The sequence below is a fragment of the Pelophylax lessonae genome (genome assembly GCF_965119305.1).
Source record: "Pelophylax lessonae genome assembly, chromosome: 3".
In the NCBI taxonomy this organism is placed as follows: domain Eukaryota; kingdom Metazoa; phylum Chordata; class Amphibia; order Anura; family Ranidae; genus Pelophylax; species Pelophylax lessonae.
In genome coordinates, this window is record NC_138770.1 from 632675965 (window position 1) to 632820143 (window position 144179).

At 43.0% G+C, this 144179-nt stretch overlaps 1 protein-coding gene across 1 annotated transcript; it reads right to left on the reverse strand.

The window, feature by feature from the left end:
- Positions 1-18112: 18112 nt before the first annotated feature.
- On the reverse strand, positions 18113-112040 carry HAAO (3-hydroxyanthranilate 3,4-dioxygenase). Its single transcript, XM_082252414.1, has 10 exons — positions 111851-112040; positions 104065-104143; positions 82118-82201; positions 69042-69148; positions 61250-61339; positions 57409-57452; positions 30066-30208; positions 24398-24466; positions 22216-22298; positions 18113-18343 (listed from the first exon to the last, which is right to left on the reverse strand). Exons 1-10 carry the CDS (start codon positions 111931-111933, stop codon positions 18265-18267), a joined length of 861 nt encoding a protein of 286 aa, XP_082108540.1. The 5' UTR covers positions 111934-112040; the 3' UTR covers positions 18113-18264.
- Positions 112041-144179: the final 32139 nt, after the last annotated feature.

The following is a 144179-nucleotide window of genomic DNA, read 5'->3' on the forward strand; positions in this document are numbered from 1 at the left end:
CCCAAATTCACCCCTTGCCAGACCATTCGCCTGGAATCCTATTACGATTCAGGAGTTTAAAACCTTTCTGGGCCTTTCCTTCAACACGGGCATTACAAGAAAGAATGAATTGCGGTTATATTGGTCCACTGACCCAATTCATCAAATGTACGTGTTCTCTGCTGCTATGTCCAGGGCTCGATACCAACAAATATTTCGGTTCATGCATTTCAACGACAATGAACTCTGTCGTCCTCGGGGAGACCCTGAATATGATCGGCTCCACAAAATTCGGCCCCTCATAGACCACTTCAATCAGCGGTTCGCAGCCTTGTTTACCCCCCAACAAGATGTCTGCGTTGACGAGTCCCTGATTAAGTTTACTGGTCGCCTTGCTATCAAACAGTACCTCCCCAGCAAGCGTGCCAGATACGGGGTCAAGTTGTATAAGCTTTGTGACAGGGCCACAGGCTATACAGTTAATTTCCGTGTCTATGAGGGAAAAGATAGCACTGTGGAGCCCCCCGACTGCCCAGGCTACATAGGGAGCAGCGGCAAGATAGTTTGGGACTTGGTGTCACCCTTATTCGGAAAGGGGTACCACTTGTACGTGGACAATTTCTATTCAAGCGTGCCACTTTTTAGACACCTCTATCAATTGCAAATTGGCGCTTGTGGCACCGTGCGATCTAATCGCCGGGGCTTCCCCCAACGGCTAGTGAATGCCCCACTGAGCTCGGGGGAGAGAGCCTGCTTGAGGTGCGAGGAATTGCTTGCAGTGAAGTGGAGGGACAAACGAAACGTTTACGTGCTGTCCTCCATTCACCCAGACACGGCAGTCCAAATTACTACGGTCACCGGTGTTGTTGTTGAGAAACCCCTCTGTGTCCACGACTATAACCGTAAAATGGGAGGGGTGGACTTCAACGACCAGATGATGGGACCGTACTTAATTGCCCGTAAGGCCAGACGCTGGTACAAAAAAGTGTCTGTATACCTATTTCAATTGGCTGTTTACAACGCTTTTGTCTTATACAAAGCTTCTGCTGGAACATTATCCTTCTTTCAATTCCAAGAAGAGATAATCAGAGCCCTTGTGTATTCAGCTGGTGCTCCTGCCCAACTTCCCCAACCAGATGCAGTGAGGCGGCTGCATGAGAGGCATTTTCCGCAATACCTCCCGAGTACCGATACCAAACGATACCCCCAAAAAAGATGCCGTGTCTGCAGCAAGCGCGGATTTAGGCGTGACACCCGGAATTATTGTCCCGACTGTCCTGACCGACCTGGTCTTTGCCACGGTGACTGTTTCCGTCGCTACCACACACTAGTGGATTATTAGCATAGGGTACAGCACGGCACAGTTTAGGGCACATTTACACAGGGTCTCAAAAGATGTTCGATGGCTATCGTCATTTTGAGAGACCCGAACCTGGAACCTGGAACTCGACGTTTGAAGAAGAAAAAAAAAATACATAAAAGCCAAAAATAGTTGTAGTCTCAGTCATTTTTTATGTTCTTCTACACTTCCTATGTACTTTTAATGTACTTTGTTTGTTTTTCATTCTTTTGTGACCTGTTTCTCTTGCAGGTACTCGTCGGCTACCACGCATTGATTTCATATATTCTGACACAAACAGTGTTTGCGCTCAGCATACATGGATACCTTTGCTGATAGCAGCTGTGGTGATTTTCTGATTTCAGCACTGCAGTTAAAATCCTATTTTGGTATACGTGGATAGCGCCGTGTATACCCATCATTAAATTCAGTGGGTGGTTGTTTGGGCGGTTAATGATGAGAATCCAAAAACTTTTGTTGTGTCAGTCATTTTATATGTCCTACTCTTCCTAATGTACTTTTTTTTAATGTACTTTGTTTGTTTTTTCATTCTTTTGTGACCTGTTTCTCTTGCAGGTACTCGTCGGCTACCATGCATTGATTTTATATATTCTGACACAAACAGCGTTTGCGCTCAGCATATATGGATACCTTTGCTGATAGCAGCTGTGGTGATTTTCTGATTTCAGCACTGCAGTTAAAATCCTATTTTGGTATACGTGGATAGTGTCGTGTATACCCATCATTAAATTCAGTGGGTGGTTGTTTGGGCGGTTAATGATGAGTAATACTACGCATTATTCCTGTGCTGATTTCTGATAGGTTCTCTTTTTTTTCGTTCAGCCCACAGGCTGCATGAAAAAAAAAAAACCTATATGCCAAACAAAGACCAGCAATGTACTGGTACGTTGCTGGACTTTGAGTGGTTATACCAGGATGATGCCTGCAGATTTAGGCATCATCTTGGTATCGTTTTTTACAGCAAGCGGTCGGCTTACATGTAAAAGCAATCCTAGCGGATAATTGGCCGCTAGACTGCTTTTACATGCAGTGGGAGGGGACTCCCCCCCCCCCTCCTGCCGCCTTCCGCTGCCTTCCACGGTTTTTCTCGGGCTCTCCTGTCCCACCGGTTAACCCGAGAGTGCAGCCGGTGGTTCAATTATCTAACCATAGAGCTGATTGGAGATGAGAATGGCTCCAATCATCTCTATGGCCTAAGATGCCGGAGGCTACGAGCATTTCATAACTTCTGTTTCGCCAGAAATAAACAGCGCCATTGGGAAATTGGGAAAGTATTTTATCACACCAATTTTGGTATGGTCAGATGCGTTAAGGTCAGAGGAAAGATCTAGAGTATAAAAGACCCCAATTTTTTTTAAAAAGAGTACCTGTCACTACAGATTGCTATCATAGAGGAAATTTAAATTCACCGTGATAACAATAAAAATGATTAAAGAAAAAAAAATGAAAGAAAAGGTGTCAAAATAACATAAGAAAGCAAATTAAAAAAAAAAAAAAAACAAAAAAAAAAATCAAGCCCCCCTGTCCCCCCGTGCTTGCGCGCAAATGCGCGCACAAGCGTTGGTCTAGTGTCATATGTAAACCGCAATTTCAGCATGCATGTGAGGTATCGCCGTGAACGCCAGGTCGAGGGCAGTAATTGTTGTGGTAGACCTCCTCTGTAAGTCCAAAGTGGTAACCTGTAAAGACTTTTAAAGGCTTTTAAAACCGTACGTAGTTTGTTGCCGCGGCACGGGCGTGCGCAATTTTTAAAGCATGTCATGTTAGGTGTCTATGAACTCGGCATAAGATCATCTTTTAAATTTTACCAAACAATTTGGAATTATATAGTGTATTTCTGCATTAAAAATAAAAAAAGTGTTTTTTTACGCAAAAATTGCGTTTGGAAAATGTGTGCGCAAATACCGTGTAACAAAAAAAATTGCAACATCCACCATTTTGTTCTGTAGGGCCTCTGCTTTAAAAAAATATATAATGTTTGGGGGTTCAAAGTAATTTTCTTGTGAAAAAAAAATATTTTTTCATGTAAACAAAAACTCACAGAAAAGGCTTGGTTTTCAAGTGGTTAGAAGAGTGGGTGATGTGTTGCTAAAATTGAGCATAAAATGCCAGGACTGTTCAAACACCCCCCAAATTACCCCTTTTTGGAAAGTAGACACCCAAAGCTATTTGCTGAGAGGCATATTGAGTCCATGGAGTATTTTATATTTTGCCCTAAGTTTCAGGAAAATGACAATTTGTTTTTTTTTTTTTTTTACACAAAGTTGTCACTAAATAATATATTGCTCACGCATGCCATGGGTATATGTGAAATGACACCCCAAAATACATTCTGCTGCTTCTCCGGAGTACAGGGATACCCCATGTGTGAGACTTTTTGTCAGTCTAGCCACATACAGGACCCGGAAAACCAATCCGCACCTTCTGGCTTTCTAAGGGCGTAAATTGTTGATCTCACTCCTTACTACCTATCACACTTTTGAAGGCCATGAAATGCCAAAATGGCACAAAACCCCCCCAAATGACCCCATTTTGCAAAGTAGACACTCCAAGCTATTAGATGAGAGGCATGATGAGTCCATGGAATATGTTATATTTTGCCACAAGTTTCAGGAAAATTATTATTTTTTTTTTTTTTTTTTTTTTTACACAAAGTTGTCAGTAAATGATATAATGCTCACACAAGCCATGGGTATATGTGAAATGACACCCCAAAATACATTCTGCTGCTTCTCCTGAGTACAAGGATACCCCATGTGTGAGACTTTTTTGCAGTCTAGCCGCGTACAGGACCCGGAAAACCACTCCCCACCTTCAGGCTTTCTAAGGGCGTAAATTGTTGATCTCACTCCTTACTACCTATCACACTTTTGAAGGCCATGAAATGCCAAAATGGCACAAAACCCCCCCAAATGACCCCATTTTGCAAAGTAGACACTCCAAGCTATTAGATGAGAGGCATGATGAGTCCATGGAATATTTTATATTTTGCCACAAGTTTCAGGAAAATTATTATTTTTTTTTTTTTTTTTTTTTTTTTTACACAAAGTTGTCAGTAAATGATATAATGCTCACACATGCCATGGGTATATGTGAAATGACACCCCAAAATACATTCTGCTGCTTCTCCTGAGTACAAGGATACCCCATGTGTGAGACTTTTTTGCAGTCTAGCCGCGTACAGGACCCGGAAAACCACTCCCCACCTTCAGGCTTTCTAAGGGCGTAAATTGTTGATCTCACTCCTTACTACCTATCACACTTTTGAAGGCCATGAAACGCCAAGATGGCACAAAACCCCCCAAAATGACCTCATTTTGCAAAGTAGACACTCTAATCTATTTGCTGAGAGGCATGGTGAGTATTTTGCATCTCTCATTTTTTTTGGAAAATGAAGAAAAAACAGGAAAATGCATTTTTTTTCCTCTTTTTTCAAATTCCAAAACTTTGTGACAAAAAGTGAGATCTGCAAAACACCCAACATGCCTCTCTGCAAATAGCTTAGGGTGTCTACTTTCCGAAAAGGGGTCATTTGGAGGGGGGTTGTGCTGTCTTGGCATTTCATGGCCTCCGAAACTGTGATAGGTAGTCAGGAGTGAAATCAACAATTTACGCCCTTGGAAAGCCTGAAAGTGGGGGTTGGCTTTCGAGGACCTGTACTCGGCTAGACTGCAAAAAAGTCTCACACATGTGGTATCCCTGTACTCAGGAGAAGCAGCAGAATGTATTTTGGGGTGTCATTTCACATATACCCATGGCATGTGTGAGCAATATATCATTTAGTGACAACTTTGTGTAAAAAAACAAAAAAAAAAAATAATAATAATATATTTCCCGGAACTTGTGGCAAAATATAAAATATTCCATGGACTCACCATGCCTCTCAGCAAATAGCTTGGGGTGTCTACTTTGCAAAATGGGGTCATTTGGGGGGGTTTTGTGCTATGTTGAAATTTCAGGGCCTCCGAAACTGTGATGGGTAGTCAGGAGTGAAATCAACAATTTACGCCATTAGAAAACCTAAAGATGGAGATTCATTTTCGGGGTCCCATACACAGCTAGGCTCCCAAAAAGTCTCACACATGGGGTATCCCCATACTGAGGAGAAGCGGCAGAATGTATTTTGGGGTGTCATTCCACATATACCCATGTCATGTGTGAGAAATTTATCTTTTAGTGACAACTTTGTGTTAAAAAAAAAAAAAAAAGAAAATTGTAATTTTCCCAAAACTTGTGGCAAAATATAAAATATTCCATGGACTCACCATGCCTCTCAGCAAATAGCTTGGGGTGTCTACTTTGCAAAATGGGGTCATTTGGGGGGTTTTGTGCTATCTTGAAATTTCAGGGCCTCCGAAACTGTGATGGGTAGTGAGGAGTAAAATCAGCAATTTACGCCATTAGAAAACCTAAAGATGGAGATTGATTTTCGGGGTCCCGTACACAGCTAGGCTCCCAAAAAGTCTCACATATGTGGTATCCCTGTACTCAGGAGAAGCAGCAGAATATATTTTGGGGTGTAATTACACATATACCCATGGCATGTGTGAGAAATTTATCTTTTAGTGACAACTTTGTGTTAAAAAAAAAATTTTTTTTTTTTTTATTCATTTTTCAAACACCTGTGACAAAAAAATTAAATATTCAATGAGCTCAACATGCATCTCAGAACATTCCTTAGGATGTCTACTTTCCAAAAAGTGGTAATTTGGGGGGTCTTGTACTGCCCTGCCATTTTAGCACTTCATGAATTGAGATAGGCAGTCAGAAATTAAAGCTGCGTAAAATTTCAGTATTTACACCATAGTTTGTAGACGCTATAACTTTTGCGCAAACCAATAAAAATACGCTCATTGAATTTTTTTTTGTCAAAGACATGTAGCTAAATATATTTTGGCCAAAAAATATGACATAAATTGAGTATATTGGATATTTTTTAAAAGACAAAGTTGAAAATTTCATTTTTTTGCAAAATTTTCGCTCTTTTTTTATTAATATCGCAAAAAATAAAAAGCGCAGAGGTGATCAAATACCACCAAAAGAAAGCTCTGTTTGTGGGAAAAAAAGGACGTAAATTTTGTTTGGGTACCACATTGCATGACCGCACAATTGTCAGTTAAAGTCGCACAGTGCCGAAGCACAAAAAGTGGTCTGGACGTAAGACAGCAAAATCCTCCGGTTGTAAAGTGGTTAAAATACAGCTTGCAATGTCCAATAGGGAAAGATCCAGTAGAAAAGTCTATATCATGTGCGGTGATTTCAAAAAGCAATAAAGGTGACAGCACTCGGAACAAACCGACACTCAGGTGAAAAGGTGACCCCGTGGTGGGTGGTAAGGTGCTGGGATTCCTTTGGTAAAATTGCACACTTACCAGAGACACCCACCCCACACAGGGGTATAGAGCGGGTGTTTTTTATGGGTCTGGCAACCTAGCGGTATCCTCCTATCCCTGGATGGAGGGCGTGTGCCAAGGATCAGGCTGGTCCTGGTGTGGATGTACCCTAGGATGGTCCCCTGTGTGCCTTCCTGCCTAGGTGTGTTCCGAGGGATCCACTCAGCTCCACTCCCGATATTTAAACCAGAAAATAAATGGTGGACATAGCGTAATTCCGCAATATGCTTTATTGAGCAAAAAAATGAAAAGGTACTCACATTGAACAGGAAAAAAACGAGCGTAACTGTATTGTCCGAGCGCTTGCGATCCAAGCCTCGTTCCCATATAGGTTTACCGGAAATGACTTGACACGCTGTACGCGTTTCGTAGCTTGTACGTCATCAGCAGCGTCAAGTCACGTCCGGCAAGCTTCCCTTAAATATGTATGCGGTAACCAGGCAACCCTGATAGAGCTTCCTGATTTGTTGTGCGGTCCAAGCGGACTACGGAAACATGGCGCCCGCTAGAATGAAAAAGCCATATACAAAACAGAGACAACTCCGTCCGAATATGTTGAAAAACTCTTAGCGAGGCGGTATATATAAATATTTTAAATATCAGTGTAAAATGGTTCCTGGTCATGCATATACATATTTCCGGAAGCATAATATACATTCGGTATTCAAATACATAAAACACAATACATGCCGATAAATGTAACTATCAGTAAAACATAAAAAATAAAAAATAAAAATATACATAGGAAGAAGATAAATGTAAAAAATGTAAAAAAAGATAAATGTAAAAAAGGGGGGAGTGTAGAAGACGGGTATATGTAATTTTAAACTGTATTTGCGATGGGGGAATTTACGGGAGACATCTAGTGGACATGGGCAGAACTACACAAAATAATGTCAATAAATACATATATTAAATTCACATGAATTTAAAAAATATATTTTAAATATTTTAAAAAGTATATTAAAATATATATTAAAATTTTTAACAAAGGGGCGGATAGGAACTACGTGAGGGTAAAGGTGTTCCAAATATCTAGTGTTAAATCTAATAAATGTAATAATCACATATGGGATTTATTTCCGTATGGCACACATAATTTAAATGAAGTTGCACTAGGACATCTCACATATATGTGTCATGTCCCAATATGTCACAGACATTAACTAGATCTAAAAACAAGGGTGGTGAATAATCCTAAGTTACACAGATAAAAATGAATACTAAAAATTAGAAATAAAACAATTTAAGTCGATATCTAAATTTAGGCCTTTGGGCTGTAGTGTATGTAATCTATAGATCCATAAAGTTTCATTTTTGGAGATCTTTCTTGTTTTATTGTCTCCTCACCAATGTGCGGATATACAATCGATGCCACAGAAAGTGAGGCCTCTAGGGTCCTTATTATGCTTCTCCGCAAAATGCCTAGACAGGCTGTGCTTAGGGAAACCTAAACGGATATTTTTAATATGCTCTCTGATTCTGATATATAACGGTCTGGTGGTCCTACCCACATATTGTAAACGGCAGGGACATTCCACCAAATATGTAACATGGTCTGTCTGGCAAGTAATAAGTTTATTAATATTGAAATTTTCCCCTGTTGTTCTCGATTTAAATTGTAATGTTTTCCTCGGTTGTTTTGGGTTAGTCTTACAGGCCAAGCATCTTTTGCACCTAATGAACCCCTTAAGGTCTTTGAACATTTTCACTGGTTTAGGTGGATCCACCACGTTGTGTACCAATTGATTTCGAAGTGAAGGTGCCTTTCTGTATATAAACGCAGGTTTATTGGGTAACAATTTGGAAAGGGTCCTGTCGGATTTAAGTATAGGCCAGTATCTCTTGATGATGCGTTCAGTCTCTCTAAAATTTTTATGAAATCCTGTAATGAAAGCCATTTCTCCTCTCTTGTTTATACGATTCTTTTTGTTTAGCAAATCGTCCCTATTCATTTTGGATATTATTTCTCTAGTTTTGTATAATTTCTCTTTGTCGTATCCTTTTTCTACAAATCTATCCAATAGGATTTCTGATTGTGTTAGAAAATCTTCGTGTTTATCACAATTCCGTCTCATTCTTATGAACTGGCCTTTAGGTATATTCCCTTTCCAATTGGGATGGTGGCAACTATTAATAGGTATATATCCATTTCTATCTGTGCTCTTAAAAAAAGTTCTACTTTTTAAAACATGTTCCTCCTTAAAAATTTGCAAATCTAAAAAATTAATCGATTCTTGGTTCCAGTTGCCGGTGAACTTTATTCCAAAAGGATTATTATTAAGTATTGAAAAAAATTCTTTTAAAGTGTCTTCAGTGCCATTCCAAATAATTACAATATCATCTATGTAGCGTTTGTAAAAAACCAACTCTGGAATATGTCGCCCATAGACACAAGTTTCCTCTAGTAAGTCCATGAGTAAATTAGCAACACTCGGTGCATATTTGGCTCCCATAGCCACACCCTTTGTTTGTAAATAGTATTCTTTATTATGCCAAAAGAAATTGTGTGACATTGCCAATTCTAATCCCTCAATAATATATTCTATCTGTGTTTGTTTTAATTTGCTATGTTGTTGTAATGCCTTTTTTACTGCCCGTAGGCCATCTGATTGGGTGATGCTTGTATATAGCGAATTCGCATCTATAGTGGCTAGGAAGCACTGGTCTGTGATGGGAATGGATTTTAAATCTTTAATGAGTTCGGAGCTATCTTTAAGATAGGATCTACCTTTTTTGACTATTGGTTGTAGATAAGTGTCTATGTATTCACCCAGTCTTGAGAACAGTGAATCTATGCCACTTACTATAGGCCTACCGGGTGGCTTCTGTGCGTTTTTGTGGATCTTAGGTAAATAATATACCACTGGTATCTTATTAGATTCAGATATTAAATATTCTCCTTCTTTTTTATTGAGTATTCCTAGTTCCTTCCCCTTTTTCACGTAGTCTTTAAGTTTCTTTTTATATATTTTGGTAGGATTGCTTTTAAGCTTTTTATATGTGTCAGGTATACTGAGAAGGTGGCTCATTTCGGCTTCATAATCAGATTTGTTCAAAATGACCAGGCCGCCTCCCTTGTCTGCGGGCCTGATGACTATGTTTTTCTTTTTCTCTAGTTTCTTTATGGTGTGTTGAATGTAGTTGTATTTTCTTGGATTGGTTTTTATCTTACGTAGATCCGCCTCTACCATTTGTTTAAACGCACTAATGCATTCTGCTCCCAGTACTTTAGGGTTAAAAAGGGATTTGTTCCGTAACCCTGAATGCTCAAATTTAGAGTTGCCTGATGTTTGCGTGGAACCTTTCAGACTAAAATGCTTCTTTATTTTGAGTTTTCTTAAAAACTTGTGCAAATCTATAAAAACTTCAAAGGGATCCACTTCCTTATTTGGAGCATATTTAAGACCAAGATCTAGGATAAAAAGTTCATCTGGGGTAAAAACAACATCAGTCAGATTAAAAATGCCCTGTCCTAAAATTTGCGTCTTCTTTTTCTTCTGGCCTCCTCTCTTCCCTCGTGTACGTCTTCGTTTTCCCAGTATTGGTTCTGGTATTGTGGTCTCAAGTATCCTGTTTGTTGTTGACCTCTCCATGTCCCTTGGTATCCTCCTCCTCCTCTGGGTGGGACCGGTCTTCGGTTCCTGGGGTGGAAAGTGTTCCAGTTGTTGAACCTTTGGGGGCCTCCCCAGCCTTGCCTTCCTTGTGGTCTTGGCCATCTTTGAGTTTGTTGGAAGCAGGGGTGCACTTAGTTCTGCACTCACCCAGATTCTGCCGACAGTGGGCTAATAAAAAAAAAAAAAGATATCGCCACTAAAAGAAGCAGAATAAATGTTATAAAGCATATATATATATATATATATATATATATATATATATATATATATATATATATATATATTTGCTATTTAATATATAAAAGAGTACAAAGTGAGTCAAAAGTTTCTTCACAGGAGCTTCACTTTTATTAAAAAAAAACTGAAGTGTTTGCTATACAAACTTCTGTAGTATTCAAACTAGAATACCAGAAAAAAAAAAACAGTTTTGGTTAAAGCAGATAATGGTCAAAGCCTCAGTCAAGTATTCATTGCTCAGAAGATGTAAGCCATTCTGGGTCCAGAATGTGACTCTTACAATGTGTCCATATTACAGAGTAAAATAACTCTGGCTAGGTAGCTATCAAACATGAAGGAGGTGCAAAGGTCTCAGGGCCGGTGCTACTTGCACTGCAACCCCCCCCCCCTTCCACCAAAAAAATAAAACTTAGAAAATGTAAAAATAGTATTATAATAAAAAAGCATATGATTTGCAGTCCAAGTCCAACTACTGATAACTTTTGGTCGGTAATATCTTTAGATCTTAAGGGTTCATGCTGGTACTTGTCCTTCACTAGTTGGGGGGGGATCCCATCCTCTGAGGAGTTCATGCTGGGACTAGGAGTCTTTCAATTCAAAAGTGATGGACTACAAGTCCCAGCATAAACCCTTGAGATCTAAGGATGGGACCTCCCCAAAAATGAAAAGTGAAGGTCTACAATTCCCAGCATGAACACTTTAGATCTTGGAATGTGCCCGACCAAAAGTGAAGGACTACATGTCCCAGCAAGAACCCTTGAGACCTAAGGATGTGACCCCTTAGATCTTAGGGGTTCATGCTGGGACTTGTAGTCCTTCACTAGTTGGGGGGGCAGGGGGGGTGTCACATTCTCAGCTCTGAGGGGTTCATGCTGGGACCTGTAGTCCTTCACTTTTGGAGGGCAAATTTCCCAAAAGTGAAGGACTACAGATCCCAGCATGGACCCCTGAGATCTAAGGATGTGACCTCCTCCACCCATCCCTCCATGGGTGTCATCTGTCCTCCAGCAGAAGCTCAGCTGCTATCCTTTCTGTATGGGTCTGTGCCCGACTCCCTCATGACTCCCTCATGACATGTTGTTCCATTTACCTCAGACTGAGTAGACTGAGACTCTCAAAGGCAGCACAGCTGCTGGAGAAGGTGGGTGGAGCTAAGCACTAGGTAGAAAAGGAGTTACATCCTCCTCAGACCTCCGCTGTGAATGTTGGGGCCTGCACTGAGTGACGTCACTGGTTGCTAGACGCCAGGTGGTCACAGCAACCAGGCAGAGGGCAGTAGCAGCCAACATGGAACAAGCGTAATGGGGCACTAATACCGTGAGTGAAGGGCCACTGCGGCGGCCTTTTTTTTGGGGCATCAGAGCAGCCGGGGGGGAAATTGCCACCCTGCCCCCCAGCCCAGTCCACACCTGCCTCTGCCCCCGTCCTGGGGAAACTAGCAGCCATGGCAAAGGTGCTTCAAGAACAATGGAAGGCACAAGGAGAATAAGAGCTCCATTCCAAACTTTTAGGAGTCCAAGTATACTGCATTTACTGTATGTCATCACAAAGATAACAACGCATTTTCATGAGCTTTATGATTTTTCATCAGGGCTTAGATTGCTGGCTTAGTTGGACTTTTAAAGGTTATTGGTTGGTCAATGCAGAAAAATAAAAGTTTTGGGTAGAGCATGGAAGGGTGGGAACCTTTGCCCGGTTTTTATTGTGTCCCCCTAGAGTTAAATTTCCTTTGCTTCCCGTTCAGAAAGTGAGTGAATCTTGTTAGCGATAAAACAATACAACATGATGAGGTCCCAACCTTTCTCTACCCATCAAACAAAGGTATTTTTGTTGATGTCTGATTCTCCTTACTCCTTGTCTTGATAATGGCCTTTCTTGGCCTGGTTCAGTAAAGAAACAACACAGTGGGTTTATAGCTATTGTTTTATCACAGCTCTAAAAGGACTCTATCCTTGAGGAACAGGAGCTATGAAAATGACTACAGAAGAAATATGAAGCTACCATCTAGCACACACCAAAGCCTATGGTAAGCAAAGATGGAAAGGGTTGGAACCCCTGTTAATCTTTTAATGCTGTTTGCATCTCTGCTGCGGAGATTCATCTTCCATATTTGTCTTGATCACCATTGTCGCAGAGACTGAAAGGGAGAGAAAATCTTCAAGTTTGAGTTGTCACTGGAACAGGAAAAGAAGGAAAATCTTACAATGGGAACACTCATTTTTGCCTTTCTTTGAAGAGACTTTCCCCTGTTTCCTATTGTTTCAATGGGACAGGAAGTGAAAAAAATCTCCCCAGTGAACCACAGACAGCAAGAAATTATAAAAAAACAAACCCTTCTTGACTCTAGCAAAAATTTAAAACAAGTTTTGGCTTTAAATATATGTTAGCCTTTCTCTGACTCTCATCCATTTTTACTAGTAAAACAGCATTGTGCACTTACTGACAAAATAGAATTACTGACAATAAAAGTTGACATCAGAGACTGGCAAGATAAATTACAATACATGGCATGACCCTTGCAGGGGAGGACTAGGAACATGACGATCTGGGAAGCAAACACTACCAACTTGTATTTTCATGGTAGGGACAGATTTCTGGAGGCCAAAGAAAGTGTACCACGAAGGATGTGCCATGATGCCAAAGTGATTGGTGAGCATGAGGAAATGTGCTGTTCCAAAACCAACCTGTGTCAATGTCCACAGCTGTTCATGTTGCAGCTGGGTCTCTTCAGGATCCTTCTGCTACTTTGTGCCTGAGCCCTATGCCTAAATATTTTTCATCTTTGCAACCACATTTGAACCCCTGGGAAACCCTTCTTTATGCAGGCCATAAGTGGGTCAAATTCCGAATAATTTGTGATCCGATGGTGGCAGTGCCACTATTGATTTCAAAATTCGACAAACCATGCCTTCAATTTCACCTAATGTTGTTACAGAAAATAAAATTTGTGGCCAGGAATCTTCTTTTCTTTCCAGGTAACAGCACATGCACATTTCTTTATCAATTATATTTCTCGCAAGATTCTCCCATCTTTAGTTAAGAGATTTGTTCCTTTTTCAAAAAATTTCCAACATACCCAGTCTTTGGAATTCGAGACGTGTATGGCTTGCACTAGTCTTTTTCAGTTTGCGTTTTTAGACTTTCTCATTCTTCTGTGCTCATTCTTAGGGAGAAGTAATGGACACTTTGGGGCTGATTTACTAAAGGCAAATAGACTGTGCACTTAACAAAGTGCAGTTGCTCCAGAGCTTAGTAAATGAGCAGAAGCTCTGCTGACTGACATCAAATCATGTGCAAGCAAAAATGCTGTTTTTTTTTTTTAAAATGTTCCTTGCATGTGATTGGGTATTCTTTGCAAAGTGAAGCTTTCCCTCATTTACTAAGCTCTGGAGCAACTGCACTTGCAGAGGGCAACTGCACTTTGCAAAGTGCACAGTCTGTTTGGCTTTAGTAAATCAACCCCATTTTCTGAAGTCATGCCCTGGAAAGATTTTGAAACCTGCTTAATAAACTTGGGAGTTACCTTAACGAAGAGCTCTCTGAGGATTTGTTCCCGGACTCCTGTGCCCATGATCTCTGTTCTAGTTCTGACATCTGTTTATGACCTCTGCCTGATTATCAACAATCCTTTTTATCTGCCTGCCCTGACTTGTTGTCTGTTTTACTTTGACCTTGCCTGCTGTTGTTTTACCAAGCCTCCATTCTGCCTGCTGTCACTCCAAGTTCGACCCTCAACCTGAAAGCTGTCCACAGTAAAGCCACCATCCTTATGGAGTGCTCTGTCAGTTTCAAAGACCCTGAACCCCTATTTTATTTAGGGCCTTTACTCATCTAGAGACACAGAGGCATTACCTCTGTGACATGGATTGTAAAGGGCATGGTTTTTGTGGCACACCTTCCAGCATCAGCTTCCTCTTGGCATTTGATCATATGACATTTCAGAGCTGCAAGGGAGGTAAAGTTGTTCTAAAGGCAAATCCCCCCCCCCCCAATGCATTATATGCAATAAGGTAAAAAAACTTCTGGGTGCAGCCCCCCCCCCCCATACTTACCTCAATCCAGTGATGTGCATGAAAGCAGCGGCTCTCCCAGGTCTCTCTCTTTTATTATTGGCTCAAACAGCATCGGGGGCAATTGGCTCCTTCTGTTGTCAATCACTGCTAGGGAGTTAACGAGGGGAGAGCGGGGCATGGCCAAACTGTGCTCAGTGTGTGAATGGGCAATGTCTTTTTACAGGAACGCAGATGGGGAAAGCGCCTGCTCAAATGCTCCCATAGCAAGAGGCTTGCTTTCGGGGGCCACTCAACAGGGGCAAGGAGCGCCAGTGGTGGACCCAAAAAGAAGAGGATCAGGGCTGACCTGTGCAAAACCATTGTACAGAGCAGGTAAGTATAACATGTATGTGATTAAAAAACAAATCACAACCTTTACAATCACTTGAATGCTGGAAGGCATCCCTCTGCCAGAAATGCTGTCATAATTCTACTTGATAACTGAATAATGAAAAATCTCCACTCAGGGCCACGACCCCAACATGACCTAAGAATACTGGCCCAGGGGGCAAATGCCCCTCATCCCCTAGTCTGGTCTTGCCCTGGACCCTGGCATTCAGTAGTTACTTTAGGACCCCCAGTTATTGAGATAGTTCTGATTATAGCGTCTCTATGTCTTAAAATGCTATATTTGGTGACAAGCTAAACAAGATACATTATTAAATACATAGCAATTAATGACAAATTCCTTGAAAACACCATCTTTTCAGAAAATTTGCAACTAATTTAAATAACACCATCTGATTGTTTACCAGCACATTTCCTCAGTACGTCTGTAGGAACAGGTGTACCACTCAGTGAAGATCAATATGCGTCAACAAGAACCTGTTTTTAGCATTAAGCATTTTATTTCTTCTTTATATATATATATATATATATATATATATATATATATATATATATATATATATATATATATATATATACATAAATTGATAATGATTGTTTGGATCTTTGGATCATTAAATGGGAATTGACTGAATGGCATCTTTCTTCATTTCCAGTGTGCATTTTTTTTTTAAATCTTATATTAAGATTGAGAGAGTTAATTAGTTCTATATTAATTAGATAGAACCGTGGGGTATTTGGAATTGAATGTGTAAAGGGTTTAAAAACTGGCAAGTACATAAGAGTTGATGCTGACTCATTTCCTGAATATCTTAAAAAATGCAATCAACTACTACAGTTGCTTAAAGCCCAACTCCAGACAAACTTTCCTATAGAATATGGAAAATTTAGAACTCCTGTCCAGATTTCATTGCTGTCCGAGTCCCTGTTGGAGAGATTTCCTCTTCCCATCGGAAAAACAAGCAGCAAGAAAATACTTTTTTATTTGAGAGAAAGTTTAGAAACTCTGTCAGGGTTTTTTTTGTTTCCCCATCGGGGAGATTTATCATAATCTGTTATCCAAGCTGTGTGTTTCATGCAAAACAAGAACTGATAAGCAATCTCCTGAAAGGAGACTCATAACACAACATAAGACATACAGAGGTTCTAACTCTGCTCCACTCTAACAAAATCTAAATCTGCAACTTTTGCAAAGAGGTGAAAAGTCCACTTTTAAAAGGACGACTGGCAGCTTCGGACAGCTATTAGATTTAGCTTCCCTGTTTCATGGAAATTTTTCTAGCATATTATTTGTCATGGAAGACTCCTGGGGGTATTGCTTTGTCTCAGATTTTGTGCTGTAGTGATGCAACATGGGTGTCAGTGTAAAGAATTTAAGCCAGGTTATCTACCATGATTCTTTGTCAGACAGCAGACCAATGCCTGTAAGAGAATGGGCAAGTTGTGATGTCCTAGACAACAGGAAATTAAAACTATCTGTGAAGATGAGCACCATTCATCCCAAAGAGGTAGTACCTAGTCCACGTAAGGTTTGCAGGTTGCCCATTTTAGGCAAGGGAAAGCATGGCTACCAACCTCAGAGAAGGTTGAGCATTGCTAGTGTAGGGGACTTGCACCACATCTCTTCCCTGGTGCCCTGGATCCCAACACCGCATCCAGGATTTTGGGGGCAAATGTTTAAGGGTTTCAGCTTAGCAGGTACAGGTTTAGGCAGATTCAACTTATAAAGGTAAAGGTTTAGGAGGATTCAGCTGGTAAAAGTTTGCAGGAATGTAGCTTAGGTAAAGGTTTTGGGTGATTCAGATCATCAGGTATAAGTTTGGGGGAATTAATTTAGCAGATAAAGGTTTGGAGGTTCCAACTTTACAGGTAAGAGTTTTGGGAGAGGAAACATCATTAGTGATCAGCTTCTCCTTTATTTCGCCATAGGTAACCATTTGTTCCATCTGTTTAGACACGGTGGGTGACAGATCGCATTGGTGCGCGGCTCGCGGGGCACACACGAGGTGTAATCCTGGGAGGACATCCTGTGGTTAAAGGTCACCCCACTGACATTTCAGTCTTGTATGGTTGCTGTAAATCACATTCTGGCGAATTCTATTTCTCAGAGGCTGCAAAGACAAGATATTTCCACCAGAATTCAGTGTCATTGCAAAGCCAAATGATGGCATCACGCTCCCCAGAAAAATTCTCAATAATGTTTTAGCTGTTAGTGACACCTTGATAACAGATGCCAGGAAGCAAAAACAGAAACTAATCTGGAGACACATATAATAACAACATTGATTCCCAGTGGTACCAACCAAAACCAAAAATATCAGAATAAATTAGAGTGGGCAAGTTCAGTACCAGAAGGAACAATGCCTTTTGTGTGTCTCACCCATCAAATAAAAGCCAATTTCTCCCCTTCTCCCTCCTGTCAGCTTTCGGTTTCTTGGTGAGAGACACACATGACCGGATTTAGGGGGTGCTGGGGTGGGTTGTGCCCACCCAGATTTCAGTTCTGCCCCCCTGGCCAGCCGCCGCTGAGCTGGGGGGGGGGGGGGAGCTCAGGGGGCCCCGTCAGGTAGGTCCTGTGATTTCTAACAGCAGCCCTGTGTGCTTTCATAACTACTGTTTTTTAAGAATATAAAGTAAAAAAGACAAAAAAAGGAAAGATGAAAGAGTTAAAAATATAGTCTCATAGTTACAGCTGTTGCTGATCCATTTATTCATTTCATATTCATGGGTTACTACTATTTCCTAATTTTCCTCTGTTGTAAGAGGAAGGGGAGGGACCAACCATGTAAACAGTAGAGTGTTTACATTTGTGATCACTGTGATTGGTCATTACAGTGATCTCATGATAAAGAACTGCTTGGATCAGCTCTGTATACTGTGTCTGTTTAGACAGCAAAATTTACTGGGTGCAATGTGTATATAGGTAATTTTTCCAGCAACATTTACATATAACTGGTGCTGGGAGAAATACCAGTCCACCACTCCAACATTCATAAATGTACAGCAGTAGTGTAATGGTGATAGCCCACATTATCAACACAAAACATTTGGCAGACAGTATTGTTTGCTCCGTCTTCTATGCGCAGTATATAGGTTAGGATAGCAGCTGGAACTTTATCACATCTGTACATAGCTAAATAATGTTTCTTTAATCTCCATATACTAAAGACAAGCATATTAAAGCAATACATTATCAGTTATCAGATTTATTCATGAGCGGCTCCGGTGCCATGATGAAAATGCAGCTGCTCTCTTCTGAAAACACTGTGATCAAATGATTAATTATATCCTTTACTTCGAGCAGGATCCTGGCAAACGCAGAAAGCAATGCACCCCTCTTCTCTCTTCCAGTAAAACCTGTTCCAAGTATCAAGAATATGTTACTACAAATGATCCCGGATAACAAATGTTACATGAATATTTAGCTTTTTATAAACTAAGGCTCATAGCACAATAACTTTTCCTATGCTCGCTGCTAAGCCGTGCTACTTGAAGTGTTATTCTACTTTTGTTGAGAAAAAAAATCTCCTCTGGGGATTTTAACAAAGTTTGAAGGAGAGTCCTACTTTTTGTTGCTCTGAAGAAAAAGCTGTTAGTTTCACCATCTCCTTCGCGGACTAAGTATTCATAGGGGGGTTTGGTTCATTATATTCACCAGGTGCACTCTCTGTGTTCTAATGAGAAAATTGCAATGCCTGCATCCCTATAGAAGTGTTTAACCCTTGGGAAGTTTCTCACAAAAACTTCCTATTGCAGGGAGGGGTGCCTAAAATCTGATTTGTAATTTCTCGGAAAATCAGTGAGTCAAGCACACAAGCAAGAATTTACAAAAATAACAAATATACTGTATTGGTTTTAAAATGCTTTTACTAATCTGATGAGTGTTTTTAATCCTTATTATAAATGTAAAGTAGTTGTAAAGGCTGAAGGTTTTTTACCTTCATTCATTCTATGCATGAAGGTAAAAAACCTTTTATGTCCTGTCCCCCCTACAGCCCCCCAATATTCACCTGAGCTCCCTCTCGATCCAGCAATGTGCACAAGAGACTAGACTGTCCCGGGACTCTCTGTCCTCATTGGCTGAGACAACAGTGGGTACCCAATGGCTCCCACTGCTGTCAATCACTGCCAGTGAGCCAATGAGGAGAGAGCAGGGGGGCGGGGCCGAGCCGCAGCTCTATGTGTCTTATGAATGCATAAAGCAGCGGCTTGGGAGTGAGAATGCAGTGGTGCCTCCAGTGAAAGTGGCTTTCTCTGGTTGCACTGCTTGAGGGGGAGGAGCCAGGACTGCCTGCGAGGGACCTGAAAAGAAGAGGATCAGGGCTGATTCAAGAATTATTTTAATATATTTATCAATTACAAAGAAAGTCCCAAAACGCTCAATATAAAGAAAACACTTTTGCAATAATGGTAGAAATCCCTCGTGCACACTCCCGACGAAACATGTGGGGGGGGGGTGAAAACAACACAGTGACATCACCAGCTATGGAGGAGCATATGGAGGAGGAGCAGAGCCATTTGGGGTGTATATTTATCCTGACCATAGTAAAAAAAAAAAGGATTTTTAATACAGAAATGTTGGCTTACATGAAAAATCTGTCCATGTACAGTATAGTATGCACTCAATACTTGCTCGGGGCTCCTTTTGCATGAATTACTGCATCAATGTGGCGTGAAATGGAGGCGATCAGCCTGTGGCACTTCTGAGGTGTTATGGAAGCCCAGGTTTCTTTGATAGCGGCCTTCAGCTCCCCTGCATTGTTGGGTCTGGTGTCTCTCATCTTCCTCTTGACAATACCCCACAGATTCTCTATGGGGTTTAGATCAGGGAGTTTTCTGGCCAATCAAGCACAGTAATACCATGATTATTAAACCAGGTATTGGTAGTTTAGGCAGTGTAGGCAGGTGCCAAGACCTGCTGGAAAATAAAAATCAGCATCTCCATAAAACTGATCAGCAGACGGAAGCATGAAGTGCTCTAGAATTCCCTGGTAGAGGGCTGCGCTGACTTTGGACTTGAAAAAAAAACACAGTGGGCCAACACCAGCAGATGACATGGCTCCCCAAATCATCATTGACTCCATTTTTATGCCACATTGATGCAATAATTTATGCAAAAGGAGCCCTGGCCAAGTATTGAGTGCATACTATACTGTACATGGACATACTTTTCAGTAAGCCAACATTTCTGTATTAAAAATCCTTCTTTTTTTTTAAATTGGTCTAATTTTCTGAGATACAACATTTTAGGCTTTCACTAGCTATAAGCCAAAATCATAAAAATTAAAAGAAAGAAATACTTGAAATATATCAATCTGTGTGTAACGCATCTATATGAAATATAGGAGTTTCATTTTTTTAATTGAACTACTGAAATAAATGAACTTTTAGATGATATTCTAATTTTATGAGATGCACCTGTATATATATATATATATATATATGCACTATGCACACTGAATGGGTGCTGCCTCGCCCCTGCTATCACTATAGCAGGGCTCTAACTAAAACTAAATCACTGTGTGGCCAAGTAGCTCACTGCACCTGCCTAAAGAGTTATAGCCCTGTCAGTTTTTTTGCCATCTTCTGTCCCATTGGGAATGTTTCTCTTTACTTCCTGTTCCAAAGCCAAAACAGGAAGTGAAGGAAAATACTTTCAAAGTAAGGGAACCCCTTGTTGTCACCAGAACGACTGTCCCCATTGGAAGATTTCCCCTCTATTCCTTTTCTGAAGATAACCCAAAAGTCGCCTTTAGATGGATAGACTGATCCATTTCAAATGTATATGTGCTTCATTTCAAAATGTTGCAGTAAATCCAACAATTTCAAAATACATAATAGAGAAACAAATCTCTTTTCATTTAAATGTGATTGTGGGTATATGGGGCTTTGCATTCTCATTGTAACCTGTTTTCTATGGTATGTTGAGGGTTGCTAGACAATAAAAAAAAGAGGGCAGTATAAAGCTATAAAAGTGTTGATATCTTCAAGCTAGGTGTGTGCGGTCACTGCAATAATAAAGCTACTGATGCCCCCTATATAGAGACAATGATGATCCCCCATTAATTTCTGTACCTTCTCAATGGAACTTTTAATCTCAGAATTAACTTTTAGCACCACCTGCTGGCTAAACTGAAAACATCCATCTAACACAGCCGATAGCTGGAGTGCAGAGGATGAGGGTTTAGTGAGGTCTTTTGTACCCCACAAACCTAACAAATTGCAGCTCCTGACAGATTAGCACTTTTGGATACTGATCCAGTATAAACAAAAATAAAAAGACATTAGGCTTCATGCATCAAATACCTATAATACCTATGTATATATCTTGTAGAATAACATTGCAATTATTTTTTGATACATAAAAATTTGTTAAAAAAAAAAAAAAAAATTGCGCGCAACTCTGAACAACAATGGCAAGAGGTAACATCACATCTGGGTTTACTGTTCATTCTACATGAGAGCCAGATTGAAAGAGTAACTTCACTTTCAAAGGAAAAAAACTGCAACATAAAATAATAATAATAATAATAATAATAATAATAATATAGTGTATAAATTTGCAACACAAGTCATATTCTATTTGAATGTTATTAAAAATGATCTTTCAATCTGCAACCTGGAGGTGTTCCGTACCCTCCCAGAAATGTAATTTCCTGCTTGTGTAATTGGCTTACTGAAGTCATGTTTTGGACATCCTCTGCAACAAAAAATGTCATTTTTGGTCATCTATTCCAAAAATAAATCAGGTCGAAAGGGATGCAGACCCTGACACTTTCCTCATTAGAGCCCTTCAGGGCTGTAGTGTAAGAACTGACATTTCCTGTGAAGAAACTACATATCCCACAATCCCTGGGACTCTCAGTCTAGAGCTCTGCAGGTAAACAATAATTAGATCTGACACAGACACAAATAGGTAGATCAATTACAGACACAGAGAGAGTTCACTGTGCATGTTTGTTTTTGTTTTTTTTAACATTAGCACTCCCATATTTGTAATGCAACGAAGAGCGGATGGCATTGCACGCTGTGTGGCCCTGTGGTCCGCACGCTGTGGCCTGCACATAATGGAGCAGGGACCTTTTCCATGCATTTTTAGGATGTCCGGCTGCCGATTCATATGAATAGAGTGAAATCAGGCCTCAATAGCTCCATGACTGACAATTAAAACGTGAATAACTCAAAACAGTTTTTTACATTCGGCATCTTTATACTATTTGTGCACTTACTGAGTCTTTTCTGGGATGAGAAGGCTGTCCCCATTGGACAATGGCACAACTTTATCACCAAGAAATATGGTAGAGGACCCCTCCTGTAATAATAATGCAAAATAATAGATTATAAGTCTAGCAAATGTCTCATCCAAACATAACATACAAAGGTGAGCCATGCGAGTAAATGAGATATCTCACTGCCAGCAACGGTTGGTGACATTAGTTTATCCTCTCCTGCCTTCCAGCTGGTTCCTAATTATACATTTCCCTACAGGTTAGCCTATCAGATTCACATACACGGAACATTTTGCTTCTCTTCCTCTACAGAAAAATGGAAGATTGGTGCCCACCTGCACAGAGATTTTCTGACATATTGGGTGTGCCAACAAGACTTTCTGACCAGAAGTGTTGCCTCCTATGGAAGACCTACAGCGCCAAATCCTCACCCCACTGCCACAATTAAGAAGTAATAAGTGGAACTGCTTGCAACCCTTATGAACACTTTTACCCTGGAGGAACCCTTGAAATTTCTGGGGTCTTGATGAACCCCAACTTACAGTACATTTGTGAAGATGATCTATTTAATGTAATTTGGGCTTGCTTTGGTGTTCGGGATGTAAGCAGGTGCTTGTGGGGTGCCATTGAATGTATTCCTGTTGTTGTATTTATTGCACTGTGTAGTTATGCAGACAGTTACAGGCTGCCCATGATGGGAAAGGGTTAACTGTGTGTAGATTCTTTCCCAGGCTTTTTGAGTCCTGCCCCCTGCTGTAAGCCACATAAATACCAAGGGAGGGCTCAGAGCAAGCTCTCTCTTCCACATGGGATTTACAGAGGAAGGTCTGCTGCACCAAAATAGTCCTACTGGAGCACTTGGCCCCCTCCTGGGTCGCCCTGCTTACAATTCCCCCTAGACTAGGAACCTGCCATCAGTGGACTCTTGCTGAATAGACTTTGCTTCTCTGAAAGGTATGAACCTGAGCAGCTTGAATTAGTTACTTAGGGCTGGACTCTATTTAATTTACAGTGTACTGCTGTACTGTGTTGCTGAATCTTCGGTAAAGCTGTTAACTGTTGCAAGCCTGGTCTGAAGTTATTCAAAGGGTGCATGGTGGTTAGTGGTGTATCACAAGAACAGGGCCTGTAAAGCTATAAAGCAAGGCCACTACAAAGGTTAACTTGGCAGAAGAGCTGGAGTTGGAGAGCAGTTGCTATGGGTAACCATGAACTGGTGAAAAGTATAGCAGCTGGTGGTACCTGGCGAAGGTGACAGGTCCTCCAGTAGCGATCAGTCAGTGATGTGGCTCCCTCTCTAGCAGTCAGTTCCCCAAAGTATGGAGACCCCATATACACAGCCGAATGGTATGGGAGAGTGAAGGAGTTAAGTGCGAGCACGCATGAGGTCCACGTTAGTGCTCGGCAGGACTCCATTCTGTCACTGGGAGTGAAGTGTCAGAGGTACGCTGGACTGGTGGAGAGGGCATGGCCTCAGCAGTGTCCCCCTAAATGCCACATATTTCAAATGTGGTGTGTTGTAACATGGGAAACAAGCTTTACAGAGGGACTATGCGGGAGATTTACTAAAACTGGTGCACACAGAATCTGGTACAGATGTGCATAGTAACCAACCAGCTTGCAGGCTTTATTGTCAAAGCTTAATTGAACAAGCTGAAGTTAGAAGTTGATTGGTTACTATGCACAGCTGCACCAGATACTGTGTGCTCCAGTTTTAGTAAATCTTCCTCTGTGTAATTAACTACTGCACACAATGTATGGCTCATCTAGCACCAACATAATGTTGATTTGAACGCGGCCCCATCTGGTCCTGGGCATTAGTGAGCATGAATACATAAGGAGGTGCCCCCACATGCAGGGCGAGGTGGCCCCACCCACAAGCACAAAATTCACTTTATGTTAATGATCAATGACAACATTAATCAGTGGCAATACTAACATTGTACATTGGTGTTCAATCACAACACTATTCGGTGACAACACTATATTTCCATTGGTGGGACAGCTATTGATATATATGGCCCCATGGGGGACATATGTATATATCAATAGCTGTCCTCCATTCTATTCAAAATAAAATGTTCAAGCAGGAGTTCCATTTGAGTTTATTTTTTTATAAGCCATCTTTCTCTATACCGTTCCCAGAATCTTAGGTCTCTCATTATGCTACAGTTGTACACACCAGTTGCCAAATCCATGAATCTGTGTCTGGGGCATCATGTTTGGTTTCTCCTGATCCATGCATCGCAGCCTGAAACACAAAACACAGTAAAGAAGTTATTCAGAAACACAATTGCTGGCATGGTGGTTAAGTGCTTTAATCTTTTTGTCAGGTTCCAGGTTGCAACACAACTGATTGGCTCCTTGTTCTGTTTCTTCATCCACCTCTTTGAGCTCATTTGTACATACAGCATAGTGGACTCCAAGAGGCTGATGAGAAGAAGTCAATTTACATTTTTTTAATATACCATATTTTCCGGCGTATAAGACGACTGGGCGTATAAGATGACCCCCTTAATTTTCAAGTTAAAACATAGATTTTGGGCTTTACTCGCCGTATAAGACTATCCCCCTTCCGAAGCAAGGCAACACCGTTGAAAAACATGAGATTTCTCATAGATCTCCAAGGTACCCTAGTACTGTAATACATGTAATCTCTCATAATATCTCCAAGGTACCCTAATTATTACCATCTAAATGTAATCTCAAGACACTGGCTGTGTGAGCATCCTGTACCGGTATACCGTATGTACCATAGCTTCGGCTACATACAGTATACCGCGCTGAGCCAATCACAGTGAGCGATGTATTCTATTATTGAATGCAAAGCCTGCTTGGATTGGCAAAGTCAGAGGGGTGGGATGATGTTAATCCGCCAATCCGAGCAGGCTTTGCATTCAATAATAGAATACATCGCTCTCCCTGATTGGCTCAGCGCAGTACACTGTATGTAGCCGAAGCTACGGTACATACGGTATACCGGTACAGGATTCCCACACAGCCAGCGTCTTGAGAGATTACACCTACCAAAAATACTTATACTTAGGTTACCTTGGAGATATTATACTCGGCGTATAAGACGACCCCCCATTTTTGGGGGATTTTTTTGAGGTTCAAAAGTAGTCTTATACGCCAGAAAATACAGTATATACAATATAATGTTCGTTTTACTTTTACATCTGCATGGAGATCAGTTTTAAAAGAAAAGTATGGCCAAATCTGTTACTTGTGCTCTCCTGTGACCCAGAATCAGCTTACAGCAGACTAAAGTCCACTGTTGGCTGGCGTCACAGAGCCGCACCAGTCTCTGGATGTATCCCTTAAATAATATCGGAATCCACCCAGATGCCTTACAGGAAGCTGGATCAGCCTCTCTGCGTGCCACTGAGAGTCTGAGCCAGTGGTTACTGCCCCCTCTCCTGCCCATCATTCCAAGGAGTGCTGGAGGGGCAGAGCAGAGAGGGGTGACTGACAGTCACTGCTCTGTGTTTAGACCTGATCCAAGAACTGAGCGATCAATGGTCATGTGATGGTCGGTTCTCAGCCTTAAAGCCAGTGGGGGACATCTTGGTAGGTGAGTATATACATTTTTTTCTTTTTTATTCCCACACTTCTCCTTTAACTAGCATCCTTCCAAATTAGTCCTAATATGTGTCTGTAGAATTGTGGTGGAGACATAAATCTTAACACTATTTTCAGAGACAGGGCTGATATAAATGGTCTGCGTCCAATAAAAAGCTGTGTGGAATTTGTCAGAGCTGTAGAAATGAATAAAATAAATACTTATTATATTCCGTGTATGATGGCGGTAAAAGCTACATTTTACTGCATTTCTGCAGTCCACCCACACAGTCTGTGTATACCGTGGAAGAAAATATATTTCTGTGTGACTCAAAAGCTGAAGTTCATTTATTCCTTGACATCAAAAGTACTCAATAAACAGCCATTGTACAGACTTCCCTAACAAGTTCTGTGTGAAGTATCCATGTAATTGTCTTCTTCTTTGTCCTCCAGTCATTGTTCATCATTATTTTATGACAGAGCCACCTAAATGTGCCTTGACTTTTTGCCCAAAGTCTGAAAAAGCTTGACTCCCGGGAAAGGATCAATGCATTTGAATTTACATACCACATCCTTTGGGTAGCATTATTTTATAATATTAGCAGGATGTAATTGTTAAAACATTAGTCTTCAATTAAATTTTAATTTGTAATTAGTAAAACAGATCAGCAGGATGGCTTATAATTTCAGCTGCTCAGAGTTCTTTGGGCTCCAGCAGTGAGGACAACTCTCTGGAGTTTGTTGCTTTATCTCTGGTAAATATCTTATTGGGATTTGAGGACAACAAAGTAGCCCCCCTGCTTTTTTTTTTTTTAAAGTAATTTTGGTAAATTTTAATAATGCTATGATGGGAGTCACACCTGTAAACTTGCTACCGAGACTAAGAGTTAATAGCAACCCTTGGCCCACTGTGGTCTTCCCAAAAATGAGACATCAAGTTATGGTGTAGTCACATTTACTGTATACTTGCTTGTTCTTCCATATATTGTTTATTGCATTTTACATATAGAACTATAAATGCTCCTTCTATTGGCCATTTGTATATCAAGGAATGTGAGTGGAATCACTCTTTAAAGTGGTTGTAAAGTCAGAAGGCTTTTTATCTTAATGCATTCTATGCATTAGGATAAACAACCGTCTGTGTGCAGCAGCCCCCCTAATACAGTATTTCACAAAAGTGAGTACACCCCTCACATTTTTGCAAATATTTTATTATATCTTTTCATGTGACAACACTGAAGAAATGACACTTTGCTGCGATGTAAAGTAGTGAGTGTACAGCTTGTATAACATTGTACATTTTCATTGTAAGTCATGTGCAAGTATGTAGGCAAGTGCAGTCTGTACTCCTCACTGCAGGCGGCACTCGTCCAAAGCGGCAATGCAAAAGGGGAAGGAAGTTGTGAGGATTTTGCTTTCTCTATGACTTCCTGTGGTCACAAGGAGACACTTGTCCGATTGGACGATGGCACCCACGTGACTTCAGTGGCCATTTTGGTCAGGCAGAGTCTATTTAGGACTCTGGCTCCTGGGTTTAGTGCGCTTTATGCGAGTGGCTAGTGTAGGGACAGGTTACCAGTCTGGCAGGGACAGTGCTTAGAGATATGGGAAGGTTCTGGAGGAGTAGCGACAGGGCAGGGACCATGTCTACCTTACTTCAGGAAGCCTTCCCTTATGGGTGTGGACCTACATCCTTGACGCATACACTTTTGGCCTCTTTCCAGTCTACAGACTGCTGTTAAAGCTGATAAGTGGCTCCCGTTGGGCATACCCGCTGGGCCTAGTTGAGTTGTGTTGCATCTTTCTACAATAAATTGCTATTGCCTAACTTGGACTCTGTGTTTTTACTGCCTACCACACCACATTGCACCTTGCTCACACGTGTGACATGCATCATCCATGGTGGTCCAGTGGGTGAATAGGTTTTCTTTGAGACCTGAAAAAAGTGGCAGTGGAGATGACATTGTTGGCGAAAGAAGCACTGACAAGATCCTTACACCCTTCATCTTTTGAGGAGAGCCAATAAGTGTTCCAGGTTAAGGGATCACCCCCACCAAAAAACAGCCTCTGATCCTTACAGCAAACATTCCTAGTTCATCTTCACTGCACTTCATTATACCCCCAAATAGGTGATACAACGTTCTGGTTGTGTTTCTGGCCACCCCCCTAGAACCCCCACTCCTTCCTATTGGCTATCAAATATGAGGGATGGTCTTGCCAGACAATAGGGTACAGCAGAACTGCAGTTAGCATTATAGGCCACCTATGGTTTCTAAATAGTAGTTCAAAAGCCGGTGGCTTTCCCTTCTAAGACACAGGAGAAGTGATGTAGCCATTGCGTACAGAAAATGGAGACTTCTAATGTATATACAAAAAAAAAAGAAATTGTAAGAAGCCTACAATTTTTGGTTAAAGTGAAACTGTAGGAAAAAAATGTAAAATTACATATATACTGCAATCTGTCAGTGGCATTTTCACAGTTTTTGCTTTTGTGAGCTCTCTCCGTAAATCAGTATTTTTACTTGTTGATCAGGCCAGTAAGGCTTCATTCACACTTGTGTGACTTGTCATGCGACTTTGGACATCAAAGTCAAGTGACACTTCGCAGCTCATTCTTTTCAGTGACACCTGTTCAAATCGATGCATCTTACTCGCCACTTTTAACCACTTAAGCCCCGGAGGATTTTCCTGCTAAAAGACCAGGGGGTATTTTGCGATTCGTCACTGCGTGACTTTAACGGACAATTGCGCGGTCGTGCGATGCTGTACCTAAACGAATTTGACGTCCTTTTTTTCCCACAAACAGAGCTTTCTTTTGGTGGTATTTGATCACCTGTGCGATTTTTTGATCACGCGCTATAAACAAAAAAAGAGCGACAATTTTGCAAAAATAGCAATATTTTTCACATTTTTTTATATGAAATTCCCCAAAAAAAAAATGTAAAAATCAAAATTTTTTAACATTTTTGGCCAATTTGTTTTATCCTACCTATGTTTGGTAAAAAAAATCGCAAAAAGCGTATTTTGATTGGTTTGCGCAAAAGTTATCGCGTTTACTAACAAAGGGAAAGATTTTTGTCATTTTTGTTGTTTTTTTTTTTAACGCGTAATGGCGGCGATCTGCGATTTTTTTTGCGGTACTGCGACATTGCGGCGGACAGATCGGACCCTTGACTGACATTTTTGACACTTTTGGGGTTACCAGTGACATTTCTACAGTAATCAGTGCTATACATATGCACTGTTACTGTAAAAATACACTGGCAGTGAAGGGGTTAACTTTATTTGGGAGGGAGGGGCTGTGTGTGTCCCTAGGGGCGTGATTCTTACTGTGATTGGCTGTGGCTCTAGCTGTAAGGACACTGATCAACGGATCTACATACTAGATCCGTGTAATCAGTGTCTTTACAGCGAGGAGAATGACAGGCAGCTTGTTTACACAAGCTGCCTGACATTCTCCCTCTTCCCCCGACGATCGCCGAGTGGCCGGCGGACATCGGGTCCGCTGGTCACACGCGCGGGGGGGTGCGTGACCGCGCGGGAGCGGGAGCGCGCCTCCGCGGGCGCGCGCTCGCTCCCCAGACCCTCCCAGGCTAGTGACGTTAATTAACGTCACTCTGCCTGGCAGGGGCTGACCGCCGCAGTAAATCTACTTGCGGCGGTCGGCAAGCAGTTAATAGCCACTTTGAAAAGGTGCCTGCACTACTTTGATGTAAATGTTGATGCAACTTTGATCCAGAGAGTGTAAAGTTGGATCCGTCACACCCAAAGTGGCATCAAAGTCATGCTAGTGTGAACGGAGCCTAATGCTTCGTACACACGCAACGATTATCGGCCGACCGATCGGCCGTCTTTTGTCCAGTGTTGTTGTGTTGGATGAAATGTGCTCTAGACTGCACACGAATTTTCTCAGCCAACAACAACCAACTTCAGAAGTGATGTCATGTTCTGGTTTACTTTCCGTGTGTTTTTTCTTCTCTGAGCATGCCCAGTCTTGCTCATCTGATTTTTGTCTGCCGAAATCTGTACTGACTGAGGAACAATCGGCTGTTTGTTGGCCAACAAAAATTTTATAGCATGCACTTCAGATTTTGTTTGGCCGAAAAGTCGCAGTCAGTTGTCGGAATCATCATACTAACAAGCCGATAATCGGCCGATCGGACGTTGGCCGAAAATTCACGGCCAACAATCGTTGCGTGTGTACGAGGCATAAGTCTGTTATTTTTCTGCTTCCTTTAACCAAACAGTTCAGCAATAGTTGATTTACTAAAGGCAATAGTATACCATACCTCTGTCTCATGATCACCTGCAAATAACCGTAAGTATTTTTTCTGAATGATTTCTGAACGATGTTTATCTAGCCAGCTTTGAAATGAAAATGGTTCCATGACTTTTACAGTGCTAAGAGGGAAAGGGAGTTGTGGTGTCCAATCTGTAAAAAATAGAGATAATTAAAATATAAAAATATAACATCTGCTAAATGGAAGCTGGTCTTCATTTGTAGTTTACCAAAATCCATAGAAAGTTGCATTTTTAGAAAGCAAAAAAAACTCCTTTTTCCCCGCATCATACTTACCTAGGTGGATGCAGCACTGGTTGGATGCTGCATCTGTTCCCTGCCAGCTCTAACACTGAAAACCGAGCGATCTAACACCGCCAACCGCTCAGTTCTCAGAGCTCCCTGAGGAGAGCTGTGACTGTCAGTCAGCAGCTCTCTGCTCTGCCCCCCCCCCCTCGCTCGCTGGAGCGCTGGGCTGTGGAGGAGGCAGGACTGGTCGGCTCAGGCTCTCAGCGACTTGATAAGAGGCTGAGCCGGGTGCCTGTTTAGGCATGTGGGCAGATCCCGACTTTATTGTCGCGATCCCACCCGAGCCTGGACCAGGTCTGTGACATCAGCCGACAGCGGACTTCAGCCCTCTGCCAGCTGAAAATGGGTCACAAGAGTGCAGAACAAACTGAACTCTTGTGATCCACAGGAGTAATACAGCCAAACAAGGTTTGACTGTACTTTTCCTTTAATTAACAAACTACTTCAATACAGGGAGTGATGCATGTCAGAGAGGATTGATTGGTATAAAATGCTGTTATATTCATGCTAAAACCGAAGCAATTTTGTTGGGCTTCGTTTTCTTTTTTCCTACATATTCATTTATGACTGTTGGAAAATTTTGAGGAAATTTTATCCTGTATTGATCCCTTTACACATCTTGAGAGGTGGTCCATCTGTACTGAATAAGCACCCATGCAATATCAGATCTTCAGTGGTCTTGATTAAGAGCTGGGAGAGGCTGACTCATTAAGTTGAGCAGCCATAGAAATCTGGTAAGCTGCTTTTATTATCCCATCACAGAGGTGTTCCTTTCTTTCACATACCCTTGGTGTCATGGTGTCATTGTGCATGCGGATTGATTTGACTTCACACCAGTTTTCTATGGGACTTATTCATTTGGACACTATTGTTTTCCTTTTTTCTCATATACACAGTATTGTGATTATCAGCTGTTTATTCATTTGGACACTATTTATCATTTTTTACTTTTAGCGCTACACTTTTACATTTTATTAATGCTTGGAATGTGATTGGAGTGACTAGGGTGTGCCTAGACCAATCATTAGTGAATACCCCCCCCAGTATATAAGATCGCCCCCGCCATATTCCTAGCATTGTTATACTGGACATGGAAGAGAGTGGAAGCAGTTCTGTTAATTTTACTTTAAAAGTGTCATTTAGCTATTTATTAGTGTGAGGAAAGGGATATCTAGTGTAGTTAGAGTGCTCCTTTACACTTAAGTTAGCTTCAAAAATTTAGTTTCTGTAGGGAAAGTGTTAAGTGTAAGGGGACCGTAGTGTAGTGTAGGGTTAACTGGCAGTGACTGCTATGGCAGGGTGACAAAACCCTTCCATAGCAGGGTGACCGCTATAGAGAAATGATCATTTCTCTGAATTGCTTCGGGACAGGCATATGGCTTCTCACCAGCCAAGCATTTTTTATGCTGCAGGGGCTGCCACTGCCAGTGCTTTTTTGAGGACATGTTTGATGTCAGACATGACATCTGAACATGTGTATAGGGGGTATATATAGACATATATGTCTGTATATATACCCCTAGACATATATAGGTGTGATAGTAGCAGAAATAAATGCTTGCGCTAATGAAATCATTTACTGTAATATATTTCTGCTACTATCACACCTATATATGGCTAGGTGTCTATATACATATAATTGTGTGTGTGTATATATACCACTATACACAAGTTCAGATGTTTTGCCTGCCTCAAAAGAACCCAAAAAATGCCAAAAAAACGCTAGCGTCAAAAAAAAAATGCCCAGGTGTGTTTTTGCTGGCATTTTTTGGGGGGTTTTGGAGGCAGGCAAAACATCTGAACTTGTGCACAGTACCACTATACACAAGTTCAGATGTTTTTTCTGACTGCAAAGAACCCAAAAAATGCCTGCTTTGAAACCGGCAAGGTGTGAAAACCGAGGAGAGAAGCTAACCCCCTGAGCTGAAAGTTTTCTAATACATACAATCCTTTTTTTTTTCTGGTTCTGGACATGCTACAGAGCTGAAACTTCACAGGTACACCTTTTAGACCCCCCAGATACAAAATCACACAAAAAAAGTTCTTAAAAATTGTCATTTTTGATAAAAAAACGGAAAATTTATATCAATACTTACCGTAATTTTCCTTTCCTGATGGACTCCATGGCAGCACACGTATGGGTAGGCTCCGCCTCCTCTCCTACCCTATAGGACCCCACTCCCATAAATCTTTGCTCCATACCAGGAGCCGTGTTCCATAACTAGAACTACTCCAGCAGATGGGAGGGGACTCCTGCTGCCATGGAGTCCATCGGGAAAGGAAAATTACGGTAAGTATTGATATAAATTTTCCGTTTTCCTGACAGACTCCATGGCAGCACACGTATGGGAAATAACTAGCCATACACACCCGGGCGGGTAACTGCTGGTTTAACAGAAAAAGGTTTAATTTGCACCGTCAACAGACAAGACTTTTAAACCAAAGTTGACCGAAGATAAAGAAGCCGGTTCAACACAGTAATGCGACATAAAGGTATGAATTGATGACCAAGAAGCCGCTCTGCAAATCAGGTCAGGAGCTACATGGAGAGAAGCTGCCCACGATGTAGAGATCCCTCTAGTGGAATGAGCTGTCACCACCTCTGGAGGAGCCAGTCCATTAGCTTTATATGCCCACTGGATGGTCTGAACTATCCAACTAGCTATAGATCTTGAGGAAGCTTGTTTGCCCTTGTTTTTTCCACAGATGAGGACAAAAAGATGGTCTGACTGGCGGAAAGGAGCTGTAGTTTCCAGATATAGCCGAAGAGTTTCCCCCACGTCCAAAGGATGGACAGAATTTTCATCTTGAGATTTGAACGTGGGTAGGACAATTTCCTGGTTGACATGGAATACCGACATTACTTTCGGATTGGAGCCAAGCATCGGAACCAATACTACCCGATCAGGGAAAAACGTAAGGAATGGTTCCTTGTAACCCAAGGCACCGAGTTCAGAAACCCTTTTGGCCGAAGTAATAGCCACCAGAAAGGCTGTTTTCATGGAGATGTTTTTAAGGAAGAATGGATCCTTCTGATCCAAGGTGAGTGAGGAAAGAAACTCCAAGACCGTAGGAAGATCCCACTTAGGGAACCTGGGCTTTCTAGGAGGTCTTAACCTAGTAGCGCCTCTGAAGAACTGGCGAACCAGGGAGTGTTTCGCCCATGCAGTCCCAGTGAAGGCCGAAATGGCTGAAATTTGGACCCGAAGGGAGCTTACTGCTAATGACAGGTCCAGACCGGACTGGAGGAAGCCCAAAATATCCTGGATTCCTGGGTCAGAGACAGAGCTAGATCTGCTATCCACATAATCCTTAAACTTGGACCAGATTTTTTCATAGACCTTGTTCGTGCCGGGTCTTCTGGCACTCATCATTGTAGCGATTGCCTCGTTTGGACAACCGAGCGCTTTCAATCTTTCCCTCTCAACAGCCATGCCATGAGATGAAGCTGTGCTGGGCAGGGGTGAAGAATAGGCCCTTGGGACAGAAGGTCCGGCCTGACTGGCAGAGGTATCGGGTCCCGACGGCTCAGCTGGAGCAACAGAGGAAACCACGGTCTCTTTGGCCAGAAGGGAAGAATCGCTATGATCTGCACTCTCTCTGTCCTGAGTCTGTGAAGAAACTTGAAGATGACTGGCACTGGAGGAAACGCATAAGCCGTTTGAAAATTCCAATGATCCGTCAGGGCGTCTACCCCGTAGGCCTGGGGATAACGCCACCTCGTGTAAAATCTCTCCAGTTTGGCATTGTTTGGAGATGCGAACAGATCTACCTCTGGACGGTAACCTAGAGACATGACCCATATGAAGGTCTCTGGATGGAGTGACCACTCGTTGTTGTCCAGAGCAGACCTCGAGAGGAAGTCTGCCTGGACGTTCTGGGCACCCGGAAGATAGGCGGCTGACAAATTGGACAGATGTCTTTGAGCCCAATCCATAATAGGTTTCACTTCTTTCAAAAGAGAAGGACTGCGGGTGCCCCCTTGTCTCTTGATGTAGGCGACGGCTGTCGTATTGTCCAGTCTTAGGAGGACCGAGGCATCGGTCGCCAGATGCTGAAAGGCCTGGAGAGCACAGAACGCTGCCCGAAGCTCCAGCACATTCGAGACCACCCCGTATGTAGGGAAGTCCCATCTGCCCTGGGCCACCTCCGACAGGCAATGCGCTCCCCATCCCGTCCTGCTGGCGTCCGAGGTCATGACCAACCAGGACGCTGGAACGATTGAATGGCAGTTTAAAAGATTCTTTCGCTGAAGCCACCAGGTTAAGCTGTCCTTCATGGACGTAGTTATCCGAATGAGGACTTCTGGATTCTCGAAATTCCATTGTTGGAGGAATCCCATCTGAAAGGGCCTCATCTTCCACTGTGCCCACTTCACCATGGGAGCCGTGGAAACCATGGTCCCAATTATCTTCATGCACTGGGACGCCCGGAGATGAGAGGCTGATAATGCCGGACGAATCCTGTTGCGAATTGTCGGAATCTTCTCTAATGGAAGGGAGATAGTGCCTCTGGAAGTGTTGAAGAGGGCCCCTAGGAAGACCAACGACTTCGTGGGTTCCAGATGACTTTTTTCCAAATTCAGGAGCCACCCGAACTCTTGAAGGGTGGAAATTACTTGAGATCTGTGAAGCAGAATTTGATCCTGATGTTCTGACAGAAAGAGCAAGTCGTCCAAGTAATGGTAAAGACGAATCCCTTTTGCTCTGATCAGGGCTACTACAGCCAGTAAGATTTTGGAAAAGATTCGAGGTGATGTGGTAAGCCCGAAAGGGAGACAGGTAAATTGAAGATGCACCTGACCCACTGCGAATCAGAGAAATTTTTGCAAGACGTGAAAGTAGGCATCTTTCAAGTCTATGGATATCATCCAATCCTCTGGCTGTACCACTTGCCGAATTGTAAAAAGTGTTTCCATCCTGAACCTCTCTTTCTTGATGAAGGTGTTTAGGTGTGTTAGGTCTATAACTGGCCTCCAAGAGCCCCTTTTCTTCAAGACCATGAAGAGCGGAGAGTAGATGCCTTGGAACCGTTCCTCGGTTGGGACAGGCACTGCCGCACCCTGGGCAACCAGGGATTCTACATATATAAGAAGAGTTGACTTCTTCTCTTCTGAATGGGGTAAGGCCGTAGGAATGAAGCGAAGAATGGGGCTTCTGTCGAAAATCCACACATGTCCGTGTGATACGGTTCTGACGGCCCATTGATCTTCGATCGAGGCTGCCCAGACGTGCGCAAACTGAAGCAAGCGTGCGCCTACCCGCACCGTCTGGACAGGTTCGATGTCAAAAAGACTTCGTCGCCTCTCGGCTTGCTGAAGATTTTCCTTTGGAGAACTTCTGCCCTGTAGACTGAGGGCGCTTCCAGTTCTTCCTGAACTCACGACCGGGCCTGTAAAAACGGGCCTCTCTGGCACGATCAGGATTTTGTCTGTTTTGAGGTCTTCTCTGATCTATCAACCGGCGATCCTGGGGAAGGAAACCAGATTTACCACCAGTGGCACGGGTAATAGCACTGTCCAGTTTATTACCAAAGAGGGAGGAACCCTCAAAGGGAATTTTGCACCAGGCCTGCTTAGAGGCAGGGTCGGCCAACCAGGGGCGCAACCACAAGGCGCGTTTGGCCGTGACAGAGGACAGCATGACCCGCGCCGCCAAGCGGATTATATCAATGGATGCCTCACCCAAGAAAGCCGTTGCCAGTCTCAACTCCTGAATGGCTGAACTCCTGGCCACCTCTTCGGAGACACTCTGAAGTGTAGCCTCCACGCTGTCTACCCAGGCTTCCATTGCCTTGGATGTGGCTGCCAAAGCCAGAGCCGGCTTACACGCCATACCTGCGGAGAGATAAATCTTCTTAAGATCTGTGTCAATCCGCCTGTCAAGAGCGTCTTTGAATGAGACTGAGTCTTCCAATGGTAAGGTTACGTGTTTCACTAACCTCATCAAGGCCGCATCCACCGTGGGAGCGGAGTCTAGATGTTTCACCTTATCATCCTTAAAGGGATACATTCTGGAGACCTTAGATGACAAAGAGTTTCTCTTTTCAACTCCCTGCCACTCGTCTGTAATAATTTCTCCCAATTCCCCTAGGAGGGGAAAATGCGAACGCTCTTTTTTGAGATGTTTGAAGTATTTCTTCTGTTTAGCTGGGGACTCAGCTGGATCTTCCCATTTTAATGCCTCCTTAACCGCCTTAACTAGCGGTGGGACCATAGCAAGTTCAAAACCTACATTCTGGTCTGCCAAATCATCTTCACTGTCTGTAGAATCTTCTGACAGACGACTTGGTTGTGAAGTACCTGGCTCCACTTCATCCCTTGGGAGGAAACCAGGAGCCTCTGAAGAGTGACCCGAAAGCCTGCTCGAATCCCAATCTCTAAGGGATTCTTTTACAATCCGCCTGACCATAGCCTCCACTGGTTGTGCAGTGTCTTGCTTTTCCCTCAAAACCCTGGAATAACAGGTATCACATAGGGATCTATCCTCAGGGATATGGGCTCGACAGCCCCAGCATGATTTCCCTGAACTGCGGTCAGAATGGCGGGATTGCCGTGGAGCGACTGAACTGGAAGTGTGCTCATGTCGTTTAGACCTGGAGCTAGACCTATGACCAGACTTTGATGAAGAATGCCGATGGGCTGAAGGAGAACGATCCTTTGATCCAGAAATAGGGCGTTGGTCAGACCTAAAAGGGCTGAATAGGGAAAGAAAAACACACTTAGGCTCCATTCCACCAGCCAACGCAAGCAAGTAAGGGTTAAGAAAAACTAGCTCACCTGTTGCGCAGGGACTGGCCACCGGGGGGTGGTGAAGCATCCATTTGCAGATAGAAGCAAAAAGCATGCACAGGAAGAAAGTAAGCATACATGTACTGACTTTTGTCTCCACACCAACCCTTTTACCCCAAATGGCACCTGGATCAAAGCATGACTCACCGCTGAAGAGCAGAGAAACAGCACGGGGAAGCCACCGCAACGCCCGCAGACATCCCATTGTAAACAGGAATGACAGCTGCTTAAATCTCCCGGGCGCCGCAAAGCCACGCCCCAAACGACGCAATATCGTCATAGGAGATCGGGAGCGATGTGCGCGCATGCGCAGACGATACCAGGGCCAAGCCTCATCCTGGACAACCAATTGAAGGTCCAGCGAGGCAGGGGGAGGAGCCTAAGCGACGATCTGGAACGCAGGAGCGCTCCACCGACCACAAACAGGAAATGCAATGAAACCAAAAGAAAGTTTTATACTTTACCACCATGACGATAACCGAACAGTCTCAGGCCTGGATGAATTCATGCGTGTGTGACAGGGCATCAGGGCCTATCCGCTCAATAGCAAGGACGTATTGGCCATCAATGCAGCCCACCTCTCATTCAGGATTTACGGCATCTTCAGCATTTTAAAATAATATTGCCCGGGTCCACCCGATAAATATCGAGATTGCTGGACATAAAACAGGAGGCATCCGACATCAACAAGGTCCACACGCCACCAGCTCGCCTGAAACCGATAGACGTCCTATAAGGTAAGACTTCCTTCTCGCAGGAGGAGGACGAAAAAGGAACACGGCTCCTGGTATGGAGCAAAGATTTATGGGAGTGGGGTCCTATAGGGTAGGAGAGGAGGCGGAGCCTACCCATACGTGTGCTGCCATGGAGTCTGTCAGGAAAAAGCCAATTATTGACAAAATTAAAAAAAAAAAAGAGATTTTTTGATTTTTACTTTGGATTTCAGATCCGGGGGGTCTAAAAAGTGTACATGTGAAGTTTCAGCTCTGTAGCATGTCCAGAACCATAAAAAAAAAAGATTGTTTGTATTAGAAAACTTTCAGCTCAGGGGGTTGGCTTCGCTGCTGTAACACCTTGCCGGTATAATAGAAGGCATTTTTTTGGGTTCTTTGCAGTCAGGAAAAACATCTGAACTTGTGTATAGTGGTACTGTGCACAAGTTCTGATGTTTTGCCTGCCTCCAAAAACCCCCAAAAAATGCCAGCAAAAACACACCTGGGCATTTTTTTTTTTTTACGCTAGCGGTTTTTTGGCATTTTTTGGGGTTCTTTTGAGGCAGGCAAAACATCTGAACTTGTGTATAGTGGTATATATACACACATACTTATATGTATATAGACACCTAGCCATATATAGGTGTGATAGTAGCAGAAATATATTACTGTAAATGATTTCATTAGCGCAAGCATATATTTCTGCTACTATGGTAAGAGTTTTTTCTTTATATATATATATATATATATATATATATATATATATATATATCTATTGTACACTGTGACTGCAGTTGCCTGCCTGCTGTGTGTGAGAGGCCACAGACCTACCACAGACTGTACTGTGTGCACACCACACTCATTTCGGGTGGCACAGGCACAGTACCTTGCATTTTAAAAAATATATTTTTTTTTCCTCTGTCATAATTGCAGTGAGTGCTGTGTCAGGTCCACAGAGTGCACTGTACCCACTGCAGTGCACTGCCCACCACTGATATATATACGGTGGCACAGCATCTTGTTGCAATAAATTGAAAAAAAAAAAAATTTTTTATTATTGCAGTTGCCTGGGCTGCCAGTGACTGTCAGGTCCACAGAGTGTACTGTGCCCACTGCAGTGCCACTGTGTGCCCACCCACCACTGATATATAAGGTGGCACAGCAGCTTGCAAAGTAAAAAAAATATATATATTTTATAATTGCAGTTGCCTGGGTGCCAGTGACTGCTGTCAGGTCCACAGAGAGTGCACTGTGCCACTGCCCACCCACCACTGATATATAAGGTGGCACAGCAGCTTGCAAAGAAAAAAAAAATATATATATATTTTAATTGCAGTTTCCTGGGTGCCAGTGACTGCTGTCAGGTCCACAGAGAGTGTACTGTGCCACTGCCCACCCACCACTGATATATAAGGTGGCACAGCAGCTTGCAAAGTAAAAAAAAATATATATTTTTTTTAATTGCAGTTGCCTGGGTGCCAGTGACTGCTGTCAGGTCCACAGAGAGTGTACTGTGCCACTGCCCACCCACCACTGATATATAAGGTGGCACAGCAGCTTGCAAAGTAAAAAAATATATATATATTTTTTAATTGCAGTTGCCTGGGTGCCAGTGACTGCTGTCAGGTCCACAGAGAGTGTACTGTGCCACTGGCCACCCACCACTGATATATAAGGTGGCACAGCAGCTTGCAAAGTAAAAAAAAAATATATATATATTTTAATTGCAGTTGCCTGGGTGCCAGTGACTGCTGTCAGGTCCACAGAGAGTGTACTGTGCCACTGCCCACCCACCACTGATATATAAGGTGGCACAGCAGCTTGCAAAGTAAAAAAAATATATATATTTTTTAATTGCAGTTGCCTGGGTGCCAGTGACTGTCAGGTCCACAGAGTGTACTGTACCCACTGCCCAACACTCCTATATGGGTGGCACAGCACCTTGCACTCATAGTACAACAGTAACAACACATTAAAAAAAAAATGACAGGCAGAGGCAGGCCACCCTGCAAGGGCCATCGTGGTCGTGGTGCTGTGATTTCCTTAGGCCCTAGAATAATGCCCAGTGTTCAGAGGCCACCACAGACCCTGAACTCAAAAAATTCTGAGGCCATAGTTGACTGGCTTACACAGGACACCCAATCGTCTACAGCTTCCGCTCGGAACCTTAATGCACCATCCTCCTCCAGCTCAGCTTCGGGCACCTCTCAATTTACCACTCGCCAGCCCGCCGGCACCACCACCAACACTAGCACCACAGCCGCTTCACTTGATCCGTCAGAGGAGTTATTTTCACATCAGTTAGAAGAAATAAGTGATGCGCAACTATTAGTGCCAGAGGATGTAGATAACGGGGATATGTCTCAGTCAGGCAGCATTATACACATGGACGTACATTGTGATGATGATGATGATGATGTTGTACCTGCTGCTGCTGCCTTTGCTGAGTTGTCAAGTGAAGCGGCTGATGATGATGATGTGTCTGTGGATGTCACCTGGGTGCCTGCTCGAAGAGCAGAAGAAGAGGGGGAAAGTTCAGATGGGGAGACAGAGAGGAGGAGGAGACGAGTTGGAAGCAGGGGGAGGAGGTCATCGCAAGGAGCTAGTGGCGCAGTCAGACAGCATGTAGATTCGGCACCCGGGGTCAGCCAGACAGCACGCCAATCAACGCAAGCTGTTGCCACCACCAGAATGCCGTCCTTGCAAAGCTCAACAGTGTGGCATTTTTTTTGTGTGTCTGCCTCTGATATCAGCGATGCCATTTGTAACCTGTGCCAAAAGAAACTGAGTCGTGGGAAGTCCAACACCCACCTAGGTACAACTGCTTTGCGAAGGCACATGATCTCACATCACAAACGCCTATGGGATCAACACATGAGTAAAAGCAGCACACAAACTGAAAGCCACCATCCTCCTCCTGGTCCAGCATCTTCAGCCACGTCAACCACTGCTGTCCTCCATGCCCCCTATCAACAACCCGCCCCTCCGCCTCTCACCTTCAGCAGTTCCTGCTCACCTGCCCACAGTCAGGTGTCTGTCAAGGAAATGTTTGAGCGTAAGAAGCCAATCTCACAGAGTCACCCCCTTGCCCGGTGTCTGACAGCTGGCTTGTCGGAACTCTTAGCCCGCCAGCTTTTACCATACAAACTGGTGGAGTCTGAGGCCTTCAAAAAATTTGTCGCTATTGGGACACCGCAGTGGAAGGTACCCGGCCTAAATTATTTTTCACAAAAGGCAATCCCCAACCTGTACTCTATTGTGGAAAAGGAAATCATGTCACGTCTGGCACACAGTGTTGGGGCAAGGGTCCATCTGACCACTGATAGCTGGTCTGCAAAGCACGGTCAGGGCAGGTATATAACTTACACTGCGCATTGGGTAAATCTGCTGGCGGCTGCCAAGCATGGAATGCGTGGCTCTGCTGCAGAGGAGTTGGTGACACCGCCACGACTTGCAGGCAGGCCTGCTGCCACCTCCTCTACTCCTCCTACTCCATCCTCTTTGCTAACCTCCTCGGCTGAGTCCTCTTCTGCTGTTGCGTCTTGCTCCACACCAACTGCACCCCCCCAGCTCCCCAGGGGCTATTCCACATGCCGGATACGACAGTGTCACGCTGTCTTGGGGTTGACTTGCCTGAAAGCAGAGAGTCACACCGGACCAGCACTACTGTCCGCCCTGAACGCACAGGTGGATCAGTGGCTGACCCCGCACCAACTGGAGATCGGCAAAGTGGTGTGTGACAACGGCAGCAATTTGTTGGCGGCATTGAATTTGGGCAAGTTGACACATGTGCCGTGCATGGCACATGTGTTGAATCTGATTGTGCAACGTTTTGTGCAGAAGTACCCAGGCTTACAGGACGTCCTCAAGCAGGCCAGGAAGGTGTGTGGCCATTTCAGGCGTTCCTACACGGCCATGGCACACTTTGCAGATATTCAGCGGCGAAACAACATGCCAGTGAGGCGCTTGATTTGCGACAGCCCGACACGTTGGAATTCAACACTGCTAATGTTCGACCGCCTGCTCCAACAAGAAAAAGCGGTCAACGAGTATTTGTATGACCGGGGTGCTAGGACAGCCTCTGCGGAGCTGGGTATTTTTTTGCCACGTTACTGGACGCTCATGCGCAATGCCTGTAGGCTCATGCGTCCTTTTGAGGAGGTGACAAACCTAGTGAGTCGCACCGAAGGCACCATCAGCGACATCATCCCATAGGTTTTTTTCCTGGAGCGTGCCCTGCAAAGAGTGCTGGATCAGGCCGTAGATGAGCGTGAAGAGGAAGAGGAAGAGGAAGAGTTGTGGTCACCATCACGACCACCAGAAACAGCCTTACCATCGCTTGCTGGACCTGCGGCAACACTGGAAGAGGAGTGTGAGGAAGAGGAGTCAGAGGAGGAATGTGGCTTTGAGGAGGAGGAACACCAACCACAGCAGGCATCCCAGGGTGCTCGTTGTCACCTATCTGGTACCCGTGGTGTTGTACGTGGCTGGGGGGAAGAACACACCTTCAATGACATCAGTGAGGACGAGGAATTGGACATGAGTAGCTCGACATCCAACCTTGTGCAAATGGGGTCTTTCATGCTGTCATGCCTGTTGAGGGACCCTCGTATAAAAAGGCTGAAGGAGAACGACCTGTACTGGGTGGCCACGCTACTAGACCCCCGGTATAAGCAGAAAGTCTCTGATATGTTACCCAATTACCGGCAGTCGCAAAGGATGCAGCAGCTACAAAATAAGTTGAAAAGTATGCTTTACACAGCATATAAGGGTGATGTTACAGCACAACGGGAATCCAACAGGGGAAGAGGTGAAAGTAATCCTCCTCCTACCACCACAACCACGCCGGCAAGGACAGGACGCTTTACAGACGTCTTGTTGATGGAGGACATGCGGAGCTTTTTTAGTCCTATGCATCACCACAGCCCTTCGGGGTCCACCCTCAGAGAACGACTCGACCGACAGGTAGCAGACTACCTTGCCTTAACTGCAGATATCGACACTCTGAGGAGCGATGAACCCCTTGACTACTGGGTGTGCAGGCTTGACCTGTGGCCTGAGCTATCCCAATTTGCCATTGAACTTCTGGCCTGCCCCGCTTCAAGTGTGCTGTCAGAAAGGACCTTCAGCGCAGCAGGAGGTATTGTCACTGAGAAGAGAAGTCGCCTAGGTCAAAAAAGTCTTGATTACCTCACGTTTATTAAGATGAATGAGGCATGGATCCCGAAGGGACTGACAGTGGGGGATGCATTTGACTAAAAAAGGCCTGGTGATGACTGAGATGCCTTGGCCTAAAAATGGTCCACACGCTGCTGTATATAATCATTCTCTGCATGCCGGATGACTTACGCGACGTCTCCGCCACCAACTACGGTTCAAGCCGCAATGTTTTAGTGCACTTTCTGCCTTGAAAACCTCAATTTTTCAGGCCGCTGCTACAGCAGCGGCTGCAACAATACCTACTTTTTCATGCATGTGTACATGCTTAATTTTTCTGGCCTCTGGTGCTACACTGTGGCTGCAAAAAAACAAAAAAAAAGGCACATACATGTGTCAATTCCCCTTCGTGATCGTTACCTTGTCGTGGTGAAGGGGCTTGCGTATCACAATGAAGCGATCACCTCTAGGATTGTGTTGGCACACCCCAGATGATAAGGTCGTTGCTTTATTGTGTACAGACCAAAAGCGATCCGCAGGATAATTTTTCATAGAAAAAACATTCATTTTCTTTCATTCTTTCTGCGGAGCTGGGTATTTTTTGGCCGCGTTACTGAATGCTCATGAACAATGGTTGTAGGCTCATGCGTCCTTTCCTTTTGCGGAGGTAACAACCCTGGTGGTCAGTCGAACCCAAGGCAACATCATCGACCTCATCCCATATGCGTTTTTTCTGGAGCGTGCCCTGCGAAGAGTACTGGATCAGGCTGTAGATGAGCATGAAGAGGAAGAGTTGTGGTCCACTCCCCACCACCAGAAGCAGCCTTGTCGTTGTCAATTGCTGGACCTGTGGCAACGCAGAGAGAGGAGTCTGAAGAAGAGAAGTCAGAGGAGGAAGGTGGCTTTGAGGAGGTGGAATACCAGCCACAGCAGGCGTCCCAGGGGGCTTGTTCTCACCTTTCAGGGACCCTTGGTGTTGTACGTGGCTGGGTGGAGGAAGAGACCTTCAATGATGTCAGTGAGGACAAGGAACGGGACATGGCTAGCTTGGTATCCAACCTTGTGCAAATGGGGAGTTTGCGGTTGTGCAAATGGACTGACTGACTGTTGTTAAACAGGGAGTTTGGTCTGTCAGAGTTTGGTCTGTCACTGTGAAGCGGGCGTAACCCTTACACTACTTGACCGATAAAACATCATACCTGATCGTATTCACACACTGGATGTTTTAAAGCACGTTATTCCAAACAATTTAGGAATGTTAGGTGATTTATGCCCTTTATGGATCAAAACCCGACTCTGCGTCAACTACGTAATTTTCCATGGGAGTTTTGCCACAGTCCAGGTGTTAGTCCCCTTGAAACAACTTTTCCATCACTATTGTGGCCAGAAAGAGCCCCTGTGTGTTTTAAAATTCGCCTGCCTATTGAACTCTATGGCGGTTCGCCCGGTTCGCCGGTTCGTGAACATTTGCCGCTGTTCGCGTTCGCCGCTAGCGTCAGAAAAAAAATGCCCAGGTGTGTTTTTGCTGGCATTTTTTTGGGGGTTTTTGGAGGCAGGCAAAACATCAGAACTTGTGCACAGTACCACTATACACAAGTTCAGATGTTTTTCCTGACTGCAAAGAACCCAAAAAAATGCCTGCTATTAAACCGGCAAGGTGTTACAGCAGCGAAGCCAACCTCCTGTGCTGAAAGTTTTCTAATACAAACAATCTTTTTTTTTATGGTTCTGGACATGCTACAGAGCTAAAACTTCACATGTACACTTTTTAGACCCCCCAGATACTAAATCCAAAGTAAAAATCAAAAAAATCTCTTTTTTTTTTAATTTTTCAATAATTGGCTTTTTTTTTATCAAAAATGACAATTTTTAAGAACTTTTTTTGTGTGATTTTGTGTCTGGGGGGGTCTAAAAGGTGTACCTGTGAAGTTTCAGCTCTGTAGCATGTCCAGAACCAGAAAAAAGATCATATAGGTGTTTTTTTTTTTTTTTAAAGAAACTTTATTAAAACATCTGTTAGGATACAAAAGATTGCAGAGATTACAATGACACAACACGTTTTACATTTTACAGGTCAGAAGCCGAGCACAACACAGAGACTCGTGACCGACCTAAATGATACTGCAGACCGAGAAAGTTACTCAATGACTTAACCATAAACATACTAGAACCCTAGTTGGATGGATCCATGGCACGTAGATAACTCTTAAACTGTGGGATGGATATCTGCAATAGAGCAATTAGGGAACGAAAAAAAAAAAGAACTGGGAGGGGGGGGGGGGAGGAAAAGGAGGGGAAGGGGGAGTAGGTCAAAAGCATCTATACCATAACATTGTCATACTACCCCGAAGTGTTATACATGAAGTTAACCACAGACGAGGTGCTGGCCACCTCTTTAGGTAGTGAATCCAGAAAGTCCTGCCAGGTGTCCGAGAAGCGGGTTGCTGAGGAGGGGAGGTTGAAATCCGTATTGAGCTGGTCTTTGACCATGAGACTCAAGAGGTCACGGTGGACTTGCGTTACAGAAGGGCCCACCGCGGAGATCCAATTGGCGAGTATGACTCTCCGGGCTATCAACAAACAAATGAGCACCCATCTCCGCGGCTGTGGGGGTGGACGGACAGTCCATACCTGAAGCTGTTTGTCCCAGTGTCCGAATATGAGAAGGAGGGGGTCCTTCGGCAGTTGTAACAGCGTTACCCGTTTGATGAATGCTAACACCTGATCCCAGAAAGTAGCTATGATAGAGCACGACCATAACCTGTGATGGAGGTTTGGGCGGGTGGTTTTTCATTGAGGGCATAGGCCCGTGAGAGGATCATTTGCTTTAGAAGTAAACGGGATATACGCCCTATGAAGAATTTTCAACTGCGTTTCTCTCCAAGTCTTGTTAGGAGTCAAGCGTAGCGTACGATTATACCCCTGGAATATCTTAGTGACAATGTCCTCCAGTGTGAAGTCCTTGGCCCAGTTTGTCGCTGAGGAGCCAGCGAAGTGATAGGATGTTAGTTTTTGAAAGGGTTTGTAGATGTCGGAGATGCTGTAAATCCCTGAGTCGAAAAGAGGGTCCAATAACGGGTCCACAAGTCCAGCGTTTGCAGAGGCACCTGAGGAGCGAAGGAAGCTTAGGCACTGCAGGATTGGAAAAACATGAGAGGCAGGCAAATTATAGGTATCCAAGATGTCACGTACAACCCGTGGTTTTCCCGTGGCGGGGTCACAGAGGTCTGAGAATTTCAATAGGCCCGACCTTTGCCACACATTGAAGTATTCCGAGTGCAGGCCTGGTATAAAGGCCGGGTTGTCCTTTATGGGCAAATATTTGGACATAGATGAAGGGAGTTTCAGACGTTTCCTAGATTCTCTCCATGCGATCACCGTATCTCGCAAGAGGATGTTATGCTGCAACTTTGGGGGCATAGTTTTCCATTTAGCATGCAACAATGCAACCAGTGAGTAGGGGGCAGACATGTGCGTTTCCAAGACATAGTTGGAGTAATGGGAGGAGCCAGAGAGCCAGTCCAAAGATACTCGGAGGAGACAAGACAGATTGTATAACCTGATATCGGGGAGGCCAATACCCCCCTCGCTCCTGGGCAGACATAATTTTTTGAAAGAAATTCGAGGCCGTTTACCGCGCCATATAAAATTAGAGATAGCTCGATTCAGCAGTTTAATGTCGTTGTGTCTAAGCAATAACGGGAGCGTTTGCAGAGGGTATAACAACCGTGCAAAGCTGACCATCTTTACAAGGTGGCATCTCCCCAGGAGCGAGAGAGGCAGATCCATCCAACCATCTAACTCACGAGAGATCCTCTGAAATAGCGGGGGATAGTTTAAGATATAGATGGGAGGAAGGGAGCCTACCTATCCTGATTCCTAAATACGTGATATGTGAAGTAGCTATAGTGAAGGGAGAGGAGGCTGCCCAGGTGGGATTGGACGTGGTACCTAATGTGAGGATTTCACTTTTAGCATAGTTTATCCGCAAACCGGAACACAGTTTAAATTTATCGAAGATGGAGATAATGGTGCGCATATCAGCTGAGGGGTTACTAGTAAAAATCAAAACGTCATCTGCAAACAATGATATTCGTAATTCCTTAGAGCCAATTGGAATACCGTGGAGTGGCGCTTTTTCTAGTAAGAATCTGGATAAAGGCTCCAGAGCCAAATTGAAGAGCAACGGAGACAAGGGGCAGCCCTGTCTCGTGCCCTTAAACAGGCGGAACTCGTCGGTGAGGGACCCGGCTACCCACAGCCTGGCCGCCGGAGAGGCATACATAGCTTTGACAACACGAGTGAATGGACCCGAGAAACCAAAGGAAGACATAACCATAGAGAGCCAGTCAAAGCCCACATTGTCAAAGGCCTTCTCCGCGTCCAGGGTGATGATAGCCAGGTCCGCCCCCGAGGAAACCCTGGCCTGGTCCAAGGCCAGAAGCACCTTTCGGAGATTTGATGCCGCTGACCACCCCTTGGTAAAGCCGGATTGAGCCGGGTGGATTAGTGATGGCATAATCAGAGCAAGTCGGGATGCTAGAAGTTTGGATAGAACCTTCACGTCCACATTTAACAGGGAAATCGGCCTGTAGGAACCAGGTTCCAGGGGGTCTTTCCCTTTCTTTGCCAGCAGCTTGATTATGGCCTGGCTGCCCGTGGGGGGATACGAGCCACCCAACATGATGGCCGAATATACCTCCAGCAAAGTGGGTCCTATGATCTCCCAAGCGGTCTTGTAGAATTCGCCTGTGAGGCCATCCGGGCCCGGGGCTTTATTGGGAGCGAGTTGCTTTACAATGTCCCGGATCTCCTCGAGAGACACCGGTGCATTCAAGGCATCTAGTTGCGTAGGAGAAAGGTTAGGTAGGGAGACATTGTCCAGGAAGAAACGCGCCTGTTCAACGTCGAAGGGGTCTGGAGAGTACAGGGATGCATAGAAGTCTCTCATTGTCCGTTTAACGTCAGAAGGGGTAGACACAGTTTTGCCCGACGGGGTTCGGAGTGATGCAATGTGTGTAGGAGTGTAGGGCGCCCCGCACAACCTCGCCAGTAATTTACCTGCCTTGTTCCCAAATTTATGTAGCGTGGCAGAGAAGCGTGCACTTTTAATACCTTCCAACTTGTCCGCCCAAGTGTCAAAGGCCTGCTTGGCTAGGGACCACTCTTGTCGGTTAGCGGGAGAGTCCGCGGACAACAGCTGTCGTTGAGCCAGGCGGAGACGTTCACTGGCCTGAAGGTAGCTTTTGGATGCGTTTTTCCGATATGCCGAGGCGTATGATATAATTTTGCCACGCAGAAAAGCCTTGCCCGCCTCCCAAAACAAATTGGGTTGAGAGGTGTGCAGGGCATTTGCCTCCGAGTACTCCGCCCAAGCCCCAGCTAGGTAGGTCTGAAAGTCCGCATCGTTGCTCAAATACCCCGGGAATCTCCACAAACTAGTATCCGCCTGCTTGCCGGGGGGGTCTAAGATCAAGGATACAGGGGCATGGTCAGAAATTACAATTTCATGGATCTCTGGGTCCTCAATTCTCCTCAGGGCATTGGCCGAGACAAAGAAATAGTCTATCCTAGTAAACACATTGTGAGGGTGCGAATAAAAGGTATATTCCCTGTCAGCAGGGTGTTGTAGTCGCCACACATCTGTGAGGTGGAGGGATTCTACTAACAGAGCTAGAGGACTAGAGGTGGACACATCAGAATTATTTGTTCTAGGTTTGGACCGAGACTTATCCAGTAGGGGGTCCATAAGGGAGTTAAAATCACCGCCTATGACGTGTGGGACCTGAGGGTAGGTAAGCAAGTGAGAGGACAGTTCTTTATAAAAGGACTGGTCCGGGGTGTTGGGAGCATAAACATTTGTCAGTAGTATTTCGCTGTCATTGATCTTCATATGCGCTGAGACAAATCTACCGCTAGTGTCGGTGGAGAGGGAAATGATATTACAGGAAAGACGCTTGTGAATCAGGATCAGGACTCCGGCCTTCCTGCCCAGAGCCGCCGATCCCACCACCGTGCCCACCCACAGCTTTTTCATCCGGAAAAAGTCCTCTGAGGACAAATGGGACTCCTGTAGTAATGCTATGTCTGCTTTGAGCCTCTTGAGATGTCTCAATACCTTCATCCTTTTAATTGGGGACCGTAAGCCCCTGACATTCCATGACAAAATCCTCATGGAGGGTCTGTTAGATGATGGTATGAAGCATGACAATACATCCGCTTATAGATGTAGACGGCAGGAATGGGTGCGTATACTACCAAATATGTTATGGACATGCGTCTAACACTCATTGAACACAGATACCCCAGGGGAGCTGATTCCAACCGTGGAACCGAGGAGGCTGAAGGGGAAATGGGGGGGACAGACATGGGTAAAGAGAACAGGGGGAGAACAAAGAAATGCAGAAAGGCATCTGGAAAAAAATACATCATGGACTTCACTTTTTTCCGAATGCTGTAACTGTGTAAGGCGACAAGTCCCTTGGTACGGACGTCAGCAGGTCTGTGAACAAAACCAACCCAAATCACCTCTATATTAAAGAAAAAGAGGGAAAATAAATAGAGGGGGGTAAGGAACCCTGAACCCCTATTCTCAATAATCGAGGGGAGCGCCCGGGTCCTCCACAGTGACAGCATATAACAGTATTATAACTCATCAGCCGTAACAGGAAAGTTTATAGGATTATAACCTAAGTGTATAGCACAGAAAAAAACTAAACAAAACAATGCAGAGAAAAAAACGGGTCAGAGGTATCTACCTCCAATGCCCGCAACTTTCCAGTGGCAACCTGAAATATGCAACAGCAACGTGGATGAGAAGATACATTACGTGTCCACAGGGTCTCCTAGGAGGAGGTAATAATTACTAGTGGCGGTCCATGGCGAGTCAGCGATGTGGAAGAAATCGCCCTCCGCTAACTGCCTCAGAATATTTTTGCCGTTTGGGAGATTCTTTTCGCGGGGTCCTTGGGATCAGGGAGCGCTGGGCTGAGGACGACTTGTTGTGCATGGGGTCAGACCCATCCGTACGGAGTGATCTTATAAAGCCTTCCGCCTCCGAGGGGTCCTGGAATGACAGTTGTTCACCTGAAGGTGCCCGTAGCCTAAGGATAGCTGGGTATGCCAACGTGAATTTGATCTGGGATTGGTGCAGTTGTGAGCATACTGCCTGGAAAGCCTTTCGTCTCTTGGCCACCTCAACGGAGTAGTCCGCGAAAATCAGGACTTTTATACCGTCAATCTGGAAAGATTTGGATTGCCTGAATTTCTGGAGGATCGCCGATTTATCTGCGTAGTTCAGGTACTTGGCTATGATCGGGCGCGGGGAGGAACGTTCTGAAGAGTGTAACCCCATACGGTGGGCGCGTTCGACCACGCAGATTCCTTTCAGTCCCAGAGCCTCCGGAATCCTCTTGGAGCACAGGTCAGGGATCGCAGAGGGTGGCACAGTCTCTGGTATCCCAATAAAGCGGAGGTTACTCCTTCGCGCTCTGTTTTCCAAATCGTCCACTTTTTGGAGCAAGAATTGGTTTGTCTTTTCCTGTGCCTGCTCAAATCCATGAGAGCTGTATATTTCCTCCTCCACACTTGCCACACGCTGTTCCACTTCTTGCAGCCTGTGTGTATGTTCGGTGAGCTGCTTTTTAAAGTCCTGCATGCCCGCCGCCACTGCCGTTTGCACAGCCGCTGTTATGGTGGGGGACAGTAGTGTCACCACAGTCTGCGCTATACGATCCGACTGGGGGTCACCCAGGGTGGGCACCGTGGGAGCCGCAGAAGCAGCCGTGTCCATGCGGGAGACGTCCGCCTCATCCGCAGTGAAGGCCGAGACCGGGGCCTCGATTTGCGGCGGACCCGGCGGATTGCGCGGGCCGCCTTTCTCCAGAAATTTATCCATGCCGGGTATTGGATGGCACCGGGGGATCGCCCGGGGGTGTACGGAGCTGTGGGGGGCCCGAGGGAAGTGGGTTAGCCGGTATTTAAGCCGTTTTATCGTCCGATCGCGGGAGCCGGCGTGGATGGCGACTACTACATTCGGCGCCGGAACCGGAAGTCTCATATAGGTGTTAAAGGAGGGTCCCACATCCCTGTTCTACTGAAAAATTATCTTTTTCTTTTTTTCATGGTTCTGGACATGCTACAGAGCTGAAACTTCACATGTACACCTTTTAGACCCCCAGATACTAAATCCAAAGTCAAAATCAAAAAATCTTTCTTTTTTTTTTTTTCAATAATTGGCTTTTTTATCAAAAATGACAATTTTTAAGAACTTTTTTTGTGTGATTAATAGTTAATGGGGCATGACCCAGAACCCTAGGCACTTTTTAGGGGCATTTATTGGGTTTTAGGGCTTAAAAATGGTGTTTTTTGATTACCGAAGTTCGGGTCCCATTGATTTCAATGGGGTTCTGAAATCCGGGCCGAACTTTCGGGAAGTTCGGATGTTCTGGCCGAATCGAACTTTTCAAAAGTTCGATCATCCTTAGTGATAAGAAGCTGGAATGTAATAAGATGTCTTAAAGTGTAACTCCACTTACGTGGAATTCTGCACTAAGATACAAGTCAGATTTTTGGCATCCCCTGCAACAAAAATTTCATTTTTGGTGAGATACTCCCAAAGGGAAATCACGTCTTAAGGGATGCAGGCCCAGCAGTTTTCCTGATTAAAGCTTTGCAGGTGCAGCAGCTGGTTAATAATTATGAAACCACTCTCATCAAGCTCACTGAGCACATAAACAATGACAAACACACAGGGATTTTATTAGAACAACAAAAGGAAGGAATTTGCAACAAAGTTTGTCAAAATCCTTGCAATGTACAGAGATCACCCAGAGGGGAATGCTTTTTTTCTCAAAAAAAGTGGAATTACTCTTTAACCACTTGCCGACCGCACGCCGCAGATGTACGGCGGCAGTCTGGCACTCCCAGGCAAAGTCCCGTACATGTACGGCGCTCGCCTGGGAGGAGCTAGGGGGCAATCGCGCGACGCCGGAAGCGTGCTTCCGCCCCCCCCACTCGTCAGCGGGGAAGCTAGTGCGTGTGACAGGCGGCTCCGATGGCCGCCGGCCACTCGCAATCTCCCGCCGCTGACAGAGAAGGACGGGCGGCTGATGTAACACAGCTGTCCGTTCTTCTTCTTGAAGTGATCGCAGATGTCATGTGATCCTGCTATATAGGCTCACAGGTCTCTGTGATGACTTCACAAGCCACGCCCCCCCACAGTTGGAATCACGCCCCTAGGGTTACATGTAAGCCCTTGATCACCCATACTGTTAACCCCTTCCCTGCCCGTGTCATTTTTACAGTAACTGTGCATATTTTTTTAGCACTGATTACTGCAGTAATGTCACTGGTCCCCCCCCCCAAAAGTGTCAAAAATGTCAGTTAGGGGTCCTATCTGTCCGTAGTGTCGCAGTCCCGCAAAAAATCGCAGATCGCCGCCATTACTAGTAAAAAAAAAAAACAATAAAAATGACATAAATCTTTCCCGTAGTTAGTAAACCAATCAAAATATGCTTATTGCGATTTTTTTTTTTACCAAAAATATGTAGCAGAAAACAAATTGGCCTAAAATGTTAAAAAATTTTGATTTTTACATTTTTTTGAGAATTTCATATAAAAGAATTTGGAAAATATTGTTATTTTTTCAAAATTGTTGCCCTTTTTTTGTTGATAGTGCAAAAAATAAAAATCGCATTGGTGATCAAATACCACCAAAAGAAAGCTCTATTTGTGGGAAAAAAAGGACGTCAATTTCGTTTGGTTACAGTGTCGCACGACCGCGCAATTGTCCATTAAATTCACGCAGTGCCGAATCACAAAATAGGGCCTGGTCATTGAGCAGCCAAATCCTCCGGTCTGAAAGTGGTTAATGTAGATTTATGTTTTTTTTTCACAGAACCTGAAGAAGCTGGGCTTCTGAACCCGCAAAATGTGTTGTATATATGCTGTCGCCCCCTTCCCAACTCTACCAGCATGCAAGACTAAAAGAAATACTCTCTGTACAATAGACAATATGCGTAATATACTGAGTGTGGATGAGGATAGCAAACAGTGAAATAAATATTTTATCTATTATAAAATGTATTGTTTTGTTATATTGTACGGGTCATTTGTGGCCAGAATGTCATGCACGTTATGGATCTAATGATCACTCTTTTAAATCAATATAGATAAAAACAAAAGACATTTTAATAATAATGGATATTTTATAAAGTCCCCTTTAAAGTCCCATTCTTTAATCTTCAATTCTCTGTATTACTAGGAATGATGGTGGCCTTATGCTTAGGCTTATTTAATGTATTCATTTTTTTTTTTTACACAGTGAAGATTCTACACTATTGAATAAACTAGAACCCAAAGTGTTCACAGCTCTTTTTATTCCTGCTCCGCCATCTTGGATTTGGGAGCCGGCCATCACTTCTTAGTCACTAACACCCAGCCCCACCCTTGATGCACATGTGTGATATCCACTGTCCTGAAGCCTCCTGGGACATGAGATGTGTATCCCAGTAGGCTGGCAATTTGCTGAAAATATTTTTGCAAATGTGTAATAGGGAGGGTTAGAATGGTGGCCAATGTTAACTGTGAGCGAGGGTCCACTTTAAAACGTATTTAAAGCCATAAAAAAGCCCAAACTCTGATTTTAGTTTTAGACAGAGTAGTGATGGTTTAGAACCCCCATATATTGTTGTCTATATTTACATTAAATAGATTCATCCTATTTATCATTTTAATCATTGTTACAGTTATATTTGTAAAGGGAAATTCTAATTATTGGGTTGTCACCAGAACAGCAATAAAACGTTTTGCCTTTAGATATAATTTAATGTTATTTGATTATTTATTTTTTTTTGTAAATAATGTTTTATTATTAATGCAGGTGGTTTATTAGGTTAGCATTGTATCGATCCACTTAAAAACATTATATTTCTAAGTATTGTATAGGAGTTCAGCCCCAGGCTCAGCAATAGCTCATAGATGCTTCCATATTATTTTGCTGCTGAACACTCTAAAAATGTTTTCAGGCACCTTTATCATGTATAGAATTTTTTTTAAATTGCAGTAATATTATGTTTATGTTCTGGCATGTTATTAGGTTTTGTGATTAGGTTGGTGAGGTCTTAAGTAGATCTAATGTGGTCCCTTGCAGAAATATTTTTCCCACTATAGACCTCTGTATAATTTGGGTTTGACATGGCCCTCCGAGTCTTCAGAGATTACATTGTTCATAATTTATAATTACAAATCTAAACAGGTTGCCACTGGCAGCTCTAGAAAATGTTTATTTTAGGCTGGAGTTCCTCTTTAACGTATGGCCAGAGTCACTGACTGACGTAGGATTCCTCCTCAGATAGCAGAGATGAGCTTTAGTATCAGAGTGCCCATTATTTCACCAGAAATAAAATAATACAGTAGTTACATCTCAGGCCTATTGCTTATTCTACCCAATAAGTATTTTTGTGATTTACTGACCTAATAAAATCTTATATCGTAAAAGAAAAATAAATGCCCCTGTCAGTGCATTGAGTCTGAAGCGAATGCATTCTACACAGCCTGATCTGTATTTCAGCGCGGTGCTGGAGTCTCGCAATGCTTTTCCCAAACTTGTTCCGTGTTCAGAATTCATAAGGGGACACAATAATTGAAGTTTCATCATTTCCAGAAGACATTTGGGGATATTCTCTGATGCAAATGAGTTCTAAGATAACAAATTACTCAAATGATTTCTGGAAAGTGACATTTACAAACCGTGAGACTCGGGAGATTTGGGTTTGATCAACGGTTCCTATTTAGTAAAAGAATGTAGAACAAGCAGCATTAATTTTAATGGCTGTCCGCATACATTTTAAAAGTAGGCCTATAATGCAGAAATGAATAGCCGATTGTTAACAAACTTCTTTAAATAAAACAAATTAAATTACCATTTTTTAGGATCCTGGCCGGAAAGTATCATCTAATTGCAGGTTGGCAGTGGTATGTGGTCTACTGTTGTAATTGGCCTGAACTTTCAGGCCTCTGGAGAGGCCACAAGACAAAGAACTATATGGCTTGCCATTTAGTGGGTTCTACATAGGAATATAAATAAAACTTGCCACTGCCATGTTTAGTACCACAACTCCAAAGCCCTGAAAAAAATCTGGGGGAAGGGGGGTTGGGTGTGTCTAACTCTGCCCAACTGTGACCATTTATAGAAGCCTGAGGAGCATTCCTAGATGCCCATCAAGGAGAAGCTCAGCAAGCATGATGGTAAATGGGCTATTAACACGTGATGGAAAATTTACACAGACATGGATTTAGCTGAGTTTGTAGAATATACTGTACATACACAGGGTCCGCTCACTCGCCAACCCCCCCCCTCCCCTTTCCTGATCTGCAAGGCTATGTGCTCAGATAAGGATCAGGTATGTATTTTGGGGGAGACCCTAAGAGTGCTTTTTTTTTTTTTTTTTTTTAAATACCCGACTGTCGAAAATTGCAACCACGGGTCAATTTAAATGTGATTTGACAATTTTTTTTTTCTTTAGACATTTTTGTTGCAGCATGTTCTATACATGCTACAGATGTGCCATTTTGCAGGCACACTAAGGGGAACCCCCAGGCACTATATTTAAAGGAATTTTTCATTTTTATGGTTTCACTTTAAGAGGGGATTTCACGCTTTTTGTTTACATTTTGGCATGGTGTTCCCCTAAAATCCATACCAAACTTGAAGGGCCTGGTATGGATTAGGGAGCCCCAGCATTGTTTTGTTTACATTTCAGCTGTCAATGGGGTAGCCCGCTGACAGCTGATGACTCATCGTTTGTTAGGGATGCGGTGGCTAGCTTCCCGGCCCGCTGCTTAACAACCAGCTATTCTTCACACAGAGTTTGAATCGGTCGATCATTTTCAACCAATCTGAATGCTAATCGTTCTAAAAATTTGGAATTCGTTACATAACGAATAACCAAAACAAATTTTAACAGGTTTCAAACAAAATTGACTATTAGAGCAGCCCCCATCAGGTGCCCACAACAGATACTAATCAGTGCCCATCACAGATGCCAAACAGTGCCCATCACAGACGCAAATCAGTGCCCATCAGTAATGCCTGTCAATGCCTCCTCATCAGTGCTACCCATCAGTGCCACCTATCAGTACCCATTAGTACTGCATAATAGTGCCTCCTCATCAGTGCCACCTTATCAGTGCCACCTCATCAATGCCCATCAGTGCCACCTCCTCAATGTCAATCAGTGCCACCTCATCAATGCCCATCAGTGAATGAGAAAACATACTTGATTACAAAATTTTATAACAGAAACAAAGAAAACCTTTTTTTTTTTTCAAAAATGTTGGTCTTTAATTTGTTGAGCAAAAAAAAAACACAGAGGTGATCAAATACCACCAAAATAAAGCTCTATTTGTGGGGGAAAAGAATGTTAAAAAATGTAATATGGGTACAGTGTTGCCTGACCGCACAATTGTCAAAGTCTGACAGTGCTGAAATCTGAAAATTGGCCTGGGAAGGAAGGGGGTGAAAGTGCCCTGTATTGAAGTGGGTAAGGCCAAAAACGGTTGTATACCCCACTTGGTGATTTTTACCCACAGGTAAGCCTATAATAGGGTGTACCTGTAGATAAAATGAATATCTTCTAAACCTGCACGGTTTAGGAGATATTCATCCTGCATACAGCTGCTGACATTAGCGGTGCATGTGCTCTGATGGTCCGGTGAATCTTGCCGGAATTTCAGAGCTCCTTGCCAGAACAGAGGGCTTCTGCACGCATGCGCGGGAGTGATGTAATCACGGCTCTGGCCACTCCCAGCGCGGGAGCCCACAAACCCAGAAGAAGCATTTGGTGAACATGTCAGCCCCTTCAGCGGTGACGGGGCGCTGCTGTGGGGGCTTCGTTCTAAGGTAAATATTTTATTATATTATTGCATTGCAGGGTTTTGTTTCTTTGTTGTTTTTTTCAGTGATCTCTTTTACATGCATAGGGGTTGATTTACTGAAGGGTAATAGACTGTGTATTTTGCAAGTGCAGTTGCACTCATTTCCCCTAGTAAATGGAATGTGGTAAAGCTTCACTTTGTAAATAATATGCAATCAGGATAAGGAAAATTAAAAAAATAAATAAAATAAAAATTCTTGTAAATTATTGGATCTTTAGCAGAGCTTCACCCCATTTACTAAGCTCTGGGGAAATTAGTTCAACTGTACTTGCAAAGTGCACAGTCTACTTGCCTTTAAAACAATTCAGCCCATTGTATTAACTGTTGTACAAGTTTGTTCAATATTCTTTGGGTTGGATGAAAAATTCTACAGTCTGTGCCCAGCCTAATGAACCAGCAAAATCCGAACCAATAATCATTCCTTGTACTGACAGTTTTTATGTTACCTGGATCTGGCTTTCCAGTTTTGTACTGTTTTGAGTTGAAAAATCTGAAAAGAAATGTTTAAAAGGTTTATTAGTTTTTTCTTGTTTATTTTTTTAATGGTAGCAGCTTGTGAAATCCTAAAATCTTTCTTTTTCACAGGGTTTCAAATAAACATGCATGCTAATATAGCCTTGGCATGCATGCTTATGTGAACAAAGAAAAGAGGAATGGGTGCTGACTGATACCTTTAATTTTAGGTTATCTGGGTGAAAAGACAAATCCACACAAGTTTCATTTTTTAAATTGTATTTTCACCTTCTGATTCTGCTATTAACACCCTTACTGTAATAGGGTGACCACAACACTCAATGTACTGTTTTTATTATAGTGGTGTTGTCACCTTAGAACAGGGAGTGTTTTAGGACTGTAGAACACTGCTCCCGGTTTCACTTTTCCATAACAAATGGGGGGGGGGGGGGTTCTGTAGTTTATAGAGAGAACCAAGAGCAATGCTAACTAATAACAGTCAGCAGAGGCAGAGTACAAACACAAGTTACAAGATCACTAAATATCTGGCAATTAAAAAGCATTTTTGCACTTATCAAACAAATATGACAAAATGCATACAATGGTAAATTTAACAGACCAAAGTGATGCAAAGTTCCCTTTTACACGGATATACATTAGCTGGGTTGGCAGGTCTGTACTTGTAAGCTTGGCAGGGTCTTCACCTAGGTAGGAAGGATTGGGTGTGCAGCTGTAGTGGGGTCTGGGTATAGATTGGGGGTCAAAGGATAGAGTAGGGGGAGTTGAGTGGTTTGGAGCTCTGGCCTGACCCCTTGTGGGAGAGTTAGGGCCTCGTAGACTGGCTCATTTGGGAACTGGGTGGTGGGCTACAAGGCAGGTCAGCTGACTTGGCAGTAGTGGGTTCCTTGGGGAGACCAGGTGCCTTCAACCCACAACCTTGTTTTTTTTGTCTGGGCGTAAACCCCAATGGTTGAGACCTTCAACCACTGCAATCAGGAGGGCCCCTTGTAAATAAATGAAGGTGTGTTTTCTAACATTGGACCAAGTAATGTAGAGTCAGAGCAGAGGAACCCAGGTTTTGGATTCTCCACCTCTAGAAACATTGTGCAATAGGCCCCGACATGGGTTTAACAACCTAGTTGTTGGATTATGCCCCCCCCACATATGACTTCCCCTAATATCTATGGGCAACCTTTAAAGCTGAACTCCAGCGAGCCATACAGTATAAAGGGGCTATTCCATCTTCTTTGTATAAATGTCTTTATGGGTGGATGTCAGTCCGGAGGAGTAGGTTTTCTTAGAGTGCATTTACATGCAAACTACCATATACACCCACCGGCCACTTTATTCAGTACACCTCGTTAGTACCGGGTTGGATTCCCTTTTGCCTTCAGAACTGCCTTCATTCTTTGTGGCATAGATTCAACAAGGTGTTGGAACATTCCTCAGATATTTTGGTCCATATTGACATGATAGCATCACGCAGTTGCTGCAGATTTGTCGGTTGCACATCCATGATGCCAATCTCCTATTCCACCACATCCCAAAGGTTCGCTATTGGATTGAGATCTGGTGACTGTGGAGTTTAAACAATGCTTAATTGGTACTAAGGGGCACAAAGTTCGGCAAGAAAATATCCCCCACACCATTACACCACCAGCCTGAACCGTTGAAACAAGGCAGGATGGATCCATGCTTTCATGTTGTTTATGCCACATTCTGACCCTACCATTTAATTGTTGCAGCTGAAATCGAGATGCAGACAAGGCAACATTTTTCCAATCTTCTATTGCCCAATTTTGGTGAGCCTATGTGAATTGTAGCCTGGTGTGGTCTTCTGCTGCTTTAAGATTTAATGTGTTGCGCATTCAGAAATGGTATTCTGCATACCTTGGTTGTAACGAGCGGTTATTTGAATTAATGTTGCTTTTCTATTATTTTGAACCAGTCTGCCTATTCTCCTCTGACATCAACAGGGCATTTTCCTCCACACAACTGCAGCTCGCTGGATATTTTCTCTTCTTTGGACCATTCTCTGTAAACTCTAAAGACCAGCCCATCTGGCACCAACAACCATGCTACATTCAAACATTTTACTCCTGTCGTTGTCAATGGTTATATGCCTTAATTCTGAATTATTGGTGAGTGTATAATGTTTTATTCTAACTCATGTATAAAACATTACACTTCTGCACCTCTCTGCAGACTTGTGATATTGTACTGCAATATTGTATCATGTATTCATTTTTTGTTATTTATGTTTAGAACCATTAAAGAGGTCACCCTCATTACTGGTCCCCGAAGAAGCCCACCATGTCGGCGAAACATGTCGGACCTTGGTGACCCCATTACTGTATCTCTTGGCTCAGATTTTTTTATGTATTAAGTTTGCATATTGTCTACGTTTTTGATTCCACTTTGCATCCATGATTTTAAATGATTGATCATTTTGATAATAAAACTATACCTTTTTAACTGCTTTGTCTATATTTATCTATTTTTTGCCATAGAGATCACTGCCTTTAAAGTCCTATGTTTGGTGGTTCTATCACTGTATGCTTCCCCTTTAGGGGCTAATTTGGGGATTGATACAGATGAGGAACACCCTTTCATATTTCCTTTTCCTATATTTGATTAGGGATGTGGCAGTGATCAATGGCTGAAGGTGAACCAGTGTCTGCATTTTATTATGCCCCGTACACACGTGCAGATTATCTGAAGACTTTTGTCTGCAGACTTACCAAAACCATATAATATGAGGTCAAACCTAAACACTTTCAAATTTGTATGCAATCCGGCATGCCCTTGCACTACATAGAAAAGGTAAATCTGAAGGAAAAAGTCTTCAGATAATCTGCACGTGTGTACGGGGCATAACTTTACAATCATGCTACATTCAAAGACATTTAAATCATCTTTCTTTCTCCATTCTGATTCTTGGTTTGAAATTCAGCAAGTCATCTTCACCACGTCTAGATGCCTAAATACATTGAGTTGGTTCCATCTGATTGGCTGATTAGCAATTTGTCTCACCAGGCAATTGAACAAGTGTACCTAATCAAGTGGCCGGTGGGTGTATAATGCCCACATGTGATGCTGAGCCTCCAGCATTAAAAGAACTGTAATCATAGGAAAGAAAACGAGAAAGGGCTAGATGATGCTGGATGTCCAGTAAACCAGGAAAAAGGCAGGCTATATCTGATGTACTGCAGCTTTATGGCACACTACAAGAAGAGTAAGAAATTTCAGTACAGGAGTCCAGCTTAAAAAGAAGAGGGTTACCCAACTGCCTGTAAGTTGATGCCTCACTCCTGTTGAGAAGTTATGTGTTTTTTTTTTCTCTATAACTAAAATAGATTAAAATGTAAAAGGAGAGGGGAAAACCCAAGCTATGTCCCTAGCCTAGAATTTCATGACAGCTGATGTGAAAAATAATATACAAAGGGGTTATCTAAAATTTCTGTAAAGATGAGGGTACTTGTACATATAAATTTAGGAAGAACTAAGGACTTAAAAATCACACAGCAAAAATGTACGCAGTGTTCAAATAAAATTAAAAAATTGCGTATTTCACTGCGCTTGAGGTTCCTAAAGTCGCTTATAGTTTCATAAATCTCAGTGCTGCTACTTAAATATTAAATAATCCAAACTTTGTGACATTAATATTGGTGTGATAACCAATAATCATTTCCACAGAAGCGCAACAGTATCGCAATTGTGCTACTGTGGAATTGATTATTGGTTGACACACTAATATTAATGTCACAAAGTTTGAAAAAGTAGACACACATTTGCCTTGCAATGCTTGAATTGGACAGTAGGTGGCGAACTTACTCATCAATAACTGGAGCAAGCTGCTTTCCAAGGTCTTCACAGTAAAACCACCTCTCAAATAAAACCTCTGTGGAGTTGCCGACGTAATACCTTTTGGAATAAAATAAAAAGAAGTTGTTTTTTGCAGAATATTGTTTTAGTCTTCATATATAATAATATCTATTTATCTCAAATATATATTTATCTATCTCTGCTGTAGTCAGTGGAGAAGCAATCTGTTTTGTCGGTCTGGTCTTCCCTAAATCTGGTGGTTGATTACTCCAGCCTGATTTTGGAAAAAGCTTCCAGAAAATAGAGTAAGAGGGTCAACCACTGAGTTATAACTATTTATCAGACCTCAGCCAATCCCTGGAAAGGGGCGTACAGAAGATGGCTGGGGTGATTATAAATGTTTGGGAGGTCTGTTCAGAGCATTCTTCTCCTGGAGCTGCTGCTCCTGGGACGAAGCCCGTGTACCTGGGAGCTGATGTTGAGCCTCAGCCTGTGCTTGTCTAAGGGCCCGAGGAAATCTGGATTAAATGATACTTCCTGGAGGACATCACCTGTGGAGGCTGACTTAAGGGAGATCCTTGCATCATGGGGGAACGTTGCATAGAATCTGGTAGGAACAGTTATCCCTGAGCATTGTGAGCAGGATCACTGCTAAAGACTCTTAATGTGCATATGCTTGGGGTAAGAAATGCCAGAGATTGCTGTAAAGACTGGGACTGGTTGCATTTAGCCTCAGCTTAGCTGGTCATTCCCTTACTCCCAGTAAATGCTGCTATAAGAGGATTCTGTCTGAAGTTGTTCTGTTAATGTCTTTGTTTTAGAGTATCCTTAAGGCTGGGTTTACACTTATGTGGTCTGCCGCATCGCATGTCATTTGTACAGGAATTGCATCGGAATCCTGTGCAAACATGCCAATTCAGTGTGGTGCGAATAGAGCCATACGTTATGTACGTTATGTATGGCTCAATTCGCACTGGATCCGTCCTAAACATGCAGGACCCTTTTTTGTCCACACTGGAATCAGACTGCATGGGTGTCTTCAGACCCATGTGATCCGATCCATCTGATTTCACAGTTTGCACTGCATTCTGCAAACTCATTTGGGCGTATCGTTTACTTTATATTGGCACCTGCACCGGTTCGCAGGGCACAGTGTAAACTGCCTGCAATTCTGAACCGGAAAAGCACAGGAATCGCTGCGGTTCCCGCACCGCGTGTCAACCAGGCCTCATCCCGTATCCCTCCCTTATTCATATTTTTGCAATCAACCAACTAAAAAGACATCCTCTAGACTCCTTGCGCCCAACCTGAAGCCCAGGTTGGTCCTTTGATATTTGATGTTTGGCCCTCGGATCTCAGCAGTCTGTAGTGGGAACATTGATTAGGGTAATACCATTGATCTCTACTATCCTCATGTAATATGTTCCCAGTTTGGTATTGTCTTCTGCAGCACATCCCCAGCCAAAACTGTAGCATGTCTACACTCTGACCCTCAATTTCTCTATTAGGTCTGCAGTTTCTGACAGTCCTCTCAAACATTACATATGGCGCTTTTCCACTGCATGGAACCGAACGGTTCGGCTCACTTTTGTGCTTTTCCACTGCTGGTACCGCATGGTATGGTGTAGGAACGGTTCGGTATGGTATGGTACGGCGGCGCTTTTCCACTGCATGGAACCGAATGGTACGGCTCTCAAAAACAGTACCACCTCTATTGTGGTTCCAAGAGGTACCATACCCGGTACCATATCCCACAATCCTTTGCATGCAGTCACTACTAGCCACTGATTGGTCAGAGAATCGTTGTTATCCCACCCACTTAACTTTAGTTACTATTTTAGTGGAAAAGCAAACCATACCGTACCGTACCGTACCGTTCCAACACCGTACCATGCGGTACCAGCAGTGGAAAAGCAAACCGGGCCAAGCAGGGCCGAGTAGAGTCGAGCCGGTACTTGCAGTGGAAAAGTGCCAATATATTGGATAATATTTGTGGCCCTTTGGTGGTGTCTGAGGCCAAATTTGTGGCATAAAGTAAAGTTTGAACTCATAAGTTGGCAACCACTACTTAACACTTAGACTGGGAACTGTTCCTGGGTCAGTCTGAACTAGTAAGGGAGATCCTAGTTATATTCAGTGGCCTCTCTGGGAGGGAGAGCTAGATGTGTAATCTTTGTGCTTCAATGTAGCAATCACCCATCCATCCAGTAACTTCTGTGTACAGCCTTCTGACCTTTGCAAGATCTGTAGCCATTATTAACAGCCAACAGCTGTTGTACCAGAAAGATGCTTATCATAAAGTAAAGTACACTTGCCATGTGATAATGCAAGGTCAATAAGGTCAATGTAAGTTTAGAAGGAAGCCACTGCCACCAATATGAGAAAACAGCAATGTCTTTAACCTAAAGTTACCAGTATGTGATAATGGCACTCTCAGCCTTACCCTGAACAAAGATTTTCCAGCCCACAGGACAGTCTAAGAGTCAGCAAATTGAGAATGATGGTCACTGGAGCCAATTCACTTCGCACTTATAGCTATATACACACACAAAATAACTGCCACCAAAGGAAACACACATGGATCATGTTCTCTGCTATAACAATTGTGACTTCTAAGAAAAGACTGTAATACCTACTGCCACACCAGACAGGGTTTTCACAGAGGTTGATAATATAGTAGTGCTCTTCAAATAGAGAGGAAATATTTATACTCTGGTTTAGTGCATTAGAGATAAGGATTAAAGATTTTAAAATATCATATTTTTAACCACTTCCGGACCACCCGCCACAGTTATACACCGCTATTTTGACGTTAAATACAGGGGTTATGGAGCAGTGTCAAGGACTTTTGAGCTAACCAGAGTGTCAGAAGTCAGTCTTCAGTACAGTACAAGCAAGTCAGTGATTTAAAGCGCCAGCAAGTGTTGGTCGGCATCCAGCCAGCGTCAAGTCAACGCTGAAAGGCAATTTTTCTCAAGTGTCCCAATTTGTACCTAGTTGAGCCAGAGGAGTATACCAATCATTCCCTTCTCCTATCCCTTTATCAAATAAACAAAACAAACCAAAGATGCCGGACTGTTCTTTTACTCAGATCTCACACTTGGGAAATCAGTTATAAATGTGCTGTTGGTGTTATTGGTGACCATGGCAGACCCACGTCAGGCCCTATGCCTGGAAATATTGCTACACTATCATCAGGAAAGTGGGGCAAATAAATAAATAAATGGGGAGGTCAGCTGGAGTTCCTCTTTTTTACATAGTTACATAGTAGGTGAGGTTGAATAAAGACAACAGTCCATCCAGTTCAACCTGTGTAGGTGTGTGTGGCTGTAATCATCTCACATAGCCCTTAATGTCCTGATCCTTGAGATGTAAGTCTAAGAGTCTTTTGAAAGCCACCATACTACCCGCAGAAACCACCTCTTGTGGTAGACAATTCCACAATCTTGTAGCCCTAACAGTAAAGAACCCTCCTCGTTGCCTGAGGTTAAAACGCTTCTCCTCTAATCGCATTGTATGTCCTCGAGTCCTCATGCAATTCCTTCGAATGAACAGCTTTTCTAAGCTGAGATCCCCATTAAGATATTTATAAATTGCTATCATGTCCCCCCTCAAATGTCTCTTCTCCAGGGAGAATAAATCGAGCGATTGCAGCCGCTCTTCATAGTTAAGGTCCTCCAACCCCCTAATCAGTTTAGTTGCCCTTCTCTGGACTCTCTCCAGCTCCAACACATCCCTCCTGAGGACTGGCGACCAGAACTGGACAGAATACTCCAGAATACTACCAGAGTTTTATAAAGTGGAAGGATTATAGTCTTATCTCTGGAATACATCCCTTTCTTTATGAATGCTAATAATCTGCTGGCTTTGGCAGCTGCCGCTTGACATTGCATGCTGTTGCCTAATCGATCATCAACCAAGACTCCCAGATCTTTCTCCATTTTTGATTCCTCTAAGGGTTCCACTCCTAACGTGTATTGTGTTTTTATGTTTTTAGTCCCCAAGTGCAAAACCTTACACTTCTCCACATTAAACCTCATTTGCCATGTCGTTGCCCATTCCGTTATTTTGTCCAGGTCATTCTGTAGGATATCTGCTTCATGCTGTGCAGTTATTGCCCTGGCCAATTTTGTGTCATCTGCAAAAACTGATAACGAACGACTGATCCAGTCCTCAATGCTGTTTATGAATAAATTGAACAAGGTTGGTCCCAGGACTGAGCCCTGGGGCACCCCGCTTACTACCTCAGACCAGCCTGAGTATGCGCTGTTTATTACCACCCTTTGGACACGGCCTTTTAGCCAGTTACGTATCCAAGAGCAAACCCTGCTGTTGATACCTGCAGACCTTATTTTATAAATTAAGCGCTTGTGGGGAACTGTATCAAACGCCTTAGCGAAATCCAGGTACACCACATCCACTGGTCTGCCCCTATCTAGCTCACAGCTCACCTCCTTGTAGAATGCTAAGAGATTGGTTTGACAAAAAAGCCCATTTGTAAACCCGTGCTGATTACTGCTGATGATGTTGTTGTCTTTAGCATACTCTACGATATAGTCCCTTATCATCCCCTCCAGAAGTTTACATATTATTGATGTCAAACTGACAGGCCTATAATCTCCCGGGATATGCCTCTGGCCCTTTTTGAATATCGGAATCACGTTAGCCTTCCTCCAATCCCCTGGTACATCTCCTGTCCTAATACTGTCAGCAAAGATCAGGAGCAGTGGTCTAGATATAACCTTACTGAGTTCCTTGAGTACTCTCGGATGTACACCATCCGGGCCTGGTGATTTGTTTGTGTTAAGTTTATCCAGCCTTTCCCTGATTTCATTCTCTGTTAGCCATAGTGGCAAGTCCTGTGTATTACTACTAACCATACCGTCATGGTCAGTGTACCCCTCCTTTTCCTGTGTAAAGACTGACGAGAAAAAAGCATTCAGCACGGTTGCTTTTTCAGTGTCCTCTGTGACCATCCCCCCATCATCGTTAATTATGTGTGCAATATGCTCTGCCTTAGTTTTTTTGCTGTTGATATATTTAAAGAATTTCTTTGGGTTTTTTTTTACTATCCTCCGCTATTTGTCTCTCAAAGTTGATTTTAGCCATCTTGATTTCTTGTTTACTTTTCTTATTTGCCTCCTTGTATTGCTCGAAAGCCGATACTGTGCCCTCTGATTTATATTTCTTGAAGGCCAATTTTTTTCCCCTAATAAGTTTTTTAATGCTACGGTTTAGCCAGCCAGGTTTGGCTTTGTCTCTTCTAAATGTATTTCCCATAGGAATGCACTGCAAGATGCATTTGCTTAATATGTTCCTAAAGCATTCCCATTTTTCCTCTGTGGTCAGTGATCCCAGGGTTTGGTCCCAGTTTACCCTTTCCATCAATGAGTACAATTTTGGAAAGTTTGCCCTTCTGAAGTTTAGGGTTCTTATGTTCCCCACTTGCCTTGTTATATTGTTATTTATACTAAATTTGATGATCCTGTGATCGCTAGAGCCCAGGTTGTCCTGGACTCCTACCTCCGAGAATATGTCTGGGTCATTAGGGATCAATAGATCCAGGACTGCGTTAACATAGAAACATAGAAACATAGAATGTGTCGGCAGATAAGAACCATTTGGCCCATCTAGTCTGCCCAATATATCTGAATCCTATGAATAGTCCCTGGCCCTATCTTATATGAAGGATAGCCTTATGCCTATCCCATGCATGCTTAAACTCCTTCACTGTATTTGCAGCTACCACTTCTGCAGGAAGGTTATTCCATGCATCCACTACTCTCTCAGTAAAGTAATACTTCCTCATATTACTTTTAAACCTTTGCCCCTCTAATTTAAAACTGTGTCCTCTTGTGGTAGTTTTTCTTCTTTTAAATATGCTCTCCTCCTTTACCGAGTTGATTCCCTTTATGTATTTAAAAGTTTCTATCATATCCCCTCTGTCTCTTCTTTCTTCCAAGCTATACATGTTAAGGTCCTTTAACCTTTCCTGGTAAGTTTTTTCCTGCAATGCATGGACTAGCTTAGTAGCTCTTCTCTGAACTCTCTCTAGAGTATCTATATCCTTCTGGAGATATGGCCTCCAGTACTGAGCACAATACTCCAAGTGAGGTCTCACCAGTGTTCTGTACAGCGGCATAAGCACTTCTCTCTCTCTACTGCTTATACCTCTCCCTATACATCCAAGCATTCTGCTGGCATTTCGTGCTGCTCTATTACATTGTCCTCCCACCTTTAAGTCTTCTGAAATAATTACTCCTAAATCCCTTTCCTCAGATACTGAGGTCAGGACTGCATTTTCTCTGGTAGGGTAATCCACCAACTGTAACATGTAGTTGTCCTGTAAGGATTCCGTGAATAGACGGGCTTTCTGTGAGTGTGTAATCCCCTCATCCCAGTCAATGTCGGGATAATTGAAGTCCCCCAATATGATGACTGATCCCAATCTTGCCACTTTACCCATTATTGCTAAAAATTCCAGCTCTACCTCCTCCCCTTGGTTAGGTGGCCTATAGCAAACCCCCACAACTACTTTTCCCTTTTCTCCTTCCCTATGGAGTTCAACCCACACAGATTCTAAATCCATGCTCATCCCATCCGTAATGTCACTCCTTTCTATCACCTTTATATTGTTCTTGACATAGAGACATACCCCTCCCCCTCTTTTTCCTACCCTGTCCTTCTGGTACACCAAATACCCTTGGATATTGGCCAGCCAGTCATGCGAGGGGTCGAACCAAGTCTCTGTTATTCCCACAAGGTCTATGTCATCCTCATGTACTAACATTTCCAATTCATCCATTTTATTAGCTAGGCTCCTGGCATTAGCATATACCCCTCTTTAAGATAGGGCTTTTTTAAGTCAGGGGATTCAGACCTTTTATGGCATGTCAATAAGCCTCTGTGATTAGGCTGTTGGCTTGGCAGATGTCAGATTAATGGATGTAAATACTCAGGCCCAAAAAAATAAAATGATTTGCAAAAGCCATTAAAATGGTAATCTGGTTTTCAGGGTTATGATAGCCATCCAGAGTTTACAACAAATAGGTTTACAGACCTGCTTAACCACACTTCGACAAACCACTGCCCTGCCTAGCTGTCTCAATGGAATTTATGATCCTGCTAGGATTTACACTTTTCTCCTAAGAAAGTTTAAAGGAATTTATTATAACCTGCTTGTGTCAAAAGCTGAGCTATTCAATCTTCAAACTTGATTGGTAATTATGAATTTTGAATATGATATTCCCATTCCCCACTCAGTTTAAGGGGTTCCTCACACCTCATTATCCTCACAAACTAAGCATCAATTATATTTTCTGATGTTAAGTGCATGTATACTAAGTAATGTGTAAGTGTAAGGCTCTCTATACACAACAAGATGTCTGTCGTTCAGTCCTGCAGGTTGAATGAGAGAAAACCAACAGATTCCTCTGTTCATGCTTAACAACATGGATGGAGGGATCACCCGTCAGCCACATCACACAAGTCCTAAGAGCAGCTCCAATCAGAAAACTGCTTGTACAGACTTTGTCCCACTTTTACCCAATGGCTCCCTAAAGCTCTCACACAAACTGGGAGCATGCTTATTCAAGGAAAGGCATAGAAACTTTAAACCGTGAGAACAGGGTATGCAGTGTGCTAGGTGCTTGTGTGTTGAAGCACAATAGGAGGACTTTCCTTCAGCCTAAGGATGTAGGCAATGATTATGCCAGTTGGTTGAGCTGGTGCTAAATGGAGGTTATCGATCGATTTGGGTTTTTTAAATATTTTTTTTACTACAGAGCAAATTATGTCTTACCGTAGGCCATCTGTTTCGGTTTCTAACCTCCTCCTCTCAAGCACAAGACCCACGGTGTTTGAGAATCTTTGCGGAGAGTGCGGAATTCGAGCAGGAAGCAGAAACATCTGTGTAGACAGAATGTTATTGTGGAATGGACTGGAGACAATGCATGCAAATACAACATTATCTTCTTGCTCTAAGCCGTAGTTAAGCCTCACACATGACAATTACTTTATTCTCTAATCAAACTCACCAATACATAAATAACCCACAAAGGCAGAATGGCTCACAGATGTCCTTGGGAAAGCCAAGTCATATAGACGTTTCAGTATCAGCTTGGTCTCTGCTTGTGTTTTGTTGCTATTACAATTATCCCTGTAGAAATACAGCGTGTGTGGAATTCAGTTTACCTATAGGTCATCTAGGTTATCTAAGGTTTAGCTTTTTTCCACATTTACTGTATGTTATAAGCTTATCCTTTTTGTTGCCAGTGACATTTTTGCACACATTAAAATGCACATTTTAGGTCTGACGATTAGTTAAAACCCCGAATTGGTAATTACAGTTTTTTATTGTCATGCGATATTAGCACATGTTTACCAAACCCATATTCTTAGTAAAAAATCAACTAAGCCTAACAATATATAATCATTTTTTTTAAATAAAATATAATGAATCAGGTTGTGTTGAGTAAATAGATATCAAACATGTCAAGCTTTAAAATTATGCATGCCTGTGAAACAGCAACATACTAACGTACCCAAAACTGTCCATAAGCAATGCTTTAAAAGCCTTCGGCCGTAAGTTTCTTCTAATCTAGACTTAGCATTGTTAGAGCTGGCAAAACCCTCCCTTAGACAGAACACTCAACCCCAGCAGCAGTAAGACAGAGCATTTTTCAGAACGGCCACCTCCGCTTTAAATTCCCTTACCATGCAGCATCAGTCATTGGTGTGAACAGTTGCACTTCTAATGAGAACCCAGGTACGTGCCTGCTCTTCTTCTTCCTTTTTTTTTTTGTTGTTAATAATGCTTTTTCTTCTTTTTGACATTTGGTTTTCTATGATATTTTAACCACTTGCCGACCACTGCACGACTATTTACTGCGGCGGTCAGCCTCGTACAGGCAAAGTGACGTAGGACTACGTCACTAGCCTGTGAGCCTCTAGGGGGCGAGCGCGCGCCCCGCCGGAGGCGCACTCCCGCCCCCGCTCGTTCCCTAAGAAGTCCGCGTGTGTGACCGGCGGACACGATGTCCGCCGGCCACTCGCGATCTCCACGTGGAGAGGGAGAAAGCCAGGCGGCTGATGTAAACAAAGCCGCCTGTCATTCTCCCTGAAGTAAGAACAGAGATCATACGATCCTGCTATGTAGGATCGTATGTCTCTGTGCTTACATCACTAGCCACACCCCTTTACAGTTAGAAGCACACCTCTACGGACACACTTAACCCCTGCATCACCAATAAAGTTAACCCCTTCCCTGCCAGTGTCATTTTTACAGTAACAGTGCATATTTATAGCACTGATTACTGTAGTAATGTCACTGGTAACCCCAAAAGTGTCAAAAATCTCAGTCAAGGGTCCGATCTGTCCGCTGCAATGTCGCAGTCCCGCAAAAAAAATCGCAGATCACCGCCATTACTCGTTAAAAAAAAAACACTAAAAATGACATAAATCTTTCCCTTAGTTAGTAAACGCAATAACTTTTGCGCAAACCAATCAAAATGCGCTTATTGTGATTTTTTTTACCAAACATATGTAGCAGAAAACAAATTGGCCTGAAATGTTAAAACATTTTGATTTTTACATTTTTTTGGGGGGGGGATTTCATATAAAAAAAAATGTGAAAAATATTATTTTTTCAAAATTGTCGCTCTTTTTTTGCTTATAGCGCAAAAAGTAAAAATTGCACAGGTGATCAAATGCCACCAAAAGAAAGCTCTATTTGTGGGAAAAATAGGACGTCAATTTCATTTGGGTACAGCGTCGCATGACCGTGCAATTGTCCGTTAAAGTCACGCAGTGCTGAATCGCAAAATAGGGCCTGGTCAGGAAGGGGGTAAAATCTTCCGGGGCTTAAGTGGTTAAGTGCACTAGACTGACATACTGGCCTAATGTACTGCTACTGTAAGTAAGGTCTCCTCTTATGTGGATGGCACCAATTTCCTTTTTCCGCACTTAGACATGCTTCGGTGTGGCCTTTGTAGTGGCGACCTGTTGGGGGGGGGGGTTTGATGGAGGCTCCAAGGCCCCCCTCCCCCAGCATCCGAGCCAGTGGGGCTACTCGTTTGTCAACCTCAACCTAGCACTCTAAATTTCTTTGTAGGCCTAGATTGGTTTTCGGGCCTACCTGCCAGAACCCCTAAATGATTTGATCAGTATGTCTGCCCTGTGGACTGTACCAAGCTCCCTACAGGGTTAGCTTTAACGTTATGTTGTTGTATATATTGCACTCTTGCATACTATACAGTACATGTCTTTATGACCTTATATCTCTGCACTTCGGAAATGTTCAATGTGACATGTTATCTTGTCTTAAATAAAGATTATATGTATAAAAAAAAAAGTCTTCCTTTTATCAGTTTAGAGGTAAAGTGGTTGTAAAGGCAGAACGTCTTTTATCTTATGTATTCTATACATTAAGATAAAAAAACCTTCTGTGTGCAGCAGCCCCCCTCAGCCCCCTAATACTTACCTGAGCCCCATCTAGATCCAGTGATGTTACAGGCATGTCTCATCTGCCCAGGATTCCTCTACTCATTGGCTAAGACAGCAGCATGGTGCCATTGGTTCCTGCTGCTGTCAATCAAACTCAGTGATCCAATGAGAAGAGAAAGTGGGTGGGGTAGGGACACGGCTCCGTGTGTGAATGGACACAGATAGATGTGACTTGGCTTGGGTGCCCCCATAGCAAGCTGCTTGCTGTGGGGCACCCAACATAAGGCAGGGGCCATGATAGCTTAAGGGGACCAGAGAAGAGGAGGATCTGGGCTGCTCTGTGCAAAACCACTGCACAGAGCAGGTAAGTATAACGTTTGTTATTTTTAACTAAAAAAAAAACAGAAAAAACAAACAAGACTTTACAATCACTTTAAGGGCTCATTTACACCAGATGCAGTCAGACGTGTTTTTAAAAGCAGCATAAATGCAGTACAATGAATATGCAAGAAAAATGTATTTCAATGAGTTTAGTTTACACCACTGAATTGCTTTCATGTGTTCTTAAAAAAAATATAGTACACTTATTTTTCTTCACCTGAACACACTGTAAACACACGTAAAGGCACCTCAAATGAGCATGAATGTGTGCAAACACATTGCAAACACTCTTGAATGCGCATAAGTGTGTGCCAATGCAAAAAAAAAATGGAAAAATTAAAAGCATTACTAAAAAAAATGCATTGTAAATGCACTCAAAACGCACTGCAAATGTGCTAAAAATGCTGACAAATGTGCATGCTGAGACACAGTGAATGCAGAGATTGTGGTGTAAATAAGCCCTGAGTGTGAATGGTGGCTGTAGAATTATTACTCCTAATTTGGCACAGACAATGCCTAATTTGTGCAGCCCACTCAGTTGTGTAAGCTCATATGTGTGTGTACGTGGGTGAGTTTTTGATAATAAATATATGTCTGTTTTATGATTTTTATTTTCACACTTACTGTATATAGAACAATTAGTTTGACTTAGAAACATACATAAAGTCTGTTTGAGGAAATACATCTCACACAAATGCCGTTGAATACAATGGGAATAATGAACTATTGTTGTATTTCAGTTGACAGTTAGATGTTTTTTTTTATTGTCTCTGTAAACAAGTTTGTAACCTGATCAACCAATAGCTTGACTTGTTTGAAATATTTAAACTATGGCATGAATGATACAACAGTGCCATCTAGAGGTCGAATTGGAGAATGCTTCTCCTACTGAAACCCAGTATTGTGAAAGGGGCCACAGCCATGTGGGAATGGTAAAACTTTTCAAATAAAAAGCCAACAACAGAGACTAAAAGGGGAACACTATAATGCAGTAACACCAAGGAAGGTCTGTGCAGACAGAAGAAGCTATACCTCAAGACACTTTTGCCTGATCTCCAGCACCTTTATAGATTAAGCCTTTGCTCCTTGTTGCATACGGAGATCATGAACCCACTCTAACCTGAGTTAAGTAACTTTTCAGCATATTTTTCCTGTTTACAGACCATAGTTTCTGCCAAATTTGCTAGGAAGTAGGTAGCATTTTGCTTGTTATAGGTATATCTGTCAGTCTGATATTGTATTCCTATAAATGTAATAGTTTTTATGTACAGCATTTTTTTATTTAGTAAAAGTACATAATACACTGCAGAGTTCTAAACTTCCTTGCTTTATTGCAGCATGACCATACTAGACACCAAAGCAAAACAGTGGGGCCATTAACCACCTAGGCGGTAATCCCGAGCGTGACTCGGGGTGGATTTTTCATTGCAGGAGCGGTAACCCCGAGTCACGCTCGGGTGGATTGCAGAGAGCGCAGTGGTGTTCTCTTACCTTATCCTGGCGATCCAGCGATGATCTCTCATTGCTGAGATCGCCAGCCGAGAGTCCCGCCGCTCCTCCGTCCACCATCGGTCTGATCACTTCCTAGTTCCGTTCCCTGCAGCAGCAATGCTGCATGGGAGCGGAACTAGGGAGGGAAATTAAAAAAAAAAAAACGTTACACAAAACACATTTTATATTTTATATATATATATGTATATATATATATATATATATATATATATATATATGCATATATATATATATATATATATATATATATATATATATATATATATATGCGCATATATATATATATATATATATATATATATATATATATATATATATATATATATATATATATATATATATATATATATATATATATATATACACACACACACCGGTATATATATATATATATATATGCACACACACACATATATATATATATAAAATTATATTATTGATTCAATTATAATTCATGCGTTATATATTATATATATATATATATATATATATATATATATATATATATATATATATATATAAATATATATATATATATAAATATATATATATACACACACATATATCTATATATAATGCATGAATTATAATCTAATCAATAATATAATTTTATTACCAGTATATATATTATATATTAAATAATAAAATAATATTATTGATTCGATTATAATTCACGCGTTTGTGTTTCAAATTTATCACATCCGGGATGTCTACTAGACTCTTGTTTTGGTCAGGTTTAAGTCAGTAATTACTAAGAATTGTAGGCCTATAATACATAACGCCAAATTTCCATGAAAACAATTGTACCGCTTTTGGTATGTAATTCCTGACATAATCATACCGCCAGGGAGGTTAAAAAATTTTTTTTGTTCTCAAATTATGGTGCAGAAGATGCTATGCACTTGTCCAGTGCTATTCAGATTCTAAGCCAAAGGGTATTAATCTACCATACCTCACAATCTAGTCCTTGGCTCTCTTCCAAGGCACCCCTTCGTTTGCACTTCTCCACATAAAATCCTCTCTCTTTCCAAATCCCAATTAAACTGTAAGCCTGGAAGAAGCAATTTGTGTGCTTCACAGATGTTAGACAGCACATAGATGTGTTTTTTTTTTCAACAAAAAACTCACCTGTATACTTACTGATACCCACAAAAAATGTCTTAAGATGTGGAATCTGTGGATTTCCATACCAAACCCCCCCTCAAAAGTCTAACCAATCTATAACATTTCAACTTGGAGGGGAACAGTGGAGAATGCCTGAAGGCCCCCTCACACACCTTTTATATTATTTCTTACTTTATTTTCCTTTTCATTCCCATCTGTACTTTCACCCCAGTTTTCAAAATATTTGTTCCACATCTGACCTCCAAACTATGGCCCATATACATTTGTGTTTATATATTTATGATTCCAAATATCTATGTAGCAACCTTCTAGACAGGTTGCTAATTAGGTTAGGTAAATTTAGTCCTGGTAGCTCTCCTGTAATTCGTTGAGCAGTTTGTGATCACGTTGGGCTGTTCTGGGCTTTGCAGGCTGCAGGCTTGATTGCATTTAATTTGATTGAGGCTTCCAGAATATAGTGGGTTGGGAGAGTCAAAAAAGCAGCCTGAATATACAGGAAAAAGTATTTGATCCCCAAGCAAAACATGACTTAATGTAGTACTTGTTGGAGGAACCCATTGTTGGCAAACACAGAGGTAAGACATTTGTTGTAGTTGATTACCAGGTTTGCACACCTCTCAGGAGGGATTTTTGTCTACTCTTATCAGATCTTACAGATCTTCTCTAAATTCTTAGGATTTCTTGGCTGCCGCTTGGCAACTCGAAGTTTTACATCCCTTCATACATTTTCTATAGGATTAAGGTCTGAAGACTGGCTAGCCCACTCCATGACCTTAATGTGTTTCTTCTTGAGCCACTCCTTTGTTGCCCTGGTTGTAGGTTTTGGGTCATTGTCATGCTGGAAGACCCATCCACGACCCTTCTTTAGTGTTTTGGCTGAGGGAAGAAGGTTCTCATCCAAGATTTTGCAATACATGGCCCCGTCCATTTGCCCCTCAATGCAGCAAAGTTGGCCTGTACCTATAGCAGAGAAACAGCCCCAAAGCATAATGTTTTTACCTCCATGGTTGACTGTAGGGATGGTGTTTTTAGGGTATAGTCAGCATTTTCCTTCCTCCAAACATGGCAAATCGAGTTAATGGCAAAGAGCTCAATTTTGGTCTCATCTGACCACAGCACTTTCTCCCAATCCTTCTCTGAGTCATTTAGATATTCATTGGCAAACTTCAGATGGGCCTGTACATGTGCCTTCTTGAGGAGGGAGACCTTGCGGGCGCTGCAGGATTTCAATCCATGGGGATATATTTTGTTACCACTGGTTTGTTTGGTGACTGTGGTCCCAAATGCCTTGAGATCATTTACAAGCTCCTCCCGTGTAGTTCTGGGCTGACTTTTTTTGCGCTCACTTTTCTCATGAACATCCTTTACCCCATAAGGCAAAAGCCTACATGAAGCTTCAGACCAAGGGTGATTGATTGTTATTTTGTATTTCTTCCATTAGCAAATAATTGCTCCAACAGTAAGAGTTGTCTCCTTCTCACTAAGCTTCTTGCGGACTGTCTTTTAGCCCATTCCAGCCTTGTGCAGGTCTACAATCTTGTCCCTGATATTCTTTGACAGCCCTTTGGTCTTACCCATGATAGTGAGGTTTGAATGGAAGAAAGATACTGTGGACAGGTGTCTTTAGTTGTTGTTAGGAGCAAGTTCCTAAATTGACAGAACTGATCTGTGTACCACATGAGCACATACTGTAACCAGCCTGTGGGAGCCAGAATTATTGTTGGTTGGTAGGGGATGAAATACTTACCTTACTCAGTGAACTGCAACTCAATTTATAACATTTTTATCATGTGTCGTTTCCTGATTTTTGATGATATTCTGTCTCTATCATTTGAAAACCGCAGATGATAAAAATTTATAGACCTTTCATTTCTTTGTAAGTGGGCAAACTTACAAAATTTGCAGGATATCAAATAATTATTTTCCCCACTGTATATCTGGTTCCAGCCAATCCATGGAGGAGGGTGCCCAGGAGATGGCTGGGAGAGTACATAAACAGTTTGGAGTCTAAGGCAGCAGGGGTTTTGTCCAGGAGGAGAAGTCCCCAGGCTGAAGGGCTGCTGACCTTCTGGGCAGTACAGTTAAAGATTCTACTTGTGCTCTGCTCATTGAGCTCCCAGCTGTGCTGGGGGGGGGGCTATTCAGCTACAATTCCCTGGAGGTAAGAGAGGGGTTTCACTGATGATCTGGTCTGGAAGATTCACTGAGGAATTGTCTGCCTGAGGCTGGAGGGTGGCATCCAGGTACCCGGGGACATGGAGTACAGAACTGAGTGAAGGATCCTATTGACGATTACTGCTGTTAACCCCTGGTGCACTAATACTAAGGCTTACCTGGCCTAGAACATTGCTTATAGTGTTCAAATGCTGTCCATTCCCTGATCTATCACTGAAGGGACTGTTCGAGGAAGCAACTGCAGAGAGAAAGTGTCCTCTCGTTACTGTCTGGTGTTCTGGAGTAGCGCACAGCTCCCCTGAGCTCCATCCAAGTAAACTAGCTTAGCCAACCCCTAGACTGTTTACTGAGCCAGAAGTGTGAATGTTGCTGTTTGCCTGGCTAATGCTACACTTGTGGGAAAAGAAATAAGTGGCTCTTTTTTGGGGGTTAGAGCTACATTCACTAGACTTTCAATCTAGTCAGGAGCTTAGCCTCTCTATATACTCACTTTTACTTTAGGAGGCAATACAGCTTTAGTAAGCTTAGATTTAAAGGAATAATCAGCGAGATTTTAATATGATATCTTCATATTATTTGCAATATATAGTAGAAATGTGCACTTGCTGTCTTGAAACCTAATAAATATTTTTTGAAAGTGAAAAAAAATGTTTTTTGATTATTTTAACTTAATGAAAGTGGTTGATTCACTTTAATGAGACATCAGAGGTCTATTAGACCCCTAATTGCTCCACTGCACTCCATTGAATCTAATCAAGCACAGTATGACCAGAGAATGACAGCGCTGAAACCAGAGTTGACTAAATGCACATGACTTCCAGCTTCATTCAATGCAGGGATGATGATTGTCCTCTTCTCTGCCTGCTGACTCCAGCCATGGATGTTCTGGGTCCAAAGGAGGGGCAGTGGATCCCAGGATTCATGGCAGAATGGAATTTAGGCAGAGGTGGGGGTGGCACATTACAATATCTTTGGAAAGCCACAGGAAAGCGGAATTGTTAATGAATTGTACATCAGCTGGAAGGGTGTAAATGCTGCCACTGCTGCCAAAGTGGCCATACAAGAATATAAGAAGTTAAGGGCCAACTCAGGGCTTCACGTTCCCCAAAAATGCTCTCCTACTCCTTTCTGTAGCCTGACAGCATTTTATGCATTTATGATTTTATTCTCTTTTCTGAAGTCTTCACGTGATGATGTAAGGTCCTCGTCACCTTTGCATCTGCTATGATCTGGGTGATGCTAACGGGTGACTTTAGTGCAACTCTGCACCAATACGCTGTGAATGAATTCACCATTATCCACATGGTAAGTGCCTTGTGGTGTGGAAGAGGTACTGCAGGGGACAGCAAAAAAATAAATTGAGGCCCACTTCTGGGCTTTATTATATATAATCTTATCAATGTGTGCTTATTCTGCATATAGTTTATAGGTATATACAGTATGTACATATGGGCAGCCATATTCAGTCATTACACATAGTATATATGCAAAGCTTTGGCTGGAAATATGATGAATCACAAAGCAAAGAACAAGTATGCAGCCACTGCAGTACTAGGACACCTATGCACAGGTGACTTTCTTTAGGTCCCAGAATCTACAAGTAGCAAAGAATGAGCATGACAGCCCCTAAGCTTGCAGTCTCAGTAAAGTCTACCATAACAGCGTTCACTGTCCAATTCTGACAGGTTCCTAACCACTGACCTCCAGAAGATATACCCCCCTTCATGACCAGGTCTTTTTTTGCGATGCAACACTGCGTTATTTTAACTGACAAGTGCACGGTCATCCAAAACTGTACTCAAACAAAATGTATTTTTCCCCACAAATAGAGCTTTCTTTTGGTAGTATTTGATCACCTCTGCGGTTTTTATTTTTTGCGCTATAAACAAAAAACTATATGCAATTTTGAAAAAAAGTCTATTTTTTGTTGCCATAAAACATATCCAATAAAAAATAAATGTAAAAAATAAAATGTCTTCATAAAATTTAGGCCAATATGTATTCTGCTACATATTTTTGGTAAAAAAAGAAGATCCCAATAAGCGTATATTGATCGGTTTGCGCAAAAGTTAGTGTCTACAAGCTATGGGATATATACTGGAATTTATATTTATTTTTTTGACTAGTAATGGCGGCGATCAGCAACTTATAGTGGGGCTGCGATATTGGGGGACATTCGAACACTAACTGGAACTTTTGACACTTTTTGGGAACCAGTGACACTGATACAGTAATTAGTGCTAAAAATATGGACTGTCACTGTACTAATGACACTGGCTTGGAAGGGGTTAACATCAGGGGCGATCAAAGGGTTAACTGTGTGCCTAGTCAGTGTTTTAGTGTGCTAGGTGCTTTTACTAGGGGAAGTAATGGATTATACTCCCTGCTTTGTGGGGAAAGAATCTATTATTTCCCCCCTGAGAGGGCAGGGCTCTGACTTGTTTACATAGGCAGGGCTCTGCCCTGTGTAAATTCATGATTGTCGGGTGACGGCGGTAATCCATTGGCAGTCACCCAGTGATCCACATCTGCTGTGTTTAATCACAGCATGGCCAGGTTGCTGGCCACGCGCACCCGACCCGAAAGTTTGAGATCATGTACTATTTACGTGATCTAGTGCAGCCAAGCCACCTTGTCTCCGTATATCTACGTTTTACGGACAGCAAGCAGTTAACCATCAAGAGGTTCAAAAGAAACAGTAAAAGCAGACAGCCAGTTGTGCTGCAGTGCTCATGCTAACAAGGAACATGTTCATAAGAGGAGAGAACAGAGTGATGAGCTCATCAGTCTTCTGCTTCTCCTTCACTTTCCAGTCACATGCTGGGGAGGGGGTAGAAGGCCTGAAATGGGCCATACACACTATACAATTGTCTTTAGATTTTTTCCTTTAGATTTACCAAAACCAAATAATATGAGGTCAAATCTAAACACTTTCAATTAGTATGCAATAAGGCAGGCCCTTGCACTACATAGTTGAAGGTAAATCTAAAGGAAATCTAACAACAAAAGTTGTATCGTGTGTATCCAGTGTAGCACCCTCCTATATAGGTGCTAGAATAAAAGCATTGTTTTGCTCTTCTGCTTATCAGGGAGCAGGATTGTTAGTTTTGCCTGTTGCATGTGTCCATGTGCGATTCACCTGGTCTGAGGGCGTGTCCCCACTGTATCCAATAGGGGAGCCTCTTGGACAGTGGAGGAAACCCAGCCAGTGACACAGCCTTTTGTGGGAAGGCACAACAGTGGTGCAGCCTGGGATTGACCATAAAAGCCAAGGGCACATGTGACAGGGTGTCTTTGGGCAGGAAGCCAATTCCCAGAAGGAGGGTACGACTGTCTCTCCTTCTGCAGCTGTGAAAGGTGGTCAAAGGCAGTCGGCTTGGTGAACCTGAAGGTGTGGCTGAACGCAGAGGTCTATTGGATGCTGACAAGTGGAGTTTGGAGGCAACGGTGACTCTGGAAAAACAGTGTCCATGAGTACAGAGGAACTTGCCCAGGGGTCTGCCAGGAAGGGGTCCACTCCAGAAGCTAGGGTCAGTGGACAGGTATCAGCACACCAGTATTGAGAGTAAAGGGGGGGGCATTTTCATAACCCTGAAGAGAGTAACTAAAACCCGGAGCTATTCTAATCATCTTCACCTTAGTGGCAGGGTGAAGCAGCGGCCTTGCCGCACATGCTACTGCTAATTGTCCGTAGTTCATAGTTGGAGTATCCCACTCATTCCTTCTCCTATCCCAGTTCCAAATAAAATACACAAAAACCAAATCCCCTGGACTGTTTACTGACTAAGCCAAGGACTTAAAGTAATGAGGATTTACAAGTCGTTGCTATGGGTAACCCAGTGGAACCCGCTTTCAGCAGCACCCGTGGGAGTAGTGCTACACCAGCTTTCGTGTCACCTTACTTCAACAGAGAAAAATTTGATCTTCTGCCTTGCCAGACAAGGCCGTACTGTGCGGCTGAGCTGTGTAAAGCTCAAAATACAGGTAAAACAGCTCCCTTATATGTATTTTATCTGTACATTTAGCCATTTGCCTTGGGTTCAGCTCCATAAATCTCCATATATTTTGCTAAGAGTAGAAAATAATGAGAAATCCCTGAGTAAAAAGTCTCCTTGGCCCTCATTTCAGATTCATTTTTCTAGTTTCAAGTTGCATCGTTGAGGGACACATTACTCTGCTATTTTCAAAACCACATAAGGGGGGACGCCAAAACGGAAATCTGTTATAATTAAGGAAAATTAGAGATCTATTTAATCTTGATTGCGGTTAGCAGAGGTAGAGGGTATTTTCCTGTTAGTCATGTTTAAAATGAGTTTTATTGGACAATTAACGTCATCCAGTACTCCAGAAAAAAAAAAGGCAGATACAATGTAATAATCACTCGGTCATTACCTTGTTCCTTGCAATATGGCGGCCTCATTCTGACCTATCATACTCACCTTTCAGTTCAGTCTACTAAAGTAGGCCTGAACTCTGCCTAAATTAAATTGCCTGAAAAAGTGATGTTGCAATATTTATACATTAAAAGTGGGTTTTAACTGCTTGCCGACCGTATACTGTATATATACGGCGACAAGACAGCTCTCCTGTGCAGAATTAGGTACCTGTAAGTGATTCTGCACTTCTAGGCCTGGGACACACACGCGCCCCGCCGGCGATCGGCTCCCGCTGTGACTGGACACATCAGGAGCCAATCAGCGGGTCCAGCGGACACGATGTCCGCCGGGACCTGCCGATTGTTGGGACACAGGCAGAACGGCGGTCTGCCTATATAAGCAAGGCAGATCGCCATTCTGTGAGAAGGGAAGGTTGTGATCCTGTGTTCCTACAAAGCAGGAACACGGATCTCTGCCTTCCTATACAAGCACCCCCCCCACACAGTTAGCAAGCACTCCCTAAGCACATATTTAACCTTTGATCACCCCTGATGTTAACCCCTTCCCAGCCAGTGTCATCAGTACAGTAACAGTGCATATTTTTAGCACTGAACACTGTATTAGTGTCACGTTTTGTCAGCTGCAATGTCGCAGTCCCGCTATAAGCCGCTAAACGCCGCCATTACTAGTAAAAATAAAAATGTATAAATACAATTTCCCGTCAATCAATCACATAGTTCGTAGAGGCTATAACTTTTGCGAAAACCAATCAATATACACTTATTGGGATTTTTGGGAGAGTTGCCTTTTAATAGAACATATTTTCTCTCTAAAATAGGCCAAATTGTGGTTTAATTTACTGTACCTCTCCTTCTCTGATGTGGATATCTCTGTGTTTTCCATTTTCAATGATCTTCAGACACATGTCCCCTTCCAGCTGGTAAAATAACTAGAAAACAAGAAAATGGAACATTTCAGATTAACTTCTGTATCAGTTCCTTAAACAGTGTTTGAGAACTTTATGTACTTCTTTATTCATGTACTTCATGTTTGAGAACTTTATGTACTTGCTGTGAGTGGTCTGGTTTGGATATAAGGGGGGACCCACCCAAACAAAATACAAATAAAAAATGACATAGGATCCACCCCAAAAATCCATATTGGACCCTTAACCAAGTATGGACAATACAGGACATATCAGAGATGTATGGTGTCTCTATTTAGTTTGCAATTTTTTTGTGAGGACTGATTTATAAAGAGGGGGCTGGTGTCTGAAGCTTCCAGAATCTGTCAAATCCACCCTGCAACCCCCCCCCCCCCCAAAACCTCCAGGCACCAGGTTATTGGAGAAGAGGCCCCTGTTCTCATCAACATGGGGACAAGGTGTTATTAACCGCTTTACGACCGCCCGCTGCATTTATACTGCGGCAGGCAGCCGCTCCTGGGCAAGCGAGCAGGAGGCTGGGGGCCAGCGGCATGTTCCCACCCCCGCTTGTCAGCGGGGAAGTTGATGCAGCAGGCAGACGGTCCTGATTGCCGCCTGACACCCGCGATCGCTCCCCACTGAGCAAGAAGAACGGTCAGCTGTTGTAAACACAGCTGACCGTTCTTCTCCCTGGAATGGTCATAGAGCCCTTCTATATAAGATCACATGTCTCTATGGTCATTTCAGAAGCCAAGCCCCCCCCCCCACAGTTAGAATCACTCCTCTAGGCTCACATTTAACCCCTTGATCACCCACAGGGTTAACCCCTTCCCTGCCAATGGCATTATTACAGTAACAGTGCATATTTTTAGCTCTGATTACTGTAGTAATGTCACTGGTCCCCCCAAAAGTGTCAAAAATGTCAGTTAGGGGTACGATCTGTCCGCCACAATGTCGCAGTTCCGCAAAAAATTGCAGAACGCCTCCATTACTAGTTAAAAAAAAAACCACAATAAAAATGACATCAATCTTTTCCGTAGTTAGTAGATGCAATAACTTTTGTGCAAACCAATCAAAATATGCTTATTGTGATTTTTTTTTTACAAAAAATTTGTAGCAGAAAACAAATTGGCCTAATATGTGAAAAAATTTTGATTTTTAATTTTTTTTTGGGAATGTTATATAGCAGAATGTGAAAAATATTGTTTTTTTTTTTTCAAAATTGTCGCTCTTTTTTTGTTTATGGCGCAAAAATTTTAAAAAAAACGCACAAGTGATCAAATACCACCAAAAGAAAGCTCTATTTCTGGGAAAAAAAGGACATCAATTTTATTTAGGTACAGCATCGAACAACCGCGCAATTGTCCGTTAAATAACGCAGTGCCGAATTGCAAAATATGGCCTGGTCATTAAGGGGGCAAATCCTTCCGGTCTTAAAGTGGTTAAAGAACTTGTAAAAAGATTTGTAGTGTCTTTATTAACTTTTTTTGTTGAGTAAACAGGAGTACTAGGTATCCCTTACTTATTCATGTTAGAGGGAATGGTATCTGAGGGTAACTTAAAGGGAAGAGGGGGTGCACACTCATTAGCCCCTCCTTTCCTGGCTAGCCAAGCTGCCAGCTCATATAAAGCCTGGTGTATATTATAGAGCAATGATGGCGAACCCACCGCCCTCTCCGTGGGCATACGAGCTATAGTTTTCTGAGCAACTTTAGGCACATAAAAGCTCCACACACTTCACTAGGAGGACAAAGCGCTCAGTGTCCATACACTGTCCTGGCATAACCTGCCTCCTCCAGATCCCCCACAGCATTTGATTCAGAGCACAACTCTTTGGTGAAAATGCTGTGGGACCAACTCACAGACTGGCAGGAAGGGCGGCCAATCACCTCCCTAGACCGGGGGATGAACAGCCAATCGACTGGGGAGCCAATCCCCTCCCTCGGCCGGGAAATGAACAGCCAATCGACTAGCGTGGGAGGAAAAGTGGGTGTTTGTTTGCCCGGGGGTTGTGGAGTGCAGCAACCTCGTTCCATTGGTGAGAAAGCCCAGAGATGAGGCCAGAGCTGCTGGTAACGAGCTGTGCCACATGACCGTGTTTTGTTCTTTGGCGATAGAAGGATAGGTGTGTGTGTGGGCAGAGGGACCATGATGGGCTACATGAGTGTCACTGCACCACTGTCGTCGCACAGCAGAGGTAGGGTAGGAGGAGGTGGTGAGCTGCAGAGGGGGGACCAGATGTGTGATGGAGAGGAAAGTGTACCATGAGCTGTATGGAGGGGTGGGATGCATGGTGCAGAGGTGTGCTATGAGTTACATAGCAATGTGTAATGTGTAGCTCACTGATGTTGCCAGACAACAAAGAGGTGTGAGCTGAAGGGTGATACATAATATTAGCTGGAAGTTTACAGTGTGATGGAGATGTGCAATGTGCGATGTGCTGCATGGCGACGAATGCTAGCACTTTGAAATAAATAAGTTGGTTCTGTGTCACAGTTTGGGCACTCAGGCTCAAAAACATTTGCCATCACGGTTATAAAGAGACCATATGCTTTTTTTTTTTGTGGGGGTCCCTCTAGCAGCTATACCAGATCATCATCTATGATAGGGTCTGTAATAGATGAAAGGAATCTCCAGCCAATTTAAATTATAATTTTTTGTTCTTTTTAATTGTCACTTTCAGAAAAACCTGGGGCCATCCTAAAATGTATTAAACAAAATTCTGACTTTTAAAGTGGTTCTAAAAGGCAGAAGTTTTTTTTTTTTTGTTTGTTTGTTTTTATCCTATTGCATTCTATGCATTAGGATTAAAAAAAACCTTCTGTGTGCATCACCCCTCCTGAGCCCCATCTCCTTTCAGTGATTTTTCACAAGAGCCTCTGTTGTCCAGGAATCTCCCTCCTGATTGGCTGAGACACACAGCAGGTGCCACTGACTCCCACTGCTGACAATCAAAGTCAGTGAGCCAATGAGGAGAGAGAGGGGGTGGGCCAAAACCATGGCTATGTGTCTGAATGGACACAGAGCAGGGGCTCAGCTTGGGTGCCCCCATAGCAAGCTGCTTGCTGTGGGACCAGGAGGGAGGGGCCAGGAGCGCCGGAAAGCGACCCAAGAAGAGGATCCGGGCTGCTCTGTGCCAAACCACTGCACAGTGCAGGTAAGTATAACATGTTTGTTATTTTTAAACAAAAAAAAAAGACTTTAATACCACTTTAAAATCAGAATTCTGAGATTCCAAGTCACACGTTTGTATACCCTAAAATTAAAATTTTTTACTGTTTTTTTACCATTATTTTTTAACAAACTTGAATATTTTAGGATGGCCCCAGGGCTCTTCCATATAGTTTCTGAAAGCAGGGACCCTGGAAAGCAAAAAAGTGGTATTCCAATTAGTTATGTCACGTAATATTTACAGGTTATCGAGTGCAAGTTTTCAGCAAAAATGCAGTTTAGAACATACAAACTCGTGACTTTGAATCTTAGAATTCTGACTTTGAATTTCAGAATTCTGACTTTTATTCACAGAATTCGGACTTTAACCACTTAAGCCCCAGGCCTATTTCTGACACTTTTTGTTTACAAGTTAAAATCAGTATTTTTTCCTAGAAAACTACTTAGAACCCCCAAACATTATATATATATTTTTTTTAGCAAAGACTCTGGAGAATAAAATGGCGGTCATTGCAATATTTTTTGTCACGCGGTATTTGCGCAGCGGTCTTAAAACCCAATTTTTTGGGAAAAATTACAAAAAAACACATTTCACTGCATTTTAAAAAAACTAAACAGTAAAGTTAGCCCATTGTTTTGTATATTGTGAAAGATGATGTCACCCTGAGTAAATAGATACCCAATATGTTATGGTTTAAAATTGCGCACACCCGTGGAATGGTGACAAACTACGGTCAATAGAAATCTCAATAGGCGATGCTTTAAAATGTTTTAACGGTTACCAGTTTAGAGTTAGAGTGTAGCTCTTTTTTTTTTAAACTATTGCTCACGCTCTGTTGATCGCGGCGATACCTCACATGTGTGGTTTGAACAGCGATTTCAATCGCGGCTCGACTTCAGTATACGTTTTCTTTCGTGCGTGAGCTAACGGTGACGGGGGCTGCTAAAAATGTTTTTTTCCTATTTATTATTATTTTTTTTTTAACTTTATGGAGGGATCGAGGGTCTAAAAGACCCTAGACCCCTCCACTACACTTCCATGTATTCAAAACGCCGCAAACTGCATTTTTGAATACACTAATTTTTTTAATCTGCCGCCTTTTGCAGCAGAGTAACCCGGACGTGACGTCATGGACGCCGCCTCCGGGTTACGTCATCGGAGACCCGATCAAAGTTGCTTCCGGCTTTGATCGGGACTCCATCCAGCCGGCGGATGCGCCGGCTGGTTGCTCGGGTCTCCCGACGGATCGGTCGTTACCGACGGAAAACCGACCGCCGGCTCTAAACCAAGGTGCCTCTAGCTAGAGGCATCACCGCCGGCTCTAAACCAAGGTGCCTCTAGCTAGAGGCATCACCCCGGTATAACACCGCAAAGTTTGCCGACGTACCCCTACGTCACTTTGCGGTAAGTGGTTAAAAGTCAGAATTTAGTTTTGTAAATCGCTTTTAGGCTAGCACCAGGGCTTTTCTGTAAAAGTATATACAGTTTGGGAATTTAAACTAATTTGCAGCCCTAAAATGTTTTTAAAACATGTATGCAAAAAATGCAAAAATGGCGCCAAAAGAGTTAAGCACAGCTGCGCTATTTTCCGGAGAGTATTCCAAGTTCACTGGTTGATCTTACTTGTCAGCTGGAATGGATCTTTCATCTCTGTTCATTTTTCAGCACACAAAAATCATTTAACCAAAATATAAAGATTACATTTTCCATCTTAATCAACTGTTTAATGGATAATTTAATTATTCGATTATTCTTCGTTTTTATTCTCCTGAAAGCCAGCGTCAGGGCAAACTTAATTATAGAAATGTGTAAGCTATCAGTCCCAAGATGTAAAAATATTTATGCCTGTCTTACCCAGTTTCGGATAATTACTAATTTGTAGTTCTGCATTTATTTAGCGGCTTGTACTAAATTTGCTGAAAAGTTTTACTTTAACTCTAGTGGTCAGTGGCATTGGAAGATCTCCGTCATCAAATAATCAATCATTGGTGGTCCCAAACCTACCACCGCCTTACTGCACTGCTATGAACTCCCCCATCATCCAGAGCAGTGTTTCTCAAACTTTTATCAGTCAAGGCACCCTTTAAAATTCTGCACAATCTCGTGGCACCCCACAAAAAAAAAAACAAACAAACAATGTTTTACATAATTCAGAAACAATGCAATGTTAGAAGAGCTTTATTCTTCCAAAGCAACTACACCTTTGCACACTGGTACTGACTTGTATTCCAATGTTTCTCTTCTACCTCAGTTTTTCACTTTCACTCAGCCAATATGACCCCAGTGAAGACAGAGAGAATGGGAGGGGCAAACAAGGACGTCCCCAGGTGCCTGACATCCATCTTATTACCCTATGACATCATTGATTATTAGGCCACTGGTGCTCAAGGTTTTAAAGTTGCACAATAAAAATGTGTGGCTTTGTGGAACAAAAAAACAAAAGAAAAAAGTAACAAAAAAAAAAAACAAAACAAAAAAAGTGTGATCCACCCACTGGTTTGTTGATTTTTTTTGGGCAAATTTTAGTCATTCTGCAAAGGCACCCCAAAAAACTCAGACAGCTCCCCAAAGTGCCATGGCACCCTGATTGAAAAAGACTGACATAATGCAACACAAGAACTTCATGTTGCTTCTTTATAGGTATTACCTTGCCTGGAATGTGGTGGCTCTCCTCAAGAACAGTTTATCTATGGCCCTGTACACGTTCCCACAAAAAGCTTTGGATAATATGGGGCAATTTTTATGCATTTTGCCAAGGCACCTCTGAAGAATCCAGAAGGCAACCCGGTAATCCAGAGTGTGCTAAGCAGATTTACTAAAAGGTAGAGCTACCCTACAGGCAGGGCACAGTGAGGCTTTCACACGTGTCTCCTGCACTTGGTTCCGTGATATCAGATCGCATATACAAACTCCTAGGGAAACTGCCTTTTCTAGTTTGATTAGTGTTAGTTTTAAAATAAATAATGTTAGTGTTAATAAAAAAGGAACAAAGAATATTCTGTGATTTGTCCTATTTATAATGACTCTAAAACGGTTAGATAGATAGATAGATAGATAGATAGATAGATAGATAGATAGATAGATAGATAGATAGATAGATAGCGCTAAGGGAAGATGGGTAGGAGAAGGTTATTAGCTCTTTAGGTTGAAGAGAAGTTCAGGATTGAAAAAACAAAAAAAACTAAAAACATTTATACTAGCCTAGGTAGATGCAGCATCGGATCTGCTGGCTCTGTAGTGAGAACTGAGCAATCAAACACAGCTGATTGCTCAGTTCTCCCCCTCCATTCTGAGCAGAGAGTCACTCTCAGTCAGTGGCTCTCTCTCCTCCAGAGCTCAGTGGAACGCTGGGCTGTAGAGGAGAGAAATGCTGGCTCAGGCTCTTAGCGGCTTGCAGAGAGGCTAAGCCAGGTGCTGTTCCAGGCTTCTGGCAGATTCTGACCATACGATCATGATCTTTTCAAAGCCTGGACCAGCTCTGTGTCATCAGCCGACCGCGGGCTCATGGGAGAAATAGGACCAAAATAGCTTTGGCCATACTTCTCCATTTAATAATAAAGGTGGTAAACTAAACCATTTTATTGAAAAAAAAAAAACATTTTTTCATTTGCAAGGATGTTGGAATGTCATTCTGTGCAAACCAATGCCAATATCTATTACAGGCTTCATTCATGCAGCCAACACTTCTGACATAGTGTAGAACCTGGTTGTGAAACTGGCAGCAGCAGAGAGAGCATACAAGGCATGCCCAAGTTTTATTAAAAATAAAAAACATTTGTGTGTACCCCATACACCAACAGTATTTAGATGAAAAGGTCTGAAGGTTTTCAACAGTTAAAGTACACATAAAATAAAATAATTCATAGAAGATAATACCACCAAAAAAAAACATGTCATCTTCCCTGGCCTAAAGAAACATACATGTGACTGCAAAATCATAACAAAATGATAAATTAATAGGCCCATGACTAAGTTGTGAATATTTATGTGGTTGATAGGAGACATACTGTACATCTACTTCTCAGTAGATAAATAAATAAGTGCAGTGCGAGACCTACCAAAATAAATAAATAAATAAACTAAAATAAAATACAAAATGTGAATATAAATTAGTAACTACTGTAAACAATAACTGTGACAAACACCAGAATTCAAAAGTCCATACATGTGTCTTCTTTCTCAACCACTTCAGCCCGGAAGGTTTCACCCCCTTAATGACCAGGCCATTTTTTGCGATACGGCACTGCGGTTACTTTAACTGACAATTGTGCGGTCGTGCGACGGTGTACCCAAATAAAATTTAAGTCCTTTTTTCCCCCACAAATAAAGCTTTCTTTTGATGGTATTTTATCACCTCTGTGCTTTTTCATTTTTTGTGCTATAAACAAAAAAAAGACTGACAATTTTGAAAAAAAAACAATATTTTTTACTTTCTGATGTAGCACCCTCCTAGCTAGGTAGGTGCTAGGTAAAGCATTTATTGCTCCTGCTGCTTATCAGGGGAGCCTGATCTATTAGGTTACCTGTCACATGTTTCCAGCTGGGATTCACTGGGTCTAAGGGAGTGTGCCCACTGCATCCAATGAGGGATCTCGTTGGACAGTGGAGGAAACCTAGCCAGTGACACATCATGTTTAATGGCAGTCCCAGTGGGAGGGCATTCTGCAATGCATCCTGGGATTGGCCATGGGATTGGCCATAAATACGGAGAGGACATGTGACAGGGCGTCTTTGGTGGGAAGCAGAGTCCCAGGAGGGGGTGGACGGCTGTCTCTCCTCCTTCAGTGTGAGAGGAAAGTGGTCTTAGGCAGTCGGCCTAGTGAACCGGGTGTGGAGCTGAGCTGCAGAGGATCCAGGGTGCTGATCGTGGAGCTGCTGGCAGAGTCTCTTGGGAAAAACAGTGTCCGTGAATACTGAGGGACATGCCAAAGGGTCTGGCCCAGGAAGGGGGACCACTCCAGTGAAGTCAGGGGATCAAGGAGCTATCTCACACGGAGAGTATGACAGTAAAGAGGGTGCCAATTACAAAGCCCTGAAGAATAGGGACAAGGGGGGTGCCAGGAAGGGCCCTGAAGTGTGTTCTGCATTACAGTACACCTTATCTAAAGCGGTCCATTTATTACTACTTCATCGCTATTGCCAAGGTGAAGCAGCGGCCTTGCCGCATTCAGCAATATTCAGTCATCCTAGCAGATTGTGCATAGCTATATAAGTTAAAGTTTCCCACTCATTCCCTTCTCCTACCCAAGTTCTCAGTAAAAACACAAAAACCAAAGCTCCTAGACTGTTTCCTGACTGAGCTAAAACACTTGGGAAAATGTTGAACTGTCATGTTGCTAATGGTAACACAGGGGAACCCGTAACCAGCAGCTCCCAAGGGAGTAGTGCCACACTACTATAAAACACATCCAATAAAAAATGTAAAAAATCTAATTTCTTTATCAGTTTAGGCCGATTTGTATTCTGCTACATATTTTTGGTAAAAAAAAAATCCCAGTAAGTGTATATTAATTGGTTTGCGCAAAAGTTATAGCGTTTACAAACTATGGGATAGATTTATGTACTTTTTATTTTTTTTTTAGGAATGGTGGCGATCAGCGATTTTTAGCGGGACTGCGACATTGCGGCGTACAAATCTGACATTAGGTGACATTTTTTGGGGACCAGTGACACCAATACAGTGATTGGTGCTAAATAATATGCTACTGTATAAAGGACACTGGCAGGGAAGGGGTTAACATTGGGGCGATCCAGGGGCTAAGTCTGCTCCTAGGGAGTGCTTTCTAACTGTGCGGAAGAGTGGACTGACTGCAGGAAGAGAGAGATCTGTTTTCCTGATTAGTAGGAACACACAATCTCTTCCTTCCTGTCTGACAGAACAGCCGTCTGCCTTGTTTACATAGGCAGATGGCTGTTCTGTCATTCTTCTTAATCGCTTGTGGCCGGCGGCCGACCCGCGGACTTGCTCCCTCTGTGTTTAATCACAGTGGGAGTGCGGCTTCGGCAATGCGCGCCCCCTAGAGCCCTAAAACAGAAACACACATATGTACGTGATTTTGCGCTTAAAGGCCGCCCTGCCGCAGTATATGTATGCGGGACACTCCTTAAGTGGTTAATTAGTGTTCATTGTCAATTCATTAGTGAAATTTCTAAATGCCATCTCCATTCAATGTGAAGATCACCCTTCTCCAGTGTTTCTACTCCACCCACAAAATGAGCTGTTCACTAGGGCTGAGCTGCCTGTCTGGTCTGAATTTTGCTCAGTCGGCAAATGGTCAATCTGAATTGGTGTTTGGCTGAATCAAACCTCTGGTGGCAGCAGTGATACATTATTGCATTACTACCACTGCTATATATATTGTTCATCTAGCTTCCATAGGTGTGTGAAGCCTATTACATTAAGGTGTGCACCCTATGTTGGAGATACAACAACTTTAACCACCTCAATACTGGGCACTTAAACCCCCTTCCTTCCCAGACCAATTTTCAGCTTTTAGCGCTGTTGCAATTTGAATGACAATTGCGCGGTCATGCAACGCTGTACCTACACCAAAATTGTGTCATTTTTTCCCCACAAATAGAGCTTTCCTTTGGTGGTATTTGATCACTGCCAGGTTTTTTCTTTTTTGGTGCACAAATAAAAAAAGACTGAAAAGTTTGAAAAAAAAAAAAAGTTTTTTTGTTTAGGTTATAAAATTTTGTAAATAAATACGTTTTTTCCTGCACTGATGAGCACTGGTGATGCCGCACTGACAGGCACTGATGAGGAGACACTGATGGGGTGGCACTGATGGGGTGGCACTGATGGGGTGGCACTGATATGCAGCACTGATGGGCACTGATATGTGGCACTGATATGCAGCATTGGTGGGCACTGATAGGCAGCACTGATAAGCACTGATAGGCACTGATAGGTGGCACTGTTGGGCAGCAATGATCGGCACTGATCGGCACAGATGGGTGGCACTGATCGGCACTGATGGGGGGCACTGATGGGCACTGATAGGCAGCACTGGTAGGCAATAATGGGCACTGGTGGGCGGCACTGATAGATGGCAATAATGGCACTGGTGGGCAGCACTGATAGATGGCATTGGTGGGCAACACTGATAGGGAGGGCACTGGGGGGCTCTCTGAGCCCTGCTTGCCATCCCTGGTGGCCATAGTGGGCATCCCTGGTGGTCATGGGTGGGCATCCCTGGTGGCTTAGTGGCACCCCCCCCCCAGGGCTGCACTGGTAATCAATGTTCTGATTACCAGCACAGACCCCCCCTGTGATCAGTGAGTAATCAGAAATACTCACTGATCACCCCAGCTGCAGCACCGATCATCCCTCTTCTCCTCACTGACAGGATCTGTCAGGAGGAGAAGAGATCGAAGCCGTTACAACGGCTCTATTTACATTACATGACGGCTGTGATTGGACACAGCCGTCATGTGATCAGGAGGGCCAATCACAGGGCCCTCCTGCCGAATGATGTTGCTCTGTGTCCGAGGGACACATGCACATCGAGATCGCGCTGCTGCGCTTGCCCACGGCGGCGCGATCTCTCTCCTTCTGAAGGACGTTCCGGAACGTCCATTCAGAAGGACGAGACTCCCGCCAGGCCGTATATCTACAATGGCCCGCGTGGGAGGTAGTTAAAGCTTAGCCTATTACCGATTAACTGCAGTTCACAAAAAGGGCACTAGATGTCGCTAATGCTCAGTGATATGCTATGCATTTCTATGATGTGTTGTAATATCCTGTACACTGTACTGAACTTGTTGGTTATCTCTTCCTGTCTGTTGTTCTTATTAAAATGAGGTGACATCTTTGCTATCTATGTTATGTTTCAATAAAGAAGCCAGTTCCTGTTTACTCCACAATATCTGATCTGAATGGACTCCGCTGCACCCAGTGATCTCACTCTGCAACAGGTTATGGGCCCAGGATCCGGATAAAGATCGACATAAGGAAGGTTTCCAGTGACATCTCCTATAGACAAGTAAGACTGTTTATATAAAGGAGGGAAACATGTCTGGAAACTCAGAACTTAAACTCTCAGTAGCCAAGCTGAACAATGACAATTATCAGCTATGGAATTTTAAAGTGGAAATGCTATTATCTAGAGATGACTTGTGGGAGGTTACCACTACAGAGGGGCCACAGGACAATAATCAGGACTGGGACAAGAAAACAGAACAGACAGGCACGGGCCACCATAAGCTTACTAGTGGAGGATGATCAGCTCATACATATACGCCATGAGGACACAGCGAAAGGCATGTGGGACGTACTTAATATACTGCATGAAAAATCCAGTTTAAACAGCAAGCTGTTTCTACTGCAGAAACTTTACAAAATGAGACTTAGCAGAGAACAGGACATGCAAGAGCACATAAACGCAATGCTGGAAGTGATTGCGCAACTCAGATCAATCGGGGAGAATATAACAGACAGCCACGCTGCAGCCATGTTGTTATGCAGTTTGCCCAATACATATACTGCACTGATCAATGCACTGGAGACACGACCTGAGACAGATCTGATGCTAGCATTTGTAAAAACCAGGCTCATAGATGAGTATCAGAGAAGAAAGGAATTAGTGCATGACTCCACAGAAACCGACACCAGAACTGCTCTTAAAGCTACAGATGCAAGGTTACACAGGAAAGAGACCAGAGTGTGTTTCAGATGTCACAAACAGGGACACATAGAGAAAGACTGTACTATATGGAAAGCAGAGCAAAGAAGACAGCGTCCCTCCTATGCTAAACAAAAGGTCAAAGCCATAATCAATGATCCATGGGAAGGAAACTGGAATGCCACATTTAAAGCAACAGGCAACAATAAATGTCAAGGCTGGTGCATCGATTTGGGGGCAACCAGTCACATGATGAGTGATAGAAGTTTTTTCACAGAACTTGATCTGAACAACAAAGAAACTATTTATCTTGCAGATGGAAGCAAAATACATGCAGAAGGATATGGGCATGGAACCCTTGTATGCCCTGATGATGCGGGACACAACCTAGCCATACCACTGAAAGATGTGCTTTATGTTCCTAATCTAGAAGGAGGACTCTTGTCTGTGAAGCGTCTAACAGCCAGGGGACTCACTGTAAAATTCCAAGGTGACAAGCGTTCAATCCTAAACGGCAACCAGACAGTAGCAAGTGCCAAGCTGGATGATCATCTATATCACCTCAACACAGTGAAGGAAAAGGTGAGACTATGTACACACAAGCACAATGACTGTATACATATATGGCACAGACGTCTAGGTCACAGACACCCAGAATGCATACAGGATCTACAGAGGAGGAATCTGACAATGGATCTAACAATATCCCCTTGTCCAGTTACTGTTACCGTATTTGCCGGCGTATAAGACGACTGGGCGTATAAGACGACCCCCAACTTTTCCAGGTAAAATATAGATTTTGGGATATACTACCCCTCTTCCAACGCACACCAAATACAAATTAAAAAAGCATCACATTTGATTTCAATATGGTCAATATTTCAATATTTGATTTCAAACTATGACCCAATAGTTAGAGGATAATATATTTGGCAAGTTTTAACTCAGGAAACAAAATAAAAAATGGCCCCTGATCTCAGTGACAGTGTTTTTTAATTTTTGAATGCATGTTTGAATTCAGCATCCTGTCTGTAATGCAAAGATATTTTTGCTTTCTGTACACAACCAGCCCTTCCACATTTATATAGTGTGATCCAGCACCTAGATGCTATCTATGATTAAAAATACCATATGCCCGGGGTATGCAAAAAAGAGATAGAGAGAGAGATAGCAGCCATGTGACCAGAAAAACATGCCTCTTTCACCTGTCTGGCCCGCCATTGTATCCTGTTACCGTACGTTCTTCTCTGCCTCTCAGATCTCGCACACGCTTTACTGCAGTCCTCGGGAGCGAGACACAGAGAAGGAGGTACGGTAATAGGATACAAGGGCGGGCCAGATGGGTGAAAGAGGCATACCATAGTCCCTGAGACAGGGAGGGCTTGGAAGCAGGGAGAGCCAATCCAAGCAGGCATACCGTGGCCCTTTTTGAGTCCCCCCCCCTACCGCATAGTTCAGTAGGCTCCGAAGTTTCAGCATCCGCCCTATAAGACGATACCCGGCGTATAAGACGACCCCCGACTTTTGAGAAGATTTTCCTGGGTTAAAAAGTCGTCCTATACCCCGGAAAATACAGTAAGTGTGAATGTTGCAATAAATCCAAAGCTACAAGAGCAACACTTCCCAAAGTCAGTCAGAAGAGAGCTTCAAGACCACTTGACTTAGTTCATAGTGATGTGTGTGGTCCCCTAAACCCACCTACACCTGGAGGCAAAAGGTACATAGTGACTTTCATAGACGACTATTCAAGATACACAGTTACAAGATTATAATAAAGACCAGTAACAAGTTTTAGAGGAAGCCTCTCATACTTTGGAGTGACAATGGAGGTGAATTCACAGGAAATAATATACAAGAGTACTTAAAACAGAATGGAATAGAACATCAAAAGACAGTCCCATATACACCAGAACAAAATGGAGTAGCTGAAAGAAAGAACAGAACTGTGACTGAAATGATCAGATTTATGCTGACAGACTCTGGACTACCACAAAAATACTGGGGTGAAGCAGCTATGACAGCTACATATTTGCAGAACAGATTCTTTCCAAAACAATAGAGAAAACTCCATATGAACTTTGGCACAATGAGAAGCCAAATGTAAAACACTTAAGAGTTTTTGGATGCAAAGCATTCATCTACATACCTGAAGAAAAACACACCAAACTCCAAAACAGAGCATTTGAAGGTATCTTTGTTGGATACAGTGACAATGTCAAAGGTTACAGAATCCTTGATCCCAAAACAGACAAGGTTACCATTAGCAACAGCATAACTTTTGTTGAAGGTTTAAGAGACAATGTAATGACAACAGTAGAAGAAAGAATAGAAGGGAAAACTGACATTGTCCAGCCTATCTCTGTAACTTCTGAACAAACAGTTGAAGTGAGTGCAGACTCTACCAGTACTGAAGAGCAGACACAAGAAGGCTCAGAAACAAAACCGAGACGTTCAACAAGAGAAAACAAAGGTAAACCACCTGTACGTCTCTCATACAAAGCAAGTACTGACAGTATCAACGAACCTGCAACCTGGGAAGAAATATCTCAGCTTTCAAAACAAGAAGCAAGTAAATGGATAAAGGCTGCTGATGAAGAGATAAAATCCACGCATGACACTAAAACATGGACACTTACAGAGCTACCACCCGGAAGGAAAGCCATAGGCTGTAAATGGACTTTTAAAGTGAAATACAATGCAGATGGCACAATTGAGCGAGACTAGTAGCCAAGGGCTATTCTCAAAAATACGGAGAGGACTATGACGAGACATTTGCACCAGTAGTCAAGCACACTACAATACGGACTTTACTGACAGTAGCCGTCACAAGGAAAATGCAAGTGAAACATTTTGATGTGAAAACTGTGTTTCTACATGGTGAGCTAACAGAAGAAATTTACATGAAACAGCCGCCAGGGTTCAAAGATGAACAAAGGCCAGACCTAGTATGCAAACTTTGCAGGAGTATATATGGACTAAAGCAAGCAGCCAGAGCGTGGAATATAAAAAATAATTAAGTGCTTACACATCAAAACTTTGAGGAATAAAGTAGACCCCTGCTTATACACAAAGAAATTGGGAGACAGATGGGTCTATATGCTTATTTATGTGGATGATATCCTGATTTGCTTTGAGCAAGAAGGGGATGAAGCAGAAATCCTAGAAAAACTAAATCAGAACTTCAACACCAAAGATCTTGGCAACATAAAGAATTACCTCTGCATCCAGATTGAGAGAGAGGAAGATGGCAGCTTTCTTCTGAGCCAAAGACACAAAATACAAGAAATAATTGAAACATTTGGAATGGAAGACGCCAAACCAGTAAAGTCTCCTATGGAAACCAACTACCTAAAGGAGATGAATTGCCAAGATAACCCATTACCTACTAATACTCAATACAGGAAGGCAATAGGGAAATTGCTGTATCTTACCACTGCTACAAGGCCGTACATTGCAGCAACTGTTGGAATCCTATGCAGAAAGATTTCAATGCCAAGTCAAAAAGACTGAAATGCTGTAAAGCGAATCATTCGCTATCTAAAAGGGACTTCGCACTACAAGTTAAAGTTACCAGCAAGCGATGAAAGCACCTTAACAGGATATGTGGATGCTGAGTGGGCAGGAGACACCAGCGACAGGAAATCTACCAGTGGATACTTATTTTTTCTGTCAGGAGGTGCCATCAGTTGGACTAGTAAAAAGCAACTCTCTGTTTTACTGTCGTCTACTGAAGCAGAATACGTTGCTGCAGCGCAGGCAAGCCAAGAAGTTATATGGCTGAGACAGCTATTGACAGATTTGGGTCAACCACAAACTGCAGTTCACAAAAAGGACACTAGATGTCGCTAATGCTCAGTGATATGCTATGCATTTCTATGATGTGTTGTAATATCCTGTACACTGTACTGAACTTGTTGGTTATCTATTCCTGTCTGTTGTTCTTATTACAATGAGGTGACATCTTTGCTATCGGTGTTATGTTCCAATAAAGAAGCCAGTTCCTGTTTACTCCACAATGTTTGATCTGAATGGACTCCGCTGCACCCAGTGATCTCACTCTGCAACACCCCAAAGCTCAAACACACATGCCTTTCTTTGCAGCCTCAGCTGCGCGGGACAATAATGGAATGAAAAGTTCTCTGCGCTGAGAAGCTTCCTGTTCATACACAAACTGAAGCATAGTAAACCCGGTTTACTATGTTTCAGTTATGAATGAACACAGTGAGTGTGTTCACTGTGTTCATTTAGAAAACTAAGGGGCCAGTAAATGGCATATTGACTAGCCCTTTCTCCCACTCTCCATCCTTAAACATCCTCCGCAGCCGAGGGGAGAGCAGGAAAGCCAGCAGCACAGCGGGTAATGAGTGTGTGTGTGTGTGGGGGGGGGGCAGCACAGGTGGATGCCCGGGATGTAGGGGGAATCGGCACCACACAGAGTGATTAGGGTGTGCCCAGGTACACCTGGCACACCCCCAGCACACGCCCATGGTAGCTTCACAATAGACAAGATAGCCAAGACAATAAACTGAGAATTATTTGATCTATCCGGATATAAGGGTCGTACTACTTTCCTCTATCTGGGAAAATAGAAAAAGAAGAGGCAAAAATGGACAGATGTATTTGTGTTCTCCTTCTATTATGTACTTTGTTTTTCTTCTGTTTCTTTGTTTTATTTCTTTCCCTAGAGATTTCTGTATCTTTTAAAATGATTAATTTATGCATTTTTCACACTCAATTAAAAAAGACAATGAAAGAAAAACACTTGTACTGTCTCCCAGGACTGTTAATGGACCGCTATGGCAGGGAAGTTTTAATTTCTATATTGTAGTTATGCATGATGTAGTGGAAGCCAATGCTCCAAAATAAAGAGGGAAAATTAGTAATTTTTTATTCTCCGTGAAGTAAGCCTGATTTCTCTTTAAACAAATTAATGACATTTAGTTTGCTTAAAGCCTAACTCCGGGCTGCTTTTAAATGTACCCATGCAGTGGTGTAACCCCCCCCCCCCCTCACACACTGTATGGGTTAAATACTTTTTCTCCTTGCACCCTCATTTTGGGGAGACCGGTCCTACAAAACAGCCTGGATTTTCACTTTAAACACTGGTTATCATAAACAAATAGCCATGTGTTTTTTAAAGGAAAAGTTCACTTTTTAGAGCATTTTGCATGTTACACCCTGAATATGGGTGTAACATGCTCCAGCTCCAGCAAGTCCAGGGCACGGGCTGGTGGCACCTGGGCCCAGTGCCAAAAACTTTGGCGGGTGACTTATCATCCATATCATCCTCCGATGAAAAAATCAATTAAATCCCTATTTTCTGTGATCTGTGGCTGGGGAATGAGGATGGCTTCCTCTTCTCCCAAACCCTTGAACTGCAGCTGGGAAGATGAGCTGGCCTCTCAATCTCCCGTACCTTAATCCAGCTGCTGGACAGATGCATTCCTCCACCCAAGCTCGTCCTGTGCAGAAACAAGTTTGTCAAGGTCAGTTAACACTTGTTGCATCCGCCATAAGAGCTCCACTTCCATAGCTGTGGGTGCAGGTGATCAAAGCACACTGTTACTGTGCCACATTGCCGACTCTTCAGCCAGGATTTCTGGACTGTCAGCTGGTACTTCTGAATATTCCCGCAAAGGGAGCCCAGCCCCGGCGCTGAACAGAGTCTAGCAGCCATCTCTAGGCAACCTCCAGCTCCCATTCCTGAATGGCCAGAAACTCCATATCGTCCAGTGCCCAGAGAACTTTCAAGATGTTCAGGATCTCTTCTCTATATTCCATCCATCATTTCTTCCAACTGCCACTCCAGATCGATCCCAAAGTTAGGGGACCCATACAGCTTCCCGTACAACAGTCCCAAGCCGCCGTAGCCAAAGTCTTCCATTGGGCTGTCATCCGCTATCCAAGGGCATGATTGGGATACATGCCACTGGAGGGCTCTATAACTCTTCCAACCACGTTTCTGCCCAAACCAACTTAACTCTGTCTGCTCCTTGTGCAGTTTTTCTCCCAAAAACAGCACCCGCAATTGTTACTGCGACCAGTATCTTTCCTGGATGAAGGGGAGGATTTTTCCCTAGTGTTGCTGTTCACGGGCTAGCGTTTCCTTCCAGAGTTCCCAGCGGATTGAATCATACCATCCTAGCAAGATCTGCTCTGACACTGATCACCTGTGCTGTATCCGCATTTCTCGCCACCTCTTTCCGAACTCCACTTCCATGATGGCTGGTATCTGTACCTTTCCTCTTCTGCTATCCGGAGCTTGGATCCTGGTGGAGGTTTGGATGTCCCAGACTGCAGGAAGCATCCCACTGCTTGCCACCAATATGACAGAACCGACCCACAGTTTGTTTGTGTGCTTTCGTGCTTTCGTCAGTATACCGCTTCCTCCAATCTTGAACATAGATATCAGATATTGTAGCCTCAATATACAAGACTTGCCGAGAATAGCTTGTATAAAATCTGGAACTGTTTTTTGAACAAACAAACAGAATATGTACTGCACAAGGGGACATCCCCCTCCTGACCCTAACAATGCAAACTGTAACCAGAAACATAATTAACCTGAGCTAATTAACTAGCCATCTGGACAGAAACAATAGGTGAATGGGAATCCACATCTAGACAATGTTATAATTAACATGCTAATTAACTGGGTGACCAGACGGGCCGGCAACGAGGCTAAAACAAAGTACATTACACATTATCCGCTGTGCTGTGTGCAAAATGCAGGGATGAGGGCTGTGCTTTGTACATCAACGTTCTCCATCCCCCCCCCCCCAAGTACATAGCTCTCCCCCCCAGTTTAGAAGTCTAACCCCCGCCAATCTGCCCCCCCCCAGTACAAAGCTTTTCTCCCGCCCCAAATCCTCTCCCAACATTTGGAAAACTTAGTGGGGCTACAAAACGTGCAGGCTATTGGCTTCAAGGGGAGCTCAGCTTGTGTCTGTGTAGATTTTCTCTCTCACTCGTCTGCTCTCCCTCCTCTGCTCTCATATAGAAATGTGTAGAGCAGTGAGGGATCTGAACGGTCGCCAACAGAAGAGCGCCGTCACATGTAATTACAGAAGCAGCGCTTCTGTATTTACAACAGACAGTAGTGAGCAAACAGCAAGTGACGAAAGACCAGGCGGGCAGTAGCACGGGCTCAAGGGGCAGCTGCTTTGGGCCCCTGAACAATGGTTGGGCCAATGGCAGCTGCCCCTTTTTCCCCGCGTTAAAGACAGCCCTGAATATGTATATATATATATATATATATATATACATACACACACAGTAGATAGAGATAGATAGATAGATAGATAGATAGATAGATAGATAGATAGATAGATAGATAGATAGATAGATAGATAGATAGATAGATAGATAGATAGATAGATAGATAGATAGATAGATAGATAGATAGATAGATAGATAGATAGATAGATAGATAATATCTATCTATATATAAGGATTTTCTATCAAGCCAACATGAGGAGCTCTAGTATTACTCCAAGGCCCCATGCACACAGGATATTTTTTTTTGTCTCCCCTGGATGCCTTTGCTCCAGGGGAGGAAAAAGCAACACAAATGCTTCTAAGGCCATGATTTGCAAATGTTTCTAGATGCGTTTAGGCGCCTCAAGTGTTTGGGCATTCATTTTTTCTATTGGCCAGAACATTAAAAAGGAACTGCAGCCTTTTTTCCTCCCCCTCACAATTTTTCCCTTTGCTTACCGTTTACTGTCTTCTGCACAGTAAGCAAACTCACCTAGCCAGTGGGTTCAGCGTTGCTGCTGCTGGGATCCTCTTTTCTGCAGTTGCTGCATGGTTTCAGCGCTGCCATGTTGTACAGCTGCCCGCTCTTCCGGTTGTAGGCGCTGCGAGGGTCACCCCCCTCCTCTTTGCTGAATAGATCTGCATATCATGCATCCCAGGAGGCACTGGGGGCAACAAGTCATTTGTCTGGGCGAATTCAGGAAACTAGGGGGGGGGCGATCCTTTGATGAAAAAAAAGGGATATTGGCACTGCAGAGGGGAAGCAGGATGGAGAGGAGAGGGTGAAGGTCTGCTTTAATTTATTCTGGACATAAACGAACGCTTAAGTGGTAAACGTGTCTAGCATTTACATGCGTTTAGGGGCTTTTTTCTGCCCAAATGCTTCTCTCCTAAACTCGCTGGTGGTGCACTATTTTTTAAGCCTCTAAATCATGGGTGTCCAACCTTTTGGCTTCTCTGGGCCACATTGATTGTACAGAAATGTTCTTGGGCCGCATACAATATATATACTATTAGTTAAGGTATATAAGTAATAAAACGCCACCGCGCCCTTCCTGTGCTGCCGCGCCCCCCAGCACTAATTTAAAACAACTAGTGGATGATCCCCTCTGAGGCTGCCTCTGTGGCCGTGCCCCCGACTCGACTTCCTTCCTCTCCAGCAAAAAAAAATAAAAAATTGTGAGGCCGCAGGTTGGACGTGCCTGCTCTAAACACTCCTCTTCTAATATGTCTGTACACGCATATGTGTGCATGGCCACATAGACTGGCATAGAAAAAAGTTTAGAGGCTAAAAAAACCTGCATTTTCCCACACCCTGTGTACATGAGGCCTAACCTGTGCTGACAGAAGCCTATTGTTTACAGAACTCAATGAGTCATTGCAGCAAATTAGCCCAAGATTTCAGTCAGGCATGCAGAGCCTCAAAGCAGGCTTCATGTGTTGTGCTGTCTCTTTAGCTAATACATAGTGCTCTGGGAATCCTTTTCATGTATTAAAGAGGAGTTACAGTCTGTAAAAAAAAAAAAATAATAAAAAAAATGTAAAATGTCAGCAGCTACAAATACTTACCTGTCCAGGAATCCTGTGATGTTGGCATTCCTAGTCGATCTGACCATCAGCCCCGGATAAAGGCGCCGGTATCTTCACTAATAGCCAGTTCACATCACATGCAGTCCAGTGCGTTTTTTTTCTGCATCAAAAACGCAAGCAGGTTATATGGTTTTCAGTGGCATAGTTCACATCAGTGCTTGCAGTTCCAGTGCCTTCCAGTTTCAGAAAAAAAAAAAAAGTAGAACATGCTGCATTTTTCCTGCACTGGAATGCTGTACAACACATCAATATGCACCAAAAATGCACTGGAACACACATGTCCTTATTTAAGGTTAAGAAAAAAGAGAGGGAGGGGGGATGCACTGGACTGCATCAAAAACACACCAAAAATGCATCAAAAACACGCATGCAGAAAACATCTGGAACGCATCTGGACTGCGCTTCTATGGTTTGAACTGGTCCCTAAGGTTAAAAAAGGATGGAGAAAAATGCACTGGACTGCATCAACAACACACCAAAAATGCATCAGAAACGCGCTGGAACACATCAAAAATGCATCAAAAACACGCATGCAGAAAACATCTGGAACGCATCTGGACTGCGCTTCTATGGTTTGAACTGGTCCCTAAGGTTAAAAAAGGATGGAGAAAAATGCACTGGACTGCATCAACAACACACCAAAAATGCATCAGAAACGCGCTGGAACACATCAAAAATGCACATGCAGAAAAGCATCTGGAACGCATCTGGACTGCGTTTCTATGGTGTGAACTGGCCCTAGGGGAAACAGGAAGTTAAGCCTTGTGGCTTCACAGCCTGTTTCCTACTGTACATGTGCGTGTCGCGATGCACTTTCTGAATGGTCCTGCTGTCTTCTGGGAACTATATGTCTCCCAGAAGGCAGCAGGGGGGGGGGGGGAGTTGTAAGTACCAGAAATTGCATAGATCGCTGCTCAGTGATCTTACGCAAAAATGGGAGCGGGTACCTGGTTTTGACAGGTATTCCCCCTCCCCCCCCCCAAAGGTGCCAAATGTGACAGCGTAAGGGGGGGGGGGGGAGCGGAGCTTCCCCTTTTGGATGTAGCTCTGCTTTAAATGTTTATTTGCCAAAATAAGAGATTGAAAACAAAAGTAAAAAAAAAAAAAAAGTATACACTTAAGAAAAAACTGTTTAAATAGAATTGATTCAAAGCCATTATAGTTTCCTTTTAAAACAAACTTATTATATTTAGTAGAACAAATTATGACATTACACTATAAGAGTAAAGAGATGATATTACCTCTTCTCCTTCCTCAATGTGATAATCCTTTCTTTGGTTCGGGCCTCCGACAAACATTACCTTCAGCTGATCATTGTGCCTTAAAAACAAATATAAAATTTTAATGCAAAAATATGACTCGAAGGAACGCTCCTCTAATTAGCAATGTTCCTTCTCTCCCCAGCAGATAATTGTTAGGCTACAGATGTATTCTCCATTGCTGCCATCTTATCTTCATTGTGCTCATACCCAAATTACATCCCGAGATACTCAGGTACACCAAGTATAAATTATAAACACGATGATAAGAAAAAACTGCACCCAGACCTCCAGACCATGGTAATTACATAGTTCTCAACTGTATTTAAGTTGGAACAATGCTCTCCATTTTGCATTAAAATAGCACTGTTTTATCACCAAATGTGACATAGAATACTAGATGATATAATAGCACTAGATATATATAGTACTAGATATATAGTAGTAGACACCATAATAGTACTAGATACACTATATTACCAAAGTATTGGGACGCCTGCCCTTTACACGCACATAAACTTTAATGGCATCACAGTCTCAGTCCATAGGGTTCGATATTGAGTTGGCCCACCCTTTGTAGCTATAACAGGTTCAATTCTTCTGGAAAGGCTGTCCACAAGGTTTAGGAGTGTGTATATGGGAATGTTTGACCATTGTTCCAGAAACGCATTTTCGAGGTCAGGCACTGATGTTGGACAAGAAGACTTTGCTCGCATTCTTTGTTCTAATCAATCCCTATTGGGTTGAGGTTAGGACTCTGTGCAGGCCAATCAATTTCCTCCACCCCAAACTCGCTCATCCATGTCTTTATGGACCTTGCTTTGTGCACTGCTGTGCAATCATGTTGGAACAGGAAGGGGCCATCCTCAGACTGTTCCCACAAACATGAAATTGCCCAAAATGTCTTGGCATGCTGACACCTTAAGAGTTCCCATCACGCCAAGCCCAACCCCTGAAAAACAACCCCACACCATATTCCTTCCTCCACTAAATGATTTGGACCAGTGCACAAAGCAAGGTCCATAAATAAATGGACGAGTGAGTTTGAGGTGGAGGAAATTGACTGGCCTGCACAGAGTTCTGACCTCAACCTGACAGAACAACTTTGGGGTGAATTAGAGTGGAGACTGAAAGCCAGGCCTTCTTGTCCAACATCAGTGCCTGACCTCACATATGTGCTTCTGCAAGAATGGTCAAACACTCCTAAACCTTGTGGACAGCCCTCCCAGAAGAGTTGAAGCTGTTATAGCTGCAAAGGGTGGGCCAACTCAATATTGAACCCTACAGACTAAGACTGGGATGCCATTAAGGTTCATACATGTGTGTAAAGGCAGGCGTCCCAATACCTGTGGTAATATAGTGTATATAGTACAACATATATATATATATTAATAGACATCATAATAGTACTAGATCTATAGTAGCAGACATCTTAATCGTAATTAAAGTGTATGTCTGGGCAAAATGAAAAAAAAATGTCTCCAATGCCTGCACATTCCCCCATGTTTTGTCATTGTAGTGTTAAAGTGGAAGCTCAGGCTAAAACTAAAATCTTTAAATCTACAGGCAGCCACAATCTAAGACTAACCTAGCTAACTCTGTAAAGCAAAACTTGCTATACGTACCTTTTCTGAAGCCGATCCGATTCTACGCTAAGCTGTCAGCGATGGCTTCTCTGTGGAGGTGGGTGCTGGAGAAGCAGCTGACAACGGAACCTCCATAGTAAGTCTACGGGTGACGTCACTTCCCAGACATTTTCCAGCCATTGTCAGCTGTCTCCTGCACAGGGCTTCGGCCGCTGAAGACCGGAGCAGCTTCAGAAAAGTTATGAAGATAAGAAGAAACAGCTGCACATCACTGGAGTTCCAAATGCAAGGTGGCACAACAAAACACCAAGCAGTCCAGGTAGATGGGTTTCACACAGTGCACGTAATGAATTACCAGTTCTGGACCGGAAGGATTTGCCCTCTTAATGTGCAAAGGCCATTTTTTGGAAGTCGGCAATGTGTTATTTTAACGGACAATTGCGTGGTCGACCGACGCTGTACCCAAATAAAATTGATGTCCTTTTTTTCCCACAAATAGAGCTTTCTTTTGGTGGTATTTGATCACCTGTGCAATTAAAAAAAAAAACCTGTGCAAAAAAAGAAGAGCGATAATTCTGAAAAAAAAAAAAAAAAAAAAAAAAAAACATTTTTAACATTTTGCTATATAACATTCCCAAAAAAAAAAAATTAAAATCACATTTTTTCATCCTTTTAGGCCAATTTGTATTCTGCTACATATTTTTGGTAAGAAAAAAAAGAAAAAAAACCGCAATAAGCGTATTTTGATTGCATTTCACAAAAGTTATCGCGCCTACAAACTAGGGGAAAGATTTATGTAATTTCTATTTATTTATTTATTTTTACTAGTCATGGTGGCGATCTGCGATTTTTAGTGGGACTGCGACATTGCGGCGGACAGATCAGACCCCTGACTGACATTTTTGACACTTTTGGGGGTACCAGGGACATTACTACAGTGATCAGTGCTATAAATATGCACTGTTACTGTAATAATGACACTGGCAGGGAAGTGAGTAACCTAGGGGTGATCAAAGGGTTAAGTGTGAGCCTAGGGGAGTGTTTTCTAACTGTGGGGGAGGGACTTGTGAAATGATCACAGAGACCTGTGTTCCAATATAAGAGGAACACAGACGCTCTGTTATTTCAGAGAGAACAATTGTCAGCTGTGTTTACAACAGCTGACTGTCCTCTCTCAGCGGGGAGCGATTGCGGGAGCCCGGCGGCAATTGGGGCGGCCGGCCCATGCATCGGCATCCCCGCTGCAATTCCGCCCGCCCCCAGGGCCGCTCCCACGAGCCGATGTAGCCCTACGTCAGTTCGCGCAGCCAAGCCAGCCAGCCGCAGTAAATCTGCGGCGGGCAGCCGGCAAGCTGTTAAGCACAGTTGCACTGCGTGAAACGTGTCTACCTGGACTGATTGGTGTTTTGTTGTGCCACCATGGATAGCTTAAGAAAGGCATTTGGAACTCCAGTGATGTGCAGCCGTTTCTTTTTATCTTGATATCGTTTACGGGGGTGAGCCGGGGCTGGCACTTACAGTGCCTTGCAAAAGTATTCGGCCCCCTTGAACTTTGCGACCTTTTGCCACATTTCAGGCTTCAAACATAAAGATATAAAACTGTAATTTTTTGTGAAGAATCAACAACAAGTGGGACACAATCATGAAGTGGAACGAAATTTATTGGATATTTCAAACTTTGTTAACAAATAAAAACTGAAAAATTGGGCGTGCAAAATTATTCAGCCCCTTTACTTTCAGTGCAGCAAACTCTCTCCAGAAGTTCAGTGAGGATCTCTGAATGATCCAATGTTGACCTAAATGACTAATGATGATAAATAGAATCCACCTGTGTGTAATCAAGTCTCCGTATAAATGCACCTGCACTGTGATAATCTCAGAGGTCAGTTTTAATGCGCAGAGAGCATCATGAAGAACAAGGAACACACCAGGCAGGTCCGAGATACTGTTGTGGAGAAGTTTAAAGCTGGATTTGGATACAAAAAGATTTCCCAAGCTTTAAACATCCCAAGGAGCACTGTGCAAGCGATAATATTGAAATGGAAGGAGTATCAGACCACTGCAAATCTACGAAGACCTGGCCGTCACTCTAAACTTTCAGCTCATACAAGGAAAAGACTGATCAGAGATGCAGCCAAGAGGCCCATGATCACTCTGGATGAACTGCAGAGATCTACAGCTGAGGTGGGAGACTCTGTCCATAGGACAACAATCAGTCGTATACTGCACAAATCTGGCCTTTATGGAAGAGTGGCAAGAAGAAAGCCATTTCTTAAAGATATCCATAAAAAGTGTTGTTTAAAGTTTGCCACGAGCCACCTGGGAGACACCAAACATGTGGAAGAAGGTGCTCTGGTCAGATGAAACCTAAATCGAACTTTTTGGCAACAATGCAAAACGTTATGTTTGGCGTAAAAGCAACATAGCTCATCACCCTGAACACACCATCCCCACTGTCAAACATGGTGGTGACAGCATCGTGGTTTGGGCCTGCTTTTCTTCAGCAGGGACAGGGAAGATGGTTAAAATTGACGGGAAGATGGATGGAGCCAAATACAGGACCATTCTGGAAGAAAACCTGATGGAGTCTGCAAAAGACCTTGAGACTGGGACTGAGATTTGTCTTCCAACAAGACAATTATCCAAAACATAAAGCAAAATCTACAATGGAATGGTTCACAAATAAACATATCCAGGTGTTAGAATGGCCCAAAGTCCAGACCTGAATCCAATTGAGAATCTGTGGAAAGAACTAAAAACTGCTGTTCACAAACGCTCTCCATCCAACCTCACTGAGCTTGAGCTGTTTTGCAAGGAGGAATGGGCAAAAATTTCAGTCTCTCGATGTGCAAAACTGATAGAGACATACCCCAAGCGACTTACAGCTGTAATCGCAGCAAAAGGTGGCGCTACAAAGTATTAACTTAAGGGGGCTGAATAATTTTGCACGCCCAATTTTTCAGTTTTTTATTTGTTAAAAAAGTTTGAAATATCCAATAAATTTTGTTCCACTTCATGATTGTGTCCCACTTGTTGTTGATTCTTCACAAATAATTACAGTCTTATATCTTTATGTTTGAAGCCTGAAATGTGGCAAAAGGTCAAAGTTCAAGGGGGCCGAATACTTTCGCAAGGCACTGTATGTGGAGGTTCCATCAGACTCATTTATCTCACCTGGAGCAGGAGATCTTTCTTATCTTCATTCAGAAAAGGTATGTGTGACGATACTCACCGTCACTGGGAGTGAAAGACAGGTACTTAATGAACACTGAGAATATGGTTTGGATTGCTTCAAATGGGTTCTGCGTTTACACTTATGATAATGTATATTGTACCTCAATGTCAAAGACAGACAATCTGTCACTGGCGGTCACTTCCTATTGTCAGTGTATTGAGGTGTGATGTGTATTCTGTTAAGCCTGTCTGTCCCATTGCTAATTGTTAATGAACTCACATATTGTTTCTGTCCAGATGGCTAGATAATTAGTTCAGGTTAATTCTATTTCTGTATACAATTTCATCTGCATATGATAATGACCTGTGTTTGGTAATCTGATCAGAAGGGGATGTCCATGCTGTATATAAACTGTGTGACTTTTCAATAAAGGAGAAGGTTCCAGAATAAGCTAGCTGTCGGCTAGCTTTGCATGGGGGTGGCTGGAATATTTGATATCTATGTACAAGTCTGAAAAAAGCCATATACTGATGGAAGTCGACAAGCACAGTGTGGGTCGTGGTTCCCTTACAGTATGTATAGCAAGTTTGCTTTGCAGGGCTAGATAGGTTAGTCTTAGATTGTGGCTGCAAGTAGATTTCGAGATTTTAGTTTTAGCCTGGACTTCCACTTAAACCCCCGAAGGAGCCACTTGATGTGTTGGGTCTCCTGTTCCTGTGCCCACATCTCTGAACAGCACTGCACACACTGACACACCTGGCTGGGCAGGTAAGGTTTATTGCAGGTAGCTGTATATACACTCCCAAAGGCTCAAGGTACAGAGACCCAGCATCTGATTAAGTAATAGCAAGAATTATTTTGCAACAGAGTAAACAAAGAAGAAATATTCTGTACCGAGGAATATAGAGTTGTATGCAACAGAAGCAATAATTGTTAAAAAACGCAACACCGCCCTGAACACTTTAGTGTAATAAACTGTAAATATTACTAGCCTTTACTAGCCTTTGGGTTCCTGGCACCGGCTTCATAACTGGGCAGCCGGCAGTGCTGCTTGTGGCTTCAAGCTATCAGTCATAACCCCAGTATTTTATCTTTTCAGCCAGCAGCTTTCTCATTAAAGCGGTCCAAGCGACTCATTAGCCAGCTTACCGTTTACACCAGCACGACCGAAAAGCGATCTGATGGTGCAGCTGGCTAGTCACAGAGGCGGACAGAGACCAGATCATCTCTGATCGCCTCTATGGCCTTGGAGGACCGAAGCAACATCAGGACCGGTCTATTGGGGAGAACAATTCTTTTTTTTCTTTTTTTAAGCAAATATGTTTTTGATCTTTTGCTTTTAGGAGATTGTGGTCTTAAAGTGGTTAATGGGGTATACAATGCTGCATAGAATCAGTATTTTTACAAATTCTTGCTGCATTTAAATGCTTCTATTCACACTTTATTTTTCCATTAGAAGTCAAATATATGCATAGTGTATTTTAGTGGGTTTCTGATGCAGGAAACTGCATGTAGCAACAGGAAAGATGACAAGGCAGTTTCTTTATTAGCAATATGAATAAGGGTTCTTGTGCCATGATGTATGAACTTCAGATTTTCCTGGCAGAAAGTTCCTACACAAAAAACACGAGGATGGGAAAATGACAGTATTCTAAAAAACACAGATTTTGGCGTTTTGAATACTTTTAAGTGCAAAGGAGGGATTTGGGGTCTTTTAGACCCCAGATCCCTCTATTAGGAGTAACCGTCACTGCCTATTACTGTCACAAGGGATGTTTACCTCCCTTGTTACAGCAACAAAAGTGATCAGATTTTTTTTTTAAAGGAACAGTGAAAAAAAAAAAAAAAGTTTAAAGTGCCCCATCCCCATGTGCACCAAAGAAAACGTCTACGTAAGTCGGGCCCGCAAATGTAAACAGTGTTTAAATCACACATGTGAGGTATCGCCACCATCGTCAGAGTACGGGAAAAAATTCTAGCAAATGACCTCCACCGTAACTCTTAACTGGTACACGTTAAATATTTTTAAACTGTCGCCTATGGAGATTTTTAAGTACTGTCGTTTGTTGCCATTCCACGAGTATGAGTGTGCACATTTTTAAACTGTAATATTTTAGTTATCTATTTACTCGGCGTGACATCATCTTTCACAATATACAAAAGAGTTGGGCTAACTTTACTGTTTTTTTTTTAATTCAGTGAAGTGTATTTTTTCTAAACAAATTGGGTTTGAAAGACTGCTGTGTTTGAAAGACCACCATTTTATTCTCCAGAGTCTTTGCTAAAAAAAAAAATTATATATATATATATATATATATATATATATATATATATATATATATATACACACATATATATATATATATATATATATATATATAAATAAATAAATAAAATGTTTGGGGGTTTAATACCACCAAAAGAAAGCTCTACTTGTGTGGAAAAAAAATTATATAAATTTAATCTGGGTACAGTGTTGCATGACCATGCAATTACCAGTTAAAGTAGCACAGTGCCGAATAGCAAAAAAATGGCCTGGTCATGAAGGGGGTAAAATCTTCAAGGGCTCAAGTGGTTAAGCACCTCTGCGACTCTGCGACAGGGTCCATTGAAAACAAAGTAGCTGTGTTCAGATCCATAATTTTTAATAAGCCTGTGTATGCGTTTTCTTTTTATGGCCGTGTGTAAGAGGCCTTAGAATGCGGAAAAGATCTATAAAAACACAAAAAGTTTTGCATTGATGTATGCAAAATGCATGTAAAGGAATGTCTGAATGAGCATTAAAGCTGCATAAAACCCATGCATAGTCACATGTACAAAGGGCAAACAGACTCAGATTCACTTTGGTTTCACTTTACAAACATTCCATGCCATAAAACATGGAATATCGATAGACACACACATAAAATTGGTATCTATGTGCGGCATTTTTGGATTTGTCCACAAAATCCATATTGACAAATACATTCAAAACCTTCATTCTTATGGATGACGGAGATCTACTTACATGAGTTTGTTGCACACAGGTGGTAAGAAATCAGCTTTGTTCTCTTCTATCCATTTGGTTACATTGATTGGCTGGAATTCCATGGCTGTAGGAAGAACTCCTTTAGCTCAGTTTTGACTCATAGATTGGACAGGCAGTGTGGAATCTGGTTACTGATCCTGGCATTTTAAAGACCACTGCGTGTTTACTGAACAAAGGTTGAAAGAGGCAAAGGTAAACGCAGACAGAAACATAGAAGAGTGACGGCAGAAAAATACCAAGTGATCCATGGGTCTACCCCTTTTTTTTTTTCTTTAATCTTTTTTGTGTGAAGATAAATCTGTGATTGTCCCAAGTAAATTTTTATTCACTTATTATTGCATCTGCTGGACGTTTGTTCCAAGCATCAACTACTATTTCTGTAAAAAAAGACTTTCTAAGCTGTTTTTAATTTCTTCTCCTGCTAGATTGAGGTCATGCCCCTGTGTTCTTGATTTTAGCTTCATGTTGATAATACTGTCCTCCTGAACCTTATTCACGCCCTTAGTTTAACCACTTGCCGACCAGGTAATAACCGAATGATGGCTACAACACAGTCAGCTAGTTCTGGGAGGGCATACAGGGACGTCCTCCCAGAATTGTGCTTCCTGCGGCCCTTTACCACGTGCCTCATCTGTGCCACATCCGTGCCTCACCCATGCCTCATCCATGCCACATCAGTGCTCACCCGTGCCTCATCCATGCTACATTAGTGCTCATCCGTGCCTCATTCATGTCCCATTAGGGCTCATCCTTGCCTCATCCATGCCACATTAAGGCTCATCCGTGCCTCATCCATGCAACATTAGGGCTCACCTGTGCCTCATCCATGCCACATTAGTGCTCATCCGTGCCTCATCCATGCCACATTAGTACTCATCCGTGCCTCATTCATGCCACATTAGTGCTCATCCGTGCCTTGTCCATGCCACATTAGTGCTCATCCGTGTCTCGTCCATGCCACATTAGTGCTCATCCGTGCCTCATCCATGCCACATTAGTGCTCACCTGTGCCTCGTCCATGCCACATTAAGGCTCATCCGTGCCTCATCCATGCAACATTAGGGCTCACCTGTGCCTCATCCATGCCACATTAGTGCTCATCCGTGCCTCATCCATGCCACATTAGTACTCATCCGTGCCTCATTCATGCCACATTAGTGCTCATCCGTGCCTTGTCCATGCCACATTAGTGCTCATCCGTGTCTCGTCCATGCCACATTAGTGCTCATCCGTGCCTCGTCCATGCCACATTAGTGCTCACCTGTGCCTCGTCCATGCCACATTAGTGCTCACCCATGCCTCGTCCATGCCACATTAGTGCTCACCCATGCCTCATCCATGCCACATTAGTGCTCCTCCGTGCCTCGTCCATGCCACATTAGTGCTCACCCGTGCCTCGTCCATGCCACATTAGTGCTCACCCGTGCTTCGTCCATGCCACATTAGTGCTCATCCGTGCCTCGTCCATGCCACATTAGTGCTCATCTGTGCCTCGTCCATTACACATTAGTGCTCCTCTGTGCCTCATCTGTGCCACATTAGTGCTCATCCGTGCTACATTAGTGCCACTCCAGTGCCCTATAGTGCCTCACAAAAGTGTAATAGGTAGTCAGGAAATTAGATTTGTAATTTTATGTTCCTAGAGCACCTGACGGTGCTCCCTGCATGTTGGGTCTCTGTATGTGGCCAGGCTGTATAAAGCTGGATACACACTATACAACTTTTGTTGTTAGATTTCCTTTAGATTTACCTTCAACTATGTAGTGCAAGGGCCTGCCTGATTGCATACAAATTGAAAGTGTTTAGATTTGACCTCATATTATATGGTTTTGGTAAATCTAAAGGAAAAAATCTAAAGAATTGTATAGTGTGTATGGCCCATTAAAATCTCACATATGTGGTATCACCATACTCAGGAGGAGTAGCAGAATGTATTTTGGGGTGTACTTTATGCTATGTACATGCTATGTGTAAGAAATATTGTATAAATGGACAACTTTGTGTAAAAGCAAAAAAAATAAAAAATATGCGTTTACATTTTTTTCCACATTTTCCAAAACCCTGTGGGAGAAAATGACATGTTCAAAAGACTCATAATGTCTCATAGATTATGTGTTGGGGTGTTTGCATTCCAAAATGGGGTAATTTTGTGGGCCATTGTCCTGGTGTTCCAGGGCCTTCAAAAGTGTGATAGGTTTTCAGTAAAATTATGTGTATTTATGCTCCTAGAATGCCTAGAGGTGCTACTTGGATGTTGGGCCTTTGTATGTGGCCAGGGTGTGTCTCACACGTGGTATCGCCATACTCAGGAGGAGCAGCAGAATGTATTTTTGGGGTGTAATTGCAAGTATGCATATACAGTGTGTGAGAAATAAAAATTGGTAATATGACAATATTGTAAAAAAAATCTTAATTTTGCAAAGAATTGTGGGAAAAAATCACGACTTCAAAAAACTCACCATGCCTCTTACTAAATACCTTGGAATGTCTGCTTTCCAAAAAGGGTAATTTTGGGGGGTATTTGTACTGTCCTGGCTTGTTAGTGTAGCACCCTACAGGGAGGTGCTAGGTAAATGCATAGTGGGCCTTGTCTGCCTAACAGCAGGGCCATGATTTCTTTTTGGTAGGGTGTCATGGTTTCCAGGTGTGTTTGCTGAGAGGGGAGTCTCCCCACTGGCTCCATGAGAGGCTTCTCATAGGACAGTGGAGGAAACCCAATCAGGGACACATTTAGGCTTGTAGCTACCCCAGAAGGCAGATTCTGCAGCAAAGGATTCTGGGAGTGGGTATAAGTCTGAGGGGGGATGCATGACTCATTGTCTTTAGCGGGAAGCAGAGTCCCAGGAGGGAGAGGACGGCTGTCTCTCCTCCTGTCAGAGGAAGCGGATGTCTTGGGTGCTGCCTGAGAATCCAGAGAGTGCTGAGTTGAGCTGAGGGGGATCCGGTGTGCCGAGAACCAGCGGAGTGCGAGAGGGGTCCAGTCCCAGGAAAGCCTACACAGGTTGTGAGTACTGAGGATTGCCCCTGGGGGTCTGCCTAGAGTCAGTGGGGACCACTCCGGAGAAGGTTCTAGGATCCAAGTATCAGCTAGCTGTAAAGGGGGTACCTAGTTAGAGGACCCTGAAGTGATAGAGAGGGTATCTATGTTGAGGACCCTGAAGTGTTAAATGGGGCGCCTGCAGTTTAGGCCCTGAAGAGAAAGTGCACAGTGTGGGTGCACCTGTGGAGAGTTGCAGCCATACATGATTTCACAACAAGTTACCTCAAGCTAGAGCAAGGCAGGAGGGGGTAGTCAGTGACTTTTGAGTGCAAGCAGTGTCAGAAGTCCCTTATGCTACAGTCCTGGATCTTCTGGACTTAAGTCGGAGTTCCAGCACAGCTTTCAGAGTTACAGTGTGTTTCAAGTGTCAGTCAGCGTTGGCTAGCGTCGGCTGGCGTCAAGACAGTGCTAAAGGGCATTTTTCTACAACAGTCCCAGAATTGTATATAGTCGAGCCAAAGGAGTATCCCACTCATTCCCTTCTCCCATCTCCTAAACTACAATAAAAAAACCAAACAAAGATGCCGGAGTTGTCAATGTGTCAGTTCTCACACCCAGGGCCGCAGCTCACATGGGCTGGAGAGGTAACTGATAACAATGGCAGACCCACATCAGGCCAAAGGCCTGGAAAACCTGCTACATTAGTGTTTGAAGAAATGAGATAGGCCGTCAGTACATCAGGTGTGATTAATTTTCAATGATTGGCACCATAGCTTGTAGACTCTATAACCTTCACAAAGACCAAATAATATATACTTATTTGGGTTATTTTTCCAAAGATATGTAGCCGTATAACTTTTGATCAAAACATTATGAAGAAAAATTACTAATTTGCAAAATGTTTTAGCCGAAACCAAGAAAAAAAGCTATTTTTAACAAAATGTCGGTCTTTTTTTCATTTATAGCACAAAAAAAAAAAAAAAAACAGTGATGATTACATATCACCAATAGAAAGCTCTATTTGTGTGAAAAAAGGACAACGATTTCATTTGGGTACAGTGTTGAATAACTGAGTAATTGTCATTCAAAATGTGAGAGCATTGAAAGGTGAAAATTGGCCTGGTTAGGAACGGGGTATAGGTGCCCTGTGGGTAAGTAGTTAAAGAGGAAGTGAAGCTTCACCGCTTAGGAGATATTTACATTGCATGCAGCCCTTTCTTCAGAGCCCTGTGCCGTGAATGGTGGCTCCCGTGTGCATGCGTGAGAGTGACATCATCGCAGCTCCGGCTAATCGGATGGCGGGAGGATGCGAACCCAGAAGGAAGACCGGTTAACATGTCGGCCGTGGGGGCTTCGTTTTAAGGTAAGTATTTCATAATGAGCTAGTATGCGATGCATACTAGCTCATTATGCCTTTGCCTTTCAGGTTTTTATTTTTTTGTTTTTTTTTCGGGGGGTTTACAACCCTTTTTAAGGAATAGTTTAAAGCTTTTTTAATTTTTACCTACAGGTAAGCGTATAATAAGGCTTACCTGTAGGTAAAATGAATATCTCCTAAACCTGCATAGTTTATGAAATATTCACCCTGCATGCAGCCGCTGACACCAGCCGTGCATGCGCTCTGAAGGTCCGGTGGAGATGCATCTCCTGCACCATACTTGCAGCCCCTGCTTCTCCTGCACCATGCTCGCAGACCCTGCACCATGCCCGCCGCCCCTGCATCTTCTGCACCATGCCCGCAGACCCTGCATCTCCTGCACCATGCCCGCAGCCCCTGCATCTGATGCACCATGTCTGCAGCCCCTGCATCTCCTGCACCATGCCCGTGCCCCCTGCATTGTCTTGGGCTTTGAGTGGGGATATCTGAATGATGCCTGCAGCTTAAGGCATCATTCAGATATCATTATTTTCTGCCGGCGATTCCCTTCACTGTAAGAACAATCATAGCGGAAGTTCAGCCGCTTGATTATTCTTACAGGCAGTGGGAGGGGACATCCCGTCTCCCTCCAGTGCTTCTACCTGCTCACCCGTGTGATCGGCGAGGGGTGAGGATGGGGGGGGGGGGGCGCGCCACAAGATTAGCTCGCACAGGGCGTCTGAACACCTAAGGCCGGCCAGGCTGACATGTAGCAAATTAGTTTTCTATTTGTGGATGTGGATTCCTGTTTTGCTACTGAAAAGCCCTATGAGTTCAATAAAAGTAATTCTTGCTTCAAAAAGCCAGTATTGTGTTATCCACCATAAGGGAAACCACAACAACACAAAAAAAAAAACTCTGATGAAGGCAGTACAATCACTTTCTAGGAGCCATGAGTCAATGGTTGTTGTCCTCACCAATCAAGCAACCACTAGAGCGGCCTTTCTCAACCTTTTCAACACAAAGGAACGCTTGAAATAACTTTCTGGTCTCAGGGAACCCCTTCTAAAAATGGCGATATCTACAACTGATACATTAGTGTGATGGTCAGTGGGAAGAATGATCCTTACACTTGTGGTCATTGGGAAGAATTACCCCCTTACAGATAGCTAAAAAGATCAATGGTGTCAGTGGGAACTTATCTGAAAGGAAGACATTGCTCATTGCTCAAGGAACCCCTAGCAACTTCTGCAGGAACCCTTTTAGAGAAACCCTGCACTAATGCAAGACATTTCTTACAAAAACAGTCATCAATTGGTGTAGAGGATCATGATGGACTGGTATCCACCTTCAAGCAGGGTCCTACTAGGGAGTGGGAGCTTGCCCCTTAGAGGGCAGGTTAGAAACCACAAGCCATTAGGTAACTCTTCACAGTTTGGTGTCTGACCCCTTTACACCTGGAATCAAAAGACACTCTATTGTCCTCTCTCTCTCCTTCTCAAGTGAATAACTATTACAGAATGGAGGATGCAGAACAGACCCCCATACTTCATGAGTCTCCTGTGTCCCTCCTTGGACACAAACAATTGACCCCCACTGTGACATTATATTCTGAATTCTCTTTGACGTAGGGCTCACATCATGGGAAACCAACACTTAGAACTGATGCAAGGCCTTGCCCACATGACTACCCAGGCCAGGCCCCTTGCACCACAGCAGACCCCAGAGGGGTACCACATTGCAAGGTGAGGGACACTAAGCGTACTTGAGAGTGTGCCCCAACCTTGAAGGTTAAAATGTGAACTTCTGCAGCACCTGAAGGCTGCATAAACCGGGGTTAAAAGTTTTTAACTCCCAATAGCAGGGCTTTTCCTCAGAGACTAGGTACAGGAACTCAACTATGTCCTCCCCAAAACAAACTATGTCCCCACACACACACACCGGCCGAGCAGCATCAAATATTGGGTGTGGCCAAATTTCACTAACAGTGAGAGGGTCTTAAAGGGGCATTAAATACCAGAAGTGCGTTACATCCAAAGTGCAGAATTCAGGGGTGTGTTACACACAGAGTGCAGAATCCAGGGGTTCGCGTCGTGCAGAGTGCAGGGGTACACTACATACAAAGTGCAGAGTTTAGGCGCGTGCTACATACAGAGCGCAGAGTTCAGGGGTGCTTTATGCACAGAGTGCAGAGTTCAAGGGTACACTAGGTACAAAGTGCAGAATTCAGCCATCCTCCACAGCTGCTTACCTCAGAATCCCCCATTGACATCTTACTTTAGCCCCTCTTCAAGTCTTAACTCTGCACAGAACCCCCATCCACTGCCCTCATGTTCTCTCCTACTCCTTAAAAGCTCCACCAACATACTGAACATGTATCTAACTTTTGTTGCAGTATTAGGGCTCTTTCACACGGTCCGCCTCCGTAGGCGGATCCGTGCTGCTCAGCAGGGATCGATCCGCCGATCCCCGCTGAGCCGGCGGATGACAGCTCCGTCTCCGCTTGCAGTGCGGAGAGGGAGGTGTCACAGCCCCCGCTGCTCTCTATGGGGGATCGGATGAGAGCGGACCGCCTGTCCGCTCTCATCCGATCCGATCCCTGAACGGTTTGAAAAATAGGGTTTCCATCCGTCCAGATTTCACGGACAGGATCGGATAGGGATGGCAGCAGAGGTGTCTCCGCTGACATCCGCTGCCCCATAGAGCTGCATGGAGGATCCGATCAGATCCGCCTAAAAAACTGACAGGCGGATCTGATCGGATCGCCCGTGTGAAAGAGCCCTTAAGCTGAGGCACCCAGTTGACACTAGTACCTCTCCGTACACTGTAGCAGCTCCGCCTCTCTCATTTGCCAGTGAATAATTCAGTGGGGGCATCGGCATCTGGGCAGCAGGGAACAAAATCAGGAGATCACAAAGGGTGCAGCCTACTACTGGATTCCTACCCATGCCTGCACTGCACCCTGGGCACCTGCATCTTGCTTTTACTGTCCTGCACTCAGAGGGCACGACACAGGGGATCTGATTTGTGGGAGCCACTGGGAGACAAGCTGTCACTTGTAAACTCAGAAGCTGGGTCAATAGCAAAGAACCCCGGACTAATCCCCTGCAGAAGTATTTGTAGCACTGTCCCATAGGGCTTGCTGTATGATGACTTGTTGGGCCTCCTCTGATTACCTGCAGACAGTCACTTTGGGACAGTTCACTCATCCATCCTTAAGCTGGATACACACTATACAACTTTTGTTGTTAGATTTCCTTTAGATTTACCTTCAACCATGTAGTCAAAGGGCCTGCCTGATTGCATACAAATTAAAAGTGTTTAAATCTGACCTCATATGGTTTTGGTAAATTCTAAAGGAAAAAATCTAAAGACAATTGTATAGTGTGTATGGCCCATTACTCCCAGTTGCTCAATAAACAGTGCAGGGGATTTGGTTTTATATTTATTGTGGAACTTGGGTGGGAGAAGGGAATAGTGGGATACTCCAACTGCAACTATTTACAGTAGATGATGACAACTCTCACTTGGCCTCACCAGGTTATTTGTGGAAGCAGACACTGCTTTTACCATACTGCCACTTGTATGGAGGAATTAAATCTTCTTGCTCACTCTTGCAGCAGACTTGATGCAACTACTATATCTTCAGGACACTCTCTAGCATCAATAACAAACAAAATGGCCCCTGCCTCACCCCTACCTGGCTTTCACAGCAAGGAGCACATAGAAGGGCAACGCATGTGTAGCACCCTCCCAGGTAGGTGCTAGAGAGTGAGTATAGTTTTGGCTCTGTCTGCCTATCAGAGGAGCAGCAGGTAAATTCTATATTCTCTCTGCTTAACAGAGAGCAGGATCTGTGAGTTAGGTCTGCTCAATGGGCTCAATGTGTGATTAATCTGGTCTTGGGGAGTGTCCCCACTGGTCCAATGGGGAGGCACATTGGACAGTGAAGGAAACCTGACCAATGGGTACACAGGCTTTGATACAGCCCCAGTGATTGGCACAGACTGCTGTCTCGATGCATTGTGGGGTGTGGTATAAAAGCCAAGGGCACATGTGCTCGAGGTCTTTGGCTGGTGAGCAGAGTCCCGGAAGGAGGGTTGCGGCTGCCTCCTCTTCTGCAGCAGTTGGTGTATGGTCACAGGCAGTCGGCCTGGTGAGCCAGAAGGCAGACGCTGAACCCCGAGGTCCAGGAGAGCTGACTAGAGGGGTTGAGACACTGGAGGATCTGGAAAAACAGTATCGTGAGTAAAGGGGATCGTTTCGAAGGGCCTGACCATGAAGGGGGTCACCCCGGAGTAGAGTAGTCAGAGGACGGGTGTCAGCTGGTGGAGTAAAAGGGGGTACTAGGAGAGTACTCTCAAGATAAGTGCTAAGCAAGCATTATATTCAGAGACTTTACCTCAGATTCATCTAGTGGCAAGGTGAAACTGCGGCCTTGCCGCACCTTCAGATAGAAGTCCTCAGCATTGTGAATAGTTCAAGTTCTGGAGTATCTCACTTTATCCCTTCTCCCGTCCCTATTTAAAACAAAACAACAAAACACAACCCATGATCATTGACTGAGCCGGAAAGTATCGGGTACATAGTACCCCTACCCATTCACCAAAAAAGTGTAAAAAAGTAAAAACCAGAGAACAGTTTTTGACAAGTCCTTTATTAAGACGAAAAAAAAACAAAACCGTGTCCCTCGATGTAAATCCATCATCAATCACGACACCCGCTGGCCTTGAAAAATTAAAAAAAAAATCAAAAATGCTTCCGCCTCCATCCCACCGTATGCCGCTCTTCAGCTTTGACAGCGCTTTTATAGGCAAGAGGCGGGGCCACCTGGTTTTGTCACCTGGTGGCACCGCCCCCTTCTGATGTCACATGACATCATGTTAAGTAGTATGAAATTTGCTAATGAGAGGCAGTAAAAGAGGTCCCCTGCAGACAGCAACACTAGACCCCCCCCCCCAGTGACAATAGATCAACACAGAAAAATAGACCCCTCAGCAACAATAGATCCATCCTAGCAACTATAGACCCCCCCTTCAATAATAGAACCCCAGCAACAACAGATCCCTTCCAGCAACTATAGATCCCCAGCAATAATAGATCTCATCAGCAACAACAGATCTACCAAGCAAAAATAGATCCCTCCCAGCAACAATAGATCTCCCAACAACAATAGATCTCCCAGTATCCAGCATCAATATACTCTTCAGCAGCCAGCAACAATGGACCCCCCCTCAACAGTAAATCCCTCCCCTCGAAAATATTTTTATTTTAGCCTATCCTGAAGCAGTAATAAATCCAAAACCAAAAATGTATTGTATTGCAGCTTACCAATCCTTAGATAGGGTGGCTGCATTCGTTTTATTTTTTAAGGCTTTTTCCCTTATTGTTCACCTGATGATCTGGCCTGTAACACACTTATTGTCTTAGGGTGTCTCCACTCTGGATGGATGAGAAATGGTGACACCTTTGGCATTACCAGTCTTGGGGGTGGAGTAGTGTTAGATGTACTAGCAGAACTCCAGCGAACACTCTTTAAGCAGTTACAGTAAACTATTTTTTTTCTTTTGAAGTAAATGTTATACATAAATAAATGCGGACCATTGTAAGCACCCCTATCAGTGGTCAAGGTTTTGTCTCAAGCCTCTAACTGCCATATTTGCAGGACAGCTTGGTATGTTAAAAAATATTAAACTTACTGGTATGATCACCAGGTGAAAAAAAAAAAAAAAAGGAAAACCTAAAAAAAAAAAAAAAAAAAAAAAAAAAAGAAATTTGGCGACCACATCTAACAATTAGTACACTGCAATTTAATTATTGGTTGTTTTGTGTTATTAGATATTAATAACAATTATGGGTTTTTCTGAGTGGTATTTATAGATGTTGCTGCCACCTAGTGTCCCTCTTATATATCACATTTAGCATTTGTGTCTTCTATGTATGTCCTCCATGCTTCTGTATTTACATGTGACGGAGCTCCTCTATTGGCAGCCATTCAGATCCCTCGCTGCTCTACACATCTCTATATGAGAGCAGAGGAGGGAGAGCAGACGAGGGAGAGCAGACGAGTGAGAGAGGGGGGGGGGGGGGCAGGGATTCTACACAGACATAAGCTGAGCTGACTGTGAAGCCAATAGCCTGCATGGATGTCTTGTGTAAGTTGTAGCTGCTGTTTTTAGCCCTACTAAGTTGGGAGCGCATTTGGAGCAGGAGAAAAGCTTTGTACTGGGGGCGGATTGGCAGGGGTTAGAGCTCTAAACTGGGGGGGGGAATTTGTACTTGGGGGGGGGTGGAGAACTTGGATGTACAAAGCACAGCCCTCAACTCTGCACTCTGAACACAGCGCACCCCTCAACCCTGCACTCTGCACACAGCGCACCCCTCAACCCTGCACTCTGCACATAGCGCACCCCTCACCCCTGCACCCTGAACACAGCGCACCTCTCAACCCTGCACTCTGCACACAGAGGGCCCCTCAACCCTGAACTGTACACACAGAGGGCCCCTTAACTCTGAACTCTACACACAGAGGGCCCCTCAACCCTGCACTCTAAACACAGAGGGCCCCTCAACCCTGCACTCTACACACAGAGGGCCCATCAACCCTGCACTCTGTACATAGAGGACGTCTCAACCCTGCACTCTGCACATAGAGGACACCTAAATCCTGCACTCTGACCAATAGAGGACCCCTCAACCCTGCACTCTGGACACAGTGCACCCCTCAACCCTGCACTCTGGACACAGCGCACCCCACAACCCTGCACTCTGGACACAGCACACCCCACAACCCTGCACTCTGTATATAGTGCACTCTCAAAATCCTGGTATATAACAATGTCTCACTGTTAGTGCAGCTTAGCCACACCTACAATTTCATGCAGAGGTAATAATGTGCAGTAACCTCTAGCAACCAATCAATTAACAATAATGATGTGCAGCAACCTCTAGCAACCAATAAGCGAGCATTAAGGGTGTGCAATAATCTCTTGCAACCAATCAGTGAGCGGTAAGGGTGTGCAGTAACCTCTAGCAACCAATAAGTGAGCAGTAATGATGTGCAGTAACCTCTAGCAACCAATCAGTGAGCGATAGGCATGTGCAGTAACCTCTAGCAACCAGTGACCAGTAATGATGTGCAGCAACCTCTAGCAACCAATCAGTGAGAAGCAATTATGTGAAGTATTTTTTAGCAACCAGTCAGTGTGCGGCAATGATATGCTGCAAACTCTGGCAACCAATCGCAACCTGATCTGCTGCAGTAAACTGATTTTGAGTCTAGCAGCTATTTATCATGTGTCTCAGGGGAGGGGGGGGGGCAAGAAAATGTTTGCCCAGGGTCGAATCAATATTAAAGATGGCCCTGCATCTGCTAGTGTTGGTCCACTGAGTTTTGTCAAGTCCAAAGTCAGTGCAGGCCTCTACCAGGATATTCTAGAGCACTTCATGCTTCCCTCTGCTGACCAGCTTTATGGAGATGCTGATTTAATTTTCCAGCAGGACTTGACACCTGCCCACACTGCCAAAAGTACCAATACCTGGTTTAATGATCATGGCATTACTGTGCTTGATTGGCAAGCAAACTCGTCTGACCTAAACTCCATAGAAAATCTGTGGGGTATTGTCAAGAGAAAGATGAGAGAGACACCAGACCCAACAATGCAGATGAGCTGAAAGCCACATTTAAAGAAACCTGGGCTTCCATAACATCTCAGCAGTGCCACACCGGATTAATGCAGTAATTCATGCAAAAGGAGCCCTGACAAAGTATTGAGTGCATACTATACACTGCACATGGACATACATTTCATTAATCCAACATTTCTGTATTAAAAATCCTTTTTTTATTGGTCTTAGGTAATATTGACATTTTGTGAGATACTGAATTTTGGGTTTTCACTAGCTGTAAGCCAATACAATTTGTAATGAAGGTATACTGGACAGCCACTGAAATATCTAGTGAATATTTAAAATAAACAGACACACCAAAAGCAGTTTTCAAAAAAAAACATAAAACAAAACTTTACTGGACATCAAAATACATAAAGTTTCTTACACATAAAAGTTACCATAAACATTAACAAGACTCAAACATACACTCCTATTCCCAATATCCCAAAAAAGGTCAAATAATATTTAACTCTGGCAACAGCTTGTACTCGATATCTGGAACAGGACAGTGAGGAGTTTTTTTTTGCTGCATGCTTTCTTTCCACAGCTCTAAAAAACAAACCTTTCTCCCCCATCCTAGTGACTCTATTTATAGTCCTGTATACCAGACACCACCCACAGGATGTGGGCGTAAATTGTCGGCCAACGTCCGATCTGACGATTGTAGGCTTGTTAGTATGATGCTTCCGACAACCAACTGCGAATTTTCAGCCGAAAAAAATCTGGTGTGCATGCTATAAAATTTTTGTTGGCCAACAAAGAACGGCCGATTGTTCCTCAGTCAGTACAGATTTCGGCAGACAAAAATCAGTTGAGCAAGACTGGGCATGCTCAGAGAAGAAAAAACACAGGGAAAGTCAACCATCACATGACATCACTTCTGAAGTTGGTTTTTGTTGGCCAACAAAAGTCCAGTGCAAGTCTAGAGCACATTTCAACCAACAAACAACACTGGACAAAAGTTGGCAGATCAGTTGGCCAACAATCTGTGCGTGTGTACAGGGCTTTAGTGATGACAGCAAGACATGGTTGCACATGTATGGGAACATTTGTAATGAATCAGTTAAAAAATATCCACAAGTGATACAATCCACCTGTTGATCCCATACATTATTGCATAATTACCATAATTACAATTCATACATTTCTACTTTTCATAGGGGCCTAGCTTATCTCAATGCTTTTTTCCCTATGCACATTAAACACATCACACAATTCATAGTTACCCAAATATGCCTACAACATGAACAAGCTAATTATCTAAAGCATGTACAATGTGTATGCAATAAATATCCTAAACAGTTACTCAACTTCTTCTTATGGAGATGGGCTGCTTTCTCCAAAATCCTCAGATCAAGTCTAAAGCAGACATGTTGTTCCTTTTGTGTTCCAAAAACAACTCTCTTTAGTCTGAACACATGCTTGTTTCAAAAGTCCTAAACACCACCTCCCCATACTTCTTGTTCCTCTGTTTAGCTCCTAAACTAATCGGACTGGTTTATTTGCATATCAATGGTGGTGGTGGTGGGGGGGGGGGGGGGGGGACCTAGCTTCTTAACACTGAATCTAACTAACAAAAACATTTGCTTAAGAAGTCAGTCCATCAGCCTGAGTTAAAGGTCATGAAGGGGGAAAATGGACAATTCCCCAAATAGAGATGGTGATGGTGACAGTGTTACCTGAACTTCTTCCGATGAAGTCACAGTGACATAAAGTGTTGAGCGGGACCACACAGGTGACATCAACATGCTGGCACAATAAAACAAATTTTTCAGGAGCAATGAAACAAATTCCACGTGGACACCCCCCTGGCTGAGCCAATTATTCAAAGTTCTACTTTATCCTGCAATGGTTAATATGACAGTTGATGACTCTAACACATAACACACCAGTACAATATGCAAATGAAAATAATTTATTAATGCGTTTCCCCTAATGAATACCTTTAATTACAAAACAATTTTATGTATCACAAGACGCCAAATGATTGTAATGGGGTGCTCACAGAAACACTTGAAAAAATTCATTAAGTAGATGCAGGACTCAGTTAACACATATATTTAAGAAATACTGCATTTTCCTTTACATAAAACAAGGCATCTCTCAATTAAAGCCTACAATATGGAAAAAGACAAATCAATTTAGAGGAGAATAATTAATTGTATTCACATTCCAGTTTCTCTGTATTACAGTTGACTTGCATTAGTAAATCAACCTCATTGCTTTATGACTGGAGCAATATTCTTTGTACTTCCAGACACACTTTAACAGAAAAATCGACAAGTGTATTTGTCAACATGTAATAATTCACACTATATAATGATATTTTCGGGGCATCCTAAAGCTTATCCAATATAAACTCAGCTTTGAAGCGGACCTCTCCCCCCCCCCCCTTAGGAAAACCACCATTGCAATTCAATAGTATATATGAAAACAAGTAACTTTACATGTATATATGTGTCTTTTTTCACTAGCTTTTCACATTATAAAATGCTTTATGCTGCCTATGACCATCATTCCTTCCATGTTAAAAAAAAAAGATGTCAGCAGCGGGAGCCAGTTTCTTCTTCTCTATTCTTTGCTAGCCCAAAACATGTGCACTTGTTCTCACGCATGCTTGGTACAAAATTGGGAGCTGGGCTTTTGAATACTGCAAACGGCTCTACCTCTCATATTGCCCATGGGCAAGATTGTGCATGCTAAATAAACCAAAAAGTAGTGTTGCGCCAGTCATGTGCACACATAGTGTAATAAAACTCAAAATCAGTGTCCATACATGTTCCGATGTCCATACAATCAATCAAATAAACGGTGAATCCACATGTCCAAAAGAATCTTGTGCAAAACTTAATTAGTGCTTTCGTGATTAGTGCAATCCCACCACCAGGTGAATTGGTCTCTTACCTCCACTATAGACCCACTGCTGGGTCAATCACAGCGTTGTATATACACAGGGACCTTCAGATAGTAAAGGCTATGGATAGCCTATCACCTCCAGAGGGATTCTCACCGATAGACATAAAAGGGGAACAAAGGAAGAGATCTAGTGCTCTCTGACTCTGTATGGTTGCAGTAAACCGCTTTATTGAGTAAAAGGAATGCTACTCACAAAGGTGGCGCGTCCGAAGCGCATAGCAATCAGCATAAACGATATCTAGGAAGAGACAGCTTCCAGCACGCAGGCTCTGTCCCCTATACGCGTGACGTCGAAGCCCAACCACAGGCGTTGACTTCCTCAGTAGGGGAAGTCAGTAAATTACTCCATGAATGCTGAGCAATAAATTGAGGATACTCTTCACCATTCTACTATTTCTCAGGACAGTTACTCTAGCAAAGTCTCAAAAAATAAATGGACAGCACCGAGACACCTTTAGAAAGGTCCCAGGCCAGGCAAACACTAGTATTGACATGCCAGGGAAAGCAGCAGAAACAGTGCCTAGGATCCTTCACTCAGGTCTGTACTCACAATATCAGATGGACAATTTCTTCCAGACCGGATATTCCATGAAATTCCTTGCTTAGCTTCAGAGACCTTAGCAGAACAGCCCCCCCCCCCCCCCCAACTCTGCCACAGCTGTAACCTTGATGAGCACAGGTAAGACTTTCAGTTTAGCTGCCAAGAAGGGCAAAAGCCCTTAAAGCTGGGAACCTTCCCTCCTGGACAAGACCCCGGCTGCCTCAAGCCCCTGCTTATTTATGCATTCTCCAATCACCTACTGGACACCTTCCCCCAGGGATTAGCTGAGACAACATAAATATTCAGACTGCTGGTTTGCCTCTTTCCAACCCACTTTATTCTGGAATGCTCCAGAAAACAGGGGAAAGCAATAAGAACTGCTGCATGCAGAGCCCAGAACAGCCCAAAGCAATCACAAACTGCTCCACTGGTTACAGTGGAGCCAAAAAGAACTAAATATACTTGCTTTCCTAGCAACCTATTCAGGAGAGTGCTACACACTTTAATAACACAAAGCAGTGTGCAGACAGTACTATTTGTCTTCTCTGTGCAGTATATAGGTTACAATAGCAGCTGGAACTTTATCACTTCTGTATTTAGCTAAATAATGTTTTGGTAATCTCCATATAATGAATACAATAATATTAAGGCAATACATTATCAGTTGTCAGATTTATTCATGAGCGGGCTGTACTGCTCCTGTGCCATGATGAAAATGCAGATGCTCCCTTCTGAAAATACAGTGATCAAATGCCTAATTATACCCTTTACTTTGAACAGGATCCTGGCAAATGCAGAAGACAATGCCCCCCCTCTTCTCTCTTCCAGGAAAACCTGTTCCGGGTATCAAGTAAAATGTCACTAAAACATATCCTGGATTACAAATGCTACATGAATACTCATAAAACTCAGGCTCATAGCATACTGTCGGAATGGTTTCCATTTAAAGGAAACCATTCCTGAGAAAACCTTGGAAGCTGCCAGTGCTGACTTCTCAATCTGAAGTTGCTGATTGCCTGGCTGATAGCCTAACACACTGGCTTCATGTCACTGACCCAAAGCAAGTATTATTATTATTATTATTATTATTATTATTATACAGGTTTTCTATAGCGCCAACAGTTTACGCAGCGCTTTACAATATAAAAGGGAGACAGCATCGTTACAATACAATAAAATACAAGAAGATTAAGAGGGTCCTGCTTAGAAGAAGGTACAATCTAGGGTGGGGGAAGTGGTACAAAAAGTTATAACTGAGGCGAATGAGCTGATGGAAGTGATAGGAGATTAGTTGCAGGCGTGATAGGCTTCCCTAAATAGAGCAGTTTTCATGTATCACTGGAAGGCAGCCAGAGTAGGAGATAGCTGGACAGATTGAGGTAGAAGGTTCCAGAGGATGGAGAGGCTCTGGAGAAATCCTGGAGATGAGCATGGGAGGAGGAGACAAGGGAGCTTAAGAGCAGAAGGTCTTGAGAGGAGAGGATGGTTTGGGTGATATTTGAAGATAAGATTGGTGATATAGCTTGGAACAGAGTTGTGAATGGCTTTGTATGTTGCAGTTAGTATTTTGAATTTAATTCGCTGGGCAATTGGAAACCAGCGGAGGGATTGGCGGAGAGAGGTGGCAGACACTGAGCAGTTGGTAAGATAGATGAGTCTGGCAGCAGCATTTATGATAGACTGAAGAGGGGATAGCCTATGGAGAGGTAAGCCTATTAGGAGGGAGTTGCAATAGTCAAGGCGAGAGATAACAAGGGAGTAAATGAGTAGCTATGTGGTTTCATTAGTTAAAAAGGGGTGCATTTTAGAGATGTTACAGAGGTGAAGTCTACCAGCTTTTGACAATGATTGGATTTGGGGCTGTAAGGACAGGCCAGAATTTAGGATTATAGCTCGTACCCTGGCATTAGGGGAGGGATTGATTGTTTCATTATTGACTGTGATGGGAAAGTCATGGAGGGGGGCATGAGCAGGGGGGAATATTATCAGCTCGGTTTTGGAGAGATTTAGCTTAACCACTTAAGCCCCGGAAGATTTTACCCCCTTCCTGACCAGGGGGTATTTTGCGGTTTGGCACTGCGTGACTTTAACGGACAATTGCGCGGTCGTGCGACGCTGTACCTAAACGAATTTGATGTCCTTTTTTTCTCACAAACAGAGCTTTCTTTTGGTGGTATTTGATCACCTATGCGATTTTTTGATCATGCGCTATAAACAAAAAAAGAGCAACAATTTCGCAAAAATAACAATATTTTTCACATTTTTTTATATGAAATTCCCCCAAAAAAATTTAAAAATCAAAATTTTTTAACATTTTCGGACAATCTGTTTTATGCTACATATGTTTGGTAAAAAAAAATTGCAAAAAGCGTATTTTGATTGGTTTGTGCAAAAGTTATCGCGTTTACTAACAAAGGGAAAGATTTTTGTCATTTTTGTTGTTTTTTTTTTTAACGCATAATGGCGGCGATCTGCAATTTTTTTTGCGGGACTGCGACATTGGGGCGGACAGATCGGACCCTTGACTGACATTTTTGACACTTTTGGGGTTACCAGTGACATTACTACAGTAATCAGTGCTATACATATGCACTGTTACTGTAAAAATGACACTGGCAGGGAAGGGGTTAACTTTTTTTGAGAGGGAGGGGTGGTGTGTGTCCCTAGGGGCGTGATTCTTACTGTGATTGGCTGTGGCTTTTGCTGTAGGAACAGTGATCAACGGTCCTACCTAGTAGAACCGTATGATCACTGTTTCTACACAGGGGAGAATGACAGGCGGCTTGTTTACACAAGCTGCCTGCCTTTTTCCCTCTCCACCGACGATCGCCGAGTGACCGGCGGACATCGGGTCCGCCGGTCACACGCGCAGGGGGGTCCGTGACCGCGCAGGAGCGCGCCTCCGGCGGTGCACGCTCACTCCCCAGAGCCTCACAGGCTAGTGACATACCGGTACGTCACTTTGCCTGTGAGGGGCTGACCGCCGCAGTATATGTACTTGCGTTGGTCGGCAAGTGGTTAAGGAAGTGGTGTGACTTCCATGCTGATATGTCAGTTAGTAATACGAGAGGAGACTGAAGGAGTGAGGTGAGGAGTAGATAGATTTGGGTGTTATTAACGTAGAGTATTGGAAGCCATGGGAGGTTATTATTAGGTGACCTAGAGAGGAGGTGTAGATAGAGAAGAGAAGGGGTCTGGGAACAGAGCCTTGGGATACCCCGATAGAAAGATAAAATGGAGAGGAAGAGATAGAGTTATAGGTAATAATGAAGGAGTTCTGTAATAGGTAGAAGGAGAACCAGAATAGAGCAGAATCTTGGCCAAGGGAACTGAGTTTTTTTAGAAGGAGCGGATGTTCAACAGTATCAAAGGCCGCAGAGAAGTCAAGTAGTAGGAGTATGGAGTAGTGCCCATTGGTTTTGAAGTATGAAGATACAGACCTCTGGTTTTATTCTGATTTTCATGATCTACATACAAGGTCAATGCTCAAAAAGTACTGTGGTCAGAGGGTCCTATCTTTTTTAGGAGGTCAGCAATGGCAGCCTACATAGTTCTCCCATGGAAGGTTTACTTTAAAGGGATGTAAAACAGTAATAATCATTATAAAAGGACTCAACACTCAAAGCTCCTTTTCTTGAGTTAAAGAAGATGTAAACCCAACATTTCATATTCCTGATATGTGGCTACTGTACTGTGTACTTGTTTGAAAAAGCATCCTGTTCTCTTTGTGTTGCTTCATTTGTGTGAAATCCCTGTTGTTGCTGCCAGTCCTACTGCTTTCCTATTAAAAACTGACCACACTAGGCAGGAGAGAATGCCGTAGTCAGTTCTTGAGCTGTGCTGGGAACTCAACCTGCTCTCCTCCAGTGATTCAAGTTTTGCTGACATCCCCCCCCCCGCACAGCTACTCACTTGGAAGACCTGTGTAAGCTGCTGTCTCTCCTCCCCCAGCTCTTATGCAGCTGATAACAGAGGGTATTTGATCACTTATAAAAAAGGGAAAAAGAATATATTTCCTGACAAACTTCCATGGCAGCATATGTTTGGGTAGCCCCGCCCTCGCTCCTAACCCATAGGACTCCACTCCCATAAATTTTTAGGCTGAGCCAGAGGCCGCGTTCCTTTTTTGTCCTCCTCACTCATAAGGACCATTTTTGTATGAAGTTTCCTACCTTTTGGAAGACGTGGCAACTGGGGTCTCACGCGGTACAGCTGTGCAGTTATTGGGAATGTCCTGTGGTGTCTAGAATCCAGGATGGCTCCAGTAGTTACCAAATGCTCGGCTAACAGCCTAACAGCAGGGTGGTGAATGGCACACATGTGCAGAAGATTGACACCTGTAATAACGGAAACTTTGCCAACGGCGAGCAGCTGCGCTAGGTTGGATGCCTTGCTAAAAGCGGGTAACCTCTAAAGTGTGCCCAGCATGACAGTGTGCTCTGCTGTTCCTGGGATTCGAGTCGCCCTGCAGATGCATCGAGTGCTCTGTTGATGATGTCCAGGATACATGAGTATGTTTGCCTTGAGGTCAGCAGAAGGGACCAGATACCAGTAGGATTGCCTACTCATTAGTGATGTCGCGAACATAAAATTTGTTGTTCGCGAACAGCGAACGCGAACATCGGCAAATGTTCGCGAACCGGCGAACATTGCGAACCGCCATAGACTTTAATAGGCAGGCGAATTTTAAAACCCACAGGGACTCTTTCTGGCCACAATAGTAATGGAAAAGTTGTTTCAAGGGGACAAACACCTGGACTGTGGCATGCCGGAGAGGGATCACACAAAAAAAAGTTCTTAAAAATTGTAATTTTTTGATAGAGAGCCAATTATTGGAAAAATTAAAAAAAAATAAAAATAAAAAATGTCTTTGGATTTAGCATCTGGGGGGGGTCTAAAAAGTGTACCTGTGAAGTTTCAGCTCTGTAGCATGTCCGGAACCAGAAAAAAATACGAATTAGGGTTAGGGCTAGGGTTAGGGCTAGGGTTAGGGTTAGGGTTAGGGCTAGGGTTAGGGCTAGGGTTAGGGTTAGGTTTAGGGTTAGGGTTATTTTTATGGCTAGGCTTAGAGGGTTAGGGTTAAGGTTAGAGGGTTAGGGTTATGGTTAGAGGGTTAGGGTTAGGTTTAGTGTTAGGGGCTAGGGTTAGGGTTACGGTGAGATACTTAGGGTTAGAGTTAGTAGCCCTACCCCTACCCCTCTAACTCTAACCACTAAAAATAACCCTAACCTTAGCCCTGACCCTAACCCTAACCCTAACCCTAGCCCTAACCCTGATTCTATTTTTTTTCTGGTTCTGGACATGCTACAGAGCTGAAACTTCACAGGTACACTTTTTAGACCCCCCAGACAATAAATCCAAAGACATTTTTTTTTTGTTAAGTTTTTTTTTTTTTTTCCAATAATTGGCTCTCTATCAAAAATGACAATTTTTAAGAACTTTTTTTGTGTGATTTAGTGTCTAGGGGGTCTAAAAAGTGTACCTGTGAAGTTTCAGCTCTGTAGCATGTCCAGAACCAGAAAAAAAGATCATTTTTCAGTAGAGCAGGGATGGTGGGAACCCCTTTTACACCTATATGATCTTTTTTTTCTGGTTCTGGACATGCTACATATATATATATATATATATATATATATATATATATATATATATATATATATTAAAAAAAATACTCAAATACCAGCCCTCAAAGGGGCTTTTGGGGACAATAGATATATATATATATCACAGAACAAAAAAAATTACACAAATACCAGCCCTCAAAAGGGCTTTTGGGGACAATAGATATATATATATATATATATATATATATATATATATATATCCAAAAAAAACCTCAAATACCAGCCCTAGGAAGGGCTTTTTGGGGTGCTGCCCTAACAGCAGGAGTGTACCAAGAACAATGGCTAACAAGACCGGGAACTGTCCCTAGCTATAACAACAGCAGCAGCACCAGCACTTTCCCTGCTCTCAGTAACACAGAAATGATCTAAGATGGATGCTGCCCTTGCTTATTTATAGGAGGTGGGAGGGTGTGGGAGGGAGGTTTGCTGATTGGCCTGGAATGTGTCTGCTGACCGTGATGTTCAGGGTCAAAGTTTGCCTCAATGATGATGTATAGGAGGCGGACCGAACATCGCATATCTTCTCCCGCAGCGGCGAACGCGAGCGTTCGAAGTTCGCCGGGAACCGTTCGCCGGCGAACCATTCGGTACATCTCTACACCTCATCCCTTTAAACCAGGACACACGTTAATTACACAGGTTCTGTTGCTGATTAAGGTAGTAATTAAACTCACTTAGTGCCTTATGTGCATTATATTATCCTCAGAACCTGTGTAAATAATGTGTGTCCTGGTTTAAAGGGCTGAGGTGGCAACCCTAGATGCCATGCGGGCTGCTAGGGAGTAACTCCACTTAAATAAATAATAACCAAAATGAAAACGTATAGAGATGTCTATGCTCTAATGTGCATTGTAACATTTTTATTGAAGTTTCGTGCAGTTGCTTTCTTTCCTGTACAGATATCTGCTTGTTTTAGCAAGTCTGTTCTTTCTTTTTTGAATGCTCTGTCTAACAAAATCACCCTTGTAGAGAAGTCTGCTGTGGTAGTATTCATTGAGCAGTGGTTAACCCCTTAGGGGTTTTCTCTCACCTTGCAAACCAATGTTACTTTGTCTCTCTGAACAGCTTAAACAGCTTAAGAAACTTCAGCAGCTGCAGTTTGTATTGGGAAGGTTATTTTATAAATTACTGAATGGCTTGGGTAGCAATTGTACATGTTATAATATTTATTTTCTTAACAATGTGGTGTTCTCCCTTAAACTTACTGAGATTGGTTTATTTCTGCAGCCTTATACCTCTATGCCTTGTCTGCTCTATGCAGGTTATAATTAAAGGGGTAGTGGTGCGCTTCAGGAATCAGCTCTAATGGATCTTTATTTGGGTTGGTGGCAGTGGTGTGTACAAATCTTGCTTTAAAGGTGCTCCGCGTGATAAATATAATATTTATATTTTTAAAATAATTAGGTGATGAAAGTGCAGGTGTGCCAATCAAATCAGTAAATATAAAGGTATTCCTTAAAATAAATAAATATATGAGTACGGTGTGTATCAATAGATAAATAAATAAATAAATAAATATCAGAATGCTACTTCTTTACCAGTGACATCAATAAATAAATTATATAAATCCAGTGTTGGCCTTCAATCTGATTCATAAACAGTAAAACAAATATATATTGTGCTCAAAATAAAGTGCTACATGCAATTTTCTATTAAAACGGTGCTAGAAAAGATATCTGTGAATAGTTCGATTGTAATCCTTCAAATATCAATATTTAAATGAGATAGTCCAGAAGAAAAAAATTATATAGATAACATCCAAAATAGCTTGTGTGAATACGTTCCTCGCTTATATCCGTGCTTCACTCATGCAATCAAGTGGCTATGATCTCCTTCACCTTGTGTGTCACCTCTGAGTGCTCTAGCCTCTCACCTTATAGGCAAGATCAATATGCCTTTGGTATCTATCCAAGCTCAACGATAGACTCAATTTCTCTGAATCCGGATCCTTTCTTCCTTAATGGAGCTGCTTTCTTGGATCCCTCTAAGTGTTTGTCTTGATCGTTTTTAATACTATCCTCTTTGTCCGATCTTTAGTGTGCCTCAGAGACAAAGACTATTCATGGTGCAGTATATCCAACTCATTTATTAAAATATAAAGATTTACACTTACAATTTAGGCATGATACTTCAGCATGTAAACAAAAAACCAGCCGCCGCTGTGGAGATCGGGCTCCGTTGTAACGTCACTTCCGGCTCCTCCTACGCGTTACGTCACGAGGTCACGTGACTTCCTCAGGGACTGAGGAAGTCACGTGACCTCGTGACGTAACGCGTAGGAGGAGCCGGAAGTGACGTTACAACGGAGCCCGATCTCCACAGCGGCGGCTGGTTTTTTGTTTACATGCTGAAGTATCATGCCTAAATTGTAAGTGTAAATCTTTATATTTTAATAAATGAGTTGGATATACTGCACCATGAATAGTCTTTGTCTCTGAGGCACACTAAAGATCGGACAAAGAGGATAGTATTAAAAACGATCAAGACAAACACTTAGAGGGATCCAAGAAAGCAGCTCCATTAAGGAAGAAAGGATCCGGATTCAGAGAAATTGAGTCTATCGTTGAGCTTGGATAGATACCAAAGGCATATTGATCTTGCCTATAAGGTGAGAGGCTAGAGCACTCAGAGGTGACACACAAGGTGAAGGAGATCATAGCCACTTGATTGCATGAGTGAAGCACGGATATAAGCGAGGAACGTATTCACACAAGCTATTTTGGATGTTATCTATATAATTTTTTTCTTCTGGACTATCTCATTTAAATATTGATATTTGAAGGATTACAATCGAACTATTCACAGATATCTTTTCTAGCACCGTTTTAATAGAAAATTGCATGTAGCACTTTATTTTGAGCACAATATATATTTGTTTTACTGTTTATGAATCAGATTGAAGGCCAACACTGGATTTATATAATTTATTTATTGATGTCACTGGTAAAGAAGTAGCATTCTGATATTTATTTATTTATTTATTTATCTATTGATACACACCGTACTCATATATTTATTTATTTTAAGGAATACCTTTATATTTACTGATTTGATTGGCACACCTGCACTTTCATCACCTAATTATTTTAAAAATATAAATATTATATTTATCACGCGGAGCACCTTTAAAGCAAGATTTGTACACACCACTGCCACCAACCCAAATAGAGATCCATTAGAGCTGATTCCTGAAGCGCACCACTACCCCTTTAATTATATCATTTACTGCCTTAGTATCAGTCCCAGTGGCGCTGCAGCAGGGAGTCTCTGGCCACCTCAGACAGCGCAGGGATCACACACACCCCCTGATCCTATGCAGGTTATAGCTGGAGGAGGGCAGTGTCTCCCTACTGATACTGTTCCTGGATTGTCAGCCTTCTGCGGGTCTCTTAAAGCTAGTGTATGAAAAGCTGACCAATGGACTCTTGCTATTAAGCGTCTCCAGATCTACATGTATTATGCACACTGTAAACGTGGCCTTTACTGCTCATGCCTTGACTGGTAAAACCCTGTATGAATGTTCTGCCTTGTTCAGGCATCCAGGGAGCAAGATGATTGCAACCATCAGGTTGCCACGGGTAGTCAAGACAGTCTAAAGCTGGCTACACACTATCCAACTTTTGTTGGTAGATTTCCTTCAGATTTACCTTTTCTATGTAGTGCAAGGGCCTGCCGGATTGCATACAAATTGAAAGTGTTTAGGTTTGACCTCATATTATATGGTTTTGGTAAGTCTAAAGGAAAAAGTCTTCAGAAAATCTTATAGTGTGTATGGCCCAATAGGGAGTCTGTTATAACTCTCCCTGTGCAAGGATTCTCTACTCTGACAATGTCAAGCTTTTCCTTGCAGGACCAGTCAAATAGCCAACTTAAAGCCTCGTACACACGCAACGAATTTCCGCCGACCAGTCGTCCATCTTTTGTCCAGAGTGGTGTTTTGTTGGTTGGAATGTGCTCTAGACTGCACACGAATTTTGTCGACCAACAGAATTCTACTTCAGGAGTGATGTCATGTGTTGGATTGCTTTCTTTGTGTTCTTTCTTCTCTGAGCATGCCCAGACTTGCTCATAGGATTTTTCCCTGTCAAAATCTGTACTGACTGCACGAAAATCGGACGTGTTTTGACGGAGGACAAAAATTTTATAGCCTGTACACCAGAGTCGGTTGTCGGAAGCATCATACTAACAAGCCGAAAATCGGCAGATCGGTCGTCGAACGAAAATTCCTGGCCGAATTTCGACTCGTGTGTACGGGGCTCCACTCTCTTCAAACAATTCCTAAAAGGAATATGCAGCTGAGGAAGATCTTTGAGCAGGTTTTTGTACCTCCTTTCATAGGCTGCTAAGATGCTAGGATGCCTAAAATGGCAGAGGTACCTGCAATGCAAGTATTTAGCACTTCCAAAGGAGTGCATTGCCTTTTTTCCTATGATGTTTAACCACTTCTAGACCGGTAAATTTTCCCCCTAAATGACCAGGCCATTTTATGTGATTCGGCACTGCGTTACTGCAACGGAAAATTGCACGGTAGCCAAAAAAAATTGATGTCCATTGTCCATTTTTCCCCACAAAAAGAGCTTTCTTTTGGTGATATTTGAACACCTCTGCAATTTTTATTTTTTGCGCTATAAACAAAAAAAGAGTGACAATTCTGAAAAAAAAACTATATGTTTCACTTTCTGCTATATAATATTCAAAAAAAAATATTCAAAATCTAATGTTTTCATCTTTTTAAGCCAATTTGTATTCTGCTACATATTTTTGGTATAAAAAAAAAAATCCCAATAAGCGTATTTTGTTTGGTTTGTGCAAAAGTTATCGTGTCTACAAACTAGGGGAAAGATTTATTTCATTTTTATTTATTTATTTATTTTACTAGTAATGGTGGCGATCAGCGTTTTTTAGCGGGGCAGCAACATTGCGGCGGACAGATCAGACCCCTAACTGACATTTTTGACACTTTTGGGGGGACCAGTGACATTACCACAGTATTCAATGCTAAAAATATGCACTGGTACTGTAATAATGACACTGGCAGGGAAGGGGTTAACCCAGGGGCAATCAAAGGGTTAAATGTGAGCCTAGAGGATGTTTTCTAATTGTGGGTGGGGGGGGGGGGGGGCTTGTGAAATCAACACAGAGACCTGTGATCCTAAAAAGGAGGAACACAGGAGATCTGTATTGACTCCAGAGAGAACAACGGTCTGCTGTGTTTACAACAGCAGACCACCATTCTCTCTTCACGGGGAGTGATCGCGAGTGCCCGATGGCAATCGTGTCCACCGACCCAATGTATTGGCTTACTCACTGGCGAGTGGGCATGTGTGCACCCCAAGGAGCACTCCCGCGAACTGCCCTACAGGTAGGGCGATTCGCTGGAACCTGCCGCCATATAACTGCGGTGGCTGGTCGGCAAGTGGTTAAGCTAGAAGATCCTTCTTCCAGAGGGGTGCAAATTGAACAGAAGGACAGAGCAGCAGAATGTCTTAATGGTCAGTACCTCGCAGCACTGGGTTGCTCAAGTTTAAACCCCAACTAGGACACTTCTACCTGCACTGCAGGATGTCAGATTAAGGCACTTATGGGGGTTTTCCAGCATAATGAGTCACCTGTTTGGTTGATGTGGCCTTTATCGGCTTAGCTGCATACATGGAGTTGTTATTGGAAGATGCTGTGTCCTTCAAGGGTATACTCAACCAGAATGATTGGGTGTGTCCTTGGGGGATGTAGCCTCTCCTGGTGATAGCTTTGTGTTGGACTAGTCCCTAAGAGGTATATCTGTCTGCAATTGCAGCCTGGGAGCCTGCCTTAACTCTTGCCTCTCTTCCAATGCAATGGAAGTTTGGATGGAGAATATTCTATCCTAAATAATAATTCTGATAAGTGGGACAATCTGTTCTGCATTGCAAGAGTTTATTCTGCCCCTTCAAGGGCTAGCCTTATCTTGATGGCAAATACGTGGAGATAATTATACCAGTAGAAAACTCTTGTCTGTGTTGCAAGAGTCTTAAAGCGGAGTTCCAGCCTCAAATACCTTTTTTTAACTAAAAATTCCCCTATAATACTAATCCATTGTCCTTTACAGAACCGCTATTCTCATACTTACAAGGTGTACAGTATTGGATTTTAGACAAAATCTTACTTTTAAAAACGCTATGTGAGCGCGGCCATCTTGGATGTGGGCATCTGAAGCTGCAGTGTAATCTGCTGTGTCCTTCTTCCTGATTCCAGGGAGTATTCTGGGAGTTCTTCCTGATTCCAGCCCCCTGGGAGTGATGACAACAGCTCCCAGGATGCAATGCAAAGGCGGAAGTGATGTCGGTGGCCATGGCCACAGAGGGGGGAGAAGGAAGAAGTACAACAAAAAATGCCCTGAAAATAAGGTAAGGGAGCCACGAAAAAAATTAAAAATGCCCAATTGTTGATCAGCATAGCGAGCACTCCAGGAATCACTAAAGTTGCAAAATAGGCTGGAACTCCACTTTAATAATCCCCTTAAAGGGCTAGCTTCATTTGATAGCAAATAGCTAGAAATAATTCTACAAGAAGGACAATCTTGTTATCACTGTGAGAGTCTAAACAGTCCCATTCAGGGGCTAGCCTCATTTGACAGCTAAGAGCTGTGTTTAGTCTGGCCTCCTTCCCTCAGAATACATGTCTGCTGAATAAAAGAGGACTGCAGTTGAAGAGTCAGTGTCTAACTCCAAAAAGGTTTTCTCCTGCAGTTCCGGCCTGGAGTCCAGAAAGAATTGAAGAGAGAAAGAGTCCTCAACCAAGTAGTCAGCAAAGAGCTCCACTTCTGGGGGAGAGGTTGCTTACTGGCCTTTTTCATATTCGTGCCACCGATACGTATCTTATGGGTACCTGGTTGCTCCTCTTCTGATAGAGAAGATACAGCTTTGGTCTTCCGCTCAAGCACTTCAGGCCATGTTGGTCAATCAGCCACCTTCAAACCTCTGATTGTGCCAGGAGGAATCCTTTGCTCCAGCAACAATAAGCAAGTTCTGCTAGACAACTTGGTTCTTACCGTCTCTAGGGATGGCAATTCCAATTCCAGCAGATGTGCTTTTAAGAGGAATACTATTGTTGCTCAGAGGGATGCCTATTTCCAATTCCCAGAGCTGTCTTCTGACATAGCATATATGTCTGCTAGTTGGGTTCTCAATCCACTCATTCTCTAGACAGGAATTCCTGTCAAGTATACGGAGGGAATTCTCAGAACCCTACAAGAGATTGGCTGGCTAGTCTTACAAAAAGGGTCTTGTGATTCCTTCACAAATCCTTGTGCATCTGAGAGCTTAATCCATCACGGTTCAGGATACATAGTTTTTTGCCACTAGAGCATACTGGTGGTAGGATGCTGGATATTCCTGACTTTCCTCTCTTCACCTGTCAGTGCCTCAATATCTGATGATCAGGACCATGGTCTCTCCCATCCCTATATTGGGGTGTGCTCAATGCAAAAGGCCTCCTGTTCTTTTTTTTTTTTCTCCAATGTTGATAATGCAACAAGTGATTCATGTCTTGCAAACAGGCAGATTAATCTGTGGGTGCTAGCACAGTAATAAATCTTCTGGGCTGCTAAGTTATTGCCAGTGGAACTCCCCTGTCAGGAAGTTGCTTTCCCAGTAGAACTCCCCGGTTGGGAAGTTAGTTTGAACACTCTGACAGCAGACTTTTTAGTCTCCGGTAAGGCTGAACAACTGCACAGTGGTGTCCTACATCAAGGGGCAGAACCTGCAGGGTCAGTCCACTGAGAACAGGTAGAGATGACTGTGTTCTATGTGAAGTAGAATCTTCCTTATCTCTTTTACATCTACATAGATCTTCTGGGAAGAATCCATATTCTGTGGCCCAATTGGGCATAAAGTGGTTCCTACATACAGGTCCCTCCAAGTGGAATTTTACTTTGGACAAGATATCAGAGTTAGATCTGGTCCCATCTCCTTACTGTAACAAGCTGGAAAGCTTTTCCCTAGGGGCCTGGGCCAAGCCCTGGGTGTGGATGCTGTGCCAGATAAGGAAAGGTCTCTCAAGCCATATGCTTTCCAGTTCGATCCACATACATTTTTTTTTTTTGGGGGGGGGGGGGTCTGTTTCTAAGACCATGGCAGTGTTTGCAGCAATTTCCTGTTGGCCAAACAGGCCTTGGTTCCTGCCTTTGATACCAGGGTATCAGAATGATGTCCTTTCTCTCGGATGAGATCTTCTGTCACAAAGAGTAATATTCCACCTTTGTTCATCTCTTCCCCTTTCTCATCTTGAAAGCAAGAGACTAATCAGGTTTGGCTGTTTCTCTAAGCTAATATCTATAAATCCTACAAAAGGATTTCAATAGAGCTTGTTCAGTTTGGACTGCTTTATTTTCTTTTGCTTCAGTCCTCTGGTCAGGTGTGTTCCGGACTTCAGCTGATCCTAAAGCTCTCTTAGAGGGCAGATCTCTGCAGTCCCTGTCATATCCAATGTGTCCTGGGTAGACTATACCTTACCCATCCAATACTTTAATGGGGGGGGGGGGGGTGTCATCTGAGACTCGAAGGAGAACCAAGTAATTCTAGGCAGGGTTTATTTCTTGCTCTGGGCTTCCTTGCCAGCTCCAGATGAGATCTTTTTTAGTCCAGCCTGGGTAAAGACTGAGCTATGAAAACATGCACTCTAAGGGCTATCTCTTCAGCCAGGATGTTTGCCAAGATCACAGCTTTAGGCTAGGAAGGATCCTTTGGTGACTTATAGCTCCAGACGGGATCCCCCCCAGTCCAGTTGGAGTAAGGATTGAGCTATGATGTCATTCTCTCTAGGTCTTCATCCTCGGCAAGAAGCTTGGCCAGAATCAGGGCTCTTAAGGTCCCACTGACAGCTTGCTGCTCCAGGTGGAATCTCTTTCAGTTCAGTTTTGAGTAAAGTCTCAGTCATGAAGGCAGCCTTTCTATGAGTTATTTTCCTCAGTTAGGAGATTTGCTGGGATCTGGGCCTTGTGCCAAGGGGGATCCTCGTGGCTTTTGACCAGTACTGGTAGTGTTTATATCCATACTGGGCAGCAATCTGAGGTAGCTTTAGCATTCTATGAGAACAAAGGGTTTGTTCCTCCCATATGCAGGACCATATGGGAGGAACCATATTTTTATGTCCCAGTTTTAGGACATATTTGTCACTCTCTCTAGCAAAATGAGCGGGACAGAGATGTCATCCAGAATTTTTTCTGGATGGATTATTCCAGCTAGTCATTAGGCTTATAAAGCTTAGAGCTTGGTTCCTATGGAAGCAGTCACCACACACTCATCCAGGAGTGTGTAGGCTTCGTGGGCTTCCTGTGAAAGGGCGCCAGGAATAGTTGGAGGATGACATAACTTCCATCAAAGCTGCTCTGGCTCTTTGTGGGGTGTAGTTAACTTATGCTGTCAATATCTATCCATAGGGTTTATTGGCTAAGATTGAAACCCTACTTTTCCGACATTCCACCCTTGTTTTTTGGGCTAGCTGGTTCCCAAACGAATTCCCAGGGAATATCCGATTGCCTCTCAGGGGATCAGTAAGGAATGTTTTTGCCCCTACTGTAGCAAATTGCATCATGCTTTTCTGGGGTTTTTCACCTTCCTCTGGATCAACTGCGGGTATAGGATTGTGTATATGGGATAGCATAGTTGGGTTTTCTTTACTGTTTTTTGTTTTTTATTGGTTAAGCCAGATGGACTTGTTTTTTTTTTCAACCTGACTAACTATGTATACTGCCATGGAAGTCTGTCAAGAAAATGGAAAATTTACTATCAACTACTTACTGTAATTTTCCTTTCCTGATGGACTCCATGGCAGCAGGAGTTCCCTCCCAGAGTCATGAGTAGGCTAGTGACGGAATGCGAGGGCAGGGCTACCCAAATGTATGGAGTTCATTTGATAGTGCATTTTCTGTTTTACAATGTTTTTGTTTTTTTTTTAGATCTATACACAAATGCTTTGCCTTTCATTTCTAGTTTAAATTTGTTTTACAAGGTGAGGGTTTACATATACTTTAATGGTAGCAAGCTACACTAAACACCAGGCTAATATACTCAATCTCAGGTGGAAAAGCTCTGCACTCAAAGCGGAAGTCCACCCAAAAGGGTTAAGTTCCCCTTTAAATCCTTTCCCCCCTGCCCTACCATATTTTACATACACTATATTACCAAAAGTATTGGGACGCCTGCCTTTACACGCACATGAACTTTAATGGCATCCCTGTCTTAGTCCGTAGGGTTCAATATTGTGTTAACCCACCCTTTGCAGCTATAACAGCTTCAACTCTTCTGGGAAGGCTGTCCACAAGGTTTAGGATTGTGTCTATGGGAATGTTTGACCATTCTTCCAGAAGAGCTTTTGTGAGGTCAGGCACTGATGTTGGAGAGAAGGCCTGGCTTGCAGTGTGCGCTCTAAATCATCCCAAAGGTGTTCTAGGTAAGGCTTATTTTTTTTTTTTTCGATTTTATTTATTTTTTTAAGAATATATATATTTTTTTCCCCTTTTATTGGTTGAACTAGATGGACTTGTGTCTTTTTTCAACCAAACTAACTATGTAACTATGTAACATAGGCAAATGTGCAGGGGAGTTTAGAGACAGGGAAAAAACACACGACAATAGAAGCAGCTGCATAAACGCCCAGTGTTCATGAGGCCTTAAAGTATGTTTCATGTCCTTTTGTAGTTAAATTTGTATACAATTTTTATAATAAAGGTGATGTGTTTTCTGACCAAACCTATGATTGTTGCAAACTCCTTTGTTGTTTTTATTTCCCCTTTTGACTTTATATATGATACATTATTTGAAATGACTAACGAAGCTCTTCAGAAAAACAACATCTGTCTATAAAATATTTAACTTGCTCTTTTTACAGATTAACTTTCTCCCTCAAAACCATTAAAACACCCTTTCCTCTTCTTTAGGAGTGTGCAGCTCTTTTTTTTTTGTTTTCTGGTCAATAATGTAATAATAATAATAGTAATAACAGCACAATTATAATCTTTCTGATCAATAATAATAATAATTAGTTATGCAGAATAAAGGTCTGGGGTGCTGCTCAGAAATGTATGTATGTTCGACGCTGGCAGAAGCCAAGTGATTTGCCTGCACAAAAACAAAACAGATATGAAAAACTGCTGCACTTTGAAAAATCAAGTGTGGAACTCTCTAATCGTACCCAAGTTAAACAAATGTTTAAGAGGTCAAAACAATTTATAGAATATACTC

Bases quoted from the DNA above. Each gene is read 5' to 3' on its own strand.
- HAAO (XM_082252414.1), bottom strand. From the start codon at position 111,933: ATGGAATTCCAGCCAATCAATGTAACCAAATGGATAGAAGAGAACAAA. The intron at 61,340-69,041 runs GTAAGACATAAT...TTATTCCAAAAG, and splicing joins ACCGAAACAGATGGCCTACG to GTATTACGTCGGCAACTCCA. The intron at 30,209-57,408 runs GTAACATAAAAA...TATTTTTTACAG, and splicing joins AACTGGAAAGCCAGATCCAG to ATTGGACACCACAACTCCCT.